This window comes from Mercenaria mercenaria, chromosome 3 (genome assembly GCF_021730395.1).
Source record: "Mercenaria mercenaria strain notata chromosome 3, MADL_Memer_1, whole genome shotgun sequence".
In the NCBI taxonomy this organism is placed as follows: Eukaryota; Metazoa; Mollusca; class Bivalvia; order Venerida; family Veneridae; genus Mercenaria; species Mercenaria mercenaria.
This window is the reverse complement of record NC_069363.1, coordinates 40439228-40540629: the sequence shown is the minus strand read 5'-3', so window position 1 is coordinate 40540629 and position 101402 is coordinate 40439228. Positions and strand designations below refer to the sequence as shown.

Below are 101402 nucleotides of genomic sequence, written 5' to 3'. Positions count from 1 at the left end.
TGCTTATTTACTATGTGCTAACTGACCATAACTACGGGCAAACAAAAAGATGGACTCAGACATCCTTTGTTTATTTAGCACATTGACCTTGTTTATTTAACAGAGTGTAAATGATACCCTGCCTCGGGCAATTTACAACAAGGTACATCGATCTATACATGTGTAGTGTAGTTTCATTTATATCGTTTTGGGCGACCTGCGGTTTTCCATTTTTTTCTATTTCAGTTTTATTGCAAATAAAATATTGTACATTTAAACAATTTGTCCTAATTCGATAACACTATGATCAGAGTTTCATTACCAGTTGTGACTGATAAGTTGTATTTCTTAACATCTTGGATTTGCTTTACTTAAACGCCCATTTAGCCTTTCTTTTGCAGGTAGTTTTAACCGTTAGATTTAATTTGTCACTTCGTAGAAAAAAGAATCTGAATGTCAGGATTCGTGCCAAGGGCCCTCCACAAAATAAGAAAATATTTTAAAAAACTCGTTTTACAGTTCAAGAAAAAAAATGAAAATTTTGATCACGATGATGTATATCTGTTTAAAATATATGATAAAAAGAACATGTTTTATGCTTGGACGGACCATGGCACGAAGTAAGTTGAAAACATATTGTTGCTTTCTTGTACAGGGCCCAGAAGACAGCATTAAGATATTCGATTATGAAATAAACTGCATAATACAACGGATGAGTAAATCAAGCTCACAAACAGCCAGCACAGCAGCACCATTATGCTTGCTAATATGTTTCATCAGCTGCCTGCTGACTTCTTATAATTTGGCCTGTTATTAGTTCACCCCCTTCTACTCCGACCAATCCATAATTCCATGATGCAAGGGAGACATCCAGCTGTCTTGATTCTCGGGCATAGCCATTTCCGACCGTTGTTTTTAACATTATCAAACGTTTCATTGCTAGAGGCTATGGCCATGTTCAGCCTTCAGCCATATTACATTTGATCATTACGCTTTCCCCTTTTGGCGGGTGCGATGACGGGACAGGCGGGGACTCCATTCTGGCTAGTTCTTAACTTCCCTACTTTAGACGGACTGGTTTGATATTCGTCCCATGCGTTGTCTCCTGTGTTCATTGGTGCTCTGACTTGTAATTTCATCGAGTGCATATGGTTACGGTTCCATGGATTTTGATTTATATATCTTTACATGAGCATAATCTGTGTATTACAATGTGTTCCTTTGAAAATGTTACGTGTGTTTTGGATTCATTTGGCGGGGAGTAATTTGATTTACACTGTCTTATATTATATAGGAACGTGGTAGGCCTTAAAGAGTGAAGTCTGGCACAATCAAACTAGCTTATACTCCCCGCTAAGTGCTGCGTTTTTGCCACCCACTGGCCATTACAAGGCGTTACTGTACTGTGTTTCTTGTTCATTTATATTTGTGTCTGTTTGTTACTTGTTTGTTAGCACTGCATTCGTTTGTGTTACTGTATGCATGTCCTCAGCCACTATAAATTTACGTGTGTACAACTTCACATACCAATATTTCCATGTGCAGTGCTGTATCTTTGAATGAGGCTTTGACTGTTTCGCCAAATCTCTGTTCAGGTGAATTTCAAGAAAAATAATAATTTGAGATCTTTAACAATACAATATTATGTAATTGCTAGGTTCAACCGTTGTCATGTCATATCTAGCCTACAGATATTTGAAATCTGCCTCTGTTCTCCATCCTATATCACATTTTATAATTATATATGAATTTTTTTAAAAGCATACTTACTTAGAGCATGACCAGAAATGTGAGCAACTGAACGAACTAAAGTACTTCTAATTCTTTAGAAGCCGGTGTTACTCCTTATAATTATGCCTTTGGTAACCAGCCTTAAAATTTAATTTGGACATTTCCTATTCGCTGTTCAATGTAAATTTGAGAACCAAGTATCCCTGCAATTTCTTTTGTAAAAATATAAATGGTAAGGTCAGATTTCATGGAACCACAGAGCACACCAAACACACCCAGAGCAAAGCATCGCAAAGTAGGATTACCACAAATGGAAACTGTAGTGGAAAGACATATGAGACGGGTTGTTTAAATGCAAGATATAACATGGGGATGGGGTAAAAAAGAAAGGGGTGGATATTTAGGGGAAGTGGATAAAATCAAGGATGAATATACAGTAGGAAAATCCAAGTTCCGAAAACGAAATCTCTCTATACCACAGCGGTGTAAGCAACGACGTGTACAAGACCAGCACACGCGCGCACACACATACAAGCATATACAAATGAAAAACAAACAAATAAGAAGGACAAAACGAACATATACGGAACACAGTTGGGTACCGCTCAGAGACGGCCTGTGCTACAACCGGTACGTGGTGGATACCTTATCTCACTCATAGCAAAAAGGAGAGGGGCTGGGTGTAAACTTGGGGATTGGGGAATAAGAAAGGTGACGCGACAAACTAGTCTGGATCACACAACCAAGATACAAGACAACGTACAAAACATATAACACAAAGACACATAGCAGGCAACACTATAAAGTCACTGCTACAAGTAGACACCGTCGTTTATACGACTGAAAAATTGTTGAAAAAGACGTTAAACACAAACACAAACACACACAAACACACACAAAAAAACACAAAACAGCAGGATGAAAATAGGAACACTGCCTCGGAACGGCCAGCGATCTAAAATGGAGTGTGTGTTGGGGGGGGGGGGGGGGGGGGGGGGGGGGGGGGGATGTAATCGCGTTTGGGGCATACCGACCTTGTACTTACCATTTTCACAACATTTCAACAAGTTAGGCAAAAAAGTGTAAATAAAATAACCCCCACTCAGTTAGGCTCTAACATTAGTGACAAAATATTAAATTTATTCAAGTAAAACGCATCAATAGGGTTGAGCTGAGGTATTGCTACACCAATATACTCAACAAAATCACAGAACAAATTGATTGTTGAGGGGCGGGGTGGGGGCAGTATACCGTAGGTGTAGATCTTTATTATGTAGTTTAGTGATCTCTTATGACAAGAAAAGCATGAAATATAATCTTTTTGAAATGTGAGTTCAAACCACAATAAGACGACGATTAACCAAAGAAGTATAATTATATAGAAAATACATTTATTTTTATAGCTCTTTGGATTACCCACTATTTTAGACACTGGTTTTCTGATTATCTGGCTTGTAATCAGTGTGTATTTTCTGATCTTTATATATTATAAATCTGTTTAAATTGTTTGTTTGTTTTTGGGTTTAACGCCGTTTTTTCAAGAGTATTTCAGTCATTTAACGACGGGCAGTAACTTAACCAGTGTTCCTGGATTCTGTACCAGAACAAACCTGTTCTCCGCAACTTCCCCACATGAATTATCAGAGATGGAGGAAGAATGTTTTCAGACACAATGTCTTTTATCAAATCGCCACGGAGACCACGGCGGTCCGTAGACCAACGCTCTCCCTGTGATCGTATTTTGTCAAAACAAATACAATATAGTCCCTAAGCCTGACCAGTATGGTTTAGATATCAGAATCTTCAACAAGACTAAAACAAAATAGTCCATGAAATGTATTAAATTTTGAGTTTTTTATCATTAATTTTTGCATTTGTACCTTAAATTAAATACAAACATACAAGCAAAGGGCAAAACAGTAATAAAACAATGGAAGCATTTATATAAAACATTGCATTTTTTCTGATAAGTGCATCCTTTCAAACATTTTAACAATGAGCTATTTTAAAGAAGAATGAAGACTGAAAGAGCCTAATGTTATACCAATGTTATAATAATATCGACTCACCTTTTTCCATCACTCTTCTGAACATGATGTATATGAGCTTCTTTTTTCCTTTCTTTACTTTTCTTTTTTTTTTTTTTTTTTTTTTTTTTTTTTTTTTTGGTACAAAATTGTTATATATATGTTCCAATAAATCGAATATGTAAAATAAAGTAACAGAGGATATTTGTTTATTCCAGTGTAAGCTCGAAATATATTTCACTGAGTATACGTACAGCAAATTATATCCAGTTTGTCCGCGCAACGTCACGTGCATCACATCATTACGTCATAATGTCATGACGTCAGAATATCTTTGTAGAAAACCTCAGCTGTAAATAGAGGATATTACATGAGTGTCTTTTCATACTGAATTTATTAAACGAGTTGAATAAAATAATAAAATGCGAGGCTCTGCCGAGCATTTTATCAATTTTATCCAACGAGTTTAATAAATTCAATGTGGAAAGTCACAAATGTAATATTCTTTTTATCACATGTAAGCCTTTCCTGTCGAAACATTAAAAATTCTACATTCGTTTACTATATAAACAAGTCAATTTGACCAACGTCTCCTTTACTATAAACGACGTCGACATCAAAGCTTTATTACACTAAAGTCTGTTCCATTCCAAAGGTTTACCCCAACTTTGGTGTCATATGACAAAACTACGACACTTACCGGCAAAGTAAACATGGTTTGATAAACTAAAAAAAAGTCACCCTCGAGAAATTTGACGATTTTTTTCTGCTTTGTCAAATATCCAAATAAATGACAAATTTATATTTTCAACGGCAGTCTCCCATTGTAATTTCTTGTCGCCATTGGAGTTTGCTCTCTAAATTTAAGTATAACGGGAAAATTCACGTGAATTTTATCGGGAGCGACTCAAAACTCATTTCGTTTACAATTCCCTACAAGTAAATGCATTGAGTGAACTGAAATTTTGTGTTTGAAAATATGTTATTTAGATTTAACAAAAATGTAAATTGACTCACTTTTAACCTATCAAAGGTGTAAACACTCCAAAAATCTTCAAAGTCCTCTGTAGCTCTATCCAATCCTCAGTGAATCAATTGTAAACAAACAAGCTCTTTTACACATCGATGAAATTCAGGCATCAATCGCACCATGCCCTTGAAACGATGACTTGTTCAATTTAACATCATTTCCAAACGCATGGTTCAAAGATAACCTGTATTTTAGCATCCTTACTGAAGTATTTACAGTCCGCCACATATTCAATTTCTTTCACAATTTTCAGTTTTCAAAACACAATATTCGCCATACCGAGTCCCGGTTGTGTATGCTTCTTTTTCTCCGAAAGAAACTTATGACGTATAAGATAAATGACTTAGTATTGCTGGCAATATGCAGATTTATTCGAGGCGCACAAGGGAAGAATTACACGGGTGTAGATACACAATCAGCCGATAGAAGATAGACACCTTGACGTACATCACGCTAGAATTAATTAAACCGAAATAAAAGCATGCACGTCGGGGGCCTTAATCGGGCTGAAGAAGATTAAAAAGGACAGTTTTGCTCATGCAAAATGTATGCCAAATAATCATATAGGCTTTTTGCCGTGCAGTTCCGCGGGAATGTGTTTTATGTTATCCGTTCCTAATTTTGGCGGGAAAACTGCACGTGTTTTTATTGCGCTCCACCGTTTCATTAGCATAAAGTTTCATGTTGCCGTCATGGTTTTATATCAACAGAAACGATTCTGATTTTATTATAGAACGTAATCTTGAATTATTCTGTAAGTTTACCAAATGAAAATGCACGATTCTGAGCGTGAATGAATTTCGTTTCTGTACGACGGTGGTTAGATGTTTATGAAAATTTTCTTGCGGAAATATCAATATTTTGATTATGCGTTAAACTTCAAAAAGGACGTCAAGTTGAATCACAAAAAGATCTTTCACTTATTCTGGCGGACAAAAAATTAATTGCCAGCTGAACAATGTTTAATATATCCCTGTACATCTCGTAGTCTTACAAGCTCATATACTCTCCGTTTTTGAGCACAAACATGTGCAAGATACGGATCGAAATGGATATGATTAACCAATGTTGCTATTAAATGTTATTTTAATAATAATAATACAAAACTTTAAATTGTTACCTTTGAAAAAGAGGCCATGGTCCGTTCTTCATTTTTTATCCACAGTGGTGACTAAAGGATTTTACATGCAACATAATTATGGAGTCTTAAAGAAAAAATCTTTTTAAGTTATTATTTTTCTGTATGTTTTCCGAATACTCACTGGTCAGAGTTTAAGATTTGGTGTTTCAGTGGAACATTTACATAAACTGATATTTTTTTGTTAGATCTGGGTCCTAAATATAACTTAAAAATACAGAAATATTAACAAGATTATTTAGGAAAACCCAATATTTGTAATTCTAAACGGTCACGATGGTTTTTGTATGTATGAATTTATTTTAACGCAAATATTTCGAGTTGTAGACATCTAACCCTTTTATGTTTAAAATAGGTTTTTTCCTTGCCCTGTCCGTGCGACGTGTTGAAAGGGAATATCCTGACGAACTGCGAAGTTTAGTTTTCACTTTTATTAATTAAATCCATAAAGATACTTCCGAGAGGAAATATCTATTTAGGTCACATCAACTGAAGTCAAGATATATATAATTTTCTTTCAACGATAGAAAACATGATATAAGGAGAATGCCCATGTGTTACTAAAATATCGAGACGTTCGCACGCACATTTGTTTTTTCTTTTTAGAATGTCCTTGTTCTTTTGTGTTTGTTTCTTTCTATTTTCTTATTTATTTATTTATTTTCATGTTGAGGTGGCCTGACCTGAATGTCCCCAAGAATTAACATATTATGATAACAAAAATAGTCTTTTCAAATATTAACTCGGGCGTTTTAATTTTGAGTTGACCCCTAGTTTATTGCGCTACGGGCGCCGCCATATTGGAAAGTCGGCGTAACGTCATATAGCATTACGGTCTATGGGGAAAAAAGAAAAATCCAAGATTATATCTTTAAAATACACTTTATTGAAAAAATGAGAAAAAGGTCTAGAGATACTGATGTATGGTATATAAATATGTTTTTTTGGACGATGTTACCGATACTGATAATTCAGAAACGAAGTAAACGTAATAGGTGGAACAGACTTTAGTTTATTATCGTTTTTATTTAATGACTTTATTACACTCCCGCGACGTCAAACATGTGATAAAGATAGTTCTATTACGTTTCCTGAGATCTGTCACACTTTGTTATAATAGAATGTATATATTTATGATCCTGTTAGTATTTCTTGAATATCAATTTTATTTCACTGATCAGTTCATGTACAGTATGGCCTAAATCTGGTGGTTGCAATACCCTAGTATTTTTGTTAACATACTAGAGTATGTGGCAACCTCCAGATTTGAGCCATATCTATTCACTGCACATACCCAGATGATGCTACAAACCACAAAACTTTAAAGTTTCACTGAAATATTATATTGATTTAATACCTTTCTTTTAGTTAAAAGTTTGAGATTTTACACAGGGAGTCTATGATAAAGTCCGAGTAAAATGTAATCAATACCCAAGTGAAATTAGTATCATTCCACAATGTTTTGGACACGTTAAAATTATGAATATTTGCAAACACCCTGTACCCGGAAGTAATTGACTTGTAAACATGGCTGACCCTTCTACCGAATCTGAAACTAATGCCAAAATTGAATATATATGTCCTGCCACAGGTTAAATTACACTTACATTATAAAATGCATCTAAAAAACCGAAATAGTAACCCATTTGGCATCTGTTCGAAATTACATGATAATTTAGAGACAAGATCTTTGAACTATACTTCATAATTGCATGCATGACGCAGATTTGGACTTTCTACAGTTTCTAACTCTGGTGGCATATCCATTTGTTATATAATTCTCCAAGTATTTATTCTATTGGTAAATAATTATAGCAGGGAAGAAGTGATGAAATACGTGTTAAAAGTGTTACAAGCTGCTGAACTCTACACAGGGTATCTTGTTGTGTCTGTTGTCAGAGTTGCTTCCCCTTCTCTGGCTTTGTAGGTCTATTTCAGATCCACAGACATGCTGTGTATTTGCATGAATATGCAAATAAGTAAGTGAGGCTTACCAAAATGCATATAGATGTATGTAAAAAGTATAACTTGCGTACCGGTTGCAACAATGTATTATCGCAAATCCCTGTTTTGACACTCGTCATTGGCTTTCCTGTCATATTGTCTATGAATAAAGGTAAAGGTAAAATGTGATTCCTGCTTAAGGACATTGTTTAACAGAATTTTGATATCAGATATGGTGTCTTCAAATGAATTTATGTTAAAATTTCAGGTCCACTTGCAATTTGTGGGTTATCCAAAGTCCTTGAAACATTGAAATATTTCTTTCTCCTTTTAGCCTGTGATGAAAAGAAGAAAGATGGATTTGTCCGTGTGATTGTTGCAGTGAAAAATTTGAAAACATCCACGGATATTGTGAGGAAAGGCATTCTACCTAAAGCTATAAAGAAACCTTCTAATGCAAAGATAGAGATGTTGTTTGAAAATCAGTAAGTTATTTCATATGTTTATGAATAATATGTTTTTCTATCAAGGATATATATTAGATATAGCGGGCAATAAGAAGAAGATATAGAGAAATTACTAACATGTGTTTTCAAATACATTTGTATAGATACAGTTAAATGACAGATCAATTGTGTTTTTTAAAATTTTATAGATACATGGGTATAACTTTGATTAAGGAGTAACATATGCCTGTATAAATAGTAAGTAATTCATTAAATGAGAAATAAAGTTTATGTTTTTAGATACATGTGAGCCACGCTATGAGAAAACCAACATAGTGGCTTTGGGACCAGCATGGATCCTGATCAGACTGCGCATCCGCTCAGAGTGGTCAGAATGCATGCTGTTGGCTAACGGTTTCTCTAATTGCAATAGGCTTTGAAAGTGAACAGCATGGATCCTGACCAGACTGCGTGGATATGCAGGCTGGTCTGGATCCATGCTGGTCGCAAAGCCACTATGTTGGTTTTCTCATGGTGCAACTCAATTGTATTTTTTCAGAGGTTTCTGTTTAACTGTAAATGGAGAGAAAGGAGATATGAAAGGAAAGAATTATCAGTTAAAGATAAAGAAACTACCTAATGAAATTGACAGTGACAAAAGTTACCACGAGGTATGAGTTTTTAACAATTTACTCTAAAGTCATTAACCTTTAGCCTGCTGGCGGCAGTTGGTTTTGCCTTTACAACCAGTGTGGACCAAGATCAGCCTGTACATTCATGCAGTCTGATCATGGTCTGCACTGTTCGCTATTCATTCAGTAAATTTTCAGTGAACACCCCTTTGAATTAAAAGTGGTTCTGAAAAAAAATGAATGATGGACCAGTCTTTTTTAGAAATTTTGCACGGTAAAAGTTAATTTTGGCATAAACTTTTGTGGTGTTGACAGAAAACAATGATTTTTTGTGGATATAAATTTGTTGATTTCAGTATTTGAAGATTAAATGAATTGGAATTTTATTAGTACATTTGGATTTAGTTAGATGGACCGACACAATCAGAAGTAGTCTCCAATGCAAATGAGCTGTGCCACGGGAAAACCAACATAGTGTGTTTGCGACCAGCATGGATCCAGACCAGCCTGCGCATCCGCGCAGTCTGGTCAGGATCCATGCTGTTCACTTTTAAAGCCTATTGGAATAGGAGAAACTGTTAGCGAACAGCATGGATCCTGACCAGACTGCGCGGATGCGCAGGCTGGTCTGGATCCATGCTGGTCGCAAACCCACTATGTTGGTTTTCTCATGGCATGGCTTAAATTGCTGATTTCAAAGTAATGCTTTTTCATGTATTTAAGATTGTGGAGTTAAAAACAATGCATAATTAATATATAAAAGTTATTACAAAAAATGAAATATATCCCTTTGTGATAAAAAAGTAGGAGTGATTTTTACATAAATAAGTGAAAAATATCAAATACATTTTTCACTGATAAGAAACTGTAAAATATGTAAATTGTCAAAACATGTAATAAAAAGAAAAATTTGTTTGTTTAACATGTTAGATAAAAGTATCTTTCACTCATGAACACCACATTTTACATTTTCTCTCATGGCTATGTCACTCTTGAAAATACAATTCTAGGGCTGAGCGCGAAACTGTTGTATCTTGTTCTTTATTTATATACAGTTACAATAGTTTTGCGCTCAGCCCACGTGTCACTGTCATGTATTGCATCTGGTGTTCACTTGTGAAAGATATTTAAATCTTACACTGAAACAAATAAATATCCTCTAAATATTAAGTTTTTCCAGCACACATTGTGACATCATGATATTGTGTTGAATAAATTAATAAAATTGATAACAACATGAAATGGAAAGAAAATTAGATGGCTTTATATAATAAGTCATAACTATTTCTTTCTCTGTTTAAGATAAAATATCAATGATGCTGAAGAAAATGCTGAAACAGTAATTGTTGAAATTCTGCTCTTTTCAAATACAGGAAAGGAAAATTAATTATCATATCATTGGTAAATGCAGTTGGCACAGAATCAAACTGACTGAAAATAAGTACTGTAGAATTTGGCTTTGTTTCTTCCACTGGCATGTTTTGAAAGATAATGATATTCATGGTGTTAAGTTTTCAGCATTTTTGCCAATATGTCAGAGTAATAATTATTGAAGTGTTGTATAATTTTTTAAGAGAAAACTGCTGTAGATTCGAAATTTTAGCAGTCACTTTTTAGCTCACCTGAGCAATGCTCAGGTGAGTTTTTCTGATCGCTCGATGTCTGGCGTCCGTCGTCTGTCAACATTTAGCTTGTGTATGCGATAGAGGCTGTATTTTTCAATTAATCTTCATGAATATTGGTCAGAATGATAACCTTGATGAAATCTAGGCCGAGTTCGAAAATGAGTCATCTCGTTCAAAAACTAGGTCACTAGGTCAAATCAAAGAAAAACCTTGTGTATGCGATAGAGGCTGTATTTTTCAATTAATCTTCATGAATATTGGTCAGAATTATAACCTTGATGAAATCTAGGCCGAGTTTGAAAATGTGTCATCTCGGGTCAAAAACTAGGTCACTAGGTCAAATCAAAGAAAAACCTTGTGTATGCGATAGAGGCTGTATTTTTTAATTGATCTTCATGAATTTTGGTTAGAATGATTGCCTTGATAAAATCTAGGCCGAGTTCGAAAATGGGTCATCTCGGGTCAAAAACTAGGTCACTAGGTCAAATCAAAGAAAAACCTTGTGTATGCGATAGAAGCGGTATTTTTCAATTGATCTTCATGAATTTTGGTCAGAATGATTACCTTGATGAAATCTAGGCCGAGTTCGAAAATGGGTCATCTGGGGTCAAAAACTAGGTCACTAGGTCAAATCGAGGAAAAACCTTGTGTATGCGATAGAGGCTGTATTTTCAACTGATCTTCATGAAATTTAGCCAGAATGATTACCTTGATTAAATCTAGGCCGAGTTCGAAAAAGGGTCATCTGGGGTCAAAAACTAGGTCACTAGGTCAAATCAAAGAAAAACATTGTGTATGCAATAGAGGATGTAGTTTTCAATTGATATTCATGAAATTTGGTCAGAGTGATTGCCTTGATGAAATCTAGGTCGAGTTTGAATATGGGTTATCTGAGGTCAAAAACTAGGTCACTAGGTCAAATTAAAGAAAAATCTTGTGTATGCGATAGAGACTGTTTTTTTCAATTGATTTTTATGAAATTTGGTCAGGATGATTGCCTTAATGAAATCTAGGTCGAATTGGAATATGGGTCATCTGAGGTCAAAAACTAGGTCACTTGGTCAAATCAAAGAAAAAACTTGTGTATGTGATAGAGGCTGTATTTTTCAATTGTTCTTCATGAATTTTGGTCAGAATGATTGCCTTGATAAAATCTAGGTCGAGTTTGAACATGGGTCATCTAGGGTCAAAAACTAGGTCATATCTAAGAAAATGCTTGTTTTATCGCAAGAGACCAATTTTTTGGTCCAATCTTAATGAAAATTGGTCAGAATATTTGTTTCCATGAAATCACTAGGTCAAACATGTTTTACACTGTTATGATGTATTTCTTAGGTGAGCGACCTAGGGCCATCTTGGCCTTCTTGTTTTGTAGTTTCATTATATACAGCCTTATTGTCCCCTGTTCTCGACGATATATGACCATTTTGTGTTGATTCGCCATAAAACCCAACTCACTCACTCACTATTGTCCCCTGTTACACTGGAGGGGGACTTACAGTTTTCCCCATCTTTCCATACATCACACTTTTATTACAAACACATGTAGTAGGATTCTGCGATAACTTTACAAGTACAAGATATTTTTTCTTAAAACATGAAAACATGACAATTTAGAGAATATGTAAGTTCTTTTGTTTTGTTTTTTATAGCCAAAATGTGGTTGTTTCTCCAATATTAGAAACAGTTGAATTGTCATTGTTATTATCCAATTAACAATATCTAAACACTCAAAATTTGTATGGTTTTTCATAACCTAAAAAAATATTTTCCTGTTCCACACTTGTTTTCTACAGTACATATTTTATTTTCAGGAGTATTTTGTTTTTACATTTTACTTTACTTTTATCTCCATAGGTGGAGGATGACCGGGTTTTATTGTTTTTGTGCAAAAAACAGGACAAGTCCTGGTACCCAGAACTTGATAATGGACTTGAAACTGCTGAAGAGGAGGAAGAGGGGAACCAGTGATGTAGACTTGGATTGGACATTTGTATAAAAATATAATCTGTGATTTGGTTATGATCTGTATTTGTTATTACTTTTTAGGCACATTTTGCCCAGGAACTTATGTTAAGCTTACAGTACACAAATTTTCTACTTCTGCCCCAAAATATTTCATAGTTTACTGCATTCAAATATTTTTGATATGGAAAATTTCCCTCATCGATGTGGGTTCGAGCCTCACTGGGGGCGTTGAATTCTTTATGTGAGGAAGCCATCCAGCTGGCTTACGGAAGGTCGGTGGTTCTACCCAGTTGCCCGCTTGTGATGAAATAATGCACGGAGGGGCACCTGGAGTCTTCCTCCACCATTAAAGCTGGAAACTCGCCATATGACCTATCATGTGTCGGTGCGATGTTAAACCAACACAAAAAAAACCTCGGAAAATTTCCATTGCTTGTTGAAAATTTTGCAAAGATATGAAAAACAATGAAATGTTAAGATAATATTATTTTAGTGTATAAATTTCAAAGTATTGTCTAGTCTGTTTTCAGCAAGGTTGTCTCTGCTTAGCTTATTTCGCAGAGAGATCGTTTTAGTTTGTACTTGTAGTGAAAATTCACTTTTTCATGTAAGAAAAAATATATCCAGCACTTTTATATTTTTCTCAAAGAAACCATTTGAAAATATTTATTACCTTCCATTACATAACAAACTTGTTCATTTGAAATAATTCAGGAATACACAGTAGGTATAGTCATGAATGTACAGGTTTATTACTGATTACAGGGTTGCTGTTTCTGTTATATGTTTATATGCAGGGCCTCCCCAAATGAATGTTTTGGTTTGAAAATCAGTTTAGGTTGCAGAAATCTGTCATTTGAGGGCACTGTGAAATTAGCTTATGGAATTTCAAGTTGGATTGTTCTATACAGGTGCTCGTCTAAGCCTGAAATAATTAATGGAAGGGAACACTGGGTCTTCTCCTACCATTAAAAACAGAAAATTCAGGATATCAATTTATTTGTTTTCAGTGTGACAAGAACATAACAGTTTGTATTGATCCTTAAGTGGAAAATGAAGAAGTGAAGCACATAGATCATTCCTTCTTTTACCAAAATGATCCTTTTTCATTTGTAATAATTTTGTTGATTGTTTCCTTACATAATGACTGTCATATTGTACTTTACTACGTTAGTTGATCCTAGACTTTACCTATAAGTGCAATTTTAAAGGTTTTGTTATTTTTTTATGGTGCTTCTTACCATAATGTTTTTTATGGAACTTTTATGTTTCTTGTTTTTTTATACTTGTTTTCATATTCATTTCTGCCTAAATCACATCTTGTGTGTATCATCACAATCTCCAGATTGAATGTCAAATGAGCCGCACCATGAGAAAACCAACAGACTCACTGAACGTAGTGCATTTGCGACCAGCATGGATCCTGACCAGCCTGCGCATCTGCGCAGTCTGGTGAGGATCCATATTTCTAATCGCTATTGGGTTTGAAAGCGAACAGTATGGATCCTGGCCAGACTGCACAGATGTGCAGGCTAGGCTGAATCCAGGCTGGTCGCATATGCACTATGTTTGTTTTTTCATGGTGTGGCTCAAATAGTTTTTGGAAATTTAGCAGTTACAACTGTACTTTAATTTCGTAGTTACTGCTTTAAAGTAATAATGAAATGATTCTTTGGGTTGTGGAAAATATTTATATACACAAACACTTGCAAAGGTTTTAGAATTCTTTATTTATTGTGTTAATGACAAAATACAAATTTTAAGTAAAAGAAATTTAGATGAACTTTAAACCATTCCCCTGGCACTTAAGTAATACTGACGTTTTGATTTTTGATTCATGTTGGTTTTGAAAATTCTTATACTGTAGACATACCCTGCTTCTGAAAGGATTTTTAGCTCGACTATTCGAAGAATAGGGGAGCTATCCTACTCGCCCCGGCGTCGGCATGAGCGTGAGCATCACACAAATGTTGAAGTTTGCGTATCACCCCAAATATTTTCAAAGTCCATTGAGATATTGCTTTCATATTTTGCATACTTGTTTACCATCATGACCACTGTCTGTAAAAAGGAGGAGGCAACTCTATCAAGCATTTTGACTGAATTATAGCCCCTTTTCGACTTAAAATAAATGTTAAAGTTTGCGTACCACCCCAAATATTTTCAAAGTCCATTGAGATATTGCTTTCATATTTTGCATACTTGTTTAACATCATGACCCCAGTCTGTAAAAAGGAGGAGGCAACTCTATCAAGCATTTTGACTGAATTATGGCCCCTTTTAGACTTAGAATAAATGTTAAAGTTTGCGTACCACCCCAAATATTTTCAAAGTCTATTGAGATATTGCTTTCATATTTTGCATACTTGTTTACCATCATGACCCCAGTCTGTAAAAAGGAGGAGGCAACTCTATCAAGCATTTTGACTGAATTATGGCCCCTTTTAGACTTAGAATAAATGTTAAAGTTTGCGTACCACCCCAAATATTTGCAAAGTCTATTGAGATATTGCTTTCATATTTTGCATACTTGTTTACCATAATGACCCCTGTCTGTAAAAAGGAGGAGGCAACTCTATCAAGCATTTTGACTGAATTATGGCCCCTTTTTGACTTAGAATAAATGTTAAAGTTTGCGTACCACCCCAAATATTTTCAAAGTCCATTGAGATATTGCTTTTATATTTTGCATACTTGTTTACCATCATGACCCCAGTCTGTAAAAAGGAGGAGGCAACTCTATCAAGCATTTTGACTGAATTATGGCCCCTTTTCGACTTAGAATATGCTTATTGTAATGTTAAAGTTTTACTCATTGCTTATATTATACTATCAAGCACTGAGAATAGTCGAGCGCGCTGTCCACTGACAGCCGTTGTTTTGTTGATGCTTTTAAATCATTTTGGTTGATGCATATACATGTATATATCTTTTCAATTTGAACCTTCAGTTCAAAGGAACTTGCAATGTATGGTATGTATTTTCCTGTTTATTGTAAAAATGTTAGAAAAATGTGAACTGTATTTTACATTCTAACATGAGTTGATTTGTTTTCATATTAAACAAAGATGGCTGAAAACTGTGTGTTATTATTCAACAAGTCATTTTTCTGACGTCACAATTATCACGTCATAGCTTTAGACGGCATAGTGGGGCGTTGGAAAAGAAATTGACAGAAATCAGGCAAATATTTGATGGATACATAAATAATCCTTTATAAAGTGTCAGCATTTAAATAATGATATTATACTAACTGAGTCTCAGTACAGTAATATCATTTTACAATGACTTGCCTATATTTTCTCTGTCAGTATGGTTTTTTGGGGAGATTTATGTTGCTTTTTGAGGATGTAATTTTATCTCCTTTCCTTATGCCATATATTTCACTGTTGTAAAGGAAAAAATTGACTATAAGGAAGTTAATTGTGTTTAATATAATGCTATCTAAGCTGTAATTGTTTTTAATTAGAAAACTGAAACCAATGTTGAGGGGAAACGGCAAAGTGTAGCATTCAGTGTAAAAGCAATTTTACAAAACTTTGGTAATATTATGCTGGAAACTGTTGTTTTATGAGATATAATATTATTTCCTAAAGTTATGTTTTGTTGCTAGGAAGGATCTGTATCTAAAAACAGTTCTGATTTATGTCTTTTATCCATGACTTCTGATGTTGAAGGCCATTTATCAGTTATTAAGATATTGTAAAGCCTAATTTTTAGTAATGCATTTTATTACTTTTAGGTTGTTTTTAAGGTGATGATGCATGTATCGATGAAAATTTCTTTTTGATTTTTTTTTGCAAACAATAAATGAAAAGATGAGCTTATGTATTAAGTTATTAGCTAGAGAGAGTATTTATCTGTTTTAGGTTTTGATTACCTGGATCCTGGATTCAAGGTTATTGAATTTACAGACATGCCTAATTACCATAAATTGATAATAAAATAGTAACAAATAAATAAAGTTCCAGCATATGAAATAAAATTATTTGACAGCAATCATTAAGAAAATTAATGTTGGATCACTTTCTTATGCATTGAAACATAGGTTTTAAATAAAATGCTGATGTTTTCAATACAGTGTTAGTGTATACAAGTTTTTCATGTTGAACATGGTCTGTTTTTATTGCAGAATATTCACTTTATCATTTTATAATATTAATAAAGACTGTTCTTGATATAATTCAATACTTCTAGAACTTGGTTCTATCTACGCTTAATTATGTATTAAAACATTACGTTGACCTTTCTATTTCACATTTATTGAATGTGTTCTATACTCGCTGATTATTCTGCCACCTAATGTGTATTTGATATTGACAATTTATTTTTGTCAGACTACACTGTCTGGACATTCAGTTTTTTTTTCTTCTTTAATCTAAGAAATGAGCCACTTTTATAGAAAATTATTCAGATTCAAAGGGCTGTGAAAAATATTTACAATATTATTTTTTATTGTAGTAAGTGAATCATGTTCACGTTTATGTACAGGTGTTGTTGCTTACCGAAGGATCTGTATTGTGGTGTTTACCTCATATCTGTTTAATACTTTACTTTTGAATTTTTAAAGCTGTATACATTTTGTATTTGAAATCTTAGAAAGTATTATGAAATAAATGATAGAACTTAGATAATGCTTTTCTATTTTGTTTTGTGTAATGGTAAGAAACATATTTTACCAATGTGTTACAAGTGTAACAATTTGACTTGCAAATAACTTATATTGGTAAATTTCATACAAGTATTAAATGGCATCTGTATTGTACATTTATTGTATGCCAGGGCTAGCTGTCAGTAGTCAGTTTGCCCTAAAACAGACTTAAAATTTAGAAAGTGAAATTCTGACTGGCCCAGCAAACGTGTTGACTATGGACTAGTCATAGTGGGCAAACTATGAACCTGTGACTTAAATAAGTAGTCGTGCAATAATCTTGTATTACAATATGATAATAATCTCCTTGGTTCAGATATTTTTGATGATGTTTTACTTGATATAACATTAGTAAAAACCTAAAATGATCTGCTCCATTAAGCGTGTGAGATCTCGATTATGATATTTCTCAAACACAGATGTTCATGCAACATTTGTTACATCTTTAGTACAAATCTTTTGATACAGTAATAAAGTTTATTATATACATGTTATAGAAAAACCTTTCTTTTTAGTAAAATGACTTCCATTTGAGGGATGGGAAATCTTAATCTTGTAATCCGAATGTAAGGCACTGAAGATATGACCGCCGTTAAATGACCATGTCCATAAGATAGCTTTTATTGCAAAACATACGATTCTTAAATGCCCCTCTATAGCTCTTATTGCAAAACATACGATTCCTAAATGCCCCTCTATAGCTCTTATCGCAAAACATACGATTCCTAAATGCCCCTCTATAGATCTTATCGCAAAACATACGATTCTTAAATGCCCCTCCACAGCTCTTATCGCAAAACACGATTCCTAAATGCCCCTCTATAGATCTTATCGCAAAACATACGATTCCTAAATGCCCCTCTGTAGATCTTATCGCAAAACACGATTCCTAAATGCCCCTCTATAGATCTTCTCGCAAAACACACGATTCCTAAATGCCCCTCTATAGCTCTTATCGCAAAACATACGATTCTTAAATGCCCCTACACAGATCTTATCGCAAAACACGATTCCTAAATGCCCCTCTGTAGCTCTTATCGCAAAACATACGATTCTTAAATGCCCCTCTATAGCTCTTATTGCAAAACATACGATTCTTAAATGCCCCTCTATAGCTCTTATCGCAAAACATACGATTCTTAAATGCCCCTACACAGATCTTATCGCAAAACACGATTCCTAAATGCCCCTCTATAGCTCTTATCGCAAAACATACGATTCCTAAATGCCCCTCTATAGCTCTTATTGCAAAACATACGATTCTTAAATGCCCCTCTATAGATCTTATTACAAAACATACGATTCTTAAATGCCCCTCCACAGCTCTTATCGCAAAACATACGATTCTTAAATGCCCCTCCACAGCTCTTATCGCAAAACACGATTCCTACATGCCCCTCTATAGCTCTTATCGCAAAACATACGATTCCTAAATGCCCCTCTATAGCTCTTATCTCAAACCATACGATTCTTAAATGCCCCTCTATAGCTCTTATCGCAAAACATACGATTCTTAAATGCCCCTCTATAGCTCTTATTGCAAAACATACGATTCTTAAATGCCCCTCTTTAGCTCTTATTGCAAAACATACGGATTCTTAAATGCCCCTCTATAGCTCTTATCGCAAAACATACGATTCTTAAATGCCCCTCTATAGCTCTTATTGCAAAACATACGATTCTTAAATGCCCCTCTTTAGCTCTTATTGCAAAGCATACGGATTCTTAAATGTCCCTCTATAGCTCTTATCGCAAAACATAATTTTCCTAAATGCCCCTCTATAGCTCTTATCGCAAAACATACGATTCTTAAATGCCCCTCTATAGCTCTTATTGCAAAACATACGAGTCCTAAATGGCCCTCTATAGCTCTTATCTCAAAACATACGATCCCGAAATGCCCCTCTATAGCTCTTATCGCAAAACATACGCTTGTTAAATGCCCCTCCACAGCTCTTATCGCAAAACACGATTCTTAAATGCTCCTTTATAGCTCATATCGTAAAACATACGTTTCTTAAATGCCCCTCTATAGCCCTTATTGCAAAACACGATTCTTAATTGCCCCTCTATAGCTCTTATCGCAAAACATACGTTTCGTAAATGCCCCTCTAAAGCTCTTATCGCAAAACATACGATTCTTAAATGCCCCTCTATAGCTCTTATTGCAAAACATACGATTCCTAAATGCCCCTCTATAGCTCTTATTGCAAAACATACGATTCCTAAATGACCCTCTATAGCCCTTATTGCAAAAAATACGATTCCTAAATGCCCCTCTATAGCTCTTATTGCAAAACATACGATTCTTAAATGCCCCACTATAGCTCTTATCGCAAAACATACGCTTGTTAAATGCCCCTCCACAGCTCTTATCGCAAAACACGATTCTTAAATGCCCCTTTATAGCTCATATCGTAAAACATACGTTTCTTAAATGCCCCTCTATAGCCCTTATTGCAAAACACGATTTTTAATTGCCCCTCTATAGCTCTTATCGCAAAACATACGTTTCTTAAATGCCCCACTATAGCTCTTATTGCAAAACATACGATTCCTAAATGCCCCTCTATAGCTCTTATTGCAAAACACGATTCTTAATTGCCCCTCTATAGCTCTTATCGCAAAACATACGTTTCTTAAATGCCCCTCTAAAGCTCTTATCGCAAAACATACGATTCTTAAATGCCCCTCTATAGCTCTTATTGCAAAACATACGATTCCTAAATGCCCCTCTATAGCTCTTATTGCAAAACATACGATTCCTAAATGACCCTCTATAGCCCTTATTGCAAAAAATACGATTCCTAAATGCCCCTCTATAGCTCTTATCGCAAAACATACGATTCCTAAATGCCCCTCTATAGATCTTATCGCAAAACATACGATTCTTAAATGCCCCTCCACAGCTCTTATCGCAAAACACGATTCCTAAATGCCCCTCTATAGATCTTATCGCAAAACATACGATTCCTAAATGCCCCTCTGTAGATCTTATCGCAAAACACGATTCCTAAATGCCCCTCTATAGATCTTCTCGCAAAACACACGATTCCTAAATGCCCCTCTATAGCTCTTATCGCAAAACATACGATTCTTAAATGCCCCTACACAGATCTTATCGCAAAACACGATTCCTAAATGCCCCTCTATAGCTCTTATCGCAAAACATACGATTCCTAAATGCCCCTCTGTAGCTCTTATCGCAAAACATACGATTCTTAAATGCCCCTCTATAGCTCTTATTGCAAAACTACGATTCTTAAATGCCCTCTATAGCTCTTATCGCAAAACATACGATTCTTAAATGCCCCTACACAGATCTTATCGCAAAACACGATTCCTAAATGCCCTCTATAGCTCTTATCGCAAAACATACGATTCCTAAATGCCCTCTATAGCTCTTATTGCAAAACATACGATTCTTAAATGCCCCTCTATAGATCTTATTACAAAACATACGATTCTTAAATGCCCCTCCACAGCTCTTATCGCAAAACATACGATTCTTAAATGCCCCTCCACAGCTCTTATCGCAAAACACGATTCCTACATGCCCCTCTATAGCTCTTATCGCAAAACATACGATTCCTAAATGCCCCTCTGTAGCTCTTATCTCAAAACATACGATTCTTAAATGCCCCTCTATAGCTCTTATCGCAAAACATACGATTCTTAAATGCCCCTCTATAGCTCTTATTGCAAAACATACGATTCTTAAATGCCCCTCTTTAGCTCTTATTGCAAAACATACGGATTCTTAAATGCCCCTCTATAGCTCTTATCGCAAAACATACGATTCTTAAATGCCCCTCTATAGCTCTTATTGCAAAACATACGATTCTTAAATGCCCCTCTTTAGCTCTTATTGCAAAGCATACGGATTCTTAAATGTCCCTCTATAGCTCTTATCGCAAAACATAATTTTCCTAAATGCCCCTCTATAGCTCTTATCGCAAAACATACGATTCTTAAATGCCCCTCTATAGCTCTTATTGCAAAACATACGAGTCCTAAATGGCCCTCTATAGCTCTTATCTCAAAACATACGATCCCGAAATGCCCCTCTATAGCTCTTATCGCAAAACATACGCTTGTTAAATGCCCCTCCACAGCTCTTATCGCAAAACACGATTCTTAAATGCCCCTTTATAGCTCATATCGTAAAACATACGTTTCTTAAATGCCCCTCTATAGCCCTTATTGCAAAACACGATTCTTAATTGCCCCTCTATAGCTCTTATCGCAAAACATACGTTTCTTAAATGCCCCTCTAAAGCTCTTATCGCAAAACATACGATTCTTAAATGCCCCTCTATAGCTCTTATTGCAAAACATACGATTCCTAAATGCCCCTCTATAGCTCTTATTGCAAAACATACGATTCCTAAATGACCCTCTATAGCCCTTATTGCAAAAAATACGATTCCTAAATGCCCCTCTATAGCTCTTATTGCAAAACATACGATTCTTAAATGCCCCACTATAGCTCTTATCGCAAAACATACGCTTGTTAAATGCCCCTCCACAGCTCTTATCGCAAAACACGATTCTTAAATGCCCCTTTATAGCTCATATCGTAAAACATACGTTTCTTAAATGCCCCTCTATAGCCCTTATTGCAAAACACGATTCTTAATTGCCTCTCTATAGCTCTTATCGCAAAACATACGTTTCTTAAATGCCCCACTATAGCTCTTATTGCAAAACATACGATTCCTAAATGCCCCTCTATAGCTCTTATTGCATACGATTCTTAAATGCCCCTCTATAGCTCTTATCGCAAAACATACGATTCTAAAATGCCCCTCTATAGCTCTTATCGCAAAACATACGATTCTGAAATGCCCCTCTATAACTGCAGTGGTAATATCAGTTGGAATGCAAAACAAACATGTGCACTTTTCTAGGCTCTTCATCAAAATAAAGCACCTGTTTAGAGGTAGATTATTTCGATATCACACAAAGATCTAAAATATCAAACATCTAAAAGCATCATCACTGATAACCAGATAAGGTTTGTTCTTGCAACAGATAGCTAGATATTGGACTGGATCCTCCAATTACCATGAAATGTGTCAGAATTAATCCTGAGACTCAGTCTGGCACTGTTAATGAATGTACTCTAGGGTCATATTCTGTCTTTGTATGGAGAGAAATCAATAGAAATAAGACCCGCAAATTGTTTTCTTGAAAACAATTAAGAAAGTCATGACAAATTGTAGCATCTTCTCCAAAAGAGATTGATAAATTGCCTCGGAGAAAAAACAACACAACATTGGCTCTTGCATACACCGGAGAGTTCAAAACTTGACATTCAAAGCATTTCGCATGTTTTACCAGTGGCAGGCAGATAATAAATTGTTTTTCTACTTGTTATGTATTGTAACATCCACAGAAAAATGTAATTACAGAGAAAACGTAAAAATGGCAGACTGTAATGTAAAAAACCAGTTACATGTTTAACCACGCCCAATGAGCGCTTTCGAAAAAAAAAGGAAAATTCTACTTTCGAGAACCAGGACATTTTCGAGAACAAGGACATTTTGTAGAATTTCTACATAAAACTGGAAATGGAAAAATATAATTCAAACTTTAGAGCAAGTTGTAACAACCTGTTAATTATATAAAAAGACTAGGAACGGTGGGGTATATGCATTGAATCGATCTATTTAAATACAACTATTAATACTTACATAACAACTGAATATGAAAAGTATAATCTTATCACTGCAGGTCAAATACATAAAGTCAGCGCATACCGTATTACCGTAATATGTCACAAAAGCTTAAATTGATCTGTAAACACTACGCAGTTCAAGATGAAGATGTCCAGAAGGTGTCATAATAATTAATTTGTCAATCAAAAGTCACGTGCGTGTTGCCTATGGGTATCTCTTTCTCTCGTGCTTCATCATGCATCTAAAATGCACTAATTGTTTATCCACCAACCACATCACATGCAGAATATACTTTTCTTTCTGTCATTTTTTTAATTAAAAAATAATGCTTTTATTATTTTTTCTTGTTTTTCAATTCATGTCATTTTAAAGTATCCTCATGTATTTTGCGGTCCTATATATTTTCTGGAATGTATCTATATCAGTCGTGGTTGTTAATGAATTTATCTCTCATATTATAAATTTCGGAATGAATAAAGGTCTTCCAAATGTAGTATGTATTTGAAGTTCTATGTACATTCAGCAATCTGATTTTTCACAACCAGCATTTAGGATCAAGAAAAGTTTCATTCCGTATTTTCATCTTCGTCCGTATCAACCACATCTTTCAATGCTATTTGGCTAAGCCTTACATGCTGCTCTATTCCGAACCTACATTTACACCGTCCTTGCGACACGTAATAAATTCCAGTTTTATCTACTCGGAAACCTTGATCTGCACGGAAAATATGTCGGACATCGCCCGTCAGCGTAGTAATTGGGGAGTTATCACGCTTGCTTCTCAACGTTACGTGAATCTTTCCTTCAAACTTGGTCTCACATTTGAAATGACTCGTGTACTCGTCTTCTTTTAGCACCAGATCAGCTTTTGTTTTGACTTTTGGCGGAACGCTGATCTGATTATCGACAGACCAAACGAGTTCCTCTTCAAATGACTCTTCGTCTGCCTTTTTAACTGACATTTCGCCTTTGAAACCAGCGTTTGCTTCTATCACAGGATTTGGCGGGCACAATTTAATGTCAAGGCTAAATCCAATCGTGTAACATTTTTCCATAGAGATATTGCATGTTGATTTTGTTCTCCTTTCGGTCTTAAGGGTATAGACCTGCTGTTGGTCTGTATCGTTTGTAAAATGCGCGCTAAACAGCACGTGCGTTTTAGGCGTTGACTTCTTGATCGTGTCGTAATATTCCGTTTTCCCATGATGTATTCGCACGTGGTTCCAGTTTATATCTGTGGACAATATGTCGTCTGCATCTTTACGTTGGCTCTTGTCAAGCGGGAAGTCATTGACCCAAGTTCGAACCAACTCCTCCAGGTCTATCAATTCCTGCGACATGCTTCCGTTTGGTCCTGAAAAGACAGAAGAAATCGGTTTTATTAAATTATGAGCATCAGGAATGTCACATTTAACTCTACTGAAACTCACATTTTCGTTGACAACTGAAAAATCTGTAATGATCTTGGGGGACAGAATTTCGTGTTTGCGTCAATACATGAAATGAAATCCAAATGAACAAATAAGTTTCACATTCAATTTATTTTCTTCAATTTAAATCCACTATTTTAAGTGCTGGTGGAATGACCGATTTCGTAATGCCTTTTTTCCGCATTTGTTGTATGCAAATAATACTATCGAATTTACATACAATATCTTATCTTGAACTTTTGTTTATCAGCATGAAAATTTGTTGCTAGTGAAACACCTTTTTGAAACATTTCAACTGTAAGTCATATCATTCAGTTTCAAACAAGCAAGTCCGCAAAACTCGTGAGAGTAAACAACACGCGTATCCGTTACTTTGCTTAAAAAGTGGTAACCTTTCCACATTGTTCAAATCGATCAATCAAACTGATGTTGAATTTCGATTAGAACGCCTAAAGGGACATAGTAAATAAAACGTTTCAATTACATTTATGTAGCTTTTTCTTCATTTTCTGCTATTTAATTAATCATTTCTACATATAGTTAATGTCAGTGTCAGAAACGCCTTTGACCAGTTTACTTGATAGTACACCCACTGTCCTGCGTATGTGTACAAAAAAATGTTGCAAGGAATTAACGGAAGCGATTTTCACAAAGGTTTTATCTCATCTGTATCATAAAGAGTCACTCGCCAGGAAGTTGACTTGAAAAGAAAAAAAATAACAACACAAAAACATGCACAAATCGAAATGCAAAACAATGGTCATATATATGTAGGAAGCAAATCTGTGACAAAATGGTCTTCCACTTGCAAGCTCTTAGATATGCAGCCCGCCATTATCCATTGGGCTACAAAGTGTTTTTGCATGTCCATAATGTCGAAACACATAATGCAAAACAAAAAAGTGATACAAAATACCAAAAATTTAAAGGAGACAATTTATTTTTGAGGTTATTATTTTAGCTTCCCTTATAAAGTAACATACGTATCTGTTACAGAAAGCTCATTTTCTTCAAAACAAAGAGAGATATATTACGTTCCCCTCAGGAATACATTAGGAGGCCATACCATTTTTATTCAAATTTTAGCGAATTGTCTGAAAAGGAGAATTATTGCCCTGGCTTAATGGAATTTACTGACTCTTTCAACTTGTAATGACCTTTTCACATATTCTTAGATAGCATGACTCATTTAGGAATAATTTAGAGAATAGATACAATATTTTTTAACAGATATCATTATTTTAATAAAATTCAAATGTTAAGAAAACAAAATTGTCCAAGTTATACTGGTATTTTGACATACACAGCGCATTTAGAAAAAGTACATAAATATCTAAAACTGTTTACCTAGTTTTATTCAGCAGCCACAAATTATATTTGATACATTTTAGGTGTAAAAAATTGTTTGTTTCCGGTATCTCGACCAACCCTAAATTTTTAGCCCGACCCTAAATGTTTTTATGGCATTGGAGAATTTTTTTCTACTATTTAACAAAAAGTTGCAAAACTGCACTTTTTATGCTTTAAACATAGTGATGTTAGAAATCAACTTACTGATGCTCCAAAGGCATAATCCCCTTATTTGTATTCATTTTTGACACAAAAATAATTTCTGAAAAGTCTCTGAATAAAAAAAATCCAAAACAATTTTTCTTCCGACGTATCTGCCCTAATTGTTTTGGGCATGTTACCGGATGCAAGGATTTTTTAAACCTTATTGTTATTTGTATGATATGTAAAATCTAAATTCAAATGTTATCGCTCATATCAGTAGGTGACTATCAGACACATTCTTCGACAGTTGAGAGGGATATAGTCATTGACTTTTTTTGTGTATAGTTTACTGGTATTGTACTCGTATAATATTATTTTGACATGACTTTTAATTAAAGGTCACTTTTATTTTGTTACTGCATGAATTGATCAAACTTAAATCGCCTACTTATTCAAACTGACAAGAAACTTTTTCAATTAGTGTCAACGGACGTTTTCGTCTTAGTATTTTGACCTTGTAGTACCATGAACTTGAGCCGCACCATGAGAAAACCAACATAGTGCATTTGCGAACTGTTCGCTTTCAAACCCTATTGCAACTACAGATATCGTTAGCGAACAGTATGGATCCTGACCAGACCGCGCGGATGTGCAGTCTGATCTGGATCCATGCTGGTCGCAAATGCACTATGTTGGTTTTCTCATGGTGCGGCTCAATTATAACGACGCAGATATATTTTAGATTTTTCGATGGTGAAAAATGGAAACTTTTCTCTCCAGTTGGAAACGCTGGCCAAGTTAATTAGAAATACAGGCTTGTTTACCGACTTCGATTTGTATCTAACAACTGACAGACTATTTGCTTTGAAAATTGCTACAAACCCCAAGATAGCAATATATAATTTCAACGCAAGATAACCAGAACGTACGGGCTTTCCTTCGTTATCTTTATAATGTTTATTAACATTACAATTATACGTATACTGTAATACGGGCATTTAATAAGTTTTTTATTTTTATTTCAGTAACGCTATTATAAATCCCCAAACTCCTCTTGTCTTTGTTGACGGATCCCTGAAAGGAGTGGTCTCAGTAATATGTTGGTTCATTCTTGTACATGTATTTGTTATATAGCAATGAGTACATATTATGCTGTACTAATTGCAATGTACTCATTTGTTTGTTACGTATATCTAAAGCCCCATTTTCAACACTATTTAGGTTATATAACATTCAACCTAACCAGAATTTAGCCGGAGTCTGCACCAATACTAACCTGCAATTCACAACCTCAGCATTAACCGTATGTGGTGAACGGAAACTAGATGTCAAGGGGCCAAGAATCGGACGAAATTCGAGAATGGATACACAGACTGTCCCTTTAGTTCTCCCTTTGTTCAAATTTAAAAAAAGCTTAAAAATCTGATATTTACTATATGTCTTATTCATCAGTTCTCGTATCGGTTTACCGTTTTCACCGCTTAAAAGAAGTTTGAATGTTTTAATGATTAAGACATGTCGTATCATGTAAACCAGCCCACTAGCAGTTAAATATTTATGAAATGACCTTTACAATGAACAGCCAGAGTCCTCTGATTCAGCAATCATGCCGCCAAATGGGACACTTAAATCTGGGAATTTGGAAACTTTCTTTCAAGACTTCAATCATTTTACCACGATAATCATATTTGTTAACCTATGAATTCTTGATTGATAGAAAATGCACTTCTTTCAATGAAAGATGAAAATCAGTAGCTGCTTATGTATTTTCGATACAGCGGTAGATAAAAGACAATTTTATCCCCAGGTACTCCGATAAACCTGAAAATTCCTAAATGAACGACTGATAAGCGCACCTTGGCTTTCAACATTTGCCTGATCTATGTAAATAACGGTAAGTTATAAACGTTACTTGATAAACATGAATGATACCAACTAACACTTCGCAAAATACCTAAATTACTTTTTTTTTTCATTCAGTAGCATCATTATTAGAAAGTGGAGAGGTTCAGCAACCAAAATATCTGCACATCTTTAAGCATATTCACCGCTGTCTAGATTTAGAAAACCAAACTGTATACACTTACATATTTTCTAATTTTAATGTATGCATTTACTTTGTAATTTTAAATAACCTACATGTCAAACTTTACTGTCGACAGTCTTGACAAAAATTGAGTTTTTTTTTTATAATTAATATCTTGAGGAAAGTAATGCTTGCAACAATTAAGACACGTTTTAGATACTAGATGTATTTAATACAGACTCAAAACACTAAGTACATGATAATCTATTGTATACTTAAGAGGTGTATCTTAATGATCACTGCATATGTTGAACAGACAACGAAACTAAATAACGGTTTTTATATGAGTTCAGAATGAAATAATTTCTTAATTAGCTTATTTTTTTTTATACATGTGTATACCTTTGTTGTTTATGTCAAACCTTGATCATCGTATCATTAATTGCTAATAATGAAGAGCATGTGAAAACACTCGCCGTTCCTTGTACGAATTGATGAAATTAATATGTCTCATTTGCTATCGGATCTTTGACATAAACACGACATAAAACAGACAATTTCTGAGAGAGACGGTTGCCAGGTCCTGTGAATGATCAAGAACCAATAAAAATATCCTTTATTGCCGCATACCATTGTTGTAATATTTCTTTATGAATTCTTGTGCCGGTGCTAAAGTAGACGGAGTTGTGACGGTTGAATATCATTGCATAAAAGACTGGAACTACAGGTTCTCTACCAAAAAAAGAATAAGTCACAGTTAACCATGGAAATACTGTGCAAAACTAGTCAGAATATAATTTAATATACTTATTGTGACAAGCTGATACTGAAGATGATTTTATTCTTTTGTGGCCAGTAAATTAAATATACACAGAAAGCGTTTAAACTTTTCTCCTTGCGTATATTCTTTTTTTTTTTGTAAAATTTCTGGATTTCCCATGTCAAAAACCAATTGTATTGACTAACTGCGTTTTGCATATAAGAATAAAAAGTTCATCCTTTTTATGTGGCCCCGGTGTTTGATAGGTGCTAGAACCGAGAAAAAAACAGAGGGGTAAATCTCTTTAATATATATTTTCTTACGTTTTGACTCAATATTGACTCAAACATGAGGTACATATATAATACTGGGTATAAACTCAGTCCACTTTTCGACATCTGTGTATGTTAAACAGTGCAAAGTAACTTTCTAAATGACCATCATCTCTGCGTAAGGAAGCTGTAGTACATATGAGCCGCGCCATGGGAAAACCAACATAGTTGGTGTGCGACCAGCATGGATCCAGACCAGCCTGCGCATCCGCGCAGTCTGGTCAGGATCCATGCTGTTCGCTAACAGTTTCTCCAATTCCAATAGGCTTTAAAAGCGAACAGCATGGAGCCTGACCAGACTGCGCGGATGCGCAGGCTGGTCTGGATCCATGCTGGTCGCACACCCACTATGTTGGTTTTCCCATGGCACGGCTCATTATTTTTGCACCATTCTCATTTTGTGCTTGTCCTTGTTACCTCTATACAGGTTCTACTTTGAAAAATATATAGCTGTGACACTATTCCCACCCTCATTAGACACTTGGTATACTGTTGTAACATTGATTTCTCAGCATGGTGACTGTTTAATAATGTATCTCCAGCTAGCTACTGTACTCAACCGTAGGTTTTTTCATTTTATAACAATCTTCATCTATGTTAAATGTTTACGCGGAAAATGTATTATACCCCAAGGGTTGTCAATTTGTTTCACTAACAGCTTGTGTCTTTTTTGCGTTGTAATAACACTTTTTTCAGCTATAACTCAGAGAATATCTCATTTTTCACATATACTACATATATATTCACTACGTCCAACAAAAACAACCATTTAAAACGTTACAAAATCATTATGAAATAAGAACCGTTTTCATTTTTTTCCAATGCGATGGAAAGTAAACGATGTTTCTAGCTTTAACCTTAAAATCATATGATCGCACGTTTTACTCGGTTGAGTCACACCCGCAGGAATTTATTCAAATGACAATTAACCCTGCATTTTCAATGTTCACAGCGCGACAAAATATCGCCGTTAATAATTCATTACTATGAGCAGGATTCCCTAGCTAATTGTAGGACCAATTAAGTACGCATAGCAATAAATGATGAATAAATGTCATTGAATCATTCACAAATACTATAACAAGTTGCAGTCATACATGTACACAGTTACTGAAAGTATCAAAGGTTAATACTATACAAAATAAATCAGATAAAGAGGACATTTTTACTCATACTTTTACTGTTGACACTTGCATACACATTTTGTTGTCTGTACAATTAATGAAATTTGAAGTAGACATTAATACATCTTACTCATATTGTCATAGATACATAATAATTTGAATGACTGCTTCGTCGTACCTTATCTTAAATTAATTCATATTTGATAATACTCCTTAATAGGTTAAGTAGCTTAATTGACCATTAGTTATCAATTAAGTCTTGATCATCTGACCTTATAAACTTATTAAATACAGTGATGTAAAAATGTAGAAATATTAATCGTAACGAATGTATTATTAATATATAGTTAGTAACTGTGTATACAGAGGGTCGAGATCAAGTACAAAGTTCCTGTTGTACTCATCAACGCTTCTGTCTTTAGTTTTATACATGTGACTTATTCACCTTATTTCCGTGTATGGATGTTTAAACTATATTTGATATTTAGTTACAAACATATTTTATGTTGCAACCTGCGTAATTTTTGCAGTTTTGTGGGTTTGTTTTTTCAAAGTCATGTGTCCTACATCAGTACTATTTGTTTTATGCCGAACACATTTTGTTAACAGGTATTTTTCCATAGTAAATATATGTTTTTCCTTGCTTCAATCGAAAATAATACTACGGAATTTCCTTCACCATCTTCCAGACTGCCATTTTGCATAAATTAAACTAATACAAGTATAAGATACGCTGTAATTTCATGCTCGATCGATCTAATGATCAAAACCTTAAATTTCAAGTTTACGCAGATTTTATATCGATTAATTCATCAATAAACTTGTGTATCGAACTTTCTTAAGTCGTTCAATGTTAACTTTAGATTTATAATGTAAATACTGTCATGCTTGTTCAAGCTTCGCACATCTGAGTGGGCAAGATCTGATTTTGAAATATTTTGTAAATATTTTAAGCAACTATGTTTTTATTAGTTTTTTAAGTGACATGCAATGATAATTCAGATACCTTAATAACCCCCTAGATATATTGCAAATATCAAATATATGATAACAGTTGGAAAATAGAAATATGAAATTTTAGTAGACGCCCATTAAACGAATAAACAATTTCGTAATATCTATACCGATTAATAATTTTAGTGCAAAAAAGAAGCTCAATTTTACCTTTCAAACTTTGATGTATCCCTATTCAAGAAAGATTTCTACTATGTATATTCCAAACCACTAGACTAGTTTTTTCGCTTTACTCTGTACCAGTATTTTTCGTATCTGTATAGTGACTGCTGCCTCGCTCTCAATACGGATGCGCAGTGATACATGTGCGCATATACCAACTGATAAATAAACAGTATTATTTTCAATAAATAATACAAAAAATATCGATTTTGAAAATAAACCAAAACACGAATTGTCATAACTTATAATACGAGGTATAAAGCTGATGTGACAGGGCGATACGATATCATAATTTATTATTTTTATTTATCAAATTCCGTTAAAAATTCGGCTAGACAGTTTTATATATTGAATATGATATTTGTTCCATTTAATTTTTCACAGCAGATGTCAATTTTCTTATAGTAATATGATGATGATATATTTATGTCTATGTGCAATATGATGGAATATTATAATGTCGTTTTTAACAATGGCCGTCATTGTATCCTTAGATGTTACTTCAGCATGTTGCAATTAAATGCAATATAAGTAATTATGACTCCGACATCTGAGTAGAGTGCGAGCTTTGGCTGCAGGGAAACACAAGGAATGGTACGATTTATTACTACACATTCACTGTTGGGGGTGTTTGTTTGTTTGTTTGTTTATATGTAAGCATATTTATAGTCATCGGTAACCCATATCAGCGAATCCTCAAGAAGACTGCGGAAGAAAGTGAAAAATAAGAGAGGACGTCCAAATCTTAGAAGCTTCATCGGTTCTTCAACGCGTCTGTAGTAAATCACGCATACACGGTACTCAAATCCCGTTGTCCGTAATGTTTAATTGGGAGAGCAGCCGGATGCCAAACACAAGACCTCTGTTAACGTTATCACTGGATCATTGCTTCCGCACTTTGGTCTTATCCTTAATACAAATGTATAGCTTGTTGGCATTGAAACTACCACAAGAAGGAAAAAAGAATCGGAACAGTTTGAAAACCAACATTCAGGACTATGAAAGACTTTGACTATTTCCTCTTTCTTGAAATATTGCTTTTGTATTTTACGGAGTATTTCAAACGTCACATAGCTTTTTTGATCTGTTTTACAAACAAATGTGAAGAGACTTTTGAAACACATTTTCAGAAGGCTGTTCTTATTCTCATTCGATTTTATAATCCCTGCAACTTGTAACGGTAAAAGTCAAGGGAGGAAACAACTACATACAGATTGAAATCATTTCTTTCTTATTAATTCCCTGTTTACAAATGAGCCGTGCCATGGGAAAACCAACATAGTGGGTTTGCGACCAGCATGGATCCAGACCAGCCTGCGCATCCGCGCAGTCTGGTCAGGATCCATGCTGTTCGCTAACAGTTTCTCCAATTCAAATAGGCTTTAAAAGCGAACAGCATGGAGCCTGACCAGACTGCGCGGATGCGCAGGCTGGTCTGGATCCATGCTGGTCGCAAACCCACTATGTTGGTTTTCTCATGGCACGGCTCAAATGTACATTCCGTCAAGTAGAAAAAGTTTACAAGTAATATTTGATAAGTGTGTATGAAGTCTCATTTGATACCGTGTTTCTGGCGGCACACATGCTGCTAATTTTAATCTATTGAGATGGTATACTCAAGTGACAAACACTTATTTCAGACGCTGTGTGATAGAGAATGATACCGTTTAGGTTACAAAAACCTAATAATACACCAATCATTCAAAAAACATGATATCGTGTTAAATATAGATTTCAGTTTGGCATTTCTCACATTACAACCAGATAGAAACGAAATTCTCAGACCTGTTATATTGTGGAAACCGTATACAATGTTTTTGATTGCTTTTGCAACTCTAGGAAGACCAATGTCTCGTTAGTTGAACATTTTTGCATGTGTAAATGCAGGGTCATAGTTCAGATACATGATATCATCAGCCCTTAACACGTTTTGATGAATAAATCTTTGTAATTCTCGACTTACGTCTTGTGGAATACAGATATACATAGGTTCAAGTCATCTAAATAAGTTTTCCCAAATAATAAAAAACTGATCTGTTTCGAAAGTCATCCACCCTCCAACTTTAGAAGTCGCCAGGTACTTGTTAAGCAAAATTTTCAAACGTTCATTTTAATAACAGTGAATGATTACAACACAGCCGTTACTTAAACAGATTCTTGCTGGTCTGATGCTTTAAGGTGTCTTCCACTCCGCAGAAAGAGCATTTGGTAAACATGTATACATTTCATTTATGAAACTTTTATTTTTTATAGTAAGTGCCCATGATTATAAAATATATGGCAGCCAAATGTGAAATCAGCGTGTAGTTAAACTTTTCCTCTTTGTCGATAGATGGATAAGGCAGTGCACGGACCTCTGATTTCGTGTCATGTGATGTCGGTGGTGATATAGGACATCTACTTTTTAATTAGAGTATTAACAAACATAAGTGAAAGTGTAGCTAAAAGTTTATACCCTGGTATTCCGAACAAATATGACACTTAATTCATTCATGAAATACTGACGGTGCCAGAGTTGTGAACCTTGTGTCATAGGGTAGAGGTGAAGATGCTGAACAACATTTCTAAGTATGAATTAAATCCATTAAGTAATAATAGAGATAGAGTGAAAGTACTTCAAAACTTTTAACTGAAATTCTAAGTAAAAAGGTGAACACTTCACGGAATTTCTGCATCAGTTATGGACCATGTGTCATTTGATGTAGGTGATGATGTGGAGCAACTATTTTACGTCTAAATCATATCCATTTAGCAATAACAGAGATAGAGTGAAAATGTATCAAATCTATAGGGGAGCATGATTCAAGAAATGTTACTCTATTAGACACATGATGTGTATGGTGGCGAGGAACAATTATTTGAAGTTCAAAAAATAACAGCGACAACGTGCAACAAAACTTCAACCAAGCTGTAGACATGGATGCTCATGCGGACGCGAACGCTAGCTAATGTGAATAGAATATACATTGTATACTTGGGCTAAAATGATCGATGACCAAATACAGGATGAGGTGATCAACAAGCCACGGATTGAAAAGTAAAGTTGAATATGACATTGGTGATAATTCTAAGAACTTATAAAGTCTAACGGTGCATAACAAAAACATCAAAGAACATTCATTAATTCTTCACACGTTAAACTTGTACAAAGTGGCATCTTTTATATATATATATATATAAACTAGTTCTAAAAGCACCTCGTCATTTAAAATCATTTTGTTACGAGAAATGAAATGAAGCACACCAGAGGTAAGGTAGATTCTGCAGCATAATTCTCTTTTTCAAACAGCTGTTGGTTTCGTACAAAGGCTATTGCTATAACTGAACAAGACCTATATTTTGGGTGAGGAATACGTATTGTTGATAGGGACAACAAGTAACGCGTATCAGGCATTCTATATTAAAGATTTGCGATCAATACGTTTACAGAGTTCGATTTATTTAACCTACAACTACAATACTGAAACTTTCAGTCTTTAAACTTCAATAAAGTTTGCAAATTAAAATACCAAACCGGGATACACATTCTATAGGTCTTATAGATTTGCGATAGTCGCGGTACATATGTGATCTTATGCAGCACACATCTTAGGACACCGCTTGCCAGTCTGTAAAGTCAGCTCCTGGATTGTCATACGACTTATAAATATTTTCTCGATGATCTTTATAACTATCAGCAAATCCACTTTCAGCACCTTTAGTATTTACATTCTTTGATTCTTTATCAACAACAATGTCCTCAGGTGCAAATCCGGCTTCTTCTGAATCCGTAATGGGCCCTTTGATGTCATTTTCGTCTCTGCGATAAGCTTTTCGTGCTAAGAGGGCAAGAAGGAACGTTTCTATCACAAGGACCGAGTGGTGAATGTCTGAAAAAATAATGTCAACATTTTTATTGCCTTCTCATTCTCGTTTAGTCAGACAACTTTCTGCAATAACATATAGCATCCGTTTAATCCAATACTCAAGAAAAAAGACAGTGCAATGCTCAGCCAGTGAAAACCAGAGAAAGCCAACAAATGAACTATTATATTAAGATAAGTAACAAGTATAATTTACATACTATGCATCTAAGCCACATGAAACAAGTCCATTCAGAACTAAAGAAATTCTCTCTTCTCTTCAAAATCCACAAGTGAAACTTTTTCAGAACGAATATTTAGTTTTCTGGCTTGAAAAAAAAAACTATTTAAGAAGGAAGCTGGATAAAAATCGGGGCAAACTAATATTTAAATCTAATGAATTATCTTTTCTGGTGAGTATTATGAGCTCTACAGTGGGTACTATTAGCACATCAAATACAGCTTACATATATTGCCATATACTGTCTTATATAACAAAAATAAAACGAGTCTATAAATCCTATTCAACAGTTTAAGTTAACGCATTCTTATCATGACATCAGCATAACGTTTAAATAGATTCTATACGGTTAAATACTGTTTTCCTAGCTAACGTTTTTATTTACCCTATCATCGAAATGTTCTTAAATACTTAAGTACTGAAAGTGTTGCCTGTATATGTAACCGTGTATACGAAATGAAGAGGGAAGCGAATTAGTATCATGCAGCCTGCTCCCGACCCTACTGTTACATTCACAAATTGAACAGACTTTTTTCGTAAATACCCTGGCTATAATTTGCATTGATCAAGAAGGCATCCAAATGGTAGAAGAAACTTCTTGAGATTTAAACATAATTATCTTTAAAAATCTTAGAGTTCTATAGTCTGATGTATGATATAAATGTCAGACATTCAAAAGGACATTTAGGAATGCCTTGTTACGTAAAAGATTAATTAACCTTGAAACCAAAGCTTTGCATTGCCGTGGTCTTTAAATGCAGGACTTAATTTAGATATTTTTCACGTAAAAAAGTTTCGTACAGAAAAGAATTTTTCTTTGCGATATGATGTTGTAAGTGTTTTTCTTTCAAAGCTTGACATCTTCCTTGTTTAGAGTTTTTTAACCACGAGAAAAACTCCCACCCAAGGGATTATCAAACATAGTCTCCGGCATAGATCTTCGACTTATCAACACACTTTTCTGAAATTAATTTTTAGATTACTCCTAAGTCTGTGTCCTTTTCTTGCTGTAATCATATTTAACTAATATATCAGAAATTAATACAATGCATCATGACTTAAAGTGTATTCTATTTGTTTTCAGCACCATCAGTGGTCTTAATTAACTACCAATTCAAGAAATGATCTTAATAGGTCTTACAGCTTCCTCTGACTTTGGGTCCTCGAGTTCCGATACATTCCGGAAGATCGAACAATGCAAGAATTCCAAACACAATATTCTGCAGATTGGATATCACAAGCAGCAGTTTGAAGGACATATACTTCAGCGCCAGTGAGTATTGCTTCAAGTGGAGTAAGGAAGCTCGGTAAATCACCATGGTTCCGTACATAGAAAATAATGTACTGATGACGGTAACTATGGTGATATAGAGGTAACTTGTTGAACCACCCTGTTTAAAAGAGGAAAACGTTGATCATAAATCTTTAGAGCTGTTTAATCACTGACATCTAATACATGGTGATAAAAAGATATATCCAAATGCAATCAATATGCTAGTGCGACATTTGCGAAGATTCATTTTAGTCACTGAGAAAGTGTATTACACCGAACATACATATGAGATGAATTAAACTTGCTTATCTAGTTTTGGCTTAGAATGTTCTCATGAACTGAACTCTTATGCAAATGTTATTAATTGTTCAATATAACAAATAATACATTGCACTTTTTTATAGCGCAAACTCTCAGAAGTTATATCTATTGTAAAAACTGTACTTACCAGTCCTCTTGTGTATTTACCATCTGTCCACAGAACCGCAGCTATGAACAGTAACAATGGTCTTACCACGGCAACTTGTAAAGAACACAACTTGAAGAACAGAAGACTTTTCCTTAAACGAAAAACGAACTTTTTACATAAACTGGTTCTTAAAAGCAAAACATTCGACTACAAAAAGTCGAATTAAGGTGTTGCACGACGTTGCCAGACGGCACATTCAGTAACTCTTGTAACATAATTGAAACCGGCTCTCGATAGCGGACAGTTCGTATTGTTTTAGTATGGCGTTGTGTGGTATCTTTGTGGTGTCACTTTTTACTTACTTCCTTTCAGTGAACATAGTGAGCCATGCACTCTTGTGAAATGATATAGCTGATATCGTACATACTGATATTAAATGTAATTAAGCTAATTTGAAGCGCTTTCTATGCACCATATATATTTTTCTCTTTGTATTCTAAATAGGCTGATCTGATTCTGCTGAAATTGTTGTCATGCATACTGTTTATTTAACATGGGTTCAGATCCTAGAAATAAACTACGTATATTTTCATCTGTTGTTTATTGAAAAAAATCTATAGAGTGTAAGTGCTTTTAAATCGTACGTGTATAGACAAACAACGCTGTGTCAATTACAATTGAAAGAATTTTATTAAATGCCTACGAATTTATAGCCTGTATTTTAATATTGGACATAAAACATCGTATTCAACTTTCATCAGAAACGGAAAAATATTGAAAGATTGACGTCAAATATGACATCTGAACTGACGTAATTATGGCGTCTCAACAAACGGTCTATGCGACAAAACGTTCACCGTTTCAAACGAGTTTTCAGCCCTATTTGTCTAAAATCACAGTGGATTTTGGCTGATATAGTACTAGAAATAGGTAACTGTATATGCTAAAAAGGTCGATAAAGCAGAATCTTGATATGCAATGTTGCTTTCGATTCTCGTGGATTTTGCCAGATCTCTGACCACACTAGGCGCAAGCGCCTCTTGGGATCAACGCCTGGTAAAATCCACTCTAGCCGAATACAACATTGCAAGTCAAGGTACTTTTACAATAACCCTATTATACCTGGTTAGTTTGATAGGTTTAAGAATACAACAGCAGCAGCAACAGCAAGGTGGGGTGCTTGTTTTTACTCTGTCATTTGCAAGTATCTCCAACATCTTCTCCTCTCCTCCAAAGTAGTTTATGGATAGTGTAACAAACGTGTAGAAACACACAGATAGATAGCTAAAAAGATAACATAAATATTATCTCTTACTATTCTAAAATATCATATTCTTCACAGTTAGTCTGAATCATTTACGAAATTACGAAACAAAGCATCTTCCTGAATTCATTGACAAACAGATCTATATGAATTTGAAAGAAGAATGTAGACACAGAAAAATCTCTCATTTTAGGTGTAAGGAAGACTTACCATGATGCTAAGAGATCCAATAGTATTGTGCTTGATGGGACCAGTAATGCAATCAAAGATGTTAGTATTGTTACCTGAAGAAGATGAAAACCCCTGTGAAGAAGTAAATATGATATATTACATCCTGGTTGTAATTATTATTTATAAGCCCACCTTCTGAAAGTGTGCCACTTGCATAACTGCATCTGAACTTCACTAAGCATATAAGTTTATGTATATCTTACCAATTCATAGTTGAAAGAGAGAACAAATCTTAAAGACTTACCGGATACAAACCGAGAAGTGTTGCCAGTTTTATAACTTTCACTTCATTTCCATAATAGATACGCTGTAGAAACAGCAGCTCCTCTACAAAGTTGCCAACACACAAAGCAGCCAGAAGGCAAGCGAGCGAGAGCAAAACTATAGTAGCTGCACTAGCAGATATTTCTGAAAAACCAAGTCTGATATGTTAGGTAAATTACCATTTTGTGTAATCAAGTAAAAATGGAAAGCTGACAGACACAACCATTAGCATACCGAGTTATCATGAGCTGTCCATCAGCGCGCTCGACTGTTCAACAACTTTTAAATTGAACATGGGCCATTATCTTATCAAGTTACTGAATTATATTAACCTGCATCCAAAACTTTAACCAGGTGTGACGCCGACGACGACGCCGACACCGACACCGTAACCCGGGTGAGTAGAACAGCTGTCACTTAATTCTTCGAACGCTTGAGCTAAAAATGAACGTTTACATAAACAATAATCTGAAATCCCACCATTTTTTGAAAAAACAGATTTACATTTCAATGAAACTGTTTTTCTCAATTAAATGTGCTTTTTTGTTTTTGTTGTTTTTAACGCCACACCGGTACAATTATTGGTCATATATAGCGACTTTCTAGTTTTTCGTGGTGGAGGAAGACCCCATGTAGAACCACTGACCACTGCCAGCTATATGACTTCCTCGCACGAAGGAATTCTACATCATCCTAATGGAGATTTCTAACCAATCGCTGGGTCGGGCAAATGATCTGGCCACGGAGGTCCTTTCAATCAAATGAGAGCAAGTAGTTTTAACAAAACTGTTTATTTTGGTATAGACGAACAATTGATTACAAAAAAAGATTTATAGTGGTGTTGTCAAGTGATTTCATACACATTGCATACGTTATGCTGCAAATTTGTTATGCCGCATTAACAAACAAAAATAGTTATGTGATTTGAAGAGAGTTTTGTTAGAAGGGTTGGGTTTTATCTAAAAGTCGCGTAACCTACAAAATAAACAAGTGAATGAAGTATTGCCATGCAATACAAGTCCCCTACTGGAAGGCACCTAATTTTCTCTACTGCAGTATAACATAATGAACTGATATCTGTCAATGATGTATAAACAATATTGTACTACATATACAATATGTTATAACAACACACTTGGATTAAAATGTGCATATATAAAAACCCACAGTTGTTTTCATATTGATTTTTTTTGGCTGATTATAAAAATGTTATCATGTAAGTTATTTATAGTAACAACAAAGGGAAATTAATCTTTAAAAAAAAAAAAAAATCTATATAATATAAGTCCACAAGAAACTCTTTACCAGGTAGAGATAGGTCAAAATACACCTAAAAATTGGATGTAACATGCATGCTGTACCATAGAAAAGTGGTCTCGATTATTCTCTACCGCCAGAAATAAAAAAGTTACAATAAAATCTATTTATAGTAACAACAAAGGGACGTAATTCTAAAAACAAGGGTGCCTCATGGTGGTGAACATTTGGTCCAAGTTACATCAAAATCCCTCCATGCATGAAGAAGAAATGTTCCGTACAAAGTCATTCTTGAATTTGACCTTTGACCTCTAAATATGACCTTGATCTTAGACCTAGGGACCTTGTTCTTGCGCATGACATGTTTTCTCATCCAGGGAAATATTTGTGCCAACTGATATCTAAATCCTGCTTTGCATGACAAAGTTATAGACCGGACAGGAAAAAAATCTCTTGACCTTTGATCACAAAGTGTGACCTTAACCTTTAAGCTAGGGTACTGGGTGTTGCGCATGACACGTCGTCTCATCATGGGAAACATTTATGCCAAGTAATATTGTAATCCCTTGATGGATGACAGAGTTCTGGATCGGACAGGGAAAAAACCTTATTGACCTTTGACCTCCAATTGTGACCTTGACCTTTGAGCTAAGGGTCTGGGCTTTGCGCATGACATGTTGTCTCATCATGGGGAACATTTGTGCCAAGTAATATTAAAATCGTTTGATGGATGGCAGAGTTATGGACGGGACAGGAAAAAAAACTCTGTTGATCTTTGACCCCCAATTGTGACCTTGACCTTTGAGCTAGGGGTCCGGGATTTGCGCATGAAACGTCGTCTCATCATGGGAAACACTTGTGCTAAGTGATATTAAAATCCCTTAATGAATGTCAGAGTTATGGACCGGACACGAAACAGACCCTGTTCATGCTATGTTAACATTTGACTGCTAAGTGTGACCTTGACCTTTGAGCTAGGGGTCTGAAAGTTGTGCATGGCACATCGTCTTATTATGATGTACATTTGTGCCAAGTAATATTAAAATCCCTTCATAGATGGGAGAGTTATGGACCGGACAGGAAAAAAGCCTTGTTGACCTTTGACCTCCAATTGTGACCTTGACCTTTAAGCTAGGGGTCCGGGATTTGCGCATGACACATCATCTCATCATGGGGAACATTTGTGCCAAGTAATACTAAAATCCCTTCAAGGATAGGAGATTTATGGACCGGACAGGAAAAAAGCCCTGTTGACCTTTGACCTCCAATTGTGACCTTGACCTTTGAGCAAGGGGTCCGGGATTTGCGCATGACACATCATCTCATCATGAGACCTTTTGTGCCAAGATATATTAAAATCCCTTCAAGGATAGGAGATTTGTGGACCGGACAGGAAAAAAGCCCTGTTGACCTTTGACCTCTAATTGTGACCTTGACCTTTGAGCTAGGGGTCCGGGTTTTGCGCTTGACACGTCGTCTCATCATGGGGAACATTTGTGCCAAGATATATTAAAATCCCTTCATGGATGACAGAGTTATGGACCGGACACGAAATTGCGGCCGGACGGACGGACGGACAGACGGACGGACGGACGGAATGACGGAAAAGTGCATTCCTATAGTCCCCGAAACTGGTTTTCAACCAGTAGGGGACTAATAAAGTTTGCTCTGTTCTGTATATTTACCTGCATAGAAATCATCTGTACTTGGAAATTTATCGGAACATGGCTCCATCGTTCAGGATATTAATTACATAACCAGCCAGGCACCATTATCTGAACATGAAACACACAACCACGACAATTTATATATAATATATATATATATTATAACAAAAAAATATACTTAACCAGGACGACTCAGTAATGCACAAACAACAGCATCAAACTTCTACGAATACTGGTATAGCTTAATATTATTAATCTAAATTTTGCATTTTGTTGTGAATTTAACAATATACTATTAGTATTCCATACAATATTTGAATTTCAATGACCCTTTTTAACTTTAATGAAGGCAATTTCTGCCTAAATGTAGAACTTTGATATAAAAGTTTATTAAAATTCATATTAGTTGAAAGATGTTGCTCGGTTTAATTCCCATAACCGATCGGAATGTTTGAAGTCATGGCTAAGTTGTTTCAGTCCACATATAATATTGCCTACGTAAGGGTTAAACACTTTGTGGAATTAGATTTGAAAAGTTTCAAATGCTCCAGTAATTCAGCGACACCAAAACTTACAGAGCGGAACTTTTAGATCTATCTGATTTTGAAACTAAATAAGCATCATATTTCTTTAGACATGATGTACACAGCTGATATACGTGACTGCGAATGTACCGGTAATGTGACCCAGCATATGTGAATTTTATGTCATTCACCCTCCATTTCAATTATCTTTCTGTCTGTAATGATTGGTGGTTCTCTACCCTAAAATGTATCAAGTTAGGCCAAAGAAAATAAAAATTTAAATTCTCATCCGGAGTTTGGAAAAAATGGAGCGAGTGGGCATTTTTTGCTTTTATTTTTGAAACAAGGAAGACCTGAGGTCAAAACTTAAAAGTTGACAAATGAGATCAAGAGTGCTTTATTGTTGATATTAGTAATGTTTTTTTGTCTTTTAGTCATGCCTATGTAAATGTACTTACATTTTTTCTTCATATACCTAAAAATACCTTTATGTCTTGCTCATGATGTGATGCTTATTAAAGTTAATCGTAAAATTTTGGGGTAGGGATGGCGGGGATGATTACAATTAATAATTAATGTTCTAATGCCTTACTTGCGTTGGTAATATAAACTTGTTTATTCTCTTACGGCGAAATGGGTTGCATTGGTTGAACATGCAGATATGGTTAGGATAAATTCAACAACCGAATCTTAAACAAACCCAAAGAGAAGATAATGTATTAATCTATATAATATATTTGGGTATGTGTGTATAATCTACCATTTATGTGTTTCTGTGTCTTAAGCGTAAGTGTTTATATGTAAGGAAAAATGAATATTGATCAAGCATTGCAAATTCACTGGATCAATAAATGATATATCAGTTAAACAGGTCTAGGAAAGTGGAATATTTACAGATTATCTATAAATTTACAGATTTTTCAATCTGTAAATTTACAGATCAAGTGTTTGAAAACTGCTAAAATTATATTTAGACACAAAATCGCAGATTGAGATTAATTGATTTACATATGGTATGCGTAAATAAAGGTCAGTTGCAAATTTCAGTCATTTCTGTTGACTTTGATTTTTCTTAAAATGCCAAAAACACAAAGTCAACAAGAATGGCTGAAACCCACAAATGACCTTAATTTATGCATGCTGTAAATAAACCAATTAATTCCAAGCTGCGGTTTTGAGAATAAATGTTATTTCATCAGTTTTCATACACACAATCTTTAAATTTACAGACTGGAAAATCTGTAAATTTATAGATTATCAGATAATCTGTAAATATTCCACTTTCCTAGACCTGTTAATTATAAATATACCCGGAGATTATTTCTATATCATATTTCATTGTCAGTCACGGTATCTTATCAACGGCGTTATGACTAAAACAGTACTTACAAAGCTGACAAATAATCCTCCTGAATAGTAAGAGAATGTTTCATATCCTGTTCACACATATTGTCATTACAGAAACCGGTATCATTCAATTGACAGTATAAATCATTTCCCTTGTTGAGTAAGATAACACTCATCCATATATATATAGATAGATAGGCATATAAATAATAATATACCGTTTGACCTATAGGTCACCTTTAATCCCTGTATGCAGTGTAATATAAATATGTCCTAAAGCAAGAGCAGTGCACACATTTTAACTTCAGGTCGTTTTTGTCCGAGTTAAATAGATAGTTAAACACATAGTTACGGTTAAGCGCTTCTCTTTTCAATGAAATTTAATGGGGATGTTTATTCCCGTATTTACATAAAAAAAATGTTTAACACGTTTTAAAACTCCTCAAAATGATATCAGACATATTCAATTGAACAACATGCAGAAAAAAACCCTGTATTAAACATACTGTATCTGGTCAGGATAGATACATGTATTAATATGTTGTATTATATTAACATCGATATTTTGTGTATACTTATGTTGGCAGCTGTGTCCGTACCGACTGATGACTGGTACGCTGAAACATCTGGCACAAACTCCGGTAGAAAAGATATTCTTACTCTGAAACTAATCTAACGCATGCTCCGGTAGAATCAGAAACTGTGTGAGATAATTTTATGCTGCAACACATCTAGCCCATGCTCCGGTAGAATCAGAAACTGTGTGAGATAATTTTATGCTGCAATACATCTAGCACATGCTCCGGTAGAATCAGAAACTGTGTGAGATAATTTTAAGCTGCAACACATCTAGCACATGCTCCGGTAGAATCAGAAACTGTGTGAGATAATTTTACGCTGCAATACATCTAGCACATGTTCCGGTAGATTCTGAAAACTGTGTGAGATGTCGTTCCGCTGGAATAAGTGTTAGATTCTGAAAAATGGGCGAGATGTTGATCCGCTGAAATTAATTTAACAGATATTTCGGAAGTTTTGAAAAATGTGCGAGATGTTGTTTCGTTGAAATCAATCTAACACATGTTTCGGTAGAATTGGAAACTGTGTGAGCTATCCTTACGCTGAAACACATGAGGCATACGTTCCGCTAGATTCTGAAAATTGCACAAGTTTCTATCTCAAATATATATGGCGATTGCGGGACACCGTAAGATGTAGTTTCGCTGAAATCAATCTAGCACGTGTATCGGTAGAATCGGAAACTATGCGAAATGTCGTTACACTGAATCAAATCTAGCACATGATCCAGTGCATAAATTGTGTGGTTCATTAAAATTATCGCATGCATGCTAAGATCGATTCCAAATGTGTGCGTAATGTCAGTATGCTGAACCATTTCTCGTACATTCTGACACTGCACTAAAATATCGTTTTATTGAAACTTATCTCGCACTTGCTTTCTTAGATTCTGAAAATTGGCGAATGTCTACATACTAAAGCATATCTAACAAGTGCACTTAGTCATCTGCGAATTGTGCTTATGTTTAATCATACCTCAAATATACCTCGCACGTGTATTTTTTTTTTTTGTTGTTGTAAATTTGGGAGCTTTGCGAAATGTCTACAGATTAGTTTATACTAATTTGTTTTAGCTGGATTGAGATGAAAGATCAAGCTTATTGTAACCACTCTCGAGTCCGCTTCCTGGAAAAAACCAGTACTGGTGTCATATGAGAAGTCATGGTCGTGACCCCTGTGGGGCACGATTCCAGGACCCCTGGATTGAGCGGCCGGCACCTTATACAGACCACCGCTCCCATTTAATGTCTACAGATTGAAACATGTTTCATGCATCCTTCTGAAATGTCCGTACTTTGAACCATATCTAGAACATGCTCATGTAGATTATATTTCATTAAGTGTATCAACTTTCGTGCCCACTAACTTTTTGACGCGGAGTCAATTTGATATACCCTTGTCCATACATCTATTTGTACGTCCGTCCGGCATTATGCCGTCCATATCTCAAAAAATATTTGACGTCATTCAGCATGTGAAGTTGTACATCTTGGTTTTGTTTAGGATTTCACTAAGTGAGATCAGAGTTTTAGTCATTAACTACCCCGAATCATGAAAATACACTTATCAATTTGAATCGTGTATTTCTCAGTAAGATAAAACGCACAGTATGGTAAATGGGTACCTTACATATTGAACAAATGGTAATTTATCTGTCACAATTTCTCGCAGAGACATTCGGGAAGTTCATCCAAGTTTTTCTATAACGTTGACAAGAAACGTATACTATGCGGAATGTCTCTTCAATAAGACATATACGGAGACAATGTGATAGATGCACGACGGAAGATAAATTAATGCTTGTTCAATAAACATAGTACCCATTTACCGAACTGCACGTTAACCTTAACGTGGGGTACGGTGGTATTTTGTTTCTCATTTGGTGTCAGTGTACCATAACATGATTTCCGTTTAAAGATATCAGTTTTTCCAATGATATACGTCCAATCATATCAATGCTGTGACAAAGGCGATCTCTTGGCATGTATTTTGTTTTACATATAGTCTTTCTTTGAAATGACTGGAGTTAGTGAGTTTAACGTGCCATTAGCTAATTTCAAAGTCCTGTACGATACTGGTAGTAGTTTACGTGCAATCACAAATTGTTTGTAGTATTATGTTAAATATATCCACTCAAAAAGACTTTGTTGTCGAGCCCGCCCGATATAGTCGTCACTTTTGGCGGGTCGGTGTATGTGCGTGCGTGCGTGTGTCCGTCCGATTTGGCCCGGACCATAACTTTGACATGCATTGACCAATCTTGTTTATATCTGGCATGAATGTTAACCTCAATGGAAGGAGTGTCATGCGCAAACCCCATGTTCTTATCCCAAAGGTCAAGGTCACAGTTGTAAGTCAAAGGTCAAACTGAAGTTTGTTCGACCATAACTTTGACATGCATGGACCAATCTTGCTTATATTTGGCATAAATGTTTACCTCAATGAGAAGGAGTGTCAAACGCAAACCCCATGTTCCTTTCTGACAGGTCAAGGTCACAGTTGGAGCCCAAATGTCAAATTGAAGTTTGTCCGGAGCATTTCTTCTTCAAGCATGATGTGATTTTGATGTAACTTGGCATGAATGTCCACCATTATGAGACGGAGTGTCATGCGCAAGAACCAGGTCCCTAGGACTAAGGTCAAGGTTAGACCAAAGGTGCTGGCGGGCTCGACATCCTGCCCGTGGGCATGCAGAATGTATTTCTAGTTTTTACCAGTCATTCACTTGTAAAATAGTTAATTAAAGCCATATGATCCGATGGACAGTTTGAACATATAATAGGAGGCAACATAGAAAATCAAACCAGCAGTTCTTGGGGAGTCGAAAATGATTTTCTCTTGGCTTTATCATTACAATACGTTAAAGATCGATGCACAATAAAAATACTACTTATATTCTATCAGATTTCTCCATATGTACCACTTTTCAACGTCATGGGATCAAGTAAACACCATGCAATTTTAAAGAGTAACTGCATTCTCTAGACAAGTGTCATTGATATCATTCGCAAATACATTGTATGTAACAATTTCATGAGATATGTATTACCTCTTACGTGACATATGCCTCACAGAATAAAAATAAACCTATCTTGCCTACTTTCTACTCGAAAAGCGCTTTATTAATATTCTGATCATACCATTTATCAAAATTCTAATCATGGTCAATATTGAGGTCCATGAAAATAAAATACATTCAGAAATGTTTGATTACAAGGTATTCGAAATAAAATAACATGATTTACACTGATAACATATTAATACATTTACTACTTTGAAAAGAGCTTTTTGTCTCCATTGATCATGTAATTATGATCTCATGCAATCTCATAGAACTGCTAAGCATTCAGTGATACGGTCGAAACACAATTCTGACGTAGATATATATACAGTGTTTCATTCCGAATTATGTTGAACTTCAGTCTGATTAGTGTTTTTACCTAATCCTTTATTATCATTATCACTTCTCAAAATTTCACCAGAGTCTGCTCCGTATCGTGAATAACTTGTATTAGCTACACAGCTAGTGTCTGAGTTATCGCCAGTACTCATAGGCTGTTCGGTTACGACACTAAAGGGAGAGAATCCAGCTTCAGCAGCACTTACAGGTCCTTCTATTTGAGTTTCATCCCTTCGATAAGCTTTCCTTGCAAGTAATGCTAGCAGGAATGCTTCAATGACAACTAGTGTATGCTTCAAAGCTGAAATAGATATTTTCTTTTTACTACCTAATTCTGCGCTATTAATCTTAAACAAACTGAAGTGTTAATACAGTTCTTTAATATACATGTATATAATGGTATATAAAATGATTTAGACATTATCTATGAAACAGACAATATTTGTGAATTACAATAAAACCAGTACTTCGTACAATATAATTTGTGCTATGTATCTTGAATTAGAACAACTTGCTTTATCATACAGTTTTTATAGGTAATTCAAACGAAGTCTTGTGTTAAAACTTTGTGTTTACTCCATTTCAACCAATGCTATAGGTATTATAACTGAAAGTGTTTTCATTATACATTCTTCGCTTTTTTGTATTTTGCTGCCTCTAGTTCAGTCACAATGAAAAATTAACTGTATTCTTTACCATTTGCTCTAACTTTTGTTCCTCTTGTACCGACACATGCAGGAAGATTGAAGTTAGAGAGTATTCCAAACACAAGATGCTGGATGTTGCTAACAATAAACATAGTGTAGAACGAGGCAAACTTCATCCAGAGTAAATACATTTTGAGATGATCCCTGGAGGCCCGATAGATAACCATTGTGGCATATACGGAAGTCAGCGTACTTATAGTCTCTAAAATACTTATATATGTGTTACTTGATGCGCTTGTCTGTTGAAACAGGAAACAAAACAATGAAAAACGTCTATGAATATATAAATGTGAATTTAGTACTGAAGTATATCAAAATTCCTGATGACATCAATTTAAATAAATATTCATTTCAGACTGAGAATGATGCTGTGCATTTTATATTATTTATGTTATCTTATTTTAGCCAACAGATAGGTGAATGTTAAATTGTTCGTTTATTTTTGTATTTTTCTTGAAGGTTAATGGATAAAAAAATCATTGACAATTTTAAACTATTTGGTAAAAACTTAAAAAGTCAACTTCAGTTAGAATGCCAACACATTATATCAAGCTCCAGATTAACTTGTTATAGTGTACGTACACCCATGTACTAACCATTCCTCCATCGTATTTTCCATCTGTCCACAGGACCGCCGCTAAGAACACTAACAAAGGTTGGATGATGGCAACTTGCAAAGAGCAATACCTTAATCTTCTCAAAGGCGTTCTAAATAGAGAAATGACAATTGAAAGATCTTCTGGATCCATTTAACATATATATATATATATATCATAGAAAAGCCAATGCAGAGGCAGTTTTTCCTTAAAGATACATCTTTTATACTATTATAAAACCTTTGCAAGGAAAAACCATATTACCCATTATTAAAAACTTCAACATAATGCTATATAGCATAACCCCTTTTGTACCTTTGTGCATATCTAATATTTATTTTATAACAGGTCATTTCAATTTCAGGGATGGCCGATCAGTTTTTCCTAGTCATTGACGATCAAAAAAACAATTCTGCAACAATGTTGCATAGCGTCTCCAGCATTTGTTTATGAATTTTGATACTATACTCATATAACTTTTGAAGATGTATTATATACATTTGATAAGGAAAAGAATATATTTCACTAGATGAAGACAGAAGAATGCATACCTTCTCATTTTTACCGGTTTAAGGACACAACAGCAACAACAGCAGCATGGCGGCGTGTTTAATTGGATCTTGGTCCCTTCAAACAGTTCCATCATTTTATATTTTCCCCCAAAATAGTCAATAATAAGCGACAGGAAAGTGTAGAAACAAATAGTAAGATAACTGCAAGAAAAAGAAAATATACAAATATTTTGCTGTTTAAAACAACTTATTAAAGCGGCATTTTCTGAAAATGAAATCCTGTCAGTTTTTATGAAAACTTAGGTAATGGATTCATGAAACTAGCGTTTCAAATACGATGAAGCATTTTAAAACAATTAGTAATCTGACTTACACAAAATATGCAGTTAAAATGTCGTTAACATCTAATTGATTGTGTCCGGATGTCATTGAATTCAACTGTTCATAGTAAAGAACAGTGCAACACGTGCTAAATATACACAATAAAATCCAATTAACACGAACATATATAATCAACAGGGAATCAGTTCAAGTATTTGCTAGCACCACACCACTGCTCACACAATGGAGAAGAAATACTTCAAATCTGTGAAGTATGATAACACACTGAAAAACCATTAACAAATGAAGTAAAATTTACCTGTAATATGCCATTAGACGCGCTGAAAGCAACACATAGTACAGTGGACCCGTATTGACACGCGACTGCGCATTCCCCGTATGAGATTTCGGCATCTTTCGGCCATAATGAGATAAAACCAGAGAATGTCGAAACCGCTTACGGAGAATATTTAACCCTTACCCTGCTACATTTCTATAATGGACTGGTCCATCTTTCAATTTGGACAGTACCACTTATTACTTAAAGGGGTTTTCACTGAAAATTTACTGACTGAATAGCGAACAGTGCAGACCATGATCAGACTGCACGGATGTGCAGGCTGATCTTGGTCTGCACTGGTCGCAAAGGCAGAATCATCTGCCGCCAGCAGGCTAAGGGTTAACTGGATAATCATTACGGTTCCTTTGATGATAATGTTTATACAGACTTTCATCTGCAGTTGAGACGTATATTACACAATATCCATTCGAACGCCCGTGATGGCCAACGAATAATATTACATTCGATATCTGTCTTGCAGCATATGGAATGAGAAATCCATGTCATGACGTGTTTGCGAAAACAGCGTGTTTTCATACTGTTTTTAGTATATAAAATAGGTATATAATTCATCAAAAATGTCTGAGTTAGGTCAATTAGATTTATATACTTTACCATGACGCGACAAGATCAAGGAGAACGGTGCTTCTTGGAACCAACAGAATTATCAACGATGTTGTTACTGTTACCTACAATGTAAATAAACAATAACAAAGTTAATAAGATAATAAAATGTATCAGTCATTACTGTTTAGGCAACGATTAAAATGTGCGGCAAATGGGGAAATAGCTGGTACTCGTGTCACGAAATAGTCTTTCAGGTCCGTCTGAAATAACACCGACGGGTACTAGATTACATTTATAACGCCACATCAAATATGAAATTATAAAAACATTGCACTTGTTTATAGAAGTGACACTTCAAAGATGAGAGGGTTTACCGATTTTATTCTTATATGTAGCATGAATATATTTTTACAGTTTCTTTAGTTCTATCAAAAGTGACATATATTTAAACACCTTGCAATATAGTGTTTTAGATATACGTTAGATGCAATTTCACAAACATTCAGGTAATGAAATGGATAAATTGGGAGACTAATTTGTCCACTGCTTTAAATGTATCATGACTTTTGGTATGTGGAAAAATATTTGCATTTTATAAACATAAAACTTACTGGATATAACCCTAGCATTATAACACGCCGTTGCAATTTCACCTCATCTTTTGAATACACGCGTCGCAAATACCAAACCTCTTCCAGGAAGATCAAAATACATACAACAGCCAGAATACAAACCAGGGTTAGGAAAACAATGGAATAAACGTCTGAGGATATATCTGAAACATATAGGTGTGTACTGCTGTAATACTAGTATCTGTACAAAGCGAGTTAATTTTTATTACGTAAAACACGAGTGCCATATGTTTCATTTCTACAGCGTGTCAGTATATCATGTTCGATATGACACTGTATCATTCATTTCAAGTAAGTACAGTCTCTTGAATAATTGGACACATCAAACGCAAAAAAGGATTACTGGGGTAAATACCACGCCAACTACGAACTGACACTGTAGCGGAAGTAATACCGCAGACACTTACTTGTATTCTATTGAACTAAAATCAGTATAAAAGTGGTTGTGATTGGGTGAGACGGTAAGGCCACGTACATAAAAAAAAATGCATGCATTACATATGCTGTGAAACATAATCTAAGCCTATTAACGGGTCATTTCAATATCTGTCTCAAAGAAGATTTTGCATAACTGTATCATTTCCGCTACAATTAGGTATTTGTTCGAAAATCAATATCAGGGTGCATCAGTTCCACGTGACGTTTTTGCTAATCTGGGGTGCCAAAAACATGGCGGATTCCTCGGTTAAGGTAACATTTTCTTAAATATCTTTTCACCGGCATGTTCAAATAAAAGGAAACATAGATGAGTGCCGTCTCATATGAAAATCCAACACTCGGCTATAGAAGTGGAAGCTATGGGAGGCTCTTATTTTGTAATTTCTTAAGGTGTATATGTCAAGACAATACTCTTCCAAATATCCCTGTCGTATACTAGTCGTTTAAAGTCTTTTAAAAGGTTTATTTATTGAATTTGCGAAAATGTCCACCATCTTAACATCTTCAAATTTGTTCACTTCAAATGCGCGGTTGGACTTTTAGAGAAAACAAACGGACTTTGAAACAAAAAACTTGTAGCCGCGTGTTAGATTTTCGGTGAAAAGATATTTAAGAAAATGTTACCTTTACCGAGGAATCAGCCATGTTTTTTGGCACCCCAGATTAGCAAGAAAAGTCACGTGGTACATGCACCCTGAGAGTAACAACAACATCATCTCATACCACCCGGATGCAAATGGATACAATACAATTTAATAGCTCCCGCCATTGCCACTGATATTCGGGTATATGCAAAACATTATTTTAGGGCAATGTAGTTATAAATTTTCCTGCTAAAATATATATTTTCAAAATGTGTGTTGAAATGATCTTGGTAAATCAAAATAAGTTTGCGATTTATTAGTGTTTTCCATATTTTCCAGATATAACAACAGCGAGTTCAAAATTACTACTAATTTCATTTCTTTAATTGAAACTACATTCGGGATACGGAAATAAAACTAACTAGAAGGACTTTCCTATTGAAGCATTTGGTCGGTGATGAGTTAACAATTCGTTTGAGAATACTATAGGGATATTGTTATAAATCGGGTGACTTTAAACAGTACAGTACATGTAAGTGTAGAAATAAAACTTGTCACAATCTCAACAAAATGAAAAGCGTCGATGTAAAAAAAAAAAGATTAAATTTTGTACATGAACTATGGGAAACTATAGCACAAAATAATTCCGATTATAAGAAGAGGGAGTATAAAAAGTGACCGTAGATCAGCGATTATTATAAGGCAAACGAACCAGCAAAAGAACAAGTATTTTTGTCATGTATTCTAGCATAAAACTGCTGTTATTGTCACTTTTCGGGGGTGTTTTAACAGGAAAGAAAACGTGTGTTAACAGAGAGATTCCCGCGCTCACGTGCTGTTATAACACCTTTTTATATATGCGCGTTCCGTTGCAAAGCGTAAACGTATTACGGCCCCAAAACGGATAATTCAAAAGGAAATGACGTCAACGTAAAAAAAAAACAACGTAGACTTTACCGCGAATTTCATGGAAATTTAATGACTTTGAGGGACAATATATTCATTTACCTAATTTTTACGCGTTTTATGCTAGAATAGCGTTAGCGTATGTTCTTTTCGTGTTGTAACATCTTCAGAATTTCTTGGGAATCGTTGGTACCCTTGCCCTAACGTGCTCGGGTACCAACCATTCCCTCGGGATTCTGCAGATGTTATAACACGAAAAAAACATGCGTTATCCCTACATTATACCTGAAATGACTTAACCACTGACAGTAAAAATAGAAAAAAAAGTACAATTTGCTCAAGAGACCACGACTATTAAGAGACCACTTTTTTCAGTTCCTGTGTTGTTTTTAAAGAACAAAAATATGTTGCACTAAGATACCATTTTTATTAAGAGACCACTTTTGTCCTTCCCTTGGGTGGTCACTTAATGCAAGTTGCCCTGTAAAGTAAAACAAAACACAGAAAAGGAAATACCGTAAATACTATCTATGAATTACCTGCATAAAAATGTTCTGTGAAAGGGAGCGCATTTGAACAATTTTCCATTGTCACTGTTTTAGCATCAGTACTGGTGGTCTCCCTTTATTCTTTCTATCATTCTAAAAAATAATGAACATGGATTAAAGTACTTGAGCACAGTAAATAAATTCACAACATTTTGCCTAGAGCTGTACTTTAAATGAGATACCATCATTTATTGTTGTGAGAGTGGCAATTAACGTTCATAATCATGTTAATGAACGTTTGTTTAAACGCTGTATTTTGGTCTTCAATTAAGTTGTGGGAAATGTATATTGCTGACAAAAAGAAACAGCGACAAGAGATCAGACATTATGGCCTATATAATTTCCACGCGTTGAAAGAAAGTAATTTACTATATGGAAATACAAACTACACGAATGAGACCGTTTAGTAGTTTTATTGTCATCACCTGTCATCACTTTGTTGTTTGACCCTGTGTTATAACTATTGTTGTTAGGCGATATTATTGACCCAGAATAAGAACTGACTGCCCTGAATGTATCTACATCACATATACAAGTGGTTTAATATATAAACGATAAAATATGCTATTTGTAGCGCTGCGTTGATTCCAATTTTGCCACCGTATAGCTGCAATACGATTTGCATAATTCTCAATTTTAAATTCAGTTCAGTTACAGTGTTTGGGTTAATTTTACTCGTAACATTTAACTATGCAGTGTACATTATTCCTTTAAATGTATAACATGGAGTGAATATAGCATTATTGTCCGTATGTTAAACGGGCGTACAATTTTTACCGATTGCGAAGTCCTAACAGATTGAACAAGAATGTTAATATTAAATTAAGCTGCGGTATACCTTTAAGCCGTTATAATGGTGTAATTCTAAAAAAAATACACTAAAATGAACAATATTACTCACCAGTAAAAACATACGATTCCCAGAGTAGATATTCATACAGATTATAGTTAAACAAAAACGATAACTTGTAACACGTTAGCCATTAGCTAGTGTGTTTATATATGAAATTACTAGTGCGTAGCAATTGTATTCAATTTCTATTTCGGCTGAAAACCGATGTAGTTTTTTTACCTTACACTGTCTCATTGAATTGCATATAGATTTCAGTTTAATGCTAAGTAGTCAGCCTTCTGTATAAACTTTATAAATTTTCTTTTTAAAACCTGTTGACATCATCTTTACCATTGTGTAATGGTTCATTCTATTTGTGTGCTATAGTTTTTGAAATTTTGCAACAGCTGAAAGCTCCAATTCCTACTGAGATACCTTACATTGTCAATACGATGAGAAGTTCAGGTCATTATTGCCACTGAGATACCCTACATACGGACATTATGCTGCGTATTCCATGTCATCACTCCAGCTGAAATAGATTGCATTGCCAGTACGCTGAGTATTTCATGTCATCATTCCCTCTGAGATACCATACACATTTAGCACGCATAGATACCCAACATAGTCAGCACGCAGAGATACATTTCATAGTCTTTATACTGAGATACCTTTCATAGTCAGCACACTGAATATTTTATGTCATCGCTCTTGCCTTGATACTTTAAAAAATCAGCACACTGAGATATTTACATAGTCAGTACGCTGGGATACCTTAAATAGCCATCACGATGAGATACCTTAAATAGTCAGCACGCTGAGTATATTATGTCATCAGTCCTGCTGAGATACGTTACATAATCCGCAAGCTGAGATACCTTACAAAGCAAGCACGCTGAGGTATTTACATAGTCGGCATAGTCAGGACGCTGAGTATATCATGTAATCACTCCTGCTGAGATACCTTACATTATCAACACACTAAATATACCTAAAATAGTCGTCATGCTGAGATACTGAGATACTTATATAGTCGGCGCACTGAGATACCTTACAAAGTCAGCATACTGAGTATTTTATGTCATCATTCCTGCTGAGATACGTTACATAGTAAGCACACTTAGATATCTTACACAGTCTAAACGCTGAGATACCTTTCTTAGTCGTCGCGCGGAGATACCTTACACAATCGTCACGCTGAGATACTTTACACAGTCGTCAAGCTGAGATATCTTACACAGTCGTCACGCTGATATACCTTACACAGTCGTCACGCTGAGATACCTTACACAGTCGTCACGCTGAGATACCTTACACAGTCGTCACGCTGAGATACCTTACACAGTCGTCACGCTGAGATACCTTACAAAGTCGTCACGCTGATATACCTTACACAGTCGTCACGCTGAGAAACCTTACACAGTCGTCACGCTGATATACCTTACACAGTCGGCACGCTGAGAAACCTTACATAATCAGCACACTTAGATATCTTGCACAGTCGGCACGCTGAGAAACTTTACATTATCAGCACGCTGAGATACCTTTCACAGTGGGCAAGCTGGGGTGCGTTACATAGCACGCTGAATATTTCATGCTAATTTTGCATTCAGATTTATATAACTAGTTTATTTTGTTTGTAATATTTCGTCTCCAGTGATTAATTGATTTTTAAAGATAAAAAACGAAGAATTAACAAGAAGGTCATTAGACCTTAAGAGGTTGGGTATTTTATGTCATCACTCCTACTGTGATACCTTATATTATAAGCACATTTAGATACATTAATACACAGCCGGCACACTGTGATACCTTATATTGTCCGCACGCAAGATGCCATGAATTTGACTTTATATATTTGCCCTTTCTCCATGTCACTTTGACTCTTTTCAGCTTGTTTTAAGTGTTTTTTTTTATTTCATTTAGATATGCCTATTTACCAAAACAAATGATGGATCTATTTCAACTGCCCATAATTTTTGGCCGTTTTTTTTACTGTAAGCCAGTTTTCGGTAAAATGAAAACACAATGAACACGTTAAGTTTGAGTTTAAACATGCTTGTTACATTTGTTAATTACTGTGTACATACACAAATTGATGGTGTTGTCAGTTAAGAACATTGACTACAGCCTCATCAATCAGTCATGACATGATTTCATTTTCATTTTTTGCTCATAGGTCAATGAAAAAAGGCACGAGCACCCTCTTCTCCTTTTTGATAGAGTTGTACTGGCGGAACACCGGAGGGGATTATAGGAATGCCCTCCGTCCGTCCGCAAATGTGGATCCTGCGAAAACTCAAAAAGTATTCAATCCAAATTCATAAAACATGGTATTTGAATAGATTATGCATATACATGACTTATGCATATACATGACTTATTATTATTATTACACCAGATTTATATAGCGCCTTTTTCATGATCAATTTCACGTTCAAAGGCGCTTTACATAGTTCAAATGCAGTCACACAGGGCGCATGATTCATCCTCTACTAGTACAGACACAGAGCGATCTGACCAGAAGGACAGAGTGAGACAAAGCCCTCACGACAGGGAGGTCAGAAATCAGATACAGGCTTGCCCGGCTAACTTAGTAGCCTTGCTCGTTGCGAATAGACAGCCTGGTTCTTTAACGTGCCCAGTGTATAGCACTGATACACGCAATGATTGCCTGGGTTCCTGACCAGTACACCTCTAGTCTAGTTATGCTTGTAGGTCAAAGGCCAAGTCACTATTGAAGGTCAAGTAAAAACTGTTTCTGTTCCATATCTTATATGCATTGATGGAATATCTTAGTGCTATACACAAACGTTCCCCATGATGAAACATTGTGTCAACGCATGTTCTATGCTTGTCGGTTAAAGGTCAAGGTCACTGTTCAAGGTCAGGTAAAAATTTGTTTCTGCTCCATTACTTTTAATTGTTTTAGTACTAAACAGAAATGTTCCCCATGATTAGGTTATGTGCCGCGCACATAACCCATGGTCAAAATCACTATTGAAGGTCAAGTAAAATTGTCTTTTCACCTGTACGGGACTTCTGTATTGCCTCTGCAATACTCGGTCACATGTTTTTGTTTTGTCCTGCAAAATTTACGTATCATTTTCAGTGCGGCTTATGGTACTTATTCCTGTGGTTCTGCTTTCATTATCATTTTTACTTCCGATTGAATATTCGTCCTTGCCTTTTTCCACTTGCCCAAACATCCCCATCCATTTGTCTACTCCGTACTCAAGTTTGAATCTTGCATATAACTAAAATGAACTTGTTGTTGGATTTTTGAAAAGACCGTCTGCTAATTTATACTACTTTGCGACATATGGCTGTGTTGCTGTGCTCTGTCATTCCAGGCAATCTACATTTACCTTTTAACTTTTACAGATGTAGTTTTTTTTGTATAAGAAACATGTATTTTTTCTTGCTTTTCTCATTTTCACTTTTCGATACAAATTTCAAATACTTATATAGTATACCGGAAATAAAGCCAGATATAGCTCTTATTTTAACTGTAGACATTATTCTTTTACCAAAAAACGACAGACGATTTTCAACTGCACGGATGTATTCATGAAAAATGGTAAATATTCTCAAAAGTCATCATAAAATATTTACCTTTTATTAATTCCTTTTGACTATAATATGACACTGCCATCTTATCTTAAGTCTCGCCAAATGATTCTTTAGATGTTATATGTATACTAAATAGTTAGTATTTGATATTGATTCCTAAACATATGTCGTTCATTTTTGTTATATATGTAAACTAAAAATGTATTTATAACTACATTCACAATTAAATGTCATGTAGAATTTTTAGTGGCCTTGTAATATTATACTACATGTAGTTCACTTACACAGTATTGTAAATCCTGCACACAGTACTAATTGCACATATAAGTAGTTTTGGCTTATATTTTCAAGTATGAAATTTAGGCCCAATATATCTTTAAGCAACTCTTTCACAGGATCAAGCAAAACGACAACTGTACATTATAGGGACAGCAATAAAGTTAGTAGGTACTATTTTAGAAAAATGGCGTTCAAATATGTCTGGCACTACTTCATCGTAAGACGACCTTGGCAATATATGGTTCCCTGTTTGTTATGTGAGATACATAACAGCTGCTATTGTAGATACAGTCTACAGTTCAAGTAAGGTATTCATTAACATGCGTTGAAACAAAAAAATACGTTTTATGGTCTGTAAATAATTTAAACAATTTTAGAGTGATGGATTAGCTCATTTGTCGAAAAGAATGTTAACAGATTTAGTCAAATGAATACAGTATGTGATGCTTTCGAACACAACTGTTGTGAACTTGCATACACATCCATTTACTTAATCATGATTTATAGTTATTTTATCTCCATATATAATGCCTGAGGACCTAACACATTATGAACCAGTATGACTTTTTGAACTAATAAGTGCAGTACACCGTTTTTTCCAGCTGAGAGAATAAAAAAGAATATTTTACTATTGCTTGCATGTCCGCCTGTAATATCATATATGATATACCACTAATCAAACATTACGTTAGCAGTACAAGTAAAGTCGCTACTAGTCTGATAATAAGTGTTTTTTTATATTCATATTTCCTAGTCAGAAAGCTTTCATTTATAGATTGTTGCCTGTTAAATATCTGGCTGTATTATCTTACATTTGGCAGCAAGATATGAGCCGTGCCATGACAAAACCAACATAGTGGGTTTGCGACCAGCATGGATCCAGACCAGCCTGCGCATCCGCGCAGTCTGGTCAGGATCCATGCTGTTCGCTAACAGTTTCTCCAATTCCAATAGGCTTTAAAAGCGAACAGCATGGAGCCTGACCAGACTGCGCGGATGCGCAGGCTGGTCTGGATCCATGCTGGTCGCAAACCCACTATGTTGGTTTTCCCATGGCACGGCTCATTATGTTAACTATGTTACAACTATGAAGGGAGGATGTAAGAGGACACTATGTCTGGCAAATGTTAAGGATTGTCTACAGTATAGGTAACACTACATGAAGAAATACATCAATTTGTTGGTTCAAATGGGCGTCTGGGCATTGATACGTTATTTTATATACTTCAATAGAAAACAAAATATCTAATTTGTTTCGTCGTCGTTAATATGTAAACGTATGATAGTAGTTGTGCTTTAAATCTCTTAAATCCGGTATAGCAATTATCAGAAGCATAAACAAGTTGGAAAACTAAGTTTACCGCTCATAAATTTCAGGTCATGAACTACTATGTACATAGTTAAACAGACAGCAACAGAGTCAACAGCCACAGGGAAGATAGCACGAACCGAATTAATTCAACGGTGATTTGAAATGATAACATTTCGTTCCCATTAAGACATTAAGGTGACTACCGTTTTACATTAACATTGTCAACATACATAAAAAAAAACTTGCAAAGACATAGTCTGAAAAAAACCCTCACTATTTCAAAAGAGAGAATGATTAAATCATTTGCCTACTTTAGCTTTTATTAACTTTTTTTTAGAGAAAATGTATGTTATTTGATATTGAATTAAAACAAAATGATTACAGTCTTATAATAAAAATAAATGTACTCCACGGTCCCATAAGAAAAATATAACAACAGCGAGTCCAGCTAGTCAGCGACCTGTTCGGGTTATCATACTAATGTTCATAATACCTGCGACTGAAAGATCTGTCAAGTACATGTACTAGTATAACATCGAACGTTACGCAAAAAATGAATCATTTAAAAGATTCTTTTGGGTAATATATTATAGCTGGTTATGACAATTGGTGCATATTATATAGTAAGAAACGTACGTAAGAATGGATCGAAGTGTCTTTCGTTATTAAACAAAATACAGTACAAGGACTGACCTTATACATATGTATCGACTACTCTTCGTTATGATCAATAAGGAACACACTATGATAAAGAATAAATTCTTGACACTATAAACATACTAGTATCGTCCAAATATGACATGACACTATGATGAATTAGCAACACATTCAAACATACTGGCCTTCGTTATACCAACAGGAATGGCACATATACAGTGCAAGTTATCTAAACATTGAGCCTTCGTCATGCCAATAGGACATGCACTATGATGAAGTGAAGTACAAACATACTGAGGCCTTCGTCATGCAAAGAAATGGACACTATGGTTAAGTGCAAGTTATCTAAACATATTGAGCCTTCGTCAGGGCCAATAGGACATGTCACTATGATGAAAGTGAAGTTTATCTAAACATACTGAGCCTTCGTCATGGCAATAGGACATGACACTATGATGAAAGTGCAAGTTTATCTAAACATACTGAGCCTTCGTCATGGCAATAGGCCATGACACTATGATGAAAGTGCAAGCACATTCAAACATACTTAACCTTCTTCGGACATGACACTATGATGACAGTGCAAGTTTACCTAAACATACAGAGCCTTCGTCATGGCAACAGGATATGACACCATGATGAAAGTGCAAGCAAACATTCAAACATACTAAACCTTCGTTATGCCAATAGGGCATGGCACTATGATGACAGTGCAAGTTTATCTAAACATACTGAGCCTTCGTCATGGCAATAGGACATGACACTATGATGAAAGTGCAAGCACATTCATCCAAACACACTAAGCTTACGTCATGAGATAACAATACAGCAAAACAAACATATAATTGGAATGTTTATTTAACCTAATTGATCTTACATTTGTGAAACAGTAAAACATTCTTTTAAAACACCATTAGTCATGGTTTTAATATATTTATGACAAAGTACGTATACTGTCATTGATAATTACATGTAGTACTTGTAATAAAGGAATTCAACAAATTGCCCCCACCCCCCACGGAGATAAAAAGTGTTGAATTATATCAAGAAAAGCCATGCTCAAAGAACACAGCCGCCACTAAGCCAAGTATTGAGCTTCAAACAATTAATACATTATTCATCTGACCAATAACGCTGCCAACAAGGCTAACATGATGCACTATAACAATGAGTGGTATCCGTGCCGACTGGTTTAGGCAGATGACTCGAAATCGATTGCACATCACTGCCGTTGCCGTTTCCAGCTCGGGTGAAACTTTGAGGAAATTAACTTGTTGCCGTGCTGTCAGTGTCTGAACAAATACCTGGAGAGTCACCAAGGGCCTTTTGCAACATCAGAATACAAATATACTCCGTTCGTATCTTCAAAAAATATTAAATATGACATTTTGTTCAATGTAACTCAGTTTTTGAATTTTTCTATTCGCCAGTATTGTCGTCATAAATTTGTTTCCGGACCATTTGAATTGAGTTCGCTATAAATTAAATGGACTGGTGTGCTTGATTTGTCCTTGTAGTGAGAGGTTACCAAAACCTGAAAAAGCAAAATAAAACAACGGTATTATTCATATTAATACGGATTTCGCTTCTTAACATACGGTAATTTATGTACCAGAAATAGACATTTCCCAACAAACTATTTGTATTGATTTATAAAATTACAAGTAATGAAGTCAGGTACGTGAAGAAATAAATCACATTCAAGTACTCAAAGTGATGGATAACTATCAAACATGACAGAATTAATACTCTGACAGTTGTGCACATAATAATAATAATATATAAACAAAAGTTTAAAAAGGTCAATTGTTACTTCCTACATTTATAAGTATATTTCTTAAAAATCTAAGATTTCATACGCATTTTTGGATTGGATTACAAAATTAAATGTTTCCAACACCATTTCATATTTACTCAGGACAGCTCTTAAAACAATCATCTGCCGAGCAAGACGAAAACAATATTTACAAAATTACTGTCCGTTGGAACAAGCAGTCATTTTAAACCCTCATCATTTTTACTGTAAATACTGATTTTTCTAATGTGTTCTGAAAACTGAATTTATTCTTGAATTTTATATTTAGTAGTTCACAGAACAAATAAACTCACATCGATGTCATTTGTTGATGTTGCTACAGTATCATATGTGACAGATTTGCCAAGCCAATGGTCTGCTGTGACTTTGAGATTGCGATGTTCAGATCTACGATATACTATACGAGCTAGCAGAGCCAATATGAACATTTCAACTGTGATGATCATGTGATTGAAAACTGCAAAATGAAACAAAATTTACATTTTTAAAAGCAAGTAATCGTTTAAATAAAATAAAATGGGAATATGAAATACTATGTAGCATAAATGTTGCCCCTTATGTACTGACATGATGTGATATGTAATATGAAAAAGAGACAAGTTGGTCATTATGATCCAAGATTGCTCTCCAAAGTTTCACAGATAGCTCAAACAGGTATATTGAAACAGAAACTGATTACGCAAGGCAGAACTACCGTCAATAATTTTGAAATCAGGTCAACAGTTTTAGAGATTTTCAAAATTTTCCATACATCTATATAGGGAAGGTAAGCCAAGACCCATTGCAGCCATATTTCTTGTAACAAATCAACACCTTTAACAATTTTACAAAATGGTCACCAAAGGAATATTTCCGTACAAATATTTCAAAACCCGACTAGTCATTTAGAGGAAGACAGTCGCTATTTCTAGCTCAGTCAGCAATGTTTTTGACAAATTCTATTTATGTCAAAATTGTTCAAGGAATAGTTTTAATTCAGACCAGCAGTTTAGGAGATGAGATGTTGTTAAAAGATTTTTGAAATATATTTTTAGCTCTGGTGATGTTACTTGATTGAACAATATTATGTAAATACTTCCATGGAATATTTCTGAGAAATAATTTTGAAATGATACCTGCGGTAAAGTAAGGGATCTGGTTTAAAGAATTCATCTATTTTCAGCACTAGAAGCCATTTTTTTGAAGAATAAAAAATGAACAATGTTGGTAAAAAGTAACCGAAGAAACATTTGTGTGAAACTATTTCATAACTTCTAACATGGAGATTTGTAGTTTGTTTTCTGCAATCATGGAAAAGTGACCATATCCCTTGGAGGATATTTCTTTGATGGGTCAGGTTAATGTAATTAATCTGATCAGCAAAGGAACATTTGTGTGCAATTATTTCAAACTCAGGTCAAGCAGATGTTTCCAAATTTCCACTAAGTAAGAGTTTAAGATTTATTTTCAATATCATATGATCACATTTTTCAAACTTATGTAATTTTGCAAAACAGTCTATAATTGTCAATGTTTTAAGTATAAGAGTGTGTGTAGCTATAAGTGGTCAATTCTTTCTTGATAACTGAAATTCATACATTGAAAAAGATAATGGTTGCATCTCCTAAAATATTCGATCTGTAAAGATGAAATATAATATTATATATGAAGAGAAAAGTGAGCGCGTGGATTTAACCAGTCAGAATAATTTGAACACTCTTGATAGAGGGCCACCAAAGGAACATTTGCGTGAAATTGTTTCCAAATATGGACAAAAGGACAGGCGTGAGTGATCACAATATATCAACATGAGCATGTTGTGCTACCGTGAACTAAAAACGCAAAGTGAGAACAGTTATTTTAAGTCATATCGCAGTTTCATTCTAATCTTTATATTTACACTGTTTCTAAATAGGAATCTGTGTCCATTTGCAGGACTGTATATAACTGACTATTATAACCACCCATTTATCAAAAACACACACTCACATGACGCACGAACCCTCGTGCCATATTCGTGTTCACACGGTGGCATCTTGAATCGTATGAATATTCCAAATATGGCTGTTTGAAGATTAGTGAATATCAATACAAACTGTAACATCATAAATTTCAGCTTGATTCGATGTTTCTCTAGAATCTTTTGCGATGCGGTGACTAGAATCATGAGACCATACAAGGCAAAAAGTGTACTGACGGCTGTTAGGAGATTGAGGTAAAGAAATGGTGACATCCAACCCGTCTGAAATAAAAAAGAAACAAGAGGGCCGTCATTACATAGCTTGCTTCAACAGTTTTGGACGATAATTATGCAAGGAAAATGTCTGTGAAATTATTATGAAACAGTATATTTGTACAATGTTTGTGGGCCAGCAGTTTCCGAAAACGATTTTAAAACTGAACCTGCTGTTTTTGACAAGGACACTTTTAAAGTTTGCAATATACACATATAGGGAAAAGTGACCACACCCTCTGGCAACCATGTTTTTGAAGAATCGAAATAATCTGATCATTCTTGCTAGAGGATCACACAAAGAACATTTTTGGGAAATTATTTTAAAATCGGGCATGCAGTTCATACAAGAAGATTTTTTTAAGTTTCCACCATATATATAAGGGAAATGAACCCCCAACCCCCGCTTTGCGGCCATGTTTTTTGACGAAATGAAAAAAATGAGCAATCTTGGTAGAGGGTCACACAAGGACCATTTGGGGGAAATTATTTCAAAATCAGGCAAGCAGTTTCAAACAAGAGGATTTTTAAAGTTTCCATTATATACGTATAGGAAAGTGACTATGTCCTCTGGCGGCCTTGTTTTTTGAAGAATCACAATCATTTGAACAATCTTGGTAAAGGGTTACATAAAGACAATTCGTATGAAATTATTTCAAAATTTAGAAGGAGATGTCGTTTAAAGATTTATCTATTTTTAGCCCTGATGGCCCCTATGTGCAACCAAGCGGAACCATTTGAACAACTTTGGAAGAGAAAGAGGACGACCCAAGAAACATCCAAGCCAAGTTTCATCAACCTCCACCAAATGATTTCAGAGGAGATGTTGTTTAAAGGAAAGTGTGGGCGGATGGACGGACGCCGAACGACGTTGAACGATCAAAATAGCTCACCCAGAGCACTACGTGCTCAGGTGAGCTAAAATAAACAAAGGATTAGATTTAGAGAAGCTCGAAATTATATACACTAGTACTAAACAGTTCAGTAAAATGGCAATGAAGATTACTTCGTACACTTTCTGAAATAAATAATAATAAAATTTTGACCTTAAGTAGTAAGTATATAGTCATATCTAACTAGGTTATGCTAAGTTGAAATCATTCAAATGTTACACATTACATTGATATCTTTTACATTTATCTAAATTTGTAAATGTTTGCGTTTTTATATTATTCGTTATTTAATGGTAATCTTGTTAGTCATCTTTTACTGAAAGGCATCTTAAACGGGACTCGTATCATAGTCTATTACTTGGTTGATGAGTATACGTGGGTGGCAAAAGAAACTCACCGGAAGAAGGTTTGGTAAGTGAAATAAATAAAAATATTCCTTTTATCATTTTTATCGCCACCAACGAAAGTAACGTTTACAAACGACAGTTAGTAGTTAGAAATATACTAGTGGCCATTGCAATTACCTCATGTATACTGCTGTGATCGTTAGCCCATATAACAGCTTTTACGAAGAGAAGTATAGGTTGTAAAATGGCCGTCTGCATTATCATAGTCTTTAAAAATCGTATTGATCGGCTGAAAAATATAATGCAAAGAAAAATATTCAAAATCAAAAAAGCATTTCTATGAAGCCTCTAAAGTGATTTATCAATATATTTTTACATTGTTACTACGAAATCATAATTTGTCATATCGAAATCTTATTTTGTAATACTTAAATTAATTATATCGAAATCTTACTTCGTAATAACGAAATATTATTTTCGCTATGTCGAAATCTTATTTCGTAATAACGAAATAAGTTATCGCTAGGTCTTGAATCCATCGTAAGTCTACGGAGACACAGAAGCTCTCTCAGATTCCTTTGGTCTTTTATTGTTCGGGCCAAAAGGCATGTTTGTGTCTTTTCCAGAACTCTGGACCGTTGTATGATAGTTATACTATTTTACACCATTACCGGTCCCCTACGTTATTTGCCCAAGCCTTGACTCATTGACCAAATTTGATGCTTCAACAGGGGTCCAAACTTGTATATACTTGATACAGTACTAATAGCAAACTTGACAATATCTTGTGCCTTAGCCCTTACATTTTCATCATGTAATCATATGTTACGTCTTGACTCCTGTAATTGCTCCGTATTTGATAAGAATAAGGATTTCGTTATAACTAATTAACGAATTACGATTTCGTTAAAACGAATTAAGATTTCGTTATGACGAATAAAAATTCGTTGAACAAAATGAAAATAAGTTTAACGAATTAAGATTTCGTATTTACGAAATAAGATTTCGATATAACGAAACAACATTTCGTCATAACGAATTAAAATTTCGTTATAAAAAGTTACGATTTAATATTAACGAAATAAGATTTCGTAATAATGAAATAAGATTTCGTTATAACGAATAAAAACCTCTATTGAAAATGTCACTTAGGGGACTTCGTACATTTCTTATCAGTGTGTGGATAAAGTGTTAAATTAGCTAACCTATTCGTCTACTTGACAAGTTAAGGACATACACTGCCGGATAGAGTTAATCAATCTCGTATATTGATCGAAGTATCTAAAAATTGATGACTCAATCAAAAGCCCAATTAAGTCTTAGCATAGATAGATCACATCTCTAATCACCTGACTTTTTTGTAAAAATAAAGTATTTTGAACTATAACATTTATCCTGCTCCGACATATTTTGTGGTGAACAGCAAAAATGTAGTCCAGCGACTTTGGGCACCATCTCTTTTAACTCACTGATCAGCACCTTTATTAACGCAATATGACTGAATGGTAAAATTGACAAAATTGTCTAGTAGGAGGAATGCTAACAAATTAAGGATATTTCTGAAAACCTTCCATTAGCTTTAGGAATAAACATCCATTCTTCTTGGTTACCTTGTTACTTGAAGTGTTGGAAAACAACAGCAACAACAACAACAAGGCGGTGTTCGTATAGAAATCTTGCCTGGGTTCAAAGTCTCTATCATCGCCTCTGTATTACCGTAGTATTGTATCAGGATACAAATAAATACGTAGATACATAACGAAAGGTAGCTGAAAAATACGCACATAGTCGATATTAGCTTAATTGGAATGAAGGCAGTTTGTACTTCGACATGTTCAATCTAGCAATAGTCCTCTGCAGCCTTTAAAATAGTTATCTTAAAATAATGTTACATGGTGATCACAGTCGTAAGCAGAATGTGAGTGAATTCTCATATCACAGCTTATGTATTTTTCTATAAGTGTTAATAATAGCTTCAAAACGATTGATTAAACGGTCTTCTGAAATATCTTAAGTACAAATTGTGATCAAAGTCCTTGCTATGACAAAACTACAAGCTTTGTCAGAACATATACTAATTCATGAATTGGGCAATACATTAAAAAACCTTTTTAAAGAAAACAAACTGGAGAATATTCAGCTATGATTCGTACCAAGTGGCGAGTAGGTCAGCAAGTACAGTTGTTCTAGGAACAAGTAAGGCAAACATGGCCATGGCTGACGTCATCTGAAACAGTATAAATTTATATCAATTTCTTCAGCACTGTGATATTTGTTGGTGTGTACTATAAGTCAATATAATACTTATTATTGATACAATTATTGGTACTTTGCAACAAGTAGGACGAAGCCGGTCCCAGTTGTGGGAAGGACATAAAATATGTAAAGTATTAGTTTATGTAATTATTAACATGAAACTAGCCAATAATGAGGACAGTTAAACCCCTATTATTTAATACATATGTCATAATCTTACGCTCAAGGTTCTTTGTATACCAAATAAAAACAATGAATTATTAATATAGCGCAGTAATTATCATGTAAGTCGGTTCATTATGTGTCAGGCAACAATTAACAACGTTCGCTTAAAGTGTTATACAGGCTGATGAATCGCCGTGAAAATAAAGTACAAACTGAAATTATAAAATATCTAAAAGTTTTTTTTTACTTACAGGGTATATTCCAAGGAGAATCAAAACTTTCAGTCGTTTTCCAGGATCTTTATAACGATAGTGTTGGCTGCAAACTTCTGTGATGTACACCAGAATCGTTATAAGGGACAACAGAATGCAGCCACAGAGAAACCCAGCTTCAATGGGCCGCTGCAACATCGCTGGAAGTATATTTTCGTTCATAAAAACATTATTAAATGTATTTCTATTGTCGAATTAAACGTTATTAAAACAAGCATAGTTCTAGATATCAGATAATGTAGAAACACCTGTACATATTACGGAAGAGCATCGGTACCAGGTATATTTTACTTGGGAAATCGTAGCTCAAGATTTCAAGTTACGTAAATCGAACTTAATAGTTAGAATCTCAAAATTTCGAGTTAATAAATAATATTACCTAAAACTAATGTTCTGTCGTATCTGGTAGTATTGCTCAATAATGTTGAAAACGTACGAAAAAAAAAAACAAAGACAAATATCAACCAGGGAATGCCACGTACCAAAAACGCAGCCTCCCCAAAACGAAACCCACAGCACGCAGACGCGCACACCACAAACATACACACATACACACACACACATACACATACACATACACGCGCACACACACCAAGCCAACACATTAGGATAAAACGAACAAACAAAGGAACACAGTGGGGTACCGCCTTGGAACGGTCAGTGGCAAAACACCACTGGGGAGCTTAAACCGGTTTATGGTGCGCACCCAACCTTACTCTTACCCCCACCATGTTCCAAAGACACGGGACAGTGTAAATAAAAGTAATCCCCTCCAGGTAAATCTCTAACACACGTAATGGAAACAAAAAGGCATGGCATGTAAAACACAAAAATGCTCGTGTATAAATATATAAAAAGCAAACCTTTAGAACCAAAAACGTATGTATTCAATGCCTTTTCAGAAGACAGAGCAACAAGAGAAACACCCTTAAGGGCCCGCCGAAACAGGCCAGAAAACAGATATCAAAACAGTTCAGTCCTGGTAGGATTTAAAAACTGCTTATCATAGAGTCCTCCCCCTTTTCCGTCAGACACAATCAAAGAGGGAAGCGTAGTGTCCAACTGTAAACGGAACACTAAACATGCGGTATGTCTCAAAACAGTTTGGTCGTAACCTCTTTTAATAAAACGTTTTATAATTTTACCAAATACATTTGGAAAATTACCATGACCCAAGATCTTACGAAGTTTGTAAACCACATCCCCGTAAAAAACGGGTTCAGAAATACCTTCTCGCAGAAGTGTCTTTAAATTACTATTGAATTTTAAAACTAAATCAAAATTACGATAGTAAAATTTAGCAAAATATTTACGCAATTTGTAATAACGGTAGCCTTGCTGATGAAGTTTACTTGTAATATATTGATTACGTTCATTGAAATGCTTGACATGACTACACGCTCTGGCAAACCGAATTAATTGAGAAATATATACCCAATAAGATGTAGCCTGAGGTACATCCCCATCCAAATGGGGAAAATTTACAATACTAAAATTAAAATCATCCCTCTTGTCATAAATTTTGGTATGTATAATATTGTCATAAATAGGGAGATGTAAATCTAAAAATGAAGCATCAGTATCCGAATTGTTAGTTTTAATTAACGTGAGCTCCCTAGGATAAATAGTACCCACCAATTAACAAAAAAACGGATTATCCATATTAAGAATATCATCCAGATAGCGTGATGTATTATGAAATGCAGTTATAATATCTGCCTGCGTATCCGGAGAAAGGCTCAACATAAAGTCTCTTGCATAACAATATAAAAACAAATCGGCGACAAGGGGTGCAAAATTTGTTCCCATGGGAATACCAACTACTTGTCTAAAAACTGCATTCCCAAACCTGATGTAAATGTTGTTCAATAAAAAGGAAAGGGCTTTACAAACTATGTCACAGGTCCACATAGTATAATGTTTAATAATATTGCTAGTAAAAAAAGCTTCATCAAAATTGCAAGCGAGAAATGTAGCATTCTCTCTGGCAAAAGTCTTTTGAATTAGGGCAGTTAGTTTGTCATTTATTAAGTTATGTGGTAAAGTGGTATACAAAGTAGAAAAATCGTATGTACTGACTGTAGATAATTATTAATTTTAAACTTATCCAGGATTTCGCCAGAATTTTTAATCGACCAAAATATGTGTTTACCAGAGTTTTCGTATACTTTATCGCAGTATCTTTCCACGTGGGCTTTCACAGCAGTTAGACATGATGTTAATAGTTTTGAAATATTTGTAGTTGTACAAGAGCTTGAATTTGCGATGAAGCGACCTTTATATGGTTGTTTATGCAATTTAGGAATCCAGTACATGGTCGGTAGTTTAATTTGTTGATCGTCTATACGAACTTTTAAATTAGAAACTTCAGTGATGTGATCAGTGACCAAATTATTTTCAAGACAAAAAAAGAAAAAGTTGTGTTTGTTTGGCAACTTTAATTTACTGTACGTTTTGAGCTGTAAAGTGGAATAAAATATGATGCATACAGTGATACTGTGAGAAACCTCTGGCTACATTTTATATGCAGCTGATATCAAGGGCTATTTTATTCGAAATCGAGATTCTTTTCCAAGCTTTGTTCCCTTTCAATATTGTTTCTCAGGAATGACCGTAAAAATAGATACTACTTTACAAAATATAACCCATTTCCTCCTTCGTTATATGACTTTTAGGGACACCATCATTGAGCATACTCATACTCATTAATAAGTACATTGATTGAACACTTCTGATATATTACATCTTAAAAACTTGAATTTTTCTTCAAACATATTGGAAAGAACTGTTTACAACCTTTTTTTACTATTCGGTACATTGCATGTCATCATTGCATGATCAAAGAATTTCATTGGTAATTATTTACACTGGAAGTGCAGAACATAAATTGTGATCGATACTTCCCTTTGATATATGCAATGAAGCATCAGTCTCATATATCATTAACGTATAGCATTATCATGATATGAGCCGTGCCATGGGAAAACCAACATAGCAGCTTTGCGACCAGCATGGATCCAGACCAGCCTGCGCATCCGCGCAGTCTGGTCAGGATCCATGCTGTTCGCTTTCAAAGACCATTGTTATTAGAGAAACCATTAGCGAACAGCATGGATCCTGACCAGACTGCGCGGATGCGCAGGCTGGTCTGGATCCATGCTGGTCGCAAACCCACTATGTTGGTTTTCTCATGGCACGGCTCATATTTATATGGCCAGACAATAGCTAGGATGCAAAGATATAGGATAGTCGGGTCATTAAGCTATTCCCCTGTGCGAATAGTTCCATATTACAGCTGGTTTTACTGTAGCATCCACTAGTTTAGCATCTGAGTTTGAATTCTGTGACTTTCACAAAATAAAACAACATCCCTTGATATTAGACTCAAGATGAAAACGAAATGCTGAAAGTGAGATATATGTTGTAATTCCACCTATAAATAAAAAGCATGTGTTTTGTCAGTTCAGTTTTTTTTATAAATCGTAGTTCCGCTAATGTGATATATATGTTTATGTTCGTATGGATTCTGTGTACTGAACAAATTTGGGGCTAACAGTCGTAAAATTCAGAGTAACAGCATGACAATTCTAGCATAATGATAAACTTTGCATTCACGTTTTTATAATAGTCATACGTTCCACTTGTTGTTTTAGTTTTTAAACTTTTTTATTGTAAAACTTTTTTCTAATCCAACGAGATATAGTGTCAAGAAACGTTGGGTAGGAGATTTCTCGAACATTTTATTTTCCAAAACAATGAAATGCAAGAGTCTTACCTTCGTAATATTCCGGTGCTTGTGGGTAAATTTCAGAGCACCCATTTTTATGTCTTTCTGTTCCATTTTCATACACCTCTGTTGAATTTATCACAATCGCATTGTATTCCACATCAGCCATCCTTTTCCAGCTATTTTTGACCTGTACTGAAATAAAATGAAATAGATCCATTTGTAAAACATGAACTTGAGAGATTTAATAGTGATATATCATTGCCTCTGCTGTGTATTAGTTTAGATGTTGTTTTTTTCATTCCCTACAACACATCTGCGAACATGATATAAGACACTGACTATATAATAAGGTTCAAGTTGCATACAGCGACTTATTCGATTTATAATGGCAGAATTATCCAACTTCACAGTATGTTTATCACACTCCTTGACTCTATCTATTACGATTACAGTACGGAAATCTGACTCCGATACTGAACCTGTCCCTACACGGCCGGCCTAAGTCAGACACTATTGCTATGTAAAATACGTCATTCGAAAAACGCTTTTGCCAATTCATTTAATAAAAGCCAAATCAAATGAAGATATATTCAAACACCCTGGTTAGAGCCTTTTATTATCGACCGTTCAAAGTATTTTCGGTTAAAGAAACTATTATCTAAGTTAAAACCAACATCTAGAGACATTTGGCGGTTATTCGGAGTACTAGTTTTTATTCATTCTGTTAACGTATCAGTTTGTTTTAAATATCATATTGTTGCCTGTTGATGACCATTTTTTGTTTCCATGGCTACGCTATAATCACCTACGGCACTTGTTTAAAGACTTAGTACACTACTGTATAATGTCCCCTGAAAATTTCCAATAAACAGTAATAAATTGGAGGGCAATTTGCAAAGTAGGGCAGTTGAAAGAGATTAACATTCCCCCAGTGAATTAAAGTTTGTGTTATGATGATAATAATTATAATGGCAATGATTGAAACATAGATATACTGAAAATTCAATAATTTTGATTTTATTCACATAATGTCTGCAAATACCAAACATAATGAAGACGGTGTGATCTTTCCTTTATATTTATATACAAAACTTCCAAAAAAGGGGGAAAATGATTTTATCACAAACATGCAATCATTGTTACTGGAATGTAACATAATGTGATGAAAAATTAAAACATGCGTTTCTTCCTTAAAAGCGTGGTAACTTTTGTAATATATTCCTAAACATTTGTAACACTTATTCTTTAATAAGTTTCTTCTGTCTTTGTACATGTATGATCATATTTAAACAACAAGTTTTTCGATAAAAAGGTGCACCAAAATAGAAATATATATAAATATTTAAAGTGATAATAAAAGTCTTCTTGTTCAGTGAAAGTTGTTGATAAAAGTATTAGGCTGACCCTCTTTACTGGAACTATAACGTGAAAGGTCATTAACCCTAACTGTGGTATAGATTAACACCGATATCCTTTGACCCACAGCCAGAATCAATATACATACATGAATATTTTTCAATGACCTCGTTAATGTAGAAAAATGTAACCCTAAGAGCAAATATGGTATACAATTTCAATATACAATTGTATAATGTTGAACAAGCAACTGAAACAAATCAACAACAAAAATCTACCGAAATTTCTAAAACATTATTACCTGGGATAATCACATGTTTATGATAACTTCCCCACACATGTATGCTATAAATTTCAGTTACCTGTAGCGGATAAAGCTTGTAGAAGCTCTACACGTCACAACGTAAAGATCTTTAGCATGTATTCCAAGTAAACGTACTGACACACGCATTATTCCATCGTTTTTTTCCAGTGAAATGTAAACTATTCTCATCCGAAATTAGATTTAATTTAGCCAATGATATCCACTACTACATTGATAGGAGGTACTCTCAGACAGTGTAAATTATTTACGAATCGATCACGTTTGGCAGAAAAACAGACATCGCTCTATTGAACCTACTTTTATCAATAGAAAAAAGTAATTCAAGCAGCAAAAGCTGACGAAGCACTTTAAAGGTTTAGAGGTTTTTCATTCCAATGAGTATATTACATGCATATCGATTTCACGATAAAGTTACATTATATCGATTACCACTTTTTTTTCTCTTTCATAGCTTCATAAATAGGGAATGTTCGGTTACTGTCTTATAAATTTACATTATAATGTTGTAATGTTTTTATTCATTTTTTTTCTCGTGTTTTCTTTTGGTTTATTTCCGTTATCAAAAGTGTTTGATTTCCTGCAGTTGTAATATATGATAATGTTGCTTTGTGAAGTAACACTTTCTGATACTTTTATCATCACCTATATTATATTCTAAGTTTAAAGGTAGCTTTTCAGTTATACTACGGACTCGAAATAGGACGGACAGATTTGACAACTGAGCGCAGTTTGTGACCTTAACCTTTGATGTACCGACACGGATCACGCGAATTATACATCGTCTTATAACTTACTATCCATATGCCAAATATATTAAATTATGCTCCGAACACGAAATATTACGTCATATTTGACGTTTGACCTCAGTTTGCGACCTTAACCCCTGGCCTACCGATCTTCATTTGTATTTTTCCACCTACGTCAAGTAGGTAACATATGTCAAGTTAAATGCCGCTATCTTGAATGTTTTTAACATTATGATCCGGGCCCGAAATATGACTGACGGACATGCATACAAGCGGACAGACGCACGTGTCATTGTGTATTTTGCCGCGAAGTTTTTTCAAAACGTTTAGTATAAAAATACTAAACGACCTTTTAAAATCTAACGTATGCCCAGTACACTCTTTTTGATATCTTTTATAATGATTTCACAAAAGCCATCTATGTCATCATATAAACTGACTTCTATAACGACTTCAACACATTTTTGAAATGTCATAAAAATCACAAATATCTCTAAAATAAAGATTAACAAGCGGCGAAGGAATCTACAAAACAAACAACCTAGTTGTCGTGCATTATCGGAAATGTGCATTTAGTATCTGTGTGATATGTAAAAAAAATAATAAACAAACAAAAACACACACAAAAAGAACAACAAATAAAGCCCAATCAAAATCTTCACCTCAATTCTTGCAAATGGTAATCAGTTTCAGAAACACAACTTTTGTGTGTATTGTTGTGTCTAAGTAAAATGAATAAAATGTTATCTTTGCGTGTTTTGTTATTTTGAATGTCTTATATGCTTTTAATCAACTCCATCTTACCATCTTTTTTTCAGTAACTTAATAGATAGTAACAAACTAGTATGTTTTATTTAGTACAGTAAAGTAGTGCCAACTAAAGTGTTTTCGGTAATTGACAGAACATGATCTTTTTTTTTATCTCCACAGTAGAAAAATAAGCAAAAGAAATACGTGTAAATACCAATGAAAGAAAATTTATTTACAGATTCAGTAGAAGAAGTATAGTTCAACACCAACCGCAAAGACGCCCTTGTTTTACAAGCTCCAGCTGTTTCTATAATTTCTTCCAGCAGTATGTTATGACATTTCTAAAGTTTCTAGCAATACATAAACTGTCCTTCAATTGTACGACAATCATATATCCACAATTAAATTGTGTAATAAATCCACAAACCTTTGGAGTAGTAAATGGTTATTAATAAGCGTCACTTAACATCTTTTTACCAACTAATTAATGTACATACCTTAGCCCACACACATGATGTAAAAGTCATAAATTACTTACAATCCATTGGTTAGATTCTGTATTGTTTTACAAAAAGTTTAGACAACGTGTGTTAAATACTTTATTCGTGTTTTTGCAATTTTCCATTTATATCCATTAACGTTCGTTAACGTAAAATCTTTTAAGATGTAAACATCTATTTTGTGTCAGTTGCTTTGGGTCACAATTTTCGTTTATATGCAGGTTACAGGATGAATTACTAACATGTCGTGGACGTATTAAACATTGTTTCATCTGCACTTCCTGAAAAAAGGGATTAAAACATGGGACAGACACGTATATCGCGTTTAACTCTTTGATCAATTATTGTCAATTGAGTCATTCCTGTTGAAATGGTTTTACCAATAAGTTAAAACATGGGACAGAACGTCCTTTCATATTAAGTACATTTAAATAGTATATGACAGTACAAACGAAATTTGATTAATTAGTTCAACTCTAGAGTTAAAGTTCACTGACTTGATACATGTAGAATAATATTCAACTTTCTCAAAACGTTAATATCTAATATCATGAAAGTAAAAGTTTTCACTTTCGGCCACATAATGAAGAAAGAAACGAAAATAATAAAAACATACCCAAGGTTGTGAAAGAGATATTGAATAACATTTAAAATAGTGACAACAGCAAGAATACCTCTTAATAGTACGGGGGACAGAAACGTCTACTATGCATCCCACCTAGACTTTTTTTTCATAGGTACCAAATTGTTCGGCAGGACCAACCCTTCAAAAAAATGTTCCATGAAAAAACCTTGACTATATTTGATTCACTGTTTCCATAGCAACGTTCATTTTAGAAAGGACAACCATATATTGAAATCAGTCATAACTTGGTCATTTTGGGATACAACAGTAAAATTGGTATAAAAATGGACTGAAGCATTGGCCTTTAAATCATATTTATGTATAAACTAATTGCATGTTCATGAATATTAATGAGAATGTTACAAAATGACAAACTTTTGTTAAAAAATAACATTTTTTAAAGTTTCAAATCAATTTAAATGTACCAAACAGTTTTGATATGGTCTTTTAACGTCTCTCATTGATTCTTGAAATAATATCTCGATACTTTTATGGTATTTTTTTACTCCAAATTTGCATAAAATGAACCAGTGCCACAAACAACGAATAGAAAGCTGAGGCAACTGAAACTGAATAAAATGGTATAATTAACTGTTATCAATGAGTTTTATGTGATCTATACTGTTCACAGATATAGAGTTAACACTTAATTGAAGGAGTAACCATAACGTAACATACATTACACATGTTACGTTACCATTTCAACAACCTGTTTTATTGCATCAATTATTTAGAAAACATTCAAGAAAAATAATTAATTATAAGAACTCAAAATGATTTTTTACTTGTCAGACAGTGAGACTTTTTTCCATGACACACTTTAAAATACGTTACCACTACCATTGTTTTTTTAAAAAGATATTTAAGAAGAAACTGAAGCCATAATTATCACATACTGATTTATACTGTCAGGGGTAAATTTTAAGATAGTTTTCTTCTGTTATATCAGATATTGCCTAATATATATATATATATATATATATATATATATATATATATATATATATATTACACCGTCCATGTAACTATTAATTTAGATGGAATTTCAATAAAACACACACTACTATCAATCTGTGCATTCATATGATCATATGATCATAAAGCTTAGTGCAGTCATTCCTGTGAGTAAAACCAGGTTTTATAAAACGTGTTTTTTGAATTTCAGAAATAATAACGTTAGAAGGAAATATACAAAACAAACCCAGTTAGTTCAATAGGAAAAACATATATCTATGTGCCATGGTTGTAAAAAGTCTCCTCATACTCTGATTCAGTGTTGTTAGAATTTCTGGTCCTTTGGGATCATGGAGTCCATTCAACGTTACTGTAACAGAATTCCGCTCAAGCCGGTGCTAAGGGGTATAAGGGGTGTTTCACTTTTTATTACCCCTCATAAACAGACTTGATCCAGTTGAGTCTGCTATATAACTGTTTAGTTGCGTCCTTTGTTTCCAAAGGATCTTCTTAACGATGTTATTATCATTTCTATACTATTTTCTAAGAAAATAACCATACAATAAAACAAGATTACTGGAATGGTAACGTAACATGTGTAAAGTATGTTACAAACAGATTCCTCCTTCAAATAAGTATTTACACTATAGTTTCATATGATGCAGCTCAAATAATCACCAATTTATTGATCACAGTTTATTTTATCATGAAGTTCAGTTTTAGTTATATGTTGTTTCCACTGATGTTTGTTTGAGCATTGTTTTATATTATGCAAATTAGATAACATGCCTAATGTGAAAAACATACATGTATTCAACTTCAGAGTAACAAAATACTATTTTAGAAAACACTGAGAGACTTTAAGACCAGATCAAAACTGTCTGATATATATTTTCTAAATAACTGATGCAATAAAACAATGTTATTGAAATGGTAACGTAACATGTGTAAAGTATGTTACATACAGATTCCTACTTCAAATAGGTGTTTCAACTATATTTCCAAACAAAATAGCTCACATAATCGTTATTTTACTGATAACAATTAAATATATCACTTTATTCAGTTTTAGTGGTATCTTGTTTCCTGAGACGTTGGTTGTCACAGTGATTCATTTTATGCAAATTAGCTGAACAACCCTATTTTGGAGTAAAAAATTTACCATCAGAGTTACAAAATAATATCTAAGAAAACACTGAGAGACTTTAAGACCAGGTCAAAACTGTTCGGTAAATTGGATTAAAACTTAGAAAATGTTATTTTCTAACAAAATTTTGTCATTTTGTAACATTCTCATTAATATTCATGAATATGCAAATCAGTTAATTAACATAAAAATACTGCGTTTAAAAGACCAATGCCTCAGCTCCATTTTGATACCATTTTTTATTGTTTTATTACCGAAACTGACTAGGATAAGACCGAATATCATCTATATGGTTTTCCTTTCCAAAAATTAACGGTTGCCATAGAAACAGTGAAATCAAACATAGTTCAAAAGAGCTTTTTCATGGGATTTTTTTTGAAAGAGTTGGTCCTGCCGAACAATTTCGTACCTATGAAAAGAAGTCTAGGGGGTCTATGCATGGTAGACGTTTCTGGCCTCCACCTATAATACTCCGATATTAAGCTTTAGGCATACGGTGTTCCCAAAGGGCCAGTGCGATATCCCTATATAAATGCCAACGCGAAACTACGAGCTTTACTATAGTAGTTTCGGACATCCCTCATTGTACATTCGTACTTCACGTGTCCCTTTATTAGCGAGAAGCGCAGAGGTACGACTGTAAAAGCAAAGATACGATGTCAAAGCGCTAAGCTACGATTGCAAACAGAAAATTGTTTGTAAATTATTTGGCAATTCGCAATAGTAGTTTAGCACTTCGCGCTTCGCTTCTAATGTTATAATCACAAGGCGTAATGCTCTATCAGGGTAAACACTTCGCGTTTTGCCGTTGTAGCTTTTCATGTGAGTTGTTTTAGTTGGAGAAGCGGGAACTTGAACTTATGATCCCTGATTTCAGAGGCAGGCGGTGTTACCAGTGGATCACTGCGTCCGCGCTTTGCGGTTTTAAAGGAAGCACGAAACGCGAATGTGCAATGGTGAAGCGCGAAGGTAACATGGCAAGGACAAAGACTTTACAATCGTATCATGGTGCTTCGTATTTGTATAGGCAGCATGCGCTGGTCTTTACGAAACACTACATATCGACAATTTATACTTTTCGTTCCGCCCCACATAATAAACTATATTATATAAAGGGATTGTTTGTGGTAATATGTTTGCTATCCGGATATAAAATTCATTTAACTGTTTACGTGTGTCAATGACGAATGTCTTCACATACAATGTATCTTTCATCCAGATTGTAACTGTAACGTTATATTTATAGTTTTGCCATTGTTCCTTTCTCACTTATTCATTTTGATGAATGCAATGTTGAGTATGTTTTAAGAAATAGACCACTGAAACGATAAAATCGTCAACAACGGCTGCTATTGAGATAGCAATTGTTCAATGAACGTTTTCTAAGCGCAACTTCCGGGTAAGTGCACGTTTCTTTTCCCACATAATGTGACCTACGTAAACTATCGTAGCCAAGTTTCGGGTCACACGATTTATTAACAGTGATATGCAGTAGCTTAAGATAACTTCAGCTAAGGCAATGTGAGCAGTTAATATTAGGCATTAAATCCTCGGAATGTTGTGCAAATTATTGCACACTGGACTGGCGTATCCTGCTTATTAGACTAGCATATCCGGTGAGTTTAACCAAGCATGCGAATCCCTCTCGCGATTCCAGATGCCAGATGACTCTCGTGCTATGAATAAGGGCTAACGCCTTATATCTGTGTAGTAGATTGATTGATAATATTATTTCAACAGAAACAGCATAAAAGTAAAATACTTGTACCTTTACAGTTTCTTTAGTCTTAAAAAAGAGTAAACCGGAACTCAACATTGTAGTGCATGTTTCCAACGTCGTAACGACATTTCTGTTTATGACATTTTTTTTTCGCTCTTCATTTAAATACGTTACTTTAAGACAACTGCTATTACAGGAAGTTATTAATTTACATTATGTATATAATATATCATTAGTAGAATGTGGTATGCAAGATCAATCTACTACTGGCTGTAGGTGCGGATCTCTTTTGGCAGTCATTGCACTGGAGGTCAAACTAATGTAAATACAGCCAGGTGTAGTATACGGAGGAGTAATGGTAATGGTGACATTTGACTGGACAAAAGGTGGACATTTCATTTTCTGAAACTTCTCTTCTCTGTATAAAATTCAGCATCAGCCACTAACAATATACATACAGAAGCAGATATTTCTCAAATTTATCCCAACAGTATGTTATGACATTTAGAAAACAAAAACGCGTATGTTATGAGCTACACGTACTCTGCTTTTTTGTTTTGTTCTTGATGGGCTTAACGTCACACCGACACTTTCCAGCTTTGATGGTGGAGGATTGCCCCAGGTGCCCCTCCGTGCATTATTTCATCACGAGCGGGTACATGGGTAGAACCAACGACCTTCCGTAAGCCAGCTGGATAGGTTCTTCACATGAAGAATTCAACGCACCGAGTGAGGCTCGAACCCACATCGGTGAGAGGCAAGTGATTTGAAGTCAGCGACCTTAACCACTCGGCCACGGAGGCCCCTACACGTACTCTGCACCATACATATTTTACGACATATAATTATTATAAGGTAGTGTTATAAATAATATCAAGCAAACTCTTAACGTACTAGTATTAAATAGTTAAACAATTACATAAATATCATACAGCAGCCTACATAATTTTATTATGTAAATGTCAAAAGATACTTACAATATACAGAAAAATACCATACACTTCACTATTTTACAAAAATAGTTCAGCAAACACACGTTTTGTAATTTATTCAAGTGTTTGTAGATTTTAATACATATCCATCATCGTTTGTTCATGTAAAATCATTTAAGATGTAAACCGTTGTTTTGTGTCAGCTATTCGGTTGCTTAAGGCAACAATTGCCGTTTATTTACAGGTAATCGTCGTGCAGTATTAGATAGTGAAGTGGTGTACTAGTTGTTTCTGTTTTTTCCCCGTATCATTTGTTTGCTTTTCGTCAGCATTTCCTCGGAAAGGTTAAAAGATAGGACAGGTAAACTCTTTGATCAATAATTGTAAACGGAACGTTTAGAATACCTGTTGATATTAAAGAGAAAAAAAAAAAAAAAAAAAAAAAAACACAAGAAAAAAACCGATCCAAGGTATCAGAGTGGCAGCTTATAAAGACTGATCAAAAACGATATACTTGTGGTGTCGCTAAACGCCATAAACTTCGTAATACATAATTCCGGAACTGCTGGGGTTACTGGCAACAACAATATATCATCTTGGTACTCCGACATTTAGAAAACAGAAGAAAACTGTTATTCTCCTTTTACAGTGCCAGCAAACTTTGTATAGTACTTTAAGTAATCATGAGAGATAGTTATTTAAGTGTTAATATTAGAAAACATATAACAAAGACACCTCAACGGCCATAATATTTCAAAAAACTTTCATGCAACAATGAGATTTGTTGTAAACTCATTATAATACAAAATGATGTTTTGTTGATCTTCTGAAATCTGATTAAAACATACGATTCTAAGCGTACGCTTAATTTCAAAAATGTTCATTCATACATTTTTAAAGTGTTGTTCAGATAACAAATGGCTGCCCAGCTGTTTTGTTCACTGCATCTTAAAGCGTGTGTTTACTTACAATTACACTGACTTGCAGGTTTACCATTGTCGCCAACATGAGTTTCATGCATTAAGGTTATAAAAAGTCAAACTGTTTTTGATCAAAATAAGTCCTGTGCCAAAAATCCGCCAGAACTTATATTTATTAAAAATAGTTTAATAAGTAAAACAAAAGAGTTTATTTGAGACATGAGGCGTAAACTATTGTGAAACATCATAATACAATAAATCTATTAGTAAAACCTTAAAAACTGTCCCTGGTCAGCATTTCAGTAACAAAGACTTGTATCAGATTACTCAAGCCTCTCCTGCTTTTCAAAGAAACATAATTATATTAAATCTACAATTAAGACGGCATATCATGAAAAGTGAAAATGTTTAATAGATAATAATGATACTTGGAATGAATTTTGTGGCAAACTTACACACATCTTCTTGATCGTCAGAACGTCCCTTGATCATAAGTAGTCGGAGGACGCAATTTTGTTCAAGAAAAGGCAGACTAGGGGAACCACCTTTAATATGACAGATGTTGTACTTATATTCGAATAATACACAAACAAACGTACATTTCAATGAAAAGTATTTGACGGCAACAATTGTTGATTTGAGATCCATTACGAGAATAAATTAAACAAAGACGGTAAAATTGTATTAATAATTTTTACTTCTGTTTCTTCTAATTGTCCTTATGATCAATTTAAACCTAAATCATTGCAAGGTTTTTATAGTGCGCTTTCTGCAGTTGGTCTCTTCAGCTAACTCCATATACCATTGGCTTTTGGGTGGTATAAAAATACTACGGAATTAGATAGAATTTTATAGTTTTAAGTTAAATATCTGTTAAGATGTATGGCTAGATGCAGTGTATTGTTGAAATAGCAAACATTCAGAGAAATCTTCTGGAAATAGACTACACACATTTTTGTACGTACTTTGTCGAAAATAAAAATGTTTTTCAAATTTTTCGGTGTAGCATTCAGAGTTCACTTTTGTTTGTTTGAGTACAAATAAAACCTCAGTATTTACTTAAAATGATACTCCAGATCAAGCAATAACTGCTTTAGCAATTGAATCAATGTTAACGATCTTTTTTCACAATCACTGTCATGTTGTATGATAAAGCACAACCGCACATGCCTTTATATTCAACCTAAATGGAGCATACCTTCATCAGAAATAACAAACATTTCCCACAATCAATTGCACATTTTCTTACACAACCTTCAGGAACTTACCCTTTGGTTTTAGATATGTATAGTGTTGAGCTCATGAACTCTGCATTTTCCCCCAGCTTTTGCTCCCAAATGAAAGAGCAAAACATGGAGAAACTCTTCGAATCTATTTTATTCCAGCAATCTGACTTTTTGGATCATGCCAGCAGTGGACTCGATAATAGTAGGCGTTACCATAGCAAGGCGTTTTGTTTAGAATGCTTCCTAAATTCCTCTGGTACTATTTCTGTTGCAATATAATCCGATTTTATAACAAATATGCGGTAATAAGCTTAGTCGTATCCAAGCTCAACAGTCACTTTTTCATACTTTTACATTAAAGGTTAATTTTCAAAATAACAACCGCTATGTCCTCCAATTTGTAACCTAATTTCACGGGTATAAAAATAAAAAGAACCAAAGTACATGTAGCTATAAGATATTGTAATGCTGAAAACAGTGAAATTATAACATTTTGAACTTTTTATGAACGTCTCTCTGAAGTTAGATTTCAAAGTGTTCAGATATAAGTTAAACACATCTATCCATAGCTTAGAACTGAAAAGATTTTTCGAAAAGCGCAACAGTAGATATGACTTATATTCATATTACATTGCTTGAGAATTTTAATGTAACCCATGGATATGTTTTGCTTTATCGTGGCTTTATATGAATTTTCTCCATAAGTATTTCAAAAACGGCATAAGGAGTGTCCCCAAAGCGGACTTTTTTGTTATACCAGCAATTGATGGTGCCATTTTACAGCTGAACTGAATTGATCGGCAATTTATATATTTTTACATTTTGACGGTAGCTTAACATAATAATTATTAACAAAATTCCCATTGCAGAGAAATGGTGCGCCCTGAATTCGGCGGTCAGTAATATTTGAAATGGAATAGATTTTATCGATAATAAATAAAGTAGGAGGGGTTATTATCACATTTCCTTTCTGTTTGTACTTAATACAGATGGAAAACTCTTTCAAATGCTTGTTCGAAGAAAGAAACATCACAAAATAAACACAAAATAAACAAATTATACCCATCAAACGGGCACAACTTCTTGAAAAGGCAATTGAGGAAGATACTGACCTGTGTGATAGAACATACTGGCTTATAAATAAACATCCCCAACAAGAAAAAAGAAAGAAAGTGTAATGTTAAAACTTGACTTTTTAAAGTATCACTATGATCTATGAGGTAAGAATATATGTTTATAACGGGACATATCGACTTGTGGGGAGTTGCACATTCCATACCTCTTTCGAACGGACCCAGTCAAGCTGAATCTACTATCATGTCAACTACTAGCAAAGTATAACCTGACTTGTTATGAGCACATGATAATGTTCTACCCTCTATCATTTGTCTATAATTAGTGACAAAATGTATGTACGCTTACATTAGAAGAGACATTTTATAGGTATGAACTCATTTATTTCATTAGATGTAACTTCTAGCCTTTGAAAAGGTGTCGTTAATTCTATATTTAGGACAAATCTGTTTTTCAGCTCAGATTCTAAGAATAGTCGAAAAGTTAAAATGATGTTCGCGAAACACTATACTTCTAACTTGGTCCTGAGTAGGCTGGGTGAAATTGATCCCTGATGTATAATACATTTTGCTTTTTTTACGTTATGTAGAATAGCGTTAATGTGCATTTCATCTCTTTTATAGTATCTGAAGAATCCCTTGGGATACATTGGTGCCCAGGTGGTGAGCTATACCACCTACTTATCTTTCGGGACACATTGGTGCCAAAGTGGTGAGCTATACCACCTACTTATCCTTCGGGATACATTGGTGCCCAAGTGCTGAGCTATACCACCTACTAATTCCTCGGGATACATTGGTGCCCAAGTGCTGAGCTATACCACCTACTAATCCCTCGGGATACATTGGTGCCCAAGTGCTGAGCTATACCACCTACTAATCCCTCGGGATCTGCAGTCAGATAGAACAACACAGTCAAATATGCGTTACATTGGATAGGAAAAATCGAAAGAATGATATAACATTGTATTCGCTTCATGTTAGACAAATTCAAAGAACGTATGTTTACTTTAAAACATGATTATTTCCCTTTCATCATACGTGTATAAAATATTACAGAAATTCGAACAGTTAAGAACGGTTAAGTAAAATACCAAAAAGGTATCGATCGTATTTTCAGTTCTAATATGATGTCTACACTGCTGCAGTTATTAACACCATCAGGTGGAGTCAATACATTATTGACCTTTCGCCACTTTCGTCCCAAGTTTCACTTGTATGATGGGGTCACAGTGATGTGAATTCATCAAAATCAGATAGATGCTTCCTAAGCGACATTGCTCATAGGCTGACTTGCCTTCTTTCTTATCATTACTTCTTATTCACAACGTCAGAGTCCTCTGCACCTCACCATTCCTGTAAAAAGTAATACACTCCATCTCGTTGTTCTGTATTCATCCATTGGTTGAAAAAAAACCTCCTTAACTCTGTCTCAATTTAACAATGAGTTCTTTGAATATGTTCTTCGTACTACGTTTAAATCGTTACAACACAATTGGTAGTTATATGTGCTCTATGTGTCATTGAAGGTTCCATGTGCACCACCGTATGAATACATCTGCGGGTGTCTCTAGATTATATTCTGGTACTTATAACATTTGTAAATGTTAAGTTCGGCTCAACCCGGGGCTAGAGGGCGTGTCCATGAACAGACTCAATCAAACTGAGCCTGCAACTTTTTCGTTTATGTCGTGTTAGGCGACCTGTGGTTTCCCACCTTTCTTTCTATTTCACAATTTCTGACGAAAGGTATGTATGCGAAATCTGCAGGATTTACTCAAGTCAAGAGTACCGCTCTTACATCTGCTTCCATATTTTACTGAGTCGGGGGAACAGCATTAACATTTCAAACTATACAGCTGATCTTGAATGGTTCGAAATGCACTTTCGTTACCATGTCAAGTTGCGCCTTGCCCTTCGCATTCTCTGCGATGTCCTGATTTTTACTCCTCCTTGTCCTCGTAAGTCTTTCTGTAACATAACCCTTTGTGTTTGGTAGTTGCTTAGTTTCCTTCTGTGTAAGCCTAGTATTTTTCTGCCTGCCTCGCCCACATCATCTCGATGTTTTCTAAATGTTTACTCTGCTGCTTCTACTTCCCAATGTCTAGATTACACCGTAGAATAGTTTCATCGAATTGTTCATTTATATTTTGAGGTAATCAAGACAGAAACACATTCCGAGAAACGGAGATAAGAAGTTTGCGTGACGTGGCAACTAGAAACAGAGATTAGCTTCGATCCTGACATTGATCAAGAATTATACCGGATAATGAAACACGTAATGAAGTTCATAAAAGGAGATCTTGCTTTTCCTAGATTGAAAGAGCTGCAGTCTATTACAGCTTATCGTGTTATATGCATCAACGTATTTTTTTGCAACGGAATGGTATGATCATTATTCATATTTTATCACATCATGTAAGTATCGTGTTAAAAATCATTTTGTGTCTGTATTTCATTAATATGTCTTAGATTGTGATAAGTATGTTTGCAGAAAACACGTTTTCAAAGACAAATTACATAATAGCACCTGTGCTAATATAAACGCTTATCAGATGTGAAAAGTCACTGCCTTCTTGTCACCGTTTTATTTAACGATGGATTTGGTGAAGTATTAGCCTGGTTGAAGCTGATAATCACGCTCACTTACTATATAAGCACGTTTAGTATTGCAGTGCTTCATTTAATTGCAAATAACAAAATGAAAGTTAATATTCCACATCTGTAATCTTATTTGATACAATAATTAGAACAACATATGCAGTGACATGAAACAATGAAACGGTAAAACGAAACACAGTATGATATAATTTGGAAATACAAATTTAAAAATACAGGCGTGATACTGGTTGCATAAATGTGTTGCTTCAAACTGGTTTTACAATGGTGAAATCCTTTACATGACATTACTACTTGGGTGTCACTGGTATTTTCATCAGCCAGAACTATTTAATTAAGGTTTGTATTGGACTTTAGCAACGTTATCATTATCTTGGAAATACTCCTTTACACTCTCAATTATTATTATCTTTAAGATTGACAGCATTAAGAAAATGAGACAATCATTCATATTTCATTACACCAATATCGGAATTGACTTCTTTTATGTGTCTGTATCACGTATTCATTTCTCGGAACAAATAATTACAAATCATTAATCACATTGTTACAGATGTGTTTGTAGGAAAATAAATGTTCAAAGACGCCTTTATATTACGCAGTCCTTTGTTTACTGGAAACGCTGTCTTGATATGATCTTTCCCTAAATTTACCGTACAGTAGTCATGTGCAATAAATATAAATGAATGTATCAGTAACAACAGAATAATTTATATCGGATAAGTCAATAACATAGTCAAAACCTGCTTGATAAACCTCTGAAGTGACCTTATTTGATAACTAACATTATTATATACGTAACTATAAATAGTAACAGAAAAGCCTTTCGGCCTCTGTTGGCGAATCCATAATGGCGCAGTGCACCTCACGCGCCATAATCATAATGACCACAGGTAACCGGAACATGAGCGCGTTCTGACGTTGACGTCATGTAGCAACGTCATTGTGGTGGACAAAAGGGTGCTGAATCATTTTCAGATCGATTGTCAAATATTGATGGCATTGTTGATGAAAAAAAAAAACAATACAAAATTAATAATGCTTTTATATTTTTGGACGATAAGTGAAATGAAAATACCAAGATAATACGTTGCGAAGGTATATAATAAAAAAAAGTCAGTAAACGGCTGGTTGTGCCTTCTGTCCATAATGTGCCATTATTGCAAGAAGGCACAGCCAAGCCGTATATTAACCTCTTAGTATTTTGAACAACACCTATTTAAACTACAAAACATCGAAAAAGTGAAAACAAATAGCGTTATTACTTGATGTTAACATATTATTCTAAACCAAATGTACAAGATCAGTTGAAAGCACAGAATTGAACCTAGCAAATAATAACAGATTCGGTTTGACAGAGGCGGCTCAGGTAATAGAAAGTGTAACAACACTCATTCCACTTGGCACCGCTTTATACAAGCACTGAATGAACTCCATGATATCAATTGGTCAGAAAATAAAACAACAATAGTATGGAGAGACAATGGTATTAAAAAGTAGTCAAACAGACAATAGTAAAGTACAGAATAACTTTGCCTCACTGATGTTGTCATTACAAACGTTTGACAGTTATCTATATTAGAGCTGCAAAAGTCAATGAAATACATATGAGCCGTGCCATGGGAAAACCAACATAGTGGGTATGCGACCAGCATGGATCCAAACCAGTCTGCGCATCCGCGCAGTCTGGTCAGGATCCATGCTGTTCGCTAATAGTTTCTCCAGTTCCAATAGGCTTTAAAAGCGAACAGCATGGAACCTGACCAGACTGCGCGGATGCGCAGGCTGGTCTGGATCCATGCTGGTCGCATACCCACTATGTTGGTTTTCTCATGCCACGGCTCATATTTTCATTCCGTGCCTTATAGTATTCAACTTGTGCGTTGTGAAATAAGTCTTTCATAACACAATCGTACAAAAATCAGTTTTGCAAATCTAAAACAAGACAGTTTAAAGCACAGTGGATCTGTTGTTGTTTCGATTGTTGATTTGCTGTAGTTGCATCAATTGTTACGATTCTACTAACACGTTATCTTATTTCAGAAGTTTGATGAATCAACTAAAGGGTACCATAAATTGTTTAATATATGTGTTCAATACATGTACAAGTATATCTAGCCGATCTCATCACTCAAATATTATAATATCAAATCTTTTACATCTTTTCTTTTCTTTATACTTAGTTTTTAGTTTTCTTTGTTATTCTTGATTATTGAACTAAATCTATTAGATGAAATCTTCGTTACATTATTTTAAGTACCTCCTATCAATTGACATAAGGCTGAATAAAAAGTTCCACAAATGATTCATGAAATAAGGTAATATTTTTTTTCTATCTTTATACAGTGTTAGGTTTCCGGGCGAAGAATAAAGATAGGCGTTGTTCCTAAAGGAACAACGTTAAAAGTTTTTGTCCGTCATACGGCACAGCAGTTCTGTAAAACATGTCATTGGTACTTTCATCAGCCAGATCAATTAGAAGAGGTTACATAGTTACGTTTGTCCCTGGCATTAAAGACGCTTTAATATTTTCGGAACCAATCGTTTACGCACCAGATGATATCATTGATTCTTCCAAATCGTAAAATAATTTCGCATTTTATTTCTTGTCTATTTTCCAACGTTTTATTGTTCTCGAAGCTTGTTTTTTTATTAAATGGGAATTTGAAAGAACTTTGCTAATTCACAGATGAAAGCAACAACGTTAACAACAAAGTGAGAGAAATATATCAAATCTACCGGACATGGTCGTCTATTGATCCCCCTATTTCTTCCTACATGCAGAGGAAATGCGTATCGGTACTTGTTTACAGAGTTCCCATACAGTTAATTCATGCACTCGTCTCCGTATTATCTTTTATCAACTGCAAAATCATTGACAGCTTTCATATCACCTTAAATAGATATCAATACGACTATTACAAATTCAGTTAGATACAAGAAATATCACTTTGTAAAATGCTGCAGAAATAAGAACAGTGTGATAAATGTAAAACCCATCGGGTGTGAATGAAACGTATTTATAACAATGACAATAAATTTGTAGTAGAACATAGATTGCAGAATCTGATAAAGTTTTAGATTTTAACACTTTTTTCAGGATAATAAAATCTTTAAATTAATGATGTCAGATGAAAATTGCAATGCTGTAACTGAATAGTTTGATCACAATCTTATATATGTTTTGACACAGGTAAATAATTTGAAAAAAATATAATATTGAAAAGAACAATTTATTCTGTCGTCAGAACTCTTCCATTTTCTCACTAATCAAGATAAGCAGAGTGCGTGGTGTGGCAATATGACACACAGATTTGTTTGGATCCTGATATTATTCTAAGATTACACCGGATAATGGAATACATAATGGAAATGCTAATGGAAGATTTTGCCATCCCTAAAATTGAGATTAAATCGTGCTGCATTCTATTACAGCTTATTGTGTTTCTTGGATCTCAATTAATCACTAGAAGGCTAGAAAAGTGTTTCAAGTACATTTTATTGGACAAGAAAACGAGACACGTGTTTATATTTTATCAACGAATGTTGCGAGTAGTCTCAGTTTAACCGTCTTTATAAAGACAGATTTAGTATCATATTAGTACTTTTAATACAATTATGTCACAAAATCTATAGTCACATTGTGACAAATGTGTCTGCAAGAAAACACATGTTCGAACATAATACTGTCTGTTGTTTATTGAAAAACGCTTATAAAGGTCATATCGGTTTTCTACTGTGAAAGTCATTACAACATACTACTTTAATCTGTTATCTAGATCAGAAACTGAAGGAAGTTAGACAACCATATATTTGGATTATATGATAACAATGAAAATGCATAAAGAAACACGTCTTACAAGGCGCGAAAATATTATTTGGAACTATTATCATGGTATAACCTTTTAGTATGGTCTGGCATATTATTCACCAAACGCATATCTAATGACAGTTTTGTTTATTGTTAATAACTCAAGTTCTGAGGTTTTCTGCATACCTTACATTCGCAAAGAACATGAAGATATTTGTTACGTATTTACATATATAGACTATTTCCCTTGAACTGTCATAATCAAATGGAAAGTGACAAAACAAAGACAAAATTTATTATATTCGTCTCTGTATTCATTGTCTCAAATGATTTGTCCGCTTATTTATTTTAAAATTTTTAACAGATCAATAGCGAAGTATTACTCAGTATTTATGTACCCCCACCCCCTTCGAAGAAGGAGGGTATATTGATTTGCAGATGTCGGTCGGTCGGTAGACCAATCGGTTTCCGGATGATAACTCAAGAACGCTTGAGCCTAGGATAATAAAACTTGATAGGGAGATTGATCATGACCAGCAGATGACCCCTAATGATTTTGAGATCAGTAGGTCAAAGGACAAGGTCACAGTGCCCCGGAACAGTTAAACGGTTTCCGGATGATAACTCAAGAACGCTTGGGCCTAGGATCATGAAAATGGATACAGAGATTAGTCATGACCAGCATTGCTTTTGAGGTAAGTAGGTCAAAGATTAAGGTCACAGTGTCCCGGAACAGTTTAACCGTTTCCGGACGAAAACTTGAGAACGCTTTGACCTAGGATCACGAAATTTGATAGGAAGGTTGATCATGACCAGCAAATGACCCCGATTTGAGGTCAGTAGGTCAAAGGTCAAGGTCACATTGCTAAATCATTTCTGGACGATAACTTGAGAACGCTTGGGCCTAGGATAATAATAATAATAATTAATAGGGAGGTTGATCATGATCAGCAGATGACACCTATTGATTCTGAGGTAAGTAGGTCAAAGATCAAGGTCACATTGACCCAGACCAGTAGAACTTTTTTTGCCAAATAACTAGAAAATACTTTGGTCTAAGATCACATTTGATACGGAGGTAACTTATGACTGGTAAATGACCCATAATTATTGATTTGAGGGCAGTACGTCAAACGTCCAGTGCACAGTGACCCAACAATATCTGTTCCTTGTGCAGGTACTGAATGCATCAAGGATGGCATTTCATGTTTTACGAGCTCTTGTTTATAGTGGCGATACAATATTTCTGCTAGTAATAAAATGTACCACAATTCGTACATCTCGGGGTGTAATTGGATTGATCTGTGGTACATATCCTATTTTATGGCGTACTGTTTTTTTTACAAGGAAAATACATAAGTTTAATGATTTCTTACAAAGTGACAGTCCATCATATATGATAAAAGGATTTGCTGGGAATACTGACAAAATCGATACGACCACGGTGTTATATTTTGCGTAGAAACATATGCGCCAGGATTTAACAAAATATCGATACGTTTTTAGGGTATTGCCAATATGATTTTTAAAGAATGATAATAAAAAAGTGATATAGTGCATTTAGATTTTGTTGTCATTTTTGCTTGTTACCAACCGTAACTTATTTGCATATGAACGTATCATTCAATATGTGATACCAATGTATGAAAAGTCACAGCGCCCAAGTCCAATGGTACACTTAGTATTTGTTTTCAGAATATATAAAAAATCTTCCTATTATGAATAACCTGTCAGAATTGCATTTCTTATAAAACGTTTAAAAGTTTAATATTCAATTTGATGACTTTGGTGTTAGAGATCCAATATTTCAGTGTAGTCCTACTAGTAACTATGTGACTCGAACTACGAGGGTCCTATATCGGCTTATTTTTTTGCTTTGGATTTAGCACCTTTTTTCAACAGTAATTCAGTTATGTAACGACGACTCAGAAAATCATTGGCTTTCTCATTACTAGTAATTAACTAGTAAATACCAGCGTTAGGAAATGCATACTTTTGCATCAAATAATGGAATTGCGTTAGATTTAGTCTGTTATTTTCGTTTCCAAAAAGGGTTGTTTTCACGAATCATGTACTCTCCCTGCTATGAATATCCACAGTTTGTCACCGTAAATTTCTGAATGGCGAGTAGGAAATAAATTAATATTTGAAGCAATGTATTTGATACGTTTCACAATGCAATATGTGTCCTAGCCGTACAACTGTGCGCGTTTGAGTCTGATCCCATAAGTTCTCTCTTGGAAAAGATAAAACTAAACACTATGTCAGCTTGAAAATGTATTATAACAGAAATAACATTGATAAAATCGAAGTTTCTAGGCGACAAAAAATCAGAACAGCCTGAAAAATCTTGAGATGGGAATGTGGAGGAGGAAAGTGAGAAACAGAAATAAATCCTCTGATTAGAAAAGAATACAAATACCACAAACGTCCCATAAAACAACAGGTATATCTTGAGGCAAAGGTGCAATGGCCGAACTGTTAGAGAAAAAGGGACGCTGTCAGTCCGCCGATGATAATATACGTGGTAATCGGGTTTTTCAATAAAATGGTTCTGATCAGATCGCACACGGTGCATCTAGGATTGATTTCCAGAATTTGAGGAAAAGCAACCACGCGCTTATATAGTGAGAGCTTATCAGTAAGGGTAAACGAGGCTGATCTGATATTTTCACACTAAGAACTGAAAACAAATGTAGCAGCTACTTAAGAACAGAAAAGTTAAACGTGTCAGAACTTTCCACAGTCTACCCAGTGGCAGATCATTGTTCTGCAAGTGTTTTATTGTCTGTTAACTATCAATCCTTTATTATCTGTTAATATTCACATTAGCTACACTTGCTACTTTTAGCAAGGCAGTGTACGTTGTGCAAAGGGGTAACAAGAAATATCTTTAAAAAAGATAGTCGGCGTGATGTAACTGAAGCACAAGTTATATATGGGCAGAAACCTGTATTTTAAATCTTTTGGCAATGTTGAAAGGGGCCTCTGTGAAGTTTTGTATAAATGAGGCCAGTAGTTCTGAAGAAGACTGTGTTTAGAAATTGTGGAGGGACACACGACGGACACCAAACAATCACAAAAGCTCACTATGAGCCTTTAGTGCTTAAACGACGGTAACAATAAGCAAACAATATTGAAATACGTTCTATTTTTTATTTCTGGAATTGTTGGAAGCAACATGAACCCTTACCCTACTTCAGCTTATTATCAAATTTGTCTATCATTCACAATATGTACAGTACTGTTTTCACCGGAAAGATTAATTTAAAACTTAGAGTCTAAAATTTAACAGTATCGGACATGTTGTTGCAGGTTAGTAATGATTTGCACTGGTTAGAAATTGTTGCTGTAATGCAGGGTAAGAGTGAATGACTGTATAAAACAAATAACCCTTTTTGTAAAAACAAAACTTAAGGAAAGGAAACTTAACAAAACAGAAATAACTTAACAAGAAAACTTAACAAAACAGAAATATGTCCGGTTGAGCAGATGACTATTTGGTTACGCACACCTGTTCAAGTGGTACGCATACAACCCGATGGTGCTGTACTTATAGAGGTTAAAGAAGACGAACGCGTTGTCATTTCACTCAGTGTTACCCATGACTCAGAGTGAAGCATTTTCAGCCTTTCCTCTAATCAGCGCCACTCTTACAAAATCTCTCATTATGGCTGAAAATAACGAGAATACCTTACCAAGCAATCCGATTGGTACATTATTCAGGCGGCATAAGGTCATACAAGGTCATAAAATCGTGCTTAATACGGCACGCCGAAAAATAGCATACTCGATTTGGCAGAGATAGTGGAAAATACTTATATACAGAAATATTGAATGGATTCCATGAACCTAAAGGATAGAAATAAAAACACTTACCCAAACCGTAAGAAAGACCCTGTCGAGTTACACCTATGTACATCGTGGTAAAAGAGCGCGATAAGACACATTTGTTAAAATACGCAAGACCGTCATATTAAACGTGTAATTTACAGTGTTGTGGTGCTTAGTAGGTTGAATGTTCCAGAATCGCTGCTAATGGAAATAAACATTCTTTGAAGATTTACAACCGCCAAAATGCTCAGTAATTAGTAATCATAATTTATCATGTGCCTTAGTATTATAAACTTAAACGCGTTCACTTCTGATAAAAGCTAGGAATAAAGATTATACAATATGCATTTCCGTCAGAGAACTTACATTCAATAAATTGAAGTCTGCAATGAACTGAAAATTTAATTTAGAACTTATTGTGCTAAATAACATTTTTCTTCCAAGAAATCTTTAACTTGCATACAGGCAGTCTTTGTTCGTATGTCTCCTGTTTTATGACTCTTAGAGCAATGAAGCCATGAAAACTAATAATCCGTAAAGACAACGACCTTTTCAAGGAAAGTGTAGGACACTTTTGGAATACACACCAGACTAATTAATATTCAAACATAGACGTTTCCGTTCACAAAATATGGACGTCTGAAAATAGTTGATATACATCGATGACTCGAGTACCTGGGCTCACTCGAGCAGTTCATGTGGTCCCGGCCAATTACCTTATATTTTCTATGTGAAATTACCATAGCTGGGTCGAGCATCGATAACTCGATTGCTCGAGCATGACACCTGGTCCCTGTATATTAATTAATTTAGTCTTTGTTGCTTTTGGCAAACTCGAGCCGAGGTGTAAAATTTTTCACACCTTCGGTGGTCAGAATGTATCGGTTTATTAAAAATTTCCACACGCCACGAGAATTGCGTGGTTTATTCCCACGACTATACTGAATGTTTATTTGTCGGTATATTTGATCTGATAATGAATTTTAATCTTGATAAAAGGTGGAAGAAAAGTTTTATTGATCAGATATCGATCAATTACTGATTAATGAAAACTTCTTTTCTGCGGAATCGAGAAGATTGTTTTGAGACCTTAGTATTCTAATCAGCAGTTGTTTGCATGCAAATTTAGGCAATAATATAGCCTTTTCGTAAATTTGAGACGTTAATTTTAGATTGATATGCACTTGTTGATAAATAAAAATAAAAAGTCTTAGTTGATCCTTCACATGTGTCATTTACAAATTACGTATTGAAACGTCTATCATAGATAACGTTTGTAATACGTTTTGTTTTTGAAAACGTCACAAGTATGTTATTATCACGTATCACCGTTTACTCTGCAAATAGTCCCGATGATAATTTGTATTGGTAAAACAAACTTCAATTTTCTTCGTATGTTGGTCAATGTTCGGGTCGCTCGAAACCATGGATAACTCGAGCGTTTTGCCCATCCCCTTGCGACATCGAGCGATCGATGTTTTACTGTAAATGAAATAATGAACACGCTAAATGTTTTCGTGTATAAATTTTAAATGATATGTATTTAAAGGGAAAAATTTCCTAATTACATTAAAAAAAAAAAAACAAAACATTTTCACACACCCAATTTCTATCATTATTTAAAACACTGGAGGAGTCGTCACTAAAGTTGATGGATTACTGGGTAATCAATTCTAAAATATATAGATATTATTTCAGCAGTTTTAGTGTTTATTATTTAGCCCTTTGTATAATAAACATAACTCGCAATAGACCTTGACCCTTCAATGTAAACTAAATGTATGTTTACCATATGATAGATTAATTCGCCATTATATTTCAAGTTGCTATGGAAATACATTAATACCATAAAGACTGAAAATATCTACAGCATCATGAGAATTTCGTTTTGTTTACCTATGAAATCATTATAATGCTGTCGTTTGTTCGGGTTTATTACCCATAGTATTAAACGTAAAATCTATTTAAGATTTCCAAGTCCAGTAAAAATACGGGAGGGTGCAATATAAGACTGAGGCTTGCCTTTTACGATTATGTCGTTTCATTGAATGCGATCATCCTTCTTTAGTGGCAGGGGCCAATTTCGTATTTGGCCAGGGTACGTTTTTAAATAAAATATATAGATGTAGTTTAAAGGCATTTATATACAACAGGTTATTTATGATGTTTATTGAACTAAGGATCCTGCGTACGAGTAATTATTGTGTAAAATAAATGTATGCTTGAATTGATTTTCCTAGCTCCGTGTAGACGGCTGGGTCTAAAAACGGAAGTCAGACGAAATGGAAACGGTCATCCATCAATCCATCCATCCAGATTCAGCTCAAATTTGCGGAAAAAGTAAACGGTTATGAGACACTTTTCTTCCCATCATTATTTTCGTCTGGTCACATACTTTAAAATATACATATGTGTTAGGTCAGTCGTTTGCAGATAATACGGTACAGGTCGCGCAAGGTGTGCAATATGGGCCATTTTTTCCGTATGTAACCAAATGTGTTGCTACAGGCTATTGAACAAATTCATAAAATTTTCATTACATTTATACGTGTAGATACGTATGTAATAACCGTTATTATCTTTGCATCAGGGAATATGCACTCGTTCTTTAGCGGAAGAATATTGCGCTCCTAAAGTCGCGCATTATTTCCGCTGTGGAACGCATGCATATTTCCAGAAAAAAAGCTAATTCTCCGTGCCTTTGTGATGTTTTTTTGTGAGTGCAATTATGTCGTAAATGACGATTTTGTTTTTTGGAATTGCAAAAGTTCAATTTGTTTACTGTCTGGCCTGGCCCATAATAATTGCATCAGAGTTAAAAACACAAACGAGAAAAATTAGTTCCACAAGAAGAAAAAAAGCAGGAAAGAAATCAAACAGCAGAAAAGAAAGCAATTTTTGTCGGACATCTCGTGGAAAATACCTTTCGTTTTTAGTTTGAAGAATGCACCAGAAAAAAATAGTTTTGACGAGCGTGCTTTTTCATAAAGTCTAAAACATGTGAATGTGCATTTCTCAAGCACATACTGATGGCTTACCAATATTACTTTAAATGTAAACATATCCAAATATTTTGATCGGTGTATTGTAATTATTACCATTTGTAATACTATTGGCAGTAGCTTTCAAAATGTTACGCGCAAATAACCAGTCTCCGCGTTTTGTAAATTGCACAGAGCAAAAATACCGGCGAATTTCGATTAAGAGGTATTTTATGAACTTTTAATGTTTGCCTGTGTAGGCATCACATTTGCAGTCGCGATTATGCTCATATACTTTGTCTATGCATCGAAATGTGGTTTGAATACAGACATATATCAAAATACGCAAACGTCCGCATCAGGAAAAAAGCTCTTAGCACCGTAATTTACATAATATTTAAACACAATTACAGTCAACCTGTAGTAAAAGTGTTCTTATACGGAACTACATTCTCCGATTATCGAAATAAGTTTATATCAATAAAGATATAAGACAGAATGTAAAACCTTATAATCTTAAACCAATGATAGCTGCACCACGGAAATGTCGACATCTCATTTTTCGTGTTTTCGTGGTTTAGTAGCCGTAATACAGCAACATAGTAAAGTAAGTAGACTTATCTAGGTTGGTCGGCATTAAATCTCCCGCATTGAGAGTACTTTCGCATTGAATGTACAGTATTAAACGTAACCTTTAGTCAGTATATTGTACACTCAATAATTGCGAACATCCAATAGAGTCGATTTCTCCCCGTACCTTAAGTCAGAGCTATCATATTTTGATTTCTTCATATCGTTCAGCGCGACATTTATGTTGTGTTAATGTACTGTGTAATCTTTCAGCTTGCACTTTTCGGCTTTAGGGTCTTAACACTTGGTTTTGCAGCAACTCTGTGATTCCATACCTCATGTTTTTATTTCGATGTAAATGAGATGTGGAACCAAAATATGTATTCAAGTTTGGCGCCATATAACATATACTGTGTTGGTGCGCCGTAAAACCCAAATAAATAAACAAATAAATAAATAAATTCGGCTTTAGTGGTTCCAATACTCCCGCTTAAATATAGCGTTTAATTACCCCTTGGGATATGGTGCCTGCTTTTTAATTTTGTTTTTGACAGTTTCTGTGATTTGCAGGCTCCATCACCTCAGATCCCCTCTCTGAATTCAAGTTTGTCTATTCCTGCCCATTGTTGACTCGCTTAGGGCAAAGCAATTATTTCAACTGGGGACCATACGTTACTTTTGATGGAATTGCACTCAAGTTTCCACGTGCTCACCCGTGAGGCGGCTAAAGGGCGTGAATGGTAGCTTGCATTTCCACTACCGTCCATTAACAGGCTCAATCAAACCGAGCCTGCAACGTTTTCATTTATCTCGTGTTTGGCAACCTGTGGTTTTTCCACTTTTCTGTTTTAATGTTGGCTTATCTAGGATACCTAAATCTACCACAGTGGAAGTACTCTTTGCAGATGCATAATTATATATATAAATGATGACGTTTCCGATATCGTTGCAAGTATAATTCCCAGCCAATCATGAGTCATATAACTATGTCCGTAATCAATTATTCTAAGTTTATTGAAAAATGTTGGAATAATTACTTTTTGCATACCATACAAATATTTTTCTTGTCACATTGTGTTTCAAAACTGAAATATCATTGTTTTGTCATTCAGTCAAAACAAGACTGCGATCAAAGTCAATGTAATGGCAAACATGTAGACATCGACAATAATTACAATCCCGTTAACGTTATAACCAGTTGTTTACAAATGTAGCAGTATTATTAGATTTCGACTGCTATTTCCTTATTTTGCATTTTTGTGGTGTAACGTGTACAGAAATTGGCCTTTTAAGAAGAATTGATGACACTAACATGTATTTGGTATTCTGAAATCTAATTTCATGACGATTTAAAACAAATTACTTGGAAATAATCTGACACAAATGTATCCAAAAGTAAATTCCTTCCTCGCTTGGAATGATTACTTCTAACCAAACATTCGGCACGAAGATTGAAATCTGATCTCTTTACGTAACTGTTAATTTAACATAACATCTGGTGCTCTATTTCATATGTAGAAATTACAATCACGAGCAATTTAACAGACCAGTCTGGTTTGTGTACAATAGAAGTCTGCTCGCGTTAGCCGGTGCAAAGATGCATGAGAAGTGATGAAATTTTATTACTTCATTTAATGAACAGATTTAATCAAACCAAGCCTTTTGTTTCTCGGCTTCGTTCCTCAAAGATGTAGTAACTGTAACAACAGAAGTCTTCCAGTTTCGTATGACGGACTAAAATGTCTCCCAGCTGGCTATACATTTTCTTTGATATCGGTGGATTCATTTTACGATTTCTGTATAGCGGAGTAACGGAGCTCGGCTTAAGATCTCGTGAATAGACGACTCAGTAAAACCGAGTCTTCTATTAATTTGATTGGTTGCAGTCTATGCTTACAAAGGAGACTGACAGTCTCTTTGTAAAACTGTCAAGATATTTTCACCGTAACGGTTATAGTTCTGTAAATCACAAGAAAAAACAAATAACAATCACTTCTGTTATACCAAACTGGATCTATGTTAAACATCACCATCATGTTTAACGCTACACCTAAAAGGCAGGGGAAAACAATCGAAGGGTAGATAAAAAACGAAAACTATTATCTGATAACTTTTACATCAATGAAAATTATACTCCAGGTTTAGCAACATTTGTATTTTCAGTCATCAATACTAATGTACAGTGTAATAATTTTTCAATGAGCGGAAATGGCCATTGTGATTATAATTTATGCATCATCACATCACCTTCAACATTTTCAGAAATGCTTTTTCTTTCGATTAGACAGCTGAAACCCTACAATTTCCTAGATGCTAAACATAAATCTAATCAGGTATGTCCTTAGACATAAAGTGCAAATCGCATACACACTAATCTACAATGTTGAAACTTCAATTAATCATAATGTATTATTTGTTATTAACAAGGAATATGTCCAAAGAACGAACATGGTCCCACAACGCCATACCTTACGAATAGGAAATAGTCTTAAACTTGTGCAGATATAATAAACTCCCATGACTTAACAACACATTGTGTTGCTTGCAATGATAAAATACAAGCTGAGGAGGATAAATAGCAAATAGGGAATGCCACGTTCCAAAAACGCAACCTCCCAAAAACGAAACCCACAGCACGCAGATGTGCACACTTCTAAGATCAACAATTCAAAAATTTTGTTTAAAACTTCCTCTCTGGCCCACCCACTTAGCTCAGTAGGGACAGCGTTGGTCTACGGATCGCGGGGTCGCGAGTTCTATCCCCGGGCGGGGTGTATGTTCTCCGTGACGATTTAATAAAAGACATTGTGTCTGAAATTATTCGTCCTCCACCTCTGATAATTCATGTGGGAAAGTTGGGAGAACAGGTTTGTACTGGTACAGAATCCAGGAACACTGGTTAGGTTAACTGCCCGCCGTTACATGACTGAAATACTGTTGAAAAATTGCGTTAAACCCAAAACAAAACAAACAAACTTCCTCTCTGATTTGAATGCGGATTGCATAACATTGACTAATGTCTAATATACATCTAATATGTGCTGCATTATTATAGTATTGTGGTTGCAGCCCTCGCCACACGCGGGATATACCGTATTAGAGTTCGATAGTATATTTGAAAAGGTTTTCAAGAAATCAAAAGAAAATTAGTAAATTTTATAATATATGAATGACGATGACGCCTGAAAATTTGATTACATGATACGTAATATTTACAGTGTTGAAGTCACTCTCCACTAAATAATAAATTAGAATAAGTAAATAAATAAATGAAACAAAAGGAAATATCAAAAATAACTACCAAAATCAAGCGAATATATTTCTTG

At 34.8% G+C, this 101402-nt stretch overlaps 5 protein-coding genes across 9 annotated transcripts; 1 reads left to right on the top strand and 4 right to left on the bottom strand.

The window, feature by feature from the left end:
* Window positions 1-7408: 7408 nt before the first annotated feature.
* LOC123524993 (uncharacterized) lies at window positions 7409-17154 on the top strand. Its single transcript, XM_045303659.2, has 4 exons — window positions 7409-7496; window positions 8184-8334; window positions 8855-8966; window positions 12410-17154. The coding sequence occupies exons 1-4, from the start codon at window positions 7433-7435 to the stop codon at window positions 12521-12523; spliced, it is 441 nt and encodes a 146-aa protein (XP_045159594.2). The 5' UTR covers window positions 7409-7432; the 3' UTR covers window positions 12524-17154.
* Window positions 17155-22821: 5667 nt separating this feature from the next.
* LOC123524994 (uncharacterized) lies at window positions 22822-31322 on the bottom strand. Its single transcript, XM_045303660.2, has 2 exons — window positions 31183-31322; window positions 22822-24206 (listed from the first exon to the last, which is right to left on the bottom strand). Exon 2 carries the CDS (start codon window positions 24190-24192, stop codon window positions 23419-23421), a length of 774 nt encoding a protein of 257 aa, XP_045159595.2. The 5' UTR covers window positions 24193-24206; window positions 31183-31322; the 3' UTR covers window positions 22822-23418.
* Window positions 31323-34224: 2902 nt separating this feature from the next.
* On the bottom strand, window positions 34225-43807 carry LOC123525823 (organic solute transporter subunit alpha-like). The gene is made up of 8 exons (XM_053538269.1): window positions 43556-43807; window positions 41661-41750; window positions 38699-38862; window positions 38434-38507; window positions 38082-38243; window positions 36999-37110; window positions 36419-36668; window positions 34225-35063 (listed from the first exon to the last, which is right to left on the bottom strand). Exons 2-8 carry the CDS (start codon window positions 41707-41709, stop codon window positions 34783-34785), a joined length of 1092 nt encoding a protein of 363 aa, XP_053394244.1. The 5' UTR covers window positions 41710-41750; window positions 43556-43807; the 3' UTR covers window positions 34225-34782.
* A 3381-nt stretch (window positions 43808-47188) lies between these two features.
* Window positions 47189-58228, bottom strand: LOC123524996 (organic solute transporter subunit alpha-like). 2 transcript variants are annotated; one of them, XM_045303667.2, is made up of 8 exons: window positions 58091-58228; window positions 53635-53736; window positions 51147-51310; window positions 50584-50657; window positions 49347-49508; window positions 48796-48907; window positions 48189-48438; window positions 47189-47793 (listed from the first exon to the last, which is right to left on the bottom strand). In XM_045303667.2, exons 2-8 carry the CDS (start codon window positions 53681-53683, stop codon window positions 47489-47491), a joined length of 1116 nt encoding a protein of 371 aa, XP_045159602.2. In that variant the 5' UTR covers window positions 53684-53736; window positions 58091-58228; the 3' UTR covers window positions 47189-47488. The 2 variants fall into 2 exon arrangements, with proteins under 2 accessions (XP_045159602.2, XP_045159601.2); XM_045303666.2 differs by lacking the exon at window positions 58091-58228 and adding an exon at window positions 54545-54639.
* A 2908-nt stretch (window positions 58229-61136) lies between these two features.
* On the bottom strand, window positions 61137-81314 carry LOC123524995 (organic solute transporter subunit alpha-like). 4 transcript variants are annotated; one of them, XM_045303662.2, is made up of 9 exons: window positions 81088-81314; window positions 72033-72179; window positions 68237-68397; window positions 67718-67791; window positions 67175-67333; window positions 65742-65853; window positions 64081-64333; window positions 62406-62569; window positions 61137-61830 (listed from the first exon to the last, which is right to left on the bottom strand). In XM_045303662.2, the coding sequence occupies exons 2-9, from the start codon at window positions 72151-72153 to the stop codon at window positions 61735-61737; spliced, it is 1140 nt and encodes a 379-aa protein (XP_045159597.2). In that variant the 5' UTR covers window positions 72154-72179; window positions 81088-81314; the 3' UTR covers window positions 61137-61734. The 4 variants fall into 4 exon arrangements, with proteins under 4 accessions (XP_045159597.2, XP_045159599.2, XP_045159600.2 ...); XM_045303664.2 differs by lacking the exon at window positions 81088-81314 and adding an exon at window positions 73645-74047; XM_045303665.2 differs by lacking the exon at window positions 81088-81314 and adding an exon at window positions 73706-74047 and having other exon boundaries at window positions 72033-72174.
* Window positions 81315-101402: the final 20088 nt, after the last annotated feature.

Excerpts from the sequence above, each read along its gene's own strand:
- LOC123524994 (XM_045303660.2), bottom strand. The coding sequence starts at position 24,192 with ATGTCGCAGGAATTGATAGACCTGGAGGAGTTGGTTCGAACTTGGGTC.
- LOC123524995 (XM_045303662.2), bottom strand. The coding sequence starts at position 72,153 with ATGGCTGATGTGGAATACAATGCGATTGTGATAAATTCAACAGAGGTG. Across the intron at positions 68,398-72,032 it reads AGCACCGGAATATTACGAAG|CGATGTTGCAGCGGCCCATT; the intron begins GTAAGACTCTTG and ends ATATACTTCCAG. Across the intron at positions 64,334-65,741 it reads ATCACAGCAGTATACATGAG|ACGGGTTGGATGTCACCATT; the intron begins GTAATTGCAATG and ends TTTTTATTTCAG.
- LOC123524996 (XM_045303667.2), bottom strand. The coding sequence starts at position 53,683 with ATGGAAAATTGTTCAAATGCGCTCCCTTTCACAGAACATTTTTATGCA. Across the intron at positions 51,311-53,634 it reads CACAGAACATTTTTATGCAG|ATATATCCTCAGACGTTTAT; the intron begins GTAATTCATAGA and ends TATATGTTTCAG. Across the intron at positions 48,908-49,346 it reads AAACCGGTAAAAATGAGAAG|AACGCCTTTGAGAAGATTAA; the intron begins GTATGCATTCTT and ends TTCTCTATTTAG.
- LOC123524993 (XM_045303659.2), top strand. The coding sequence starts at position 7,433 with ATGGCTGACCCTTCTACCGAATCTGAAACTAATGCCAAAATTGAATAT. Across the intron at positions 7,497-8,183 it reads ATATATATGTCCTGCCACAG|CCTGTGATGAAAAGAAGAAA; the intron begins GTTAAATTACAC and ends TTCTCCTTTTAG. Across the intron at positions 8,335-8,854 it reads GAGATGTTGTTTGAAAATCA|AGGTTTCTGTTTAACTGTAA; the intron begins GTAAGTTATTTC and ends GTATTTTTTCAG.
- LOC123525823 (XM_053538269.1), bottom strand. The coding sequence starts at position 41,709 with ATGGAGCCATGTTCCGATAAATTTCCAAGTACAGATGATTTCTATGCA. Across the intron at positions 37,111-38,081 it reads AAACCTATCAAACTAACCAG|GAAAAGTCTTCTGTTCTTCA; the intron begins GTATAATAGGGT and ends TTTTCGTTTAAG. Across the intron at positions 35,064-36,418 it reads ACCCAAAGTCAGAGGAAGCT|ACATTCACCACTCGGTCCTT; the intron begins GTAAGACCTATT and ends TTATTTTTTCAG.